This window comes from Callospermophilus lateralis, chromosome 9 (assembly GCF_048772815.1).
Source record: "Callospermophilus lateralis isolate mCalLat2 chromosome 9, mCalLat2.hap1, whole genome shotgun sequence".
In the NCBI taxonomy this organism is placed as follows: Eukaryota; Metazoa; Chordata; class Mammalia; order Rodentia; family Sciuridae; genus Callospermophilus; species Callospermophilus lateralis.
The window spans coordinates 81,073,305-81,217,483 of record NC_135313.1 but is presented as its reverse complement, the minus strand read 5'-3'; positions in this window follow the sequence as shown (position 1 = coordinate 81,217,483).

Genomic DNA, 144,179 nt, shown 5'->3' with positions numbered 1-144,179 from the left:
TGCCATAGGCTTTTCCCTTAATCTGTTCACCTATAATGGTTAAACACAAAAATTAGGCTACCATACACAGCCTCATTAAATGCAAACTCTCATCACCTCTGTGACAAGAAAATGTGAGAAAGTGATGGACATAAGATTTTAGAGAAGTTATTTATTTTATATAATCAAAATAATGTATTTGGGGGGTGGAAGATAAATCATTTATTTTTAAAAGTGAGTATAAACATTAATGTAAATTATAACTCAAATAGGGTTTGGACTGAAAGGATGAAGGAATAAAATTGAGGGAAGGTATATATTTAGGAATGTACTCCCTATATCAACATTAAAAAATGCCCTGAGACAGATTTTCTATTTTGGCAATTTTTTTCCTGAGGGTTGATAGTAGATCTTTGTTACTATTCCGATTCCTTAGTATCTGTTCATCTGTTTCCCTCTATTTGGTAACAGTGTTGGGAATGTGTTTTCTTAGTCACTAAACTTCTGCTTTCTCCACTACATTGATCAAATACACAATGTGGTTCAGAGATGGACATATGGCCCAATTATAAGGAAGGAGTTTTTGCTAGGATTTCTGAGAGAGATTGGGAAATGTCCTCTCTGGCTCTGTATTTTATATAATCAAAATTTTATATAATCTCTCCACTTAGGGTTGCATATTGCAGGAGAGTTTGATTTGGATCTCATATTTTTGAAAGTATAATAGTTCAGTGCTTGGCTGGATAAATAAACAAATACAAAGACTAGATATACTTGTCTGCAAGAATATATATGTACTTTTAAATATACGTGCAAGATTATTTATATAAAATACATACTATCAATTCTTTTGAGTTTAATTTTCACAGGCAAATATTTCTAAATTATCACTTCCTACATAAAAATTTCAGAATTAGAAGCTTTATCATCCCTTTCTGAGGTGGGATAATATCTGTGTGTACTTAACTTTGGTCATGAAGCCTCAGGAAAGGGACAAAGTCATCATCTCCATTGGGAATAATGTTAGAAATTCTATCAGCCCCCACAAATAACAATTAACAATAATAATAATGGTGATGTCAGAGCCAGTTTAAGCTATAATGATACCCTGGATGAAATCAAGATCTGCAGTCCTCTCTATCATTGTGCTCAGCCAGCTTGCTAATCAAACACTGGCAGGAGGAACTGGAGTTTAAGTGGCATCATTATTATGATTTAAATATAAGTTCTTGTAAGAGACTGACAACCTTGGAAAGTAAAATCATCCATTTATTCACAAAATAGGCAGGGTACTTGCAGTGATAACCCTCGCTTTCCCCTTCACTGACCTGCCAAGTAGTTGAAACTCCTTTACAAAAGACCACATCTGGTGAGAACAGATTCTTAACCATTAGGGAGCAAATGCCCACCTCCTCATAACTACCAGTGCAAGCAAGCTAAGGACATACAAAAGCCCTATGAGTTGTTTCTGGAAGAGTCACAGAATGTTCAGGGAACTGTGAATCTTGAGAAGTTGTAATATTATCTTTGCTTTTGCAGAAAATTTGTAGAGGATGGGGCTTAATTAAAATAAATATGTGAGAGAGTGTTTTAGATCTGATATTCTAGGGGGGCTTGGTGAGAAAGACCTGTGCAATCCATTAGCCTCTTGTTACTCTTGGTACATACTAGTCTATGCAGCTAGACCTTTCTTTTACACCTCAAAAGTCATGGAGAACCAATCAGATTGAAGTAATGATAACTATACTTCATCATACTTTTTCTGAGGCTCAACCAACATCATCCCACAGTGTCATGGTCATCATTGATTTTCTTCAGTTCCCCTGATCTTTTTTCCTTCATAATTCACTTTATGGCCTTTTCCTTTGTCCCAGAATCAGAGATCTCAGGTATTGGATTCTTTTTTATTGGGATGAATGCCCATTATGATATAATAATAATGCAATAATTACACAATACAACATAATGCAATAATACTAAAACAGATTCTATTCTTGAAATGTTTATGAGATTATTCTAAATAGCTTACTTCATTAATTCATTCTATCCTCAAAAAGAGCCTCTGATTATTCCTGGTATACTGATGACAAAACTGAAGTCAATTCACAGAACTCATAATGGATGGGATAGGGATAGTATTCTTTCTCTTCTTCCTCCCTTCCCAGTAGTGCAATCCATATAATGTCAAGTTCACAAGGTGCCCAGTATTACATGAGTTGCTATCAAATCTTATTCAATTCAAAAATCATGTTCATGTTCAAGGGAAACAGTTTTACCCATGAGGACATTCTTCCATTTGGATGACTTACTATAGTTTTCTGTATCATTTTTCCTACCTTATTTTCACACTTCCTTGTGAACAGCTTGGTCTCTCACCCAATTTATCACTTGACAAGTGACTAAAATCTAAAGAAAATCTTTAGGAATCATTATTTCAAAACGGTATTTTATATCTGGAGATAACAATTCATATAAAATAACAAAAATCTTGGTGGTATAAGTAAAGAAATAATCTGCCACAAAAACATGTCAAGTTCCATATATAATCTCTATGTCCAACTCCTCAATGAACTTCACCATGTTAAAAAAAATTCACAATTGCCTCTGCCAAAACACATACATACAAGCATACATAAGGTTATAAACCAACGTTGGGAATGATTAAATGGTCCTCTACGGAGTGGTATAAAATGAATGCCATCACTTATTTAGAAACGTGAATGGCAAACACTGATAAATGTGTTGGTCTTCCATATCAGCCTGTTATAAGGTACTAAAATAATTTTTAACAACTTTCCTTGCAAACACTTGTAGGATTGAATTGTAAGATGAAATATCTTTCCTATCATTACTTAATAAAATTATATCATATATAAGTTTCTTGAGAAAGAATACTGTATGAATGAAACTGTTAGTTACAAAGGCATTATTATATAAGTGATAGAGAAAAAATGATCCATGTATTTTCATTCCACTGTGACTTTTGTTTTCAAAATCCTCTTTTATAATTGTCTCTGTAGCATTTTGTGCAAGGCAGAGGGCTCAGTATAGGCCTGCTTCTCATTCACATAAGTGGTTTATTTTGAATTTACTATCATATTAAACAGTTAACCAACCTTCTTGTTTTTGTTTTTTAGGTCTTCTCATCTGTGGGTTTTTTTTTTCCCTTTATAGGAGAAAAATCTGTTAATTACCACTGAACAATTATGCCAACTTTCTTGAGATGTACAGTAAAAGAAGTAGAAAAAAAATCGGGAGATGAACTTTAAAAGTGTTTTGCCTATGACTGTAGTAAAGTGAGGTCTTTGCTTTTACTCCAAAGATTCCAGTGGAATAAAAAATCTTAAGTATTTTCAATCCCACTGTTTTATGAAACAGAGAAATCTGGAAACATGAAAAAACATAAGGATTCCATATAGGAATCAAAAGAAAAACATCTCATGGTTCTGTTAGTATTGTTGAAAATTCTACATACTTTGAATGTTGGGGAAAAAAAAAAAACCTTGAGAATGACCCTCATCTTAAATAAACCTGTGCCCTAATATCATGAGACTGCTATCATCTTTTGAAGAATCATATTTTCATATGGTGTTCAGTTGGTTTTATGTAATCTTATTTTGTAGAATGGAGCATTGTTCTGAGAAGTTGTTTAATTAAGGTTGATAACTCTTGCAGGAATGCAATGAGCATTCTCTATGTTAAAAGCATAGAAGTTTTTATTACCCACATGCCGTGGACAACATTTCCCCATCCTTGCTGAAAATAATGCTGATGAAAAGTGGAGAGTCAGGAGCAGAGTTTATAGGAATATCAGTGACACTAATGATAAGCTTCAGATGTTTATTCCATTTGCAATCTCCTTTTCTCCCACCTTCCATTAACCACCTTGTATTGAGAAGAAAACCATGGTGGACAATATTTTTTTTATATTCCTGAACAATCTAACAATTATAAGTAATTGGGCAGGAAGATCAAATATGTAATTTTTTCTTGCTTGAATATTTATAAAAATGGAAATAGATTTTCAGGGTATTTTGTCAAGCCTCCTATTTTAAAACTTAAGAGTCTAAGAAATGAGGAAGCTTGGGGCTTTTGACTAAGTCAAACGATTAGGTAGATGGTTAATTCCATATTTCTACTTCAATATAACTTTCACTATCTCCCACCATTTCTGAAATATTTAAATCTATTATTTCTACTAGGTTTATTGATTTATCCTCTACTCATTTTTAAACTTCTATGAGATCCCAGCTATGCATGTACTCATACACTCACCAGACGGATACCTTATAGAATATGAATTTCCATGTTCCAAGAATGGAGAGAGAGAAACATAGTCATGAGAACAGCATGTTCTTCTTCTACAGATATCATAAAACTTTAAACCAATACAACATTAACAGAGCTATTTGTTGTTAAAACCATGAACTTTCAATTTGGCTCTAATAATATTAATCAGTATTTATAATAGAGTATACCTGAAAAGATGGGATAGTGACAGTTTATGTAATCCAGGGAGTTTGAAATTTGAAAAACCTATCCGTGTCTGCTTATATCTGCTTAGTTCTTCTTAATGAATGGAAGTCCCATACTTATCAGAGGGCTTCTCCACTCCATCCTCCCTATGCAGTAATCTTGGATTTACACTAAACACCTGGGCTTCAGAGCACATCAAAGCCCAGTGAGAATACTTGGGCCACATTCTCTGAGCCTATTCACCAGTCCTCCAAAAATTTGAACTGAAGGCTCTGTGTTTCTTAACTGCTTCATTTCTTAGTAGCAACTTCATTTTTTCTCTCATTCCCCAGTTATATTTTTATCATGCTTTAATTCACATCTGATGCTCTCTATAATCTTTAAAACTTTCTCTACACATAAATATTTATAAATTAATGATTAGCTATTCCTAAAGTATGATGTTAACAATTATTTGTCCATTATAAATAAAAATATACATATGTGCCCATTATATATATATATACATATATATTTGCCCATTATAAATATATATATGTGTGTGTGTATGTGTATTATATATATATAATGTCTGATATATATATATATATATATATATATATATATATATATATATATATATATCAGACATTTTAAAAAGAGATGACAGAGAAAACAATATTTTAAATTATTTCTAAGTTTCTGTTAACAATACACAATATATGTGGGTCCTCCCCAAAAATATGATTAACCTTATTTTAGTGACAGTATAGAACTGAATTCACTATATTATTTTTGGAATGTTTTAGCACTTTAATAACAGAAATTTTGATTTGTTTTTTTCCCAATCATTGGTTTTAATGGCAGTCAGAGCTTTAAAACATATCTTGCAAGAATATACAGCTAGATATAAAACAATGCATCAATATTTTCACTTTCTAAATAATTATACCCATTTTCCAATCTTACACACCATTTATGCAAAGGCTATTAAATTTATCTAGTACATTTCCATTCTCCATTATGACAGTCATTTTTGTATGAATTAATTGGAATTTGTAGCATTTTATAAAAAAAGAACTTAATACTCTTTAAAATTTTTCACTTTGCAGGTTTGAAGATGTTATAAATGTCCAGGTTTTCAATAATAATTGCTAGACAAGTGCTAGAGATATTGTAACAGATAGTAATTGAAAATTTCCTGTATGCCAAGCAGTCTCTTCAATTTTTGTATTGTAACTTCATTTATTCCTTGTAGCAACTCAATAAAATAAGTGATATTTCTCACCTTGATTTATACACAAACAAACCACGTGTCCACATAAATTAAGCCACAAAGAGACTGACTCTCCAAACTAAAGATTTATAGGGAAACAGCAATGGATTGGGATACATTCCATAAGGTGGACCATAGGCACATCCACACGTATTGCAACAAGGACAAGTTTTTAAAAGCAAGAAGTCCACATAACCAACAAAATCATTGGTTATTGAGTAATTAATAGGAAGAAGTCCACATAACCAACAAAATCATTGGTTGTGGGGTCTCTTTGGGAGAGTTGACTCTAGCTCACTGGTAGAAACATCTTTTATTAGGTAAATATCCCTGTATAAGATGCTTATCTGGAATACTGCAGTTCTGAGGAATTCCTTGGATGGTTTCTGTCATTCACTTGTGTGCAGGAAGGTTTCCCAGCTTCATTTTGTTACAGCTTGACATTAGTGACTTCATTTTGGTAGTGACAACTTTTCACACATGTAAGGGATTTTAGAGGTGAAAGACCATTTTTCCAATACCTTCTAACAATTCTCCATGTAATCAGTTTCTTTGAAAATTTATTGCATTCTCAGTCATATATTTTAAATTGAAAGAACACTAGAGTTTAAGAGAGTGACTGTGGATGTACTTAAGTGTATAAAATATTTGTTATATACCGTAGAACTGAGAGCCATTTGTCACTCCAGAAAATTACAGCAAATTTGAAACTTTATTTTTTTTTTGTATGTAAAACTCAACATTAGCTTTGAGAACACATTTACATACTCGGTCACAAAACAAGGACGAGTGTTTGTGCAGGAGAAAAATTTCCAAGGTTACTCTCAATCTTTTTACATAGCAATGTAAAGATTTTACAAAAAAAACATAATCCCCAAACCACAATACCCAGCACATGAAGACTTTTACTGCTGGCAATAAGATATGCACAACCCAAGAAGGAAAGAGTCCATCAAGATTTTTCCTCCTTCCCCTTCTATGGCTCTAAAAACAGGCTGCATTGGACCATAACAAATGCTTCATTTCTGCTGGGCATGTTGGTGCAAAGTTGTAATCCCAGTGACTCAGGAAGCTGAGGCAAGAGGATTGTAAATTCAAAGTCAGCCTCAGCAACTTAGCAAGACCCTAAGCAACTTGGTGAGACACTGTTTCAAAATAAAAAATAATAATAATATAACAAAAGGCTGGGGGTGTCACTCAGTGGTTAAGCACCCCCGGGTTTAATCCCTGATGCCAAAATTTTTAAAAAAAGAAAAGAAAAGAAAAAGAAAAAAGAAAAAGAAATGTTTATTTTGTCTTACTTTTAGATTCATATAAACATAGATATTTGAATAATTAACATTTGTGTTTCATACTGTGTTCCCTGCAGTGCTAGAGCTCCCTGTGCCTTTCTTTGTCTTTTAACTGGAGGTGGAACTGCTGCTAATGTCTGTTGGTTAGACATCTAGCACCAGATGGTCTTTTGTGGAGACAGGAGAGATTTCTGAAATTCTAGAATCAGTTTCATCCTCTCAAATTACAAGTCAAGAAAATTAAGCAACTTACCCAGACTTACATGGCGAACCAGCTCTCCATTTTTAGAGAAAAAGAAAAAAATGAGTCAGGACATGGCTGTAGAGGGCTCAGCGGACACCCTCACCCCACCTTGTTTTAGGATTTGGGCTATTTGAAAGATTAATCCATAACATTATTTTTGCTATGGAGTCCTTTGTCTCTGATAGAAAAAGAATACATAAAGGAAAGATATTTTAATATAAAGAACTCTATATTTAAAAGTCTCAACACACACACTTCTGTTTGTTAAATAACTGAAGATTTTGCCACTAAATTTTACCTTCAGTGTGCTCAACCATGAAATAAAAGTGTTAGTTGTAGAGGAGTGGTTTCCCGACTTCCCCCAACCCCCAGGAAAATCCTTTATTCAATGAATTGATGAAAGTTAGGAGGGATGAGGGCCCGAAGGCCCCTTCCCTTTCAACAGAGGCTTGTCAGGCCGCTCCTGGGAACCGGAGGTACCAGAACACAATTTGAAACACTGAACTAGATATCAAGGGCCCCCTCTAGCACCAAGACATTATGATTGATGAGTCAGGAAACCTGGTTCAATTTTATACCTTCTTTGCCTCAAAAAGGGATGACTCAATATTACAAAATGAGAAATTTATGTAACTCTGTCGTTTCAAGAAAGAAAAAATTGTAGTCTGGACAATCCCACTGAAATCTTTTCATCTGAACAGAACTTATCTTCAACAAGTTCACTAAGGTTACTAACTAGACCCCTTGTAGTCAACCATTCCCAAATAACTTAAGGTGCTATTCATTAACCTTTTTCTTTCTTGTTAAATAGCAGCATTAAAAATTATCAGTAGATGAGTGATCAAACTATACCTCTCTTAATGTGTATTCTTATTTTTGCCTTGCTTTTTGAGGTCAGCAAACAAGCCAAAAGCCCAGAAAGACACAGAGGCAATGGGGACATGGCTATATAAAGAAGTCTTTCATTAACCTTGCTGACCCACAGTAATTTCAAATGTCAGCAGCTAATCAGAGACTCACTGACATCATCAATGGATGGAGAGAAGAGACGTCCTGTGGGATCCATCTTTTCTCTAAGTCTGAGATATATATTTATAACACCACAGGGTTACTTCTGCTCTGAAGTGATGGTGGGAAAACTTCCCTCTACATTTGAAATAGATGCTTCTAATGCTAAAGTTAATGATTAATTTTGACAGAACAGCAAAAACATTTATTTAAATGTCAGAAACTGACTACATTATTGGCTTCTCTTCTACTAAATTCTCCTATGGCATTTTGACAACATGGGCAGCTGTAATGTTTGGCTCAGAAATTCAGAAACAAGAAGGTAGGTTAAGCTATATTTCTTATAGAGGATTTTTCTCCATGAATCAGATTCATCTCAATGTGAAAAAACACCGAATAAAGTATTCATAATTGTTTCGATTATTGCTACTGTTTTTAATATAATAAAATGTTCAACGTTTTTGTCTTTTCTGAAGCAGTCATCTCAGACACATAACAGAATGTTAAAATGAATTCAACCAAATCCAAATGGGGACTGAAACCTTACTGAAGAAAGGCAAAAATCTGCAATGTCAATTTTATGTTTCATAACTTATAGAAAATTTTTTTAGATTTTTATTTATTTTTACTTTTTTATGTTTTCACTAATGCAATATAGTTATACATGATATTAGGGTTTATAATGATACATGGAAGGAATATAATTTCTTCCACTTCAGTCCCCAATACTTCCCCTTTCCCTCTCCTCTTCCCTCCCCTGTATCCCTTCCTTTAATTTATCAGACTTTCTTTTACATATTTATAGTTTTTTCCATCAGTGTTTATAGATAGACATAAAGGTTAAATTCACTGTGGTATATTCATATATGTACATAGATTATTTTGGTCAATTTTATCCCTTCCATTTTTCCCAGCCCTCCTCCCTTCCCCTCAAAACCCTTCCTCTATTCCTCTGATCTCCCTTCTAATTTCATGGGCTTTCCCCCACCCACTTTTAACCCCCTTAGTTTGATCTAGCTTTCTCTTATGAGAGAAAAAATGCAACCCTTGACTTTCTGGCTTGTTTCACTTAGCGTGATGTTCTCCAATTTCATCCATTTATCAGCAAATGCCATAATTTCATTCTTTTCTCATGACTGAGTAAAATTTTGTAGTGTATACATATCACATTTTCATTATCCATTTGTCTGTTCATGGGCACCTGGATTGGTTTCATAACTTGACCATTGTGAATTTCATTGCTATAAACACTGATGTTTCTTTTGGCAAAACATTGTATGGACCATTAGTGACCCCAATAATCCCAATGATATAAATAAATAAGTAAATAGGCAATGACACTCCATGTTTTTAAAAAGGTAATGGTTGGCTACCCAACCATTAGCTACTTAATAGATGTTCTGGTTATCAAACTGACTGTCATGGTAAAGTATTCGTGTCAATGTGAGCTTCATCTTACTTCATAATGGCCCCAAAATGCAAGTGTAGCAATGCTGGCTATTTGTATATGCTAAAGAGAAACTAAAAAGGATTTCTTTTGAGTGAAGAGGAGAAAGTTTGTGGCTAGTAAGGAAAGAAAAAAATTATATGTTGAGACTGCTAAAATCTATATTATGAATGTATCTTCTATCTATGAAAGTATGAAGTAAGGAAGAGAAATTCATGAGGATTTTGCTATTGCATTTCAAAAGGCCAGAGTTATGGCAATGGTGTGTAATAATGCTTATTTAGGATGAAAAAAAAAATCTTTAAATTTGTGGGTGGGAAGATATAAACAGAATGGGGGAGGCAGTGATAGAGATTGAATCAAGGACCTTGCCCATGCTAGGCATGCATGATATCAGTGAGCTGCACCCCAGCCCTCAGAAAACGTGTTCTGGTTTATGGTAACACATTATGTCAGAAAGCATTGACTCTGTAGGAAGAGAGACCACATTCAAGTACTCAATTATAGGATCTCATTACAATTGTTCTCTTTTATTATTCATTATTGCTAACACCTTATTATGAATTAAAATGATTTAATTTTATAAATTAAATTTTAACATAAATATGCATAGAAACTATGGATAGTACTAAATCATAAATATCTATATGTATATACACATACATACACTAAATCGGATTACATGCATGTACACATGCATACAAATTAATAAATTCATGTGTGTACACACACACACACACACACACACACACACACACACACATATTATCCAGGCTCTTGGAATGTATTCCTTACAAATAAGAAGAGAATAGCAGAATATACTAAAAGTTTAACCTTATACTTTAGGAGAATTAAATTATAGGAATTAGGAAGTAGGAATCTGAAATAAATCACATGCTTTATGGAATAAAATATTACAATGTGAGAGTAAGAAGAAAAAGTAAGATACACAAAACAATCAGTCTAGTCAATAAGGGAGAAGAGTTCTATAAACCAGTGTTCTCATGGGAAACACTAGCACCTCATATTTAAGATTAAGGGGAAAATCCCTTAAGATGCAACATGGAAACATGTACACCTAAGGCTATATCCTCAAGTGTGAAACTCTCATAGTCGTAATCCACTAATACACTAAAACTAACAGAATGTTCAATATCTTTAATTTTGTCAATTTCTTTTTCATAAATTTTATTTTTTGAATGATAACATAGTAGATTTATTTATTTTTTATTTATACATAACAGCAGAATGCATTACAACTCTTATTACATATATGGAGCTCAATTTTTCATATATCTGTTTGTATACATATTATACTCACACCAATTTGTGTCCTCATACATATACTTTGGATAATAATGATCATCACATTCAACCACCATTAATCACCCCATGCCCCCTCCTTTCCCCTCCCACCCCTCTGCCCTATCTAAACAAATAACCCAATCAATAAATGGGCCAAGAGACACTTCTCAGAAGATGATATACAATCAATCAACAAACACATGAGAAAATATTTATCATCACTAGCAATTAAAGAAATGCAAATCAAAACCACTCTAAGATTTCATCTCACTCCAGTCAGAATGGCAGCTATTATGCATACAAACAACAATAAGTGTTGGCGAGGATGTGGGGTAAAAGGTACACTCATACTGCTGGTGGGACTATAAATTGGTGCAGTCAATACAGAAAGCAGTATGGAGATTTCTTAGAAAACTGGGAATGGAACCACCAATTTGACCCAGCAATCCCTCTCATGGGTCTATACCCAAAGGACTTAAAAACAGCATAGTACAGGGACACAGCCACATCAATGTTTATAGCAGCACAATTCACAATAGCTAAATTGTTGAACCAACATAGATGCCCTTCAATAGATGAATGGATAAAAAAATGTGGCATATATACACAATGGAATATTACTCATCAATAAAAGAGAAAAAAATCATGGCATTTGCAGTTAAATGGATGGAATTAGAGAAAATAATGCTAAGTGAAGTTAGTCAATCCCAAAAAACCAAATGCCCAATGTTTTCTCTGATATAAGAAAGCTGATTCATAGTGAGATAGGGAGGAGGAGCATGGGAGGAATAATTGTGTCGATTTCTTTATGGTGATCTGGGAAAGGGTGAGCTGCTGAAGTATCACAGAAATATTGATGTGTTTTCTTTAAAATTAGATTTGACCTTTTGCAACACCTGTTGTTAGATAAGGATTCCTTCTGAATAGTTGCAGAATAGTGAAAAAACATTCAATTTTCATTTTTACTTCAACTCATTATTAACTTTATCATGGAAATATGACCTCATTAAGTAGATATGATATTCTTCAAGGGTCAGTCCAGACTTTGCCTATTTTTGTGGCATCCTAAGAATAACTTAACCTTTATATTTGTCTGAAAACAATTTCATATTCTCATGTGAATCATTTAATCTCACTGAGATTGCTTTGAAGAATAAATAAAACAAAAGAAGTTATAGCAATTTCCAGGGATCTATCTCTGATGAGGTCCTAGAACAGCTACATTTCTGTTCCCATAATTTTAACCTTGTGCTAACCATCCATTGTGTTCTTACACAATAGGCTTCCATCAGATGAGACTGTCCTACCAGAGGAAGTTTAATTAGGTATGAAATAAATAGAACTTGAATGTGAAAATATCTGATTAAGTATGGGACATCAAATACAAATGTGTAGGAAAATATCAAGGCAGGTTTTCATTCACAATAAAAGGTATTTAAATTTGTATCCCCCCAAATTGCAATGTTGAAAGCAGAGAATATTTACCCTAGCATTTGTTTATGTAAGTCCATTTCAAATCTAAATCAGCAAATTCATGCTTCCAGCAAAGATTTAAGGTTTTGGTTTGTTTATTTGCATAATGATTTTTGTTTGTTTGTTTGTGTTTGCAGTGCTGGGGATCAGTCCGAGGGCCTCACATTTGCTAGGCAAGCACTCTACTACTGATTTATTTTCCAATCTAAGACCTTAAAACATTGCTGAATACAAGTGCATAGTTTGAATCAATGTGAAATGTCTGAGGTATTGTCTATTTTTTATGCTTTTTGATATTACAGCAACCCAAAGACTTTCAAGTTCTGTTATCTTTGAATAAGAAGGATTTTATATAGGTATATAAATAAATGTTAGGTAATTAGATAGGCCCCCTCTACATATGCACACACATGAAAATATAAAGTGCTAAATCTAGCATTACTTTTTAAGCCTTCATGATAAAATATATTTATTTGCCAAGATAATTTAGAAGGACAGCAGAGCATGTGTTTCTTTCAGTCTATTATTTTTTCCAAATAGGCTCTAAATATTTATATATGCAAAATAAAACCACAGAATTCTAGAGACTCAGTGTACAAAGTTTTAGATTGTCTTAAGTCATGCCATTCATTTTGCAAAGGAGAAAGTGAGCAACACCCAGCACCAAGATGAACTGTGCTATGTAAAACAGAAATAAATACAAGAGCACATAATGATTTTATCTTATAATGGGTTGTTTAGTTGTGTAAGTTTCTGGTTCACTCTGTGTTAGAGTATATTCTTCCAGTTTCCCCCCCTTGTCTCAATTTCTAATATATATGAGACAGTACTATCTGGAGAGCTTTTAACTTATGAAAAGGATCGTTTAATAGAAAACAAAATCACTGAAATTCATAATATAATTAATAGTACATTATTGATATACTTGGAAATGATGGCTTTTATTTTGTCTAGACAACTGTTTTAGACTTACTAATTTGGAAAAACATTTTGAGAAAGAACTTGGATGCTTCAACACTAAAAGCATATCCTAGCAACCAACTCATGCACAATGTCACTTTCCAAGCTCCAATTTGGATTTATCTTCACTTGATTGGGTGATGTGCATTTTATTTACATTATTGACTAACCATCTGAACTTACATGAAAAAAAATCAGAAACTTGAAGCATAGTTCTAAATACCAGAAAACCTTTGTTTTGTCATGAATGGAAGTAATTGTCTCTAGCGTCTACCTTTTGAAGCTATGTCTATAAAGAAAAGATTGAAACCAATACAATAGTAAAAGCTAACTTGTTTAACTAGGTCATTCTTCAGTCTAGTACATACCATTATGACCTGCATTTAGTAAGTACTTATATTTTCTAATGAATATATTAATAAATGCATCCAAATAAGATACACAGAAGTCTGCCATTTGTTCATGTCCTATTGCCCAAAGATAACTTCCTACATCTTTTATGAATTCGCCAATTTTTATTAGTGTTTTTGTAACCTTAAAAGATTTTTTTTAAATGTTAGCTATTCCAAGCTAGCAGGGTTTTTTTTTTCTGTTTTTCTTGCTAATGTTGGTGCTAATTTCTCTGTATAATGCATTCCTTCTGTAAAAGTTCCATTGAGAAAGACTCTTACATCCCTTCATTACCCACACTTATTTTGACATTAAAATTCCTTAAATTATCCTTTGTGCTGTTTTCCTGGTGACCCTTACTAGTTTGTAAACAAATACATTTGTTTTCTATATATTTATGTTTTGCCTTGTAATCGAAGTGAAAATGAACCTAGAATCTTTATTGTATTCTCAACAGGCTTTGATGATACAATTAAAATACAAAGTAACCAGAAGTTAAATTATCAATAAGAGTCATTTATTTTGCATTTTTATTTTAAAGAATACTTAAGAGAATTGTGATGAATTAGCAATGACAAACTACTTCTTGCAAGCTGATTTTGTGTGGAGAGTTTAATTAAACATTGCAGCTGTTTATCTCTATGGTGATTAAATTTTCATATGTAAATTACATGTATTAAGATCAAGATACTTATGTAAATGTCACTTGCCTTAATGTTTTGTGTTACCATTATTAACATTAACCATCAGTTTATAATCTTCATGCATTGCAATCTATCGACATGTGATACATTGCCAAAACAAGTAGCTTTAGACCATATGAATAAACAACTTTATTTTGTATTTATGTCTGCAACCTAAAGTCTATCATGCAATTTGAATATATTAGAGAAAAGTAAAATCTAAAGCATCTAGGAAAAACAGCTGTCTCCTTCCAAATTCCATTCTGAAAAGAATGTTTTTTTTCTATACCACGTAAATAGATATAAACAGGTTATTAAGAAAAAATACCAACAAATAAAAACAACAATTGTGTACAGTATGTTGAAGAGCGCAGCACCTATGGTGTGACATTTACCTTTGGGGTTTTATATGGATTTTATTAACACAGTACTTGAGTAAACAAAAATCACTTTGCCTCACCTCCAAGGAATAAACTGCTGAGTTTTGCTTTTCAGATTTGATCCTCACTACCTAGACAAATAGAAGGGATTATTTAAAGCAAGAGTTAAGTCAAAGAAATTTTTCTCCTTAAGTAGAATAAAAGGGAAAAGCTAACTAACTAGAAGTCACTTAAAATGCCTTTGACAATCAAAAATCATTCTTTGCAGATATTGGAGATGGAAATGAATAGGAAAATTCATGACCTCTGTGACATTAGTGCTGTCTTAATGTATTATCCACACCTAGACTCTCCATACTATAGCATATTATTATGCTCTATTGTCACTAACTCCACACTGTAGAATACTGAGGCTTTTCTTAAAAATCAAACTAAAAGTGAAGATAAAGTGGTGATTTCCCTTTCCCTTGGTAAGCACAATTGTCTATAAAGTCCAGTTTACATGTTCACCTCCTTCACATATCAACCTTTTGTTCTTGTGCATGTACCCTAATATATTAAGGATTTCAGAAACTACATAGTATACTTTTTAAAAGAAAAATTTAGGCAGAGTACAATTTTAGTTTATCTGAAAAATAGCAAGTCATGAATCAGACAGCTCCATGGCTACTAGTGATCCAAGCTTCACTGAGTGGGCATGAGGGAAATGCTTTTGTGAGGTATACTTAAGCAATGCAAAGAAAATATTCATTTGGTGAAAGTGGACTAGTACCCACAAGGTTCCTGTTTGAGGATAGTGAGGATGGTGGGCAATTTCTGACATGGTAAGCTTAAGTTTCATTTTCTTAGGAAATGGCTCCTTATTCTGAATTGCTCTATGTCAGTGTTCTTCAACAGGAACTTAGGGCACTAAAGCCACCTCAGTCTAGTGGCCTCATAATTAACCATTTGCACAATCCCCCCACCCTCACCGTTTGTGTCAGTGATATGGTTTGTTCTCCAAAGATTCATATAATGTAACCCTGGTTCTCAGTGTGGCAGTGGAGGAAGGAAGTGGGATATTGAAGAGATGGGGTCTCATGCAAGGTAACAAAGAAATGTGGGCATGGCCTTCAGAAGGGATTGATGTGATTCTCATGAGATTCTGGTTAGTACTCTCAACAATGTGCTGTTACAAGGCAAATTCATGACATGTGCTTGGCCTGTCTACATAGTGTTATTTTCATTTCCACTTATCTGCCATATTGTGGCCCAAGCAAGTAGGGTCTTACCAGAGTTGAGCAGAAAGCTGGTACCAAGCTCTTAAATCTCTAAAACTGTGGGCCAAACCACCCTCTTCTCTCATAAGTTACCATCTCAGATATTTTGTTACAGAAACTTAAAATGGACTAATAAGGTACTAGTAAGCCCCTCTATTTTGAGCCATTGATTAAAACTCTAGCCTATCACTCTCTGTCACCAAATTGCTGGCTTGACTTTGACTCAGTGTTGAACTCATAAGTCATAAAATTAGGCTCTTATTTTGTCACCCTAATAGCAGTGAGACCATCTGGCATATTGTTGATGGATGCAAACAGCAATTAAAACTCTTATGGGAGCATAGTACACCAGGAAGATTATGATGATAACTATCAGAAGGATAATACCAAGAGAAGAGTATGCTCCTTAGACAAGGTCTCTACAAATCCAAAGTTTTAACACAAATAAATTAACGATTAACTAGAGGATTTCTATAGGGGGAAAAGGAAAAAACAAAAGTTAATGGCTAAAACAAACTATTAACTAGTCTCTTGAGTTCAAAGGACAGCATCAAGAGATTTCTAAATGTAAGCTTGAAACATATTTAATGGTAGAATGAGAATGGCCCTTGAGATCTGACAGTGTTTCTGTCTTGCAAATGTCCCTAGTGATCACCAGTCATCTCAGTGACTGTCTGAAGGACTCTCAAAGCAGCAGGCATGATGGTTGTCTTCTAAAGTTTACATTCAGCTTAAACTTGTGAGGCTTTGACCTCAGGAAATGGGGAACTTTTGTTATTAGTAATACTAATCAAAATGGTGTGAAAACATTGTAAACGCCAGTTACTAAAGTCATAGTTAGAATTACAGGAAACTAGAAGAATTCAGAATCCAGTTTAACCATGGGTCAAAAAAAAATTAATGAATATGGCTAGAATTCTATGAAAAATAGTTTTCTCTCTACAGTCAACACCATTTCTATCAAAAATAATGATAGTAAGAATCATTTGTTAACAAAATACTTCCAATCCCATTAAAATTGGTTTTATCACTTAAGTTTGTGCAAGAGGAACAGTGATTGGCCTTGTAGGAACTTACAGCAAAGAATTTCAGATTCGACTTTCAAAATCCTCTTGAGGCTAGGAAGCCAAGCCAAGGACTTACCATCAGATATCACCTATAATTCCTATAGATATTGGAAAAACTCTCTCTTCTCAAGGACACTCCAAAATTCTCAAGGTTTCTCAGACTTTAAGATTTATCCCTTAAAATGGCTTGATTGTATCTGACTCCATGCATATTCTCAAATATGGCATTTCAGTCAAATCTTTAATGATATAACCTAAGTTTCCAATTGTGTACTGTCTCAAAGAGAATGGATTCTTATTGAATTTATAAATACATATATATTCATATATATATAGTTATAGTTATAATATATATAACTATATTTCTGTGTAAATACCAATACTCATTAATAATTTCTGAATTTTGGACTTATCAGGTAGGGAGAAAAATAATTATTTCAATCTTGGTTTAATACATTATACTTTACCAAGTAGTTTTAAACTATAGTTATCTTAATAGAAAATATAAATTTTTCCCCTAAATATGGAAAGCAAAATATTAAAGATTCAGCAATGTTTCAAAGTCATAAAAATTATAATCATCAGTCCAACAGAATTTATTTATTTATTTATTGCAGTACTGAGGATTGAACCCAGTGATGCTCTACCACTGAGCTCCATCCCTGCCAGCCCCCCCTTTTTTTCTTTTATTTTGAGACAGGTTCTTACAAGTTGCCCATGCTGGATTCATACTCACAATTCTCCTGACTTAGTAGTAACCCAAGTTGCTGAGATTACAGGCATGAACCACTGGGTCTGGCCATGTAATCAATTCTTGTTCTACTTGATCTTAAGTTACTAATATCATAAATTCAGGAGTTTTTTTTCCATTGGAGTTGTGGAAATTCTTGAATAGTTCAATGGTATAATCATAAAATATCAGAACCTTGTATTTGTCAGTCTCCACCATGAATACTCTTGAAAACAAAGAACTTTAGGATTATAGCTTGCAAAACATCATCTGGATGACAAGACCAAAGCTGGTTTTATCAGATCCTTTGAAGCTTTGATGAACATTTACTACACTACACTTAAAAAGGAAATCTCATTATTTTGTGATACAACAGTTTAAGTTAACTTGAATTGTGACTGATAGCATTTTATCTAGAGATACTGGAGTTCTAGGAATTTGATACAATTTCTAGAACTTATTAAAGCTTATTATAGTAACATCCATACAAATATGACCCAAATAAAGTAAAACAACATTTCTTATTTGACACTGCTTCCCATATAAACTTATATCAAAAAGGCCTAATTAACATCTGTTTTTTTTTTTTAATAAGGAGAGAAAACAAATTCTCTTGAGGTACCCCAGGGGTTCAAAATGAGTCCCAAAGTGAGCTCAATGTCATGAAAGATTTAATTTAGGATTTGATTTTAATAAGTTCATAAAAATATCAAATGGTTTAAACATTTGATTGAAAATGATCACAGGTCACTGAGAAACAATATGAAAAGTAAGAATTAAAGGATTTAAATTTCAAGCACAAAGAAATTTACATAATTAAAAAGAATCTTAGTTCTTTCAATTGTAAGTAGACTCAGTTTTATTAAGTAATTAAATACTGATAAGGATGACATGAATTGCAGAAAAATATTTTGATAAGAAACAGAATCTCATCTTCATAAGCAGATTAGTTAAAATGTAAAGAAAGACTTTCTACAGTTTCACTTCAAGAACAAACTAATAGGCTAAGAAAACTTTATAATTTTAACAGAGAAGACTAAATTCTGGTTTTGCATCAATAGGGTGTTTATAATCATGTTCCTTTTTAAAAATTCACAATATAAATCCTTTCAAATCCTAGCAAGCCTGACCACCCATAAAATTCCTTTTCCAAGATTCCCTCCCATAACACCTTCCTTCTACAACTGTCTTGTATCCACTCAGGTTTGTCCTATACTTTCCTCATTTTGGGAAAACTAGCCATTCTTCTTTAGGGAAAAAAACCATTGGAGTTTTTTTTCCTTCAAAAAAATAAATACTTCATCATAACTTATAGTTTTCCTTATATAAAACCTATCCTTACCCTCCTTGTGTAAAGAGTTGTTTCCCCAATTACTTTCATGGCCTCAATTAAGCTTTATTAATTAGAAATTTTAAATTTCAGCAACTTCTTTTGAAAATGTGAAAATACACAATTGTGAACTGTCACGTTCTGTGAGTTGGCAAAATCTATAAGTGTAACATTTTATAATTTCTAGAAGCTCTTTTATTTTTTAGTTGTAGATGGACACAACACCTTTATTTTATTTATTTATTTTTATGTGATGGTGAGGATCTAACCCTGTGCCTCATAAGTATAAAGTAAATATTCTGCCACTGAGCCATATCCCAGCCCAACAATTTTTATAAGCTCTTTATCTTCACAGTAAGGCATTTTTCAGTAAGGCACAGGACATATTTGCTAAGACACCCAAATATCCTTAATTCTTTTGTAATAAGAAGCCAAAAGTAGAAAACTAAGTAATGAGCCAAAAGCTTATTACTAAGTAATTAATAACTCATCATTTTTATTTGAAAAAGTACCTAGATATTCAATGAAAATCCATCATTTAACTTAATTTAGCAAAACTCCAAGGGTATAAATTGCCGAAGAAATTTGGGAAGCATTATTATGTTTTAATTTCTATTTATAAACTTTCCCCCTTATATCTATTCAATTTTTCTTAACAATTATGTCTGGATTACTCATGAAAATTTCATGAGATATTTGACAAAGCTATTCAGCATCTCAAATTATTTCCCTTTGAACTATTTTTATAATATGCATGATGAGCAGTCATCAAAAAAAGCAAGAATCCTAAAAGAGTTAAATTCATAGGTCATTTCATTTTATTGCTGTGCTTAGTTCTGCATTTTGACATTTCTCCTTGGGTTGAATTTATAGTTTAATAATCTTAAACATCTAGTTTAAATAAATAAATTTATTTGCCTAGTAAATACCTAGATAGAATAAGAGTTGTATGTCTACATTATATTTATTGTTGGCAATTCTGAAGATATGCCTTTTTAAATTAAAAAAATACAAACTTAAACTAGATTTATTTACCAAAGATTATTCCAGATTATGTAAACTTGAAAAAAAAAGATTTTTTCCCTCATATTTCTGAAAGCTGGAGGAATATTTAACTTACATAAATGCTCATTTTTTAAGACAAATAAACCGAGCTCCTTAACAAATTACTTTTGACCATATCATCCAGAAGCAGAAAAATATCACAGGAACATGACAGAAAGACAAAACATAAACATGCAGAAACAGATTTGATAGCGTTTACTGAAAATGTTTAGCTATGTGCCAGATAAAAGAACAAAAACACACTAATGTTTAAAATAATTTAGGAATTGAATAACGGTTTTGGCTAATGGAACAAGTTAAGATTATTTCCCTTATGGCTTAAGATTGTTCCTATTTGTGGAAAAAACATAAGACAATTAATTTACCCTATTTCCAAATTGATAATTTTTCCTGATGGGACATGTCCTGAAATTTGTGGATGAAAGAGACAACTCTTAGACTTAGAGGAGACAGGTTAGAGAACATATCCAAAAGGCCCCCAAGTTTAGACTTCAGGTTTAAATACCAATATATGCTCAAAGAATAAAAGGGTATGGGAAAAAACATGAATAATTTTCACTTGCAATCTTTTGATTATGTTCTTTCTCTCATTCTCTCTATCCTTTCTTTATGGAATTCTATTAAAACTAGTCTGAATGTTTGCAGTGTTCTTCTCATGAATTTTAATTTCTTCATTTATTTGCCTATACATTTTATTTTTGCATTAGAATTATTTTCATATTTATATGCTTGTTTCTCTAATTTTCATTTCTATACTCTATAGATAATTTTTCAAATCTATTCTATTGTTGTTCTCTTTTTTTTTTGGCACCAGGAATTGAACCCAGGGGATCTCAACCATTGAGCCACCTCTCCAGCCCTTTTTATTTTTTTATTTTGAGACAGGGTCTTGCTAAGGTCTTGCTGAGGCTGTCTTTGTACTTGAAATCCTCCTGGCTCAGCCCCCTGAGCGGCTGGAATTACAGGAGTGTGCCACTGCACCTGACTCAAGTCTATTCTTTTTATATTTCTTTATCATGGTTTAAATAATTTTTTCTTGATTTTATCACATTAAAAATACCAAATTTATAATATTTTACATGTTCTATTACTATGAAAAATCTATGGCTTATTTTGCCAGAAGGAAAAATCACCTTGTCTGGATTGTTTCTCACGGGTTACACTATAAATTTTGCAGTTACGTCTCTATATTTGTTTTGTGTTAAGTTATGTCAAATGACCCAAGGATAACATGAACAAGAGAGCATTTTAGTTATCACTGCATTTTCTGGGGAATTTATGGACCAAATGGATACAGAAACTATCCAATATTATGTAGGACATTGATAACATATCTATACATTTTCAAAATAGAATTTAAGTTTTTTTTTAGTCTAGAAACTAGGATATTTATCATTTAATACTTCCTTTAAACACATAGTTTTATGAAACAGTTTGCACTTCATATTTTTATTTTTATAAACCCAATATTTCATTTTCTTCTTTTCTTTAGCATTAAAAAATCATATTTTAGTAGCTGCAGATCTTGACAAAGAAGAAAAATATACATAGCCAACTAACATTACAATTACTTATTAGGCAATCCCTGTCCAAGATTCTTTCCACAGTGTACCCATTTAATTTTTATAACAATCTTATAAGATAAAATTATTAAAATCAATCTTAAGTCTGAAAATTGAGCTTCAGGTATTTAAAAAAATTGACTAATAAATGGGAAACTTCAAATTTAAACCAATTTTTAACTATAAAATTGGTCGACTTAAACCATTTCTCCATATTGAGAAATAAAGTAAGGAAAGTAGCTCTTCAAAATATTTTATTGTACCTTGTTCAACAAATGATAATTTATCTAATATCTATAAATAATATAATATATAAAAACTTAGCAGGGTTTTTATTTGAATTAATAACCTTTCATGCTTTACCAACAAAATATTTGTTTTTTAATTGAGTCATACTGGTAATCTCTTGCTGATTTTTTTTTTTTTTTTGCAATGTATGACTTTTTTCTTTTTTTTCTGTTTTCTTTTTTCTTAGTTACACATAACAGTACAACGATCTTGACATTTCATATATTTGAATCAAATGGTGTATAATTTCTCATTTTTCTAATTGTACAGGTTGCAGAATCACATTGGTCATACAGTCACCTATGTACATACAGCAATAATAATGTCTATTTTATTCTGCTGCCCTTCTTATCCTCCCTTCCCCTCCTCTCCCCTCCCATCACTTCTCTCTACCCAATCTAATGTGACACATTTCTTTTATTTTTTCTCCTCACAACATCATACATGTATTCTGTATAATGATGAGGGTCTCCTTCCATCTTCCGGGATTAAATGTGCCAAAAAGTCCATAAATTCCATCTCTAAAAAATATCTATTTTCAAACATTGTGAATTCAATTATTAGTAGTTACTAATTGTAATCTTAGTTTTGTATATGATATAAACAATTGTTGACTGTGCAACACCATGATATTCTGTGAGACTAAAATTAAAATTAACTTAAGTAATTTATGTAGCTCCATTTAGTGTATATATCTTCATAACTCATGCCCTTTTTTAATGAGACTAATATAAATAATCAACAAATAAGGGAGAACTTATCAGGAAAAAAATCTTGTAGTTATATATCTCAGAATTAGCATTTAATATGGGAAATTTCTGAAAAATTTGCACCCATGCACATGCATAATTGTGGATATATATGTATTTTTGTAGACCTTTACTGATAGAATAAGAGTTCTATGTCTACATTATAACTTTGGGCTCTTTCAAATATTTATATATAGACACATTTGGTAGTAAATTTCATTTTATGCTTATTTTATTCATTTCTCTGTTAACTATTAGGACTATAGTAATGAAAATTAGAAATGGTCAGTTGCAGATTCTCAGTAATTACCAAAAGTTAATTAGAAGTATTCAGTTAAAACACACACACACACACACACACACACACACACACACATACACACTGCTCCCATTGATAAATTTTAAGTATATTTAATAAAGAAATCCAAGATTGAGCCAATCATAAATTGTTGTATGCTATGTTAATGCTTTCTGTGGTTGGCCAAATTAAATATTGATAGACCATACTCCCAGAAGATGTTAGACATAGATATTTTATTTATCTCAAAGGCTAAAAGCTAAAATGGAGCCAACCTAGAAACCATGTGTTTATCTCGTTAAGCAGCAAAAATGAGCATAATTGTTTCTTCTCAGTTCTCTTTTCACTTAATGAAGAGAAAAGTAATAATTTGGGCTGAAACCATGACTAGCTTGTCAGTCTATACCTAATGTTATATATTTTAAATGCAAAAAAATGTCAATAAGATATTTCATCTTCTATTCAAGTGAATAAATGAAATGAATTTTAAGGATAAATAAAATAACTAAAGATAGATTGCTGCTTTTCTTGAGTACACTTTACACTCTCAATGTTGTGTTAAATTTCACATAGATCTCCAGAGATATGTAATGATGAAAATAAAAGCAAAACCATGTATGAGGAGATCGTGTTTATGACAGAATTTGGTTAAAAATTTATCTTGAATGTGATGTGGGGAAAGAAATCCAAGACACTTCATCTCAAAATCAACAGGAAATTTAGAGATAGTTGGAGGGTTCTGGAAGATATATGATACTTGAGGACAAAGAATACACAATTTCCAGGATAATCAGAAAAATTTTCTTTGAGAAGCTTTTCTTTGGGAGTTTAGACAAATACAAGAGGCTGAGAATTCATCTTTGAGGTTTCTCCAAAGTTAATAGTTGAGACTTGGAAGAGAAGGTAGTGATGGAGAAAGTAAAGTTTTCATGAAAGAATAAATGAGCAAGAATTTGGGAAATATCCAGAGTAATAGAAACTATAGATAAAGAATTTCAAGGAAGGATTTGTTATTAGCAATACAAACAGAAAAGAAAGATGAAATTTTATCAAATCAAAATATAAATCTTTTACATTGTCTAGAAAATATGCTGATAAAATGGTATAAAGAGAGCAACTTGAATGTTCAAGATAATAAAGAAAATATTGTGGGGGAGTGTGAAAATGATAGGTAATTTCTAAAGAATTTGTCTATGAAAGAAAGAAAAAAAAAAACAGAAGCCAGAAATCAGGAAAACATAGCAGTTCAGATCTTCAGTGTTGGAGAGAAGGGAAGATCTGGTTTCAATTATCACTTTCTATACTTACCCACTATTTTATTATAGACAATAGATCAACATTTCAGAATTTCAGTTTTCTTATTTGTAAATGGGATTAATAATATAAACCCTATGACATTAACATGAGAAGTGAAATAAAGAATTATATCTTTCTTGGTAGCTATAACTATAAATCAGATTATAGTGACAAACATTATTTAAATATGGTTTTGAAAAAGAAAATGTCCATAAATCACAATATATTTATGTTTTGTGTATAAATACTGTGTGGTAACATAGGAAATATAATTTTAGTATAATCCAGTTCCCCCAAATTATCTAAAATCTCTTTATTCTTTCTTTTAGTTTTACCTAACAGGTTATTATTGTTTTGCTAGGTTTGCTATAAGAAAATACCAGAAATTGACTTAAACAATAAGAAATTATTTTCATACAATTCTGGAAGCTAGAAGTCCCAGGTCAAGGTGCCATCGGTTTGAATCCTTTGGGAGGAAGAATCTATTTCATATTCTTTTTGGCTAGCAGATGATCATTTTCTTCCTGTATTTCACAATGTCTTCCCTTTGTACATACCTGTGCTGAAATTTCTTCCTATGAGGATAACAGTTCTACTAGATTAGGGCCCACTCTAAGGAGCTCATTTTAACTGGCATGCCTTATTAAATACTCTATCCTTAAATTCAGTCACATTCAAGGATACTGAGAGAGAGAATTTGGAAGAGAATAATTCAGCCTAATAGGTTTCTTTGGTAAATGAATTCTATTACTTTTTGGATTTATACATTAAATGAAAGCTAAGGAGAGACTTTTCTTATAACTGAATTTTATTCAAATTGGAAATATGAAATTTTGTTATTATAAATTTCCCAAAATGGGAAGTTTAAAGGGAAGATTCCCAATAGAGGCAAATGTTGGCTATTTTGAAACATACTACATCATATCATCAGAGATAATAATTATTTTAATTCTTTCAAAAACAATTTATTCAATATTGCTTATTTACAAAAATCCCAGTGGGAGAACATGTCAAGTGGATATATACCTATTATAGATTTTTAAAAACAACTTGAAAAAGTTAAATTATTTTCAGAATATATTGCTCTTCTTAAATAACAAATGACAGCATTCATCTTTAAGACTTACTCCAAAATCATAATAATCAATATGGTGTGGTATTTGAACAAGTAAACAAGTAGATCACTGTAACAAGATACAGAGATCTGAAACAGACTCATACTATATTTGTGATTCAAAGGAAAAAAACTAGTTTTTAGTCTTTAAAAATAGTGCTAGAAAATCAAGGTAGCCACATTAAAATATAACTAACCTAAATACATATCTTTCAAAACAAGTAACTTGGTTATAGACCTAAGTGTAAATGCAAAATTATGAAACTTCTAAAATAAAACATTGGGGAAAATCTGGAAGAACTTTGATTTGCTAAGAACTTTTTAGAAATCATACAGAATGCAAAAATGACAGAAAAAAATTGATAAATTGGACTTCTTTAAGATTAATAGTTCTGCTTTATAAAAGGCACCACAAGGAGAAGAAAACATAGGCCAAATACTAGAAAAAGTTTTTTTTTGCAAAACATATATATTTTAAAGCATTTTTATCTAAAATAAACTATGAATATTTGAAATTTAACAATAAGAAAATAAGCTTTCCAATTAAACAATGGAAAATAGATCTTCAGCAAAGAAGACATAGAGGTGGAAAGCAGCACATGTAAAGTTGTCAACATCATATGTTTTTAGGGAATTTCCAGTTCAAACAATAATGAAATACCATTGCACATTCATGAAATCCTTAAAATTTGAAACACTGACAAAATCAAATGCTAGTGGAAATGTGAATTAATAAAAACTCTCCTTTGCTGCTAATGGAAATGCAGAATTATTTTGGAAGATATTTTGACAGTTTTTTTACAAAACTCAAGAAGGTTGTCATATAATCATGTTCTTAAGTGTTCATTGGAATTAATTGACAATTTATTTCTATGCAAAAACTTGTATATAATGTTTACAGCTTTATTCATAATTTCCCCAAACTGAAAGCAACCAAGATGTCTTCCAAAGGTTAATTTCACAAACAAACTGTGATATATCATACAATGGGACAATATTCAGTGATAAAAACAAACTATTAAGAAACAAAAAATAAATGGAGGAATATTAATTGCATAGTGCTAGGTAAAAGAAGCCAGCTGGAAAGAGCTAAAGTCAAGTATATTAGCTTTTGATAGTTTGTTAAAGGCAAATCTATAGAGAAAAAAAAAATTAGGTGTTCCCAAGGGTTAAGTGGAGGGAGTAAGAAAGTGATAAATAGGTGCAGCATAGGGCCTGAAGGCATTCTGTATGTAATGTACTGAAGGATATATATTATTATGAATTTATAAAAAGTCATAACTATATAACACAAAAGTAAAGTTAAATGTAAGTATGTAATTTTGTTTGTAATAGTATTGGTTCTGCAATTGAGACATGTATACCAGACTAATGCAAAGAGTAACAATAAGAGAATTTATGAAACTATGAAATAGAGACTAAACTCTATGTATTATCAGTTTAATTTTCTCTAAACCTAACATTGCTATGAAAATGAATTTATTAACTCTAAAAAATGAAGTTGATTTGGGATACCTAAACTGCATTTTAGAAGGACCTTTATCTTTTGAGAAGTATTACAGGTCTAAGAATCCAAATAGTAATAATTCTATGTGCTACTTACAACTAAATACAATTCTATATGTAACAAACCAGGAAAATGCAGCTAAGCATCAGATGCTAAAGCATTAATAGAAAGAAACCACAAAGTATTCATAGTATCTTTGGAAAAGCAGACTTTAAAATAGTTGTAATTAACATATCAGAGATAAAGGAAAGATAGGAAAGTAAAATAACTGATACACATACAGACACATACACTGTGTCATCAAAAGACTTAAACTATAAGAAATAATAATAGAAATTCTTCAGGCTGATGAAAATTATCTCTGATAGAAGCTTTTTACTCTAAGAAGAAATAAAGACTTTAAGAAATGCTGTTTGTAAATTAAATAAATACTGTTTTAAGCAAAAGTAAAAGCAAAGTGTTGTATACTTTATAACACGTAATACTAAATATATGTCAATAGAACAGTGTATCAGATGTGGATAAAGAACTATAACTGTTATGAAGTTTTACCTGGCTCAGGAAGTGGCAAATGTCCCAAATTAAAGTAGACTTAATTAAGGAAAGAATACCCTTTTAAAAATCTCTGATTAACCAACAACAACAACAAAAAAAATAGCAACAGATTAAAACATTAATATCTAAGAAAATGGAATTAAAAGTGGTTGATTTATCCAAAGAGAAGAGAGGAATAAAGAACATTTAGACAAAAAAAATCAAATATCAGGATGGCATTGCTAATCACAATTCAATCAAGAAGTATATTTATTATATATGGTTGATAAATATTTTCAATGAAAAATAAAGATGGTCAAACTGGATGAAGCACAACTGCCTGCTGTTTAAAGGACAGATATTTTGGGGGGGGGGAAAAGTGTAAAATTGTAACAGAAGGATGGAAAATGGCAGCCCAAATAGACACCAACCAATACAGAGCTCAGGTATCTACATTAACAATAGGCAAAGTAGTCAAGAATAGCACGATATTTTATATTAAAGGAATTAAATCTACAACAAGATAAAACAATTTTGAGTTTAAATTCAACTAATAACCTGATTCTAAAAATCATTAACATTTTTAAAAAGAAAGAAGAAATTTAATGAAATTTTTATAGAGAACTTTAACACACCTCAATAACTGATAGACTAGGAAGACAAAATTTAGAACACAAATAGAACATTTGAATAATCTTATAAACGTAGCATTGTTAACTTTTTAAAAACACCATATCTGCAACTAAAGAACACATAATTTTAGAGGGAAAAATATGTACAGCTTAGAATGAGGGTCATGGCCTAGAGATCAAGCATAATGTTATAGAACTCAGGACAAGTATTAGATAAATAAACTCTTAACACAGTCTTAAACGAACCTTGACAACGTCAGTGGTCAGGAAGTAATTTATCCAACGGTTAGGAAAAAAATGCAACACTTCCTAAAGAAAGCAAATACATTCCAGACTCACTGAAACATAATGTCACATTATAAAGAATATGACTTTAAAATTATCAGGCACGTAAAAAAAAGCATATTTTATGACTCATAATGAACAGTTTAATGAATTAAAAGAATTCAAGGCAACACAGATGTTGTAAATTAGCAGTTGAGGACATTCAAGCAGGACATATACAACAGGATTTCTCAGTCTTGGAATTATAAACATTTTGGAACATGAATTCTTTGGAGTGACAGCTTTCCTGTGCATTGTAGGATGCTATGCATAACCTTTGAACTGTGTTGTCCACCAGATGCTAATAACAACTCACCCACCCAAGTTGTGACACCCCCAAAATAACTCAGACATTGCTGAATGTGCTCTGGAGATGGGGTGAAAATTTCCCCCCATGAAGAACCACTGTGTAGCCTGGAAAAAGGAGTGATTATCAGGATATGTAGTTAAGTGGAAAAAAAATAGCAAACTGTACAATAACATGAATGATATGATCACTTCTTTCTAAAAAGGAGGAGTAGAATATAAAAACCTGTGTATGTTTTAATGTAGTGGAAGAATAAACCAAAACTGTATATGATGAGTAATTGTGGGAGGCAGAGAACACAAGGTACAAGGAGAGTAGCATGTATGAAGAATCAAATTGGGTGTCAACATACTTTATATATAAACAGAGATATGAAAAATTGTGGTATATTTGTGTAATAATAATTGTAATGCAAAAAAATCAAAGTACATGTATAAAGGAATGAATTGGCATCAACATACTCTATACACAAAGATGAAAAATTGTACTCTATATGTGTATTAAGAATTGTAATGCAGTCCGCTGTCGTGTATTTAAAAAATAAAATCAATAAAACTAAAAAAATAAAGAAGACTAACATAAGTGACAAAGTTTCAAATATAACTTGCTACAAATTTTTAACATTGGAAATGTGAATGTTTAATTTTCTTAAAAATAAAATTACACAAGAATGAAAAAATGCCACTAAATTTAAAAATTGGAAGTTAATGAGTTTCATCATACAGTGAAAAAAGTAAATACTTTAAGTGATTTTATAGCACAATATTTTGACCATATGCTCTTAGAGTAATACAGGTCCTAGGCAAAAATGGATATGAAAAAAATCCTGAAATTTATTCTCTAGTTTAATTGTATTATCAATTATCAAAATGTTATATAATTATTATTATTTTTAAAAAACTAATGTATAGTGTCTGTTAGGAAATGGAAGTAAAATCTTGAAGCATCTAAAGTACCAGCTCCTGATTCTGAAAATTGATAAACATAATGAAATCATTAAATATTTAATTCACATTCTTTTACAAACTGTTTTTCAAGGTAACTAGTAAATCCTTCTTGAAGAATCTTTTAAATCAAAGAATTCTAATTAGTATAAATGGGGGAAATAATAATATTATGAATCAGTATTTTGCAACTCCATAAAATATTTCACGCATTGATGAAACATTGGATGAATAGTTGGTAAGAAAACTTATAATAAAGAAAAGTTCATCACTGAAAATTATTTAAGTCTCTGAGACTAATTTCCATCTTGGGGTATACTAGGATGAATAAATTTTTAAAAATTAAAAAAAAAAACTTTAAATGACACTAAGCAAATAAACAGACAAATCCAGACTGTAAAATACTCTATAGTAAAGAACCCCTTCTCTGTAATGGTCAATAACAGGAAAAAAAGGGACGTAGTAATTATTATAGTTTCCAGGATATTTAAGACATCTAAAGACCAAATGTAACATGTAAATCTTATTTGTATTGTTACATAAAGAAATAAGCTGTGGCATAGTGGTCCATGCCTGTAATCCAGGAAGCTTGTGAGGCTGAAGCAGGAGGATCCCAAATTCAAAGCCAGCCTCAGCAATGGTGAGATCCTGTCTCTAAGTAAAATACAAAATAGGGGTGGGGATGTGGCTCAGTAGTTGAGTGCCCCTGAGTTCAATCCCCAGTACAAAAAAAGAAAAAAAGAAAAAAAAGAAGAAAAGAAATGAGCTGTTGCTCAACACATTTTATATAAGTAGAGCAATTCAAACATGCACTGAGCATAAAATGATCTTAAAGATTTGTTGAAAGATCTGTTGGTATTGTGGCTATATAAGATGCTCCAATTACTTTTAGAAACAGTAAAGTACACAGAGATTACATAACTCAGTTCCAGGATCATTTTAAAATATAATAGCAGAAGGGAGAAAAAGTGAAGTCAATGAGATAAACTCTTGATAAACACTGGACCCAAATGATTAGTATAGGTCATTTCATTGTACTATTTTATGTACTTTATTTATGTGTGAAAACATCCTCAATAAAATATTAAGGGATATTTTCGAAGAATAGTCATTTGCATAGGGAAATCCCATGGTACAAGTGACTGTTCTATATGAGCTCAATTTTAGGATTTCTTCTAGGCGATGAGATTATTTTTTCATTACTATGTCTTTCTTTTTTATGTGTTTTAACACCAACAGATATTTGTAATAATGAAATATACATAATTTTAAGAGAAATATTCATAAGCCCGTGTGTAAATCCTGTGCTGATCTGACACTGCTTTTACATCTTTGTCTGATGTGCCACACCTTTGATTATGTTAACTAAGTTTAACTTGTCACCTTCCCATTAACAGAGCTGTCAGAGATTTCACCTTTGGTATTATCTGTTCTAGTATTTTAACATGTCTGATTATCATCATTATTAATAATTACAATTTTGTAGAATTTGATAATTTTAAGTCATAACACTTCTCATTCAGCAAACATTTACTCCATGTCTACTATCAGTCAGGCACTGTTCTAGGCACTAGGACATAAAATGCTGAAAAAAGAGTCCCTGTTCAGATAGATTTCAGAATCTCAGTGTGCTGAAGAAAGAAAAGAGAGCATAATCTCCAAAATTTCTAATATCACCTATAACTCTCTAAACAAAAGCAAACATGACATCTTCAGTTCTTACAAAATACCCAACTACCAGGTCAAATCTTATGAAACATAGTCCACAACTTGGCCTACGAAGTAGCATTTTCATACACTTTCATTTAATAATATTCTCCAACTTGTGTTTTAGAGATCAAACAGGCTGTTGGTGATATTTGTTTAATTCCATTCTTCCACAGATGGTAAAAATGTGGGCAAATTTCAACACATCACAAGTGACATGAAACAGAATAGGGAGAAACAGACATTATAGGTAAACCCAGTTAAGCACTCTCTTTCTTCAGGTATTGGTAATATAAACAAAGAACTAGATCTAGACCCCTACCCCAAAAATCACTTATATGAAAATTGCCATAACACACAAAGACTTTTAGTTTCCTCAAAATTTTCATAAATATAGTAACCAGATTTACTCTTAGAACTTGTGCTCATCACTGATAAAAGGGTATCCATAAACTGAAGATATTAAATAAATGCTGACAAAGTGATAGTTTTCTGCTTCCTTGTGGTTCATGTGAGTCATAAATGGAGAACAAAAAGCCATAGAAACACCCTTGATTAAGTGGATCACAGTTTAAGTAGATCGTGATGGCTCATCCCTGTAATCCCAGTGGCTCAGGAGGCTGAGAGAGGAAGATGGTGAGTTCAAAGCCAGCCTCAGCAAGAGAGAAGCACTAAGTAACTAAGTGAGACTGTCTTTAAATAAAATACAAAATAGGACTGGGGACATGGCTCAGTGGTTGAGTGCCTGAGTTCAATCCCAGGTAACCTCCCACCCCCAAAACAAGATCAGAGTTTAAATGCTATTCTTTGAGAAGTTGCATATAAAAAAGAAAATACTAAAACTCTATAATTTAACCATAAATTTCATGCACAAAAATATGTCTAATATGAACCATTCTATTGTGTGGTACTATTTATCAGGGAGGGAAGGGAAATGGAGAACAACTAACTAGACTCTCTCACTTTTTGAGCAAAGGGTTGGGTAGCAAACTAAAGGCAGATGTAATAGCCCTATCTCGTTATTATTTTTTAGTTATTCAAACATGTTTATGTCTAAGTGAAGTGTTCCATAATATTAGCATAATGAATGTTCAAGAGTACGTTTAATATTTCTCCATAAATATTCTTTCCTTTAGAAAATTCTAAGTGGAGATTTTTCAACTATTAGAAAGTTGTTAAGCCTTTATTAATTGAATAACTAACTAGATAATCAATTAATTCAACACAGTTTATTAAATATCAAGTATGATTGGGGTGTTGTCAATGTGAAGGTGAACAAGACAGACATGGATCTGTCTTCCTGCATTTTCTCTGGTAGTCTTAGGCTGCAATAATCACATTATTTTTATATATATATACTAGCTTCTATTCTTAACAAAAGGTTTTAGTTCCAGCTTTTAAGCAGGCTGAAGCAGAGGATCACAAGTTTCAGAACAGCCTGGGCAAATTAGTAACACAATGTCTCAAGACAAAAATTTTAAAAGGACTGGTTATGTAGATCAGTGGAGAGCATTTGTTTAGCATGAGCAAAGCTCTAGGTTTGATGCCCAGGACAGCAAAATGAAGAAAGGAACGAATGAAGGAATCAAATAATGCTATTATGTCACTAGATTTTCTAACTTAAAATTCAGTTCATCAAATTAAAAAAAAAGTGTGGAAATAAAGAAAAAAGTAACTTCACTAGATGAAGAATTCTAAAAAATAAAATTGAGTTCAATTTCCTATAGTAAATTATCAAGTTATTCTCTTATTTCTCCTGGAACCTGTTGACATAGGTTCCATGCTACTCCTTAGTAATACTATTAGCACTCCCGCAGCTATCAGTACTAACGGCTATCAGTACTACCACTATTGTTCTGCTCCTATTGGTGATGGGATGGAGGAAATTTTGGAAGAGTATAGCTGTCCATATTTTACAATCTTAAAATTATTCAGAAATGTAACCCAAAATATGTTATAAATATGTGCTCCCTTCATAATTAAAAATAATAACCAGATATGGCTCTTACATGTGCCTCCAGTTTGCTACCCAACCCTTTGCTGAAAAAGTGATAGAGTCTAGTTAATTATTACCTTGTTTTAGAACAAGGATGTTCATTGTTGTTTTACAAATAATATCAAAACTCTGAAAACAATTTCATATATAAATAAATGTTAATAGTAAAAACATGCTTATATACTCATATTTTATACATATACAATTTATTACATGTAAAGCTACTCTTCATATGCATAAAAATACTAATGCAAACTCACCAAAATGGGGAAATAAATTATCTTTGGGATGTGTGGGAAGTGAAGACTGTGACGTGTGACATATTTTCTCTTTTATCTTTTCACTGTTTAATAAGTATTATTATAATAAATATAGTATTTATATATTATATGATACTTTTGTAGTATTTATAATAAGTATGTGTTTCTTACCTATATTTAAAATATTAAAGTTTATATTGTAAGACTATAAAAACAAGATAAATCTATGTGTTAAATTTGTCAAGAGAGAAAAGTATCCATTAGAAGATACAAATTTAAATCCTTTAAAAATATAAGATACTTTTATACAGAGATATAATTTTTTTGGTGGGGAAGAGGTTCCAGGCATTGAACTCAGGGGTGCTTAACCACTGAGCCACATCCCCAGACCTTTTAAATTTTTTTAATTATTATTTTTTATTTATATGTGACAGCGGAATGTATTACAATTGTTATTACATATATAGGGTACAATTTTTCATATCTCTGTTTGTATACAAAGTATATTCACACCAATTCGTGTCTTCATACGTGTACTTTGGATAATAATGTCCATCACATTCCACCATCATTTTTAATCCCATGCCTCCTCCTTTTCCCTCCCATCTGTCTGCCCTATCTAGAGTTTGTCTATTCCTCCCATGCTTCTTCTTCCTACCCCATTATGAATCAGCATCCCTACCCCACTATGAATCAACCTCCTTATATCATTTATTTAAAGACACTGTCTCACTAAATTCCTTAGAGCTTCACTAAATTTATGAGACTGGCCTTAACCTTGTCATCCTCCTGACTCAGCCTCTCTAGTTGCTTGGATTAGAGGTGTGCACCACCATGCCTGGCAATGAATGTAATATTTGAGAGGTCATTGTTATATGAAATTAACATAGGACAGCCTGTCTAGGAGGTGGACAACCCTCCTAATATAACCATGATGGCCAAAGAAGTAAAGGGAGTGAGTGCCACGCATTTATTTAAAATGATTATCATTTCATTGTAAGCATCCAAAATCATTTACCTGTGCTGTAGTACATTTTAGTCTAGATGGCATGCTCGACTCCTTTTGCTTAATAGGGTTTCTGTTATTCTTTTGGCTGGAGTTATTACTTTTGCTTATTCAGAGCTCTGGCATGCCCCAAATACAATAGTAAAGTGAGAGCCATATCTGTCACCTCAGAAACACATGGCTTCCAAAGCTAAAGTTTAGGACCAGTTTCCTTTGGTCAGGGGAAGGGAGAAGGAAGGGACATGGAACAACAGTCACCAAAACAGTGAGAGGGAGAAAGTAAATCCCAGTGCTCCATAGTACAGTGCAACCACCCAAGTTCACAATCCCTAATGCAAATTTTATGAAGATCTAGAAAAGAGGATTACAAATACTCCAAATATTAAGGAAGAATTAGGAGAAGAAAAGCATATTTACCCCAATTTGATCAGTGCACACTGGATGCACACATTGAAATATCACCTATACCCTACTAAAATGCACTATTATTATGTTAATAAAATTTAGAATAAATAAATGTTATTTTGTTGCTGTTGATTCAAACCACTTCGTGATTATTCAAAAATTCTCCCAAACTAAAGACTTCTTTTGACATTCTATTTATGACTGGAGCAATGTTAAATTATCCCATGGTCTAGTAAAACTAGCAAACAAATAACAAAAATATGTGTGTCCTGATGGGCTTTGTGTCCCAAACAGCTTAATTTTGTGTAGGCACCTATTGTGGCTTAACAACATATTAAGACAGGCTTCCTGAATCTATAAAAGAAGCTACTACAGTTGTTAGAATCTGAAAATCTGGTGTGAATATAAAATTTTTGTACACTAATATCTTTCCTTTTGGCCTCAAAAAATAAAGTGTGCTCTAAAAACTCTTTTGAAATGAAATGATCCAATAAATTTTTGGTACAAGCAACAAGCAACTGTTTTTATGTGGTTGCTCAAGACAAAAAATAAATTTCAGAATATTTTAGCATGACATTACCACATGAGGGTGCTCTCTCCCCAAATATGTATCTGCAAAGCCAGCAGGCCTCAGGCCGGAATGAGTTTTGTTTCCTCACACATTCTAGAAGACATGAAAGGACCTGTTAGAATAAAAGCTTGTGAGTAGGAAATAAATAAAAGTCTAAATTTGAACATAAATGGATTAATGCTCTCTATATAACTGAAAGAATGAATCAGTCATACAAGAAGATAACTTGAATTTAAAAATATGGTTCTACATACAGATTGATAGTGTTAGGCAAAGTGTAGTTCCTGTGCCAGTTATATTGTAGGAATAGAGAGAGGTACAGGTGTGTATTTATTAAACAAGCATACTCCTGTACCTTACCCTGGCCAACAAAATCAGAATAAATGAGGTAGAGCCAAGGAATCTGCATTTATATGTTGCGCCTTGGTTTTTGGCAGACGCAACACCATTGTTTGTATGTGGTGCTGAGGATCAAACCTGGGCCACATGCATGCCAGGCGAGCACGCTACCGCTTGAGCCACATCCCCAGCCCTTATATGTTGCTCCTTGGGTAATTCTTATGCAATTTAAAGTTAAAGAAGCACTAGTGTAGAGTCCTTTTAAAATTATTATTCCTATAAAAATCAAAATACATGTGAACATTCAAATCCAATAAATGAGGTCCTTCCTTTATAATCATGACATCAACTTTTGAAAGCTGTTTAATTCAGAAGAGATCGGTTTTTTAGAATATGTTAGGTTTTAGATCTGGTATGACCCTCAAAGATTCATATGTTAAAGGTTTAGTCTCTAATGCAGCATGCTCAGAGATGGGACATTTAGGTAATAATTGGATCATGAGGGCTCTGACCTCATTAGTGGATTAATCCATTGATGGATTCATAATTTGAATGAATTATTGGGAGATGGTAGAAATTGTAGGAGGTGGAAGGGTGTGGGTCACCAGGGGCCATTAGAGACTGCATCAAGTTCTGGGTCTTTCTTTCTCTGTTCTTTCTTCCTGACTGCTATGAGGTGAGCAGTTTTCCTTAACCATTCCCTTTCACTATGATGTTCTCCCTCACCTCAGGCCCAAGCAAAGAAACCAGAACATAAACTGAGTCCTCTGAAACTATGTGCTAAAATAAAACTTTCCTCCTTTAAGTTGTTTTTATCAGGTATTTTGTCATAGGAGTGAAAAATTAATGCAGAATATAACTGACATGCTCAGCAAACATTCTCATAGTCCTAACAGAGATAACAAATATAAAACCTGCTTTATGAGAGAACAGAGAATACAAATTTGATTCTTCTTGCCGGTTCATTGGTAATTTTTTCTCACCTTTCAGTTTTTAAATTGAATACATATTATATGTATTTATTTTTTCATATAAATATATATATATATATATATATATATATATATATATATATCCTCTTTGCTTTTGTTATGGTCATTTATAAAGATTTTAGTCACTATATAATTTGTCCAATATATATATATTGGACAAATTAAATATATATGCATATTTAATTTATACAAATTAAATATATATAAAAATATATATTGAACAAATATTATATATATATATATCCCTAAATGTACTATTACTCATATAACTTTAATTATACATATATGCTTATTAATAAAAAATTAGAATATTGAAATTCAAATAAGATCTAAAAGCCTTACCTCCCTCATTGCACATATCATTCTATAATTTTCTAGACAGTTAACCATCTGACCTATGCTTGAGCTCTCCCTGGTAAAGGAAGTTTCCTAATGACTACTATAGACCATGCAATTTTAAGTAATAATTATATGGAATATTGAGGTTGGTGTTTAAAATGTTAAACCTGGATCAGTAATTTTTTCCCATTACTACTACCACTTCTTTTTAAATCAACTCATAATAAGTTTAATTTACTTTTTTCATTTAACACCCAGAAATGTAAAAGACATTAATTGAGTTTAACTTTCTAAATTACTACTCCATTATAACTATGATTTTTAAATTATTTTTAAAACATTTAACATTCTCTTTAGAATCTTCTTAATACAATGTTGTTTTTAAGTGCCTCTTTCAAAGGCATAAACAAAAAATAAAGTTTGTGCTGGTGCAGAAAACAGAAGTTTTTTGTACTTCTTAATCTGTACCTCATTCCTATAAAATAGGATATTTTCCTTTCTCAGATTACCCAGTAATGATGAACATTTAACCAGGAGATATATGCTACATCTTTTTCACAGTAGCTTCATTTATTTATCCTTAATTTTGTTCTTCGGTGAATGTACTAATTCAGAAATAATCATTGTACACCTACTGCAAGCCAACACTATTCTAAGAGTGAGGAATAGAACAGTGAACAAAGCAAGCAGCTTTACTTAGTTTTGTGAAGTTTTCATTTTTGGAGGAAAAGATAGGTGATACAAAATATATGAATTTATGTTTGTATTTTAGAAAGTAGAGAAGAAGAGCATGAACAGAAAGATGACTGAAGAATGGTCTAGAGAGTAAGAGGAACATCAGGAGTGCTATTTCCTGACACAAAGTGAAGACAGCATTTTAAGGAAAAGGTAGACAAATACAACCTGTAACTAAGGCTAACTACAAAGGCATCACTGTTAATTGTCTTGTTGTTCAACCCAGAGCTCTAGATTATCAAGTCTGTTTAATCTTTCTTGAGTCTGAAATTCACAACTCCTCAAGGAATGAGAGTACATGTCCTTTAATAAAATTCTTCACTAATCATCATCATTTAAAATAACTAATTTAACTTATGATTCTAAATTATTAATGTTAGTTTTGAGTTATCAAGTCTGTACAAATTTTAATTCTTACATTGTGTATATTAACATTTCCTTCATACTTTGTGTCACCTGATAATTTGATAAGCTTTACTTCTCTGAATTCATTCAAGTCCTTGATACAAAGATAAAACATGATACAACTCAACATCTAATCTGATTTTATGGAATGCTGCAAGTCATCATCTATTTAGTTCTTATATTTTAAGTAAAGTTATTTGCATAGCTAGAAATTCACACAATTAATCTAAATAGTCAATGTTAATCTTCTTTCAGTAGTAAAATTTAATATGTTTGAACTTTAAGAGAACTCAAAGATCATCTAGGCAAATCATTATCAGGGGAGATAATAAAATACCTTGACAATTTTTATCATTTTTTTTTATATATAATGACCTAAGTAATAGACATTTTGCCATTATTTGATCTTTTCATAAACTGGCTCATTATCACTGTTTTCTGAAGTGCTCCTAAGCCATCTGATTTTGGTCCCCTTATAAAATTTTGCACACCAAACATAAGCAATCACTTTCATGTATAGTTTTCAGGTTTTTTCCCAGCTTTTTAAAATTCTTTATTTAAAATGTTGTCAGGGATGAGTTTCTCCATTCCATGTATAAACACTTCCATTCTTTATGATCCAATCTATTTGGGCCAGTGCTCTTAAATAGATTTAAGGAGATTTAGATGGTCTGTTTAAACATTTTACCTCAGTGCTTCAGTCAATGAGTTCTAGTTTGTCCCTTGTTTGTGCTTTAGAATTTTCAGTTTGAAGTCAATAACCTCTTTGCTTTGCTTTTGTTATGGTCATTTATAAAGATTTTAGTCATTATATCAGTTTGTCCAATACAATTTTCAGCAATGGCATAAAAAATTCTCCATCTGAACATGAAGTACACCTAGTAATGCAGCTAGTACAGTATGAATTTTTTTATTTTTTATTTAAATTTAATGAATTTAAACTTAAAAAGTCACATATATCTAGTGGCTACCACATAGAAAAGTACAGATCTTTACTATCTTGTTCTAGCTTTGAATGTAGTTCAGTGTATCCCTTAAGTTAGTTTTAGAACTTTGAAGGACACAGATCTTTACGGATTGAACAAGAAACCTACAAAACCGAAAGCCAATGGTGCTGAAAAGATGACAAAAATGAGTAAGGAATCCCAGTATGGAGCATGGCAGACTAAAATATGTATATAATTATCCTACAAATAACTATATTTACCTTCTCAAAATGGGCCAGTGGATCCAATTGTTTAGCCACACTAAGATGTAAAATCAGTTTCAAGAACTTCAAACATTTCAAGAGAGGCACAAATTAAAATTTTAAGTAAATTCTTCCAACTCTTAAGTGTTGACAATACATTAAAATGTTTATAGAATATTATGCATGTCGAACAAGACATCTAGATGTTGCTTGTAATAAAGAGTTTAAGATCTGCTCCATTGTCCTAATTAGGTACAGCTTATGTGTGTGTGCCCATCCTAATCAGGTACCTTTTTCTAGGTCTCTTGACACTCCGAATAATAGGATTAACTAATCTAAGATTCTCTGTAGCATCATGACTACATTTCAGAAGGCTCCCTCTGTATCATTTCACAATAGTTTTTGATTAGTGTCTTAAAAGAAGTATTCAAGATACTCAATGAAAATCCATAAAAGTCCTCAATTCTGATGCTTTTCCTTATCACTCACTGATGCTCAAGGTTGGTAGCCATGGCAATTTGAAACTTGCAATTTCTTCATCTTCAAGTTCCAGGTTTGCCTCAGCATTTAATTTTTATTCAGTAGTAGTTATTTTCTAAAAATGAACAGGTAGAGATACTTGAAGATTTATTCTAAGTATCTATCTAAAACTATGGAAAATGATGATGATGATGATAATAATAATAATAATAATAATAAAAAAGAGAGAAGAAAGAGTTAAAACTAAATGCATGTATGACTTCAGCTGCTTAATTACTATTTGCTTAATAACCTACCTCATGCAAGAACTCTTTCAAGCATAATCCCATAATTACTTAGCAAACAATCATTTATTAGGACAACTATGTTCACAGCTCTGCACCAGACACTAAGGAAGGATGTTAAGAAATATAAAATGGGGTCCCTAACCTCTAGGAGATTAAGATGTTGAAAAAGAATCCCATGTGAAAGCATCAAGAAGCATATCAAAATGATGTAGCACAAAGATTAGACATAAGCTAAGGGGTTTTATGTTTCATTTGTTTCTCATTTAATAAAATGTATGGGATTTTCCTGCAGTAACAGGCATAGTTCCCTATTCTAGATTTAATACTGCAATCCTGAAATTTTCAAAACGGAATTATATGTTTCCTTTTTGGAAAAACCTGGCTCTATACTGGCAATTATGAAGGAAGCAGTCAGGACCTCAATAGAAATGTCTATAGTGTTTAACTTCTCAATGATTTAAAGTCTAATGACAGGAGCCAAAACAAAATGTGAAAAATTCTGCAACTGCTACTAATGCCTACACTTAATTCGAATTGCTCACTTGTATCAAAGTGTGTGTCATGAAAGGGGATGTAAGAATGTTGCAGCCACATGTCACTCTGCTTAATACTCAACCTTAAACAAGAAATCATTTCACCTGCATAGCAGAACACACAGTAAAACTCAAAGGAGCTCACATTTCTCTCTCTGAAGCCACATTACCTTTTTTCCTGAGAAAGGGAGACTTTCAAGTTCTAGACACACAATAATGATATTGCATTGGTGACTGAATCTTTACTCTCAAGATCACTCCATTATATTTAATTTTAAAGTAACCAAAACCACCAAATTTCCTTTAAATAATTAATTCCTTCACCTCCTAAATTAAAAGGCTTATTTCTACAATAAGTTTCCTCACGGAAAAAAAAAACAAAAAAAAAAAAACCAGGAAATTCTCTGAATAACTCATTTCAGCTTTTCTACAAGGTGGCCCTTTCTAATGTCTGGTCTTTTACTTGATTTGCTATTTTAATGTATTTTAATATGATTTTACTAAGTTTAGACTGACTAGGACAAACTATTAAAATACCAACATTATTAATTCTGTTTTAAATTAAATTAATTCAGGTTCTATTTATTATTAGCCATACTTTCTAGGCAAAATAAATAAGGATGTATAGGATTGCAATGTATTCAATGATTTTAAATTAAAATAACTATTTTAGAGTTTCAGCATCTATTTCTTGCTGAGTCTTTAAGAATTTTATCTAGTTTCACTACAACTATAGGTTGAAAGCCCACAGAATGTATCTACCAGTTCACATACTCCTGTGAAATTTCAATCTATTTGTCCTACCTACAACACTTTTCTAAAGGTGTCTTCTTATGTGGGATCTCAGAACTTCACCAAGATGATGAGAATAGCAATGGGATTTTGATTCCAAGATAACATCGCTTTTTGCCTGCAATTTTACCCTGAAGATACATTTTCAAACACTTGATAACAATTATTATTAGCAATGATTCTCCAGAAATAGCTCTCATATTCCCCTACAAAGGAGTTCTACCAGAAGTGCATTATTATTGCATCTCCTCTTTCAACTTATTGGATGTTCTCTTCTTGAATTTAGAGTAGAGAACATGCAAAATAAGAATCAGATGATATGGTGAATATTTTAGATGTATACAAAAAAGAGAAGCCAATACGCAGATCTGAGGAGACAATTAGAAAATTGATGAACCATAAGTAAGCAGAATTATCACATAAAGATATTTTAGGATTCAGGAGAAGAAAGAAAAGAGGAAATTATCATTGGCGAGTTGACATTGAAAAAGAAAATTATATGGGTCTTCCTCATGTGAAGCAAAGCAGAATGCCCTCCACTGAGCCAACTCCCAAGCTGCTCTACACTTAAACCCTACATTTCTTAAAACGGATGAAGAAAATCTCTTTAAAATTGTATATTAATATTTCATGGGCCTGCTAGGAAAGTTGACTTTTGTTTCTAAGTTCTGTATCCATCTTATAAACATTTACAATTACTTAAGCTAACCTGAGTGTCTATTATTGTCCCACCAGTCTTTCTTCAATATGCTGTTTCTCAGTCCTTCATGGGAACCAAATGCTTCTTATTTTTATGAAATGATTTCTTTGTAATTTACATTCCCTATTATTGTCCTGATTGTGTTCTAATCTTTCATATTTACATTTATCATTACAAAGTTGAAGGTTATTTGTTGAGTTAACAACTTAGTAAATCTCTGAAATCATGCATATCCATCAAAGTGGATTTTCCTGTGATAATATTTTGAATGATTTTTCTCTCAACATTAAATATTCTATCTAATTACCAGTTAAATCACAGAACAGTCAGCCCTCCCTTTCTGTGGGTTCCATATCTATGGGTTCCGTATCTATGGATTCAATCAACCATGGGTCAAAAAAACTTTTTAAAATTGTATCTGTAGTGAACACAGATAAACCCTTTTCTTGTCATTTTTATCTTATAATAATGTACACTAGTTAATAGTATAGTGACTATTTTTTTAATATTTACATTTTTACACATTATAAGAAATCTAGATGAAATTAAAGTAAATATATGAGAGGATGTGTAGTTTCTATGCAAAAAGTATGTCACTTCACAAAAGTGATTTGGTCATTCATAGATTTGAGTATCTTCAGGGGATAGTTAAATCAATCCCCCTGGATACCAAGAAAAAAACTAAAATTATACATACAATGGAAATCTCTCACCAAACTCTTGGATTTGCTTTTGACAGATCACATTCATAAATAAACTGATACATAGTAACGAATAACATGAAATTCATTAAGTCTCTACTAGATTAATTTTTCACTCCTTGACTTTCTAAAGAATCAAATATTTAACTTTTTCAGGAAAAAAAAACAGATAAAGAGAAAACTTGAAATCAGTTTAGATTTCACCCCAATTATTTTTCTCTTAACATTTCTATTTTCGAAGTAAATATTGTGGGAAGCCGTTCTCCCACGTGACTGAGATACCTCCCTGACTGGGCGTGAGGCGCTCACACCAGCTGAGTCAGAGTTTCCCCGACCCTTTCCAGGTGCGAGGGCTTGTCCCTGTGGGGGTGTGGCTGACCATTGACCTGGAAACCAATCACTGACCCTGACTTTGGAATGCTGTCTCCCTTGACCTTCATTGGATGGAATTTTCCCCTGAATTTTTTGTTTCCCAATAAAAGCCCACTCTCTGGAGTGCTCCTTTCTCTTTCCTGCTGGTCTCTTGTGTAAACCTTGCTACCTCCAGGTGGCTCAAGGCAGGAGCCAGGAAGGGCTGTCTCTGAGCTGGGCAAGAAAAAGGTAAATTGAGTTTATGTGTCTTTATTTTGATCTCACTTGTTAACTTCTATGTTTTGAACCTCTAGTATGAAGCTAGCGTGCTGGTCGCACAGCAGAAAATATTCATTCAAAGCCTTCATTGCTTCATTCATTAATTTTGTCATTGATTAATACAATGAATTATTACATTTAATTATTACATTTAAATGAATTAATACATTTATTCTTCTAGCATTTTTACAAATGTATACTATATACAAGGTGCTGGAAAACATGAGGAAAAATGGTTTGCCACTATTTTTTTTTCCACCCAATGTTCCTTTGTTTTTTAACTGCTATTGCAACAGTACAAGTGTTTTTTTTTTTTTTTTTTTTTTTTTTTTTTTTTACACTTTTTACATTTTAAAATGTAAGTGTTTTAGTTGGGCATGTTGGCCTATGCCTGAAATTACAGCTACTTGGAAGGCTGAGGCAAGAGGATCACAAGTTCAAGGTCAACTCTGGCAATTTAGAGAGATCCTGTCTCAAAAGTAAAAAAAATAAAAAGGCTTTAGGGGGGTATATAGCTCACTGGTAAAGGTCTACTGGATTCATCTCTAGTACTGCAAAAATAACTAAATATTAAAAATGAAACTTATGTGGTCTGACTTTTTCAGCAAGGTAGATTAGAGTTATCACAGTATATATTGCTGTATTCATACTCTAAATTTGGAGACCTGAGAAGATGAGGAAAAGAAAATGTGAAACTCTTTCCATCTAATCCTCTCTCTTAGACCTCCTGCCATGGGCTCCTGCCTCCAACTCCACTGAAAAATCTGAAATTTGGGAGAGCAGGGAGATAATTAAATAAGAAAAGGGTTGAAGGAGAGAGAAGTAGTTGATGAGATGGGGGGCTTTATCTAAACAATTTTTAAATACTTTAATTACAGAAACTAGAATGGGAACATTAAAACAAATAACACTAAAAAATGCTTTATCTCTTCCCTCCCCCTCTCATTTCACTTTAAGCACCACAATTAGATATGCTGTTCAACATCACTAGCAATCAAAGCAAGCAAATAAAAACAACACAGAGATCCCATTTTCAGCCAAAGAAATTGGCAATGATCAATAACATGTGGCATTAGCACAGGGAGATTGGCATTCCAGTACACTGGTGATGGGGTGTAAATTGTCACTGTTTCTTTATCAGAAGTCTTAAAATATATCTGCTCTTTCATTCAATAATTCTGTTTCTAAGAATTTTTTTCTAATGATTTGCTTTTTCGCTAAAACAGCTAGATTCTAAAATGAAGCAAATAAATGGCTATAAATTTTGCCCATACGTTTGAAATGAAAATTTTATGGAGAGACGACTTTAATTAGTGAACATAATTTGGTATAATAAAATATTTATTCTTCAGTTGTAATTGTATACAGAACTTTCATGTTTTCTAGTTCTGGAGATTTGCTTAGCATTCTTCAGAGCATTAATTTCTATAATGATGGCTAAGAGAATTCCTCAACAAAAAAATGTACGGTGCCTAGAAAGAATTAAAGACCCAGAATACTCTATAATGTTTAGTAATAAGAGTGACAATCATTGGACCAAGGAACTTGTGAGCCTTTGTAGAAGCTTAAGTCACAGACGTCCCAATTGTGGTTCGCCCTGAAATTTTATCAACAGTAAAATGAACGAGTTAATTGTGGTATGTTTGTAGAATGAAATGCAATACAAAAACTAAAATAAATTGTAGTCACATACACCATCAATGAATACCCCAGGAAGTAATTTGATGGAAAGAAATCTTCTATTAAAAATAGAACAAAAAGCCCCAATCTTCATCATGTCCACTTAGGACTTGATTTCCCTAACAAGACCCCTAAAGCACAAAATTAAAATCAAGAATGAATAATTGGATGGATTCAAACTAAAAAGATTTTTTTCTCAGCAAAGAAACTCAGTAACATTAAGAGAGAGCCTACAGAAAGGGATAAAAGTTTTACACATACATCTCAGATAGAGTACTGATCTCAGGATAATATTTAAAAAAACCCCAAAACCTTAACACCAAAAAAATAAAAACAAATTACCCAATCAATAAATGGACTAAGGAACTGAATAAACACTTCACTGAAGAAGAAATATGATCAGTCAACAAATATATGAAAACATGTTCAACATCTCTAGCAATTAGAGAAATGTAAATCAAAACTACACTAAGATTATGTCTCATGTCAGTCAGAATGGCAATTATCAAAAACACAAGCAACAGGACTGAGGCTGTGGCTCAGAAGTAGCACACTTGCCTGGCATATGTGAGGCACTGGGTTTGATTCTTAACACCACATATAAATAAATAAAATAAAGGTCTATCAATAACTAAAAAACATATTTAAAAAAATTTAAAAATACAAGCAACAGCAAATGTTGGCAAGGATGTGGGGAAAAAGGTATACATATACATTGCTGGTAGGACTGCAAATGGGTGCAACCACTCTGGAAAGCAGTATGGAGATTCCTCAGAAAACTTGAAATGTAACCACCATTTGACCCAGTTATCCCACTCATAGGTTTATACCCAAAGGACTTAAAATCAACATACTATAGAGACTCAGCCACATCAATGTTTATAGCAGCTCAATTCACAATAGCCAAATTATGGAACGAACCTAGATCCCTTCAACAGATTAATAAATAAAATGTGATATATATATATATACACAATGAAATATTACTCAGTCTTAAAGAAGATCGAAATTATGGCATTTGCAGGTATATGGATGGGGCAAGAGAATAACAAGCTAAGTGAAATAAGCCAAACTCAGAAAACCAAAGGCTGAATGTTTTCTCTGATAAGCAGATGCTGATCCATAATGTGGGTGGAGGTGGGTAGGGAAAAATGAATGGACTTTGGATTATGCAGAGGGGAGTGGGGGGAGGGGGTGTTGGGGAGGGAAGAATGATGGAATGAGACAGACATTATTATCCTATGTACATGTATGATTACATGACCGGAGAGGAATTAGAAGCTGTATTCCACTTGTGTACAATGTGTCAAAAAGCATTCTACTATCATTTATAACTAATTAGAACAAATTTTTAAAAACATACTCCATGATATATGTATGTATATATATACATATATATACACTTATATGTATTACTTTTATATATATATGTATTATATATACATATTTTATAAACTTTATATTGTATATATATATATATATATATATATATATATATATAAAGTTTAAAAATAGATGAATGAATCTGATGTTAAATTCAAGATAATAATGAAGAATGTAGTGATCAACAAAAGCAAAAATTTCTATAGTCAAACATTCATCAGAGACACTCAGCTTTAACATCCAGATGGTCCAAGTCAAATTGATATAATAAACATGTTTTCTAATGTATATATATATAGTTAGGGGTTTATGTACACCCCTGGGCCTACAAAAAAAACTTTCTGACTCACAGTACTATACAACCAATATTTAGACCTTTGTTGGAAATACACAGTCTTTCCTAAAATTGTCCTGACTGAGAAAGCAATTACAAAAAGAACATCATATAGGCTTTCTTCTTTCATCTCTCCATTCAATACTTACCCTCTCATACATTATCAAAGAAAATCACATTTTCTAACTCTCTCAAATCTCAGTATTGATATGCCCAGAATGTAAAATCTTCAAGTCCCCAAAAAAGCAAGGAGGAGGAAAAATTCAAATATTGATATCAAAGACATCCTGTCTCATAAAGGCACCATAACATAAGGTTATACCACAATTTTTAAGGACTAAAAAAATGACATTAGAATAGAATACAAGCAATAGTGAACTACAACTAAGAAAAATAATGCAGATGAACACATCTAATGAATGAATATAATTTTATTTCTTTTATTTAGTAAGTATCTACCCAAAATTATATGTATGTATGCATATTTGTATTTATGTTCTGATAACATAAGCAAATATGTTCTGATAACATACATAAAAATGTAATTATAGTTGTTTCAAAATAAATTTCTTAAAACATGGGTTCCAATGGTACAGGAAATTTAAAAGGCTAACATCCAGATAAATATGTAGATAATAGTTGTTGCAAAGATGAGAAAACATGTATAAGAAGAAGTAGTTGTAAGAAAAAAATGTAGTTTTGCTACAAAATAGTTTTACTATATGAGGGAATGAAGCAGAAAGTGAAAATTTTAACTGGCTAAAAAATGTTTGTCCATATATCTTAAAATTTATTTGGTTGTTATTAAATTGATAATATAATTTGGTTCTTTTGGATACATTTTAAGAGCTCAGCCATTTTATTTTAAATACTAATAATTGCAATATAACAAATTGTATTCATTGCAATTATCTTAACATAAAATAAGGAAGTTGTCATTTAAAGTGTACAGGGAGATAAATTATTTTTAATATTTTTTTAAAAAGAATGAGAAAAAATTATGAAGTGATTTCTGTATGCTATTATGGTCTATCATTAATCTAAGGGAGAATAGAGATTTGCCAGGTAAGTTAATAAATATTGCTTTCCTTAGAATTTCCATCACAAATTTTTAGTGTTTTCATTATTATCTTCAGCTTTCTTCTGATTATGACATAATAGAAATAGAAATTCTATGTAATCTACAAAGAAATTATGGGACATATCTTTTATGAAAAGGTTTTCCTGGTATAAACCTCTCTTACTGAATGCCAGAGATAGTTTCTTCATCCAAATAAATTCTAAATTCTCTTTGAGATGAGAATGAGATGATAAAAGCTATCTAATTCATCTTATTTTTCTTTATGATTTGCCTGTTAGAATGTTCAGAACTAAATTCAGCCCTTAACTCTTCAGTATAAAGATTTCTCCTTTCACTCAGTTCATGACTTTGGATTTTTTACATTTTTCTTTTAATGGTCTTTTTGTGTGTCTCTTAATCTAATTTAAATCTCTTTAAAAGTAAATGGCTGAACTTTTCATGGGTATTATATGAAAAAAAAAAAAAAGTAAATGATGACCTTACATTGTGGTGAGAGCACATAGTTTGAAGTCATACTGTCTCTGCCCAAATCTGATATGTTTATTTGTGTGGTATGACCTTGGGCAAAATTAAGATTCCTGTGATTGGCTTTGCTCTGGTAAGATGGGAATGAAAAGAGTAACTACCTCATAGAACTGTTCCGAGAATTAAATAAATTTTGAAGATTCAAACAATGTCTGACATATAGTAAATGCCTTTTAAGTGTTTATTAAATATATATTCCATAAACATTAAATAAAATATTAAATAAAAGGGCGACTTAAATCTTTGTGAACTCTGAAAATCCGACATCGTATTTCATCCTAATTAATCACATGCCAAAGTAAGCATTCTTTTACTCTGAAAGTTCTATATTATGGAAAAAGTACCAACATGCATTTGTGAAGTTTATAATGATTATTAAGTATATCAATGCAATAGTGCATCAACTTGAGTTAACACTGGTCAGTACCAACCAACACAAGTATCCCTGTCTAGTCATAAAAACACAATTCACAAAATTTTTTAGACAATATTGAGAGTTGTTCTCATTCTCATCAGTGATCTTAGGAGACAGTGATGCCAAACTTAGATTTTGCTAAATAGGTTACAGCTCTCCATGTGTAAGCTCAGTCATTGACTTAGCATACATAGCATTCCAACTGAATCTGTAAAGAATGTTTGGGACTGAGTCTGAGGTCTCAAATTTTCAGCAAAACTAAAGCTGAGAACAATATATGGGCTCTATCCACAACGTAATAAAACCACCCAGGCAGCACTAATCAAAATGGAGCAGTGGATCATGTCCCCAAAGAGTGACTATTAGGGAAAACTGGAAATTTTAAAACTAAAATGTTTAAAGAAATTTCTAGAAATACAGAGGGCTTTAACTCTACTCCTCTTCCTGGAATGAGAAGATATATATGCCCCATTTAGATGAAAGTGATGGATACTCCAAGAGAACTACTTATTTCATATTGGGTGCATATAAGAGGAAAGTATATTATTGCCAAACAGGAGGCTTGTTAGAACCCATTTTGCTTCTGTCATTTGGGTAAAGTGAGAACTCCAGAAAAAATCTGACTCTAGGAGAGAACATGATAGAGATGATTGCCATTTATACTGAAAAGTCTAAAAGCAGGAAGCTGACTGGGACTGCTCTCAAGGCAGGAAGAGAGAGGGAGTGAGTTAGGAAAACTGCCTTCCATAGAGGGGTGAGAGAAGGATGTGTGAGTTTGTAGTAAACAAAGTACATGCATGAAGAAGACATGAGGCTCTTAAGGGGCTCTCTCAAAGAGGGGATCTGCCAGGGAAGAGAAAGCTGAGTACATCACCAGGAGTGTGACAAGATCTTGGGAGGAAACTCTCAAAATCCTAAAATCCACCAGGTTTCAAATATCCACCACTATCAGATCATTAAAGATAGAAAATGCCCCCCAACAGAAAGCCATGATGATATAAACCATTTGTACCTCTTTCATAATCTTTCCTTCCCACCTTTTTTCCCAACCCTTTAGCAGAGAGGATGGAAGGGCAATGGAATTGTAGGTGAAGGAAAGTGTTGAAAGAATGAATCCCTTCTTCCCACCATCTGGCTCATGGAGGGGTCTTAAAATTAAGTGTAGATTGTACGTGAACTAATGAGAAGGGGAAAGTTTTTAATTGGCTGAGAGACTGAAATTTTAATTCAAATGATACCAAACTTTTTAACAACTGGAAATGGAACTACTTTTTTTTTAACTGATTTTATTTTTTAAATACATGACAGCGGAATGCATTACAATTCTTATTACATATATAGAACACAATTTTTTATATCTCTGTATATAAAGTATGTTCACACCAATTCATGTCTTCATGCATGTACTTTGGATAATGATGTGTGTGGGAGACCATCCTTACATGTGACTGAGTCACACTCCCTGGCTGGGTGCTGAGGCGCTCAGTCGCAGAAATGTGGCAGAGCTTTCTCCACCCTTCTTGGGTTCCAGGGGCCATGTCTTGTGCATGGGTGAGTCTTGCTGCAGCCCCATGGGTGAAGCTCTGCTCACCTGTTCCTTTGTAATATAACCCCTTGCCCTTTTTAGGATAGAATCTTCCATGGAAGTGCCTTGTGTGTGTCCCCTTCTCTTACCTTGGGTGTGGCCTACCCAGGTGTCAGTCAACCTGCTGACAGTGGACATCATGAAGATAGACTCAGCCCCCTGAAACCTGATCCCTTGCCTCATTTGAGTAGCTTCTCCTCAATAAAAGGGGTCAGCAAGTACTCTTGCTCTCTCTCTCTTCCTGTGGACCCTTAAAGTCAGAGGAGCTGTCACAGTGACCCCAAACAAAAAGATATTGTGTCTCTTGTGTGGTTATTTCGTGCAGCCCAGTTAGCCCAGTTTAACTGGAGTGACCCCTGAGCCTTTTAGTCTTGAGAACAGAAACCCAGCAGATGTCTATCACATTCCACCATCATTGCTAACCTCCTGCCCCCTCCCTTCTCCTCCCTCCCCTCTGCCCTATCTTGAGTTCTTCTATTCATCCCATGCTCCCCCTCCCTACTCCATTATGAGTTAGTCACTTTATATTAGAGAAAATATCTGGCATTTGTTTTTGGGGGGATTGGCAAACTTCACTTAGCATTACCTTCTCCAACACCATCCCTTTACCTGCAAATGCCATGATTTTCTTCTCTTTTATTGCTGAGTAATATTCCATTGTGTATACATACCACATTTTTTTAAATCTATTCATGTACTAAAGGGCATCTAGGTTGGTTCCATAGTTTAACTATTGTGAATTGTGCTGCTATAAACATTGATGTGGCTGTGTCCCTGTAGTATGCTCTTTTAAGTCCTTTGTGTATAGACTGAGGAGAGAAATAACTGGGTCAAATGGTGGTTTGATTCGCAGTTTTCCAAGAATCTCCATATGGAAATGGAACTACTTTGATAGTAAAATTAGATGAGAAAGTTATAAAATCTGTTGGAGATGATGTCTAAAGACAGGCCAGGGGGGCTGGGATTGTGGCTCAGTGGTGGAGCGCTCGCCTAGCATGGGTGGGACCCGGGTTTGACCCTCAGCACCACATAAAAAAAATAAATAAATAAAGGCATTGTGTTGTGTCCATCTAAATAAATAAAGAAATAAATATTTTTAAAAAAGACAGGCCAGGGAGATTTGATAGATTTTGGTTAAAAGTGTAGCGAGGAAAATAATGAAGGTGCTTCCTGCTTATAATTGGAGTTCACTCTGAACAACTTACCTTATATAGACAGGTTATATAACTCACACCACCAAGAGCAATGTTAATCTGCCCCTCCCCAGACAGTTCTTCACAGGTTATAATCCGAATAGGGAAATAAAAGATAAATTGAAATTACACATTTTATAATATAAAACCTCACCAATCTTACGCATTTATTCATGAAGATTTGCCTAGCAATAAAACAAGCTATCCACACAATTTCCCATTAATAATTAAACATTCAGTAATAATTCCTCCACCCACCTTCCACTCTAGTTTTGCAAAGCAAAAAAAGGTTTTATATTAATATGCATGTACATTTTCACTTATTTAAAATCTGTCATGAAAAATGATCTCTTCCTGATAAAAATAATCCAATCCATTTATTCAGATTCTCACATTAACAATTCTATAAAAAGAATTTGCCATCTAAGTCTTCACCCATTTTTTCCATTATTGCATTTTTGTCTATTTTATAAAGCTGGACTCTCAACCTAATTCAAGGTGAATTTTGTTTTATTCTCTTTTTCCTAAAAAATCTTTCTACTTCAACAACCCACCAACCTAGCCACACATTTCTTCTTATCAGTTTTTCAAACTTCTTTATCTCCAGGGTCTTAGACTAAATCTTCCTCCTTACCTTAATCAGATATCACTGCTAAATTTGGGATTGTTTTTCATCAAACATTATAAATGTTTCTGGTTCCCAAGTTCATTTCATATTTTATTATCTTCCTGGATTCTTAACAAGCTCCAGAATTGATGTCAAGAAATATTATTGTGCTTCACTTCTACTGAAGAGTTTCTCCATTTAATATTTTGGACCACATGGGGCTGGGATTCTGGCTCAGTGATAGCAAGCTTGCCTAGCATGTGTGATGCACTGGGTTCATTTCTCAGCACCACATACAAATAAATTAAATAAAGGTCCATCAACAACTAAAAAATATTAAAAAAAATATTTTGGACCACAATTGACTATAGGTATCTGACCTATAGAAAGAAAAACCATGGATAAGTGGGGATTGCTGTACACTGAAAAGGGTCACTCAAATTTGTGTTTCCCAACCTCAGTTGTCTTTACTGCAATTCATACACACACGTGCACACATATAATTAATATACATCTTGAATATATGAATATATATCTTTTATCTATTATATATATATCTAATATATATCTTTTATCTATTATATATGAGATGAATTAAATATATAATATATAAACATATAAACACACACACACACACACACAATTTATCTGCTGTTGTTACCAAAGCAAATGTATAAGGCTGGCTTTTTTCTTTTCACACTTTTTCCCTATCATTACTTCTTACACATAAAAATCTTCATGGCATTGTAAGATAAGAATATGGCATTGTATCTTAATTTTCCAAGGAATTAAGAATAAAATATGGAACTGGTCTTTAATATTTATGCTTTTTGAAGAGAAATGTATCTCTGCTTTTGACAGTTTCCTCCCTCTATGTAGCATATTGATGGCTTCTTTCCATTCTTCTTACTTTAAATCTAAGACTTGCTCTATCTGTTGTTTTATTCTCTTGTATTTCTTCCATTTCTTCTCCTCTGTTAGGGTAATGATTCTCCTAAAATGAGCATTAGTTCTGTAATCTCTTCAAGCCACTCTGTTCTTTATCCATCTTTTCATCATTGTGAATTCCTTCACAAATATGTCTTCACAAACTTCAACTGATTTTAGCAATCTTGTTCTTGAGCTCACCAATCTAACAGTTCTTTAAAGTTCACCAGTGACACCCTAATCTTGTCCTCTTCTGTCCTCCCAGCTATTCTGCATGATACCTATTTCAGATTGAATTATATCCTCTAAGAAAGGCATATTGATGTCCCAACTTCCAGCCTTCAGAATATGGCTCTTTGGGGAAATAAATTCTTTACCAAGGTAGTTAAATTAACTTGAGGTCATTTAACATAGGCCCTAGTCTAATCTGATAAGTATCCTTATAAAGAGGAGAAATTTGATAGAGACAAACATATGCAGAGTGAAGATAATGTGAAGACACACAAGAAGGAGGTATCATAACTAGGGTGATGGATATTGAAGCCAGGGTCTACCAAGGATTGCCGGAAACCACCAGAAGATAGAAGAGGCCAAGGAAGAAATTTTCCCTGGAGTCATCAGAGATAGAATAGCCCTGCAGAAACATTAACTTTGGACTTCTGAATTTCAGATTTATAAAGAATAAATTTCTATTATTTTGAGCCAGTCAGTGTTTGGTACTTTGGTATAATAGCCCTAAGAAATTAAACCAATACACTCTTTAGCAGTCTTTAGTATCAACCATCTGCTTTATAACTCTCTTCTCTTTTGATATGCAACATCCTGATAACATCTCCATCTTTTTTCTCTCAACTGTACTCCTATTCTCAGTCTTTTCACTCCTGAGTTGTCTTCTGTTTGTTTTTCCTGATCTCAAAATTCCCATCTTCAAATTCACTACTTCCTAATATATTACCCTATTTCACTATTCATATCAAATTGTCTCTTACTTATGCAGTCTTTCTTCAATATTTCATCCCCAAATTATCATACCACCCTTTGTTCCTCTAAAATATTTATTTCAATTTTTGTTCCTTGCCAATATTTGCATTTTATACTTTTTTCTATTTTTAACTATTACTTATTCCAAACCAGAGGTCAGCATATTTTTTCCTTAAAGGAGAGTAAATATTTTTGCCTTTGCAAACTGTGAAGTAACTTAGCCAACTACTAAACTCTGCTTCTGCTGTGCAAAATCAACCATAGAAAATGCATAAGGAAAGGACATAGTTATGTGCTGGTAAAATTTTATTTACAAAATCAAGCAGTCAGCCTGCTGGCCATAGTTTACCAAACCCCATCTAAATTATAGACATCTTGAATGTATATGTTGATTTACAGTTCTTTTTTTATATCTTGCAGAACTTCTGGTATTTTGTCTTTCAAACTAAATATGATCAATAATTGTATCTGGAATAAAACCTACGCTTAAATATTTTCAGTTTCCATTCATTTTATCATCTTATAAAATTTAAGAACAAAATGTATAAGGAAATACAAAATCAACCAGATTTACCCAATCTGGGCAGATGACTAAATGTCTGCAAGAACACTAAATAAAGAATAGGGGTCCTTTCTTCTTTTAAAATATGGCATTTGAAAACAAAAGAGCTTACATAATGGTTGGAAGTTAGAAGAAGTTTCTTACAATGTGAAAATTACAAGACAGCATTCATGGATACACAAGTGCATAACTGTTTCAAAAAGGGAGTATAATACTGATGGGTACAGTGTTCAAGGATATTATTCTAGAGTGGATCATGTGTCAGTAATGTATTGTTTCATATTACTGTCATTTTTTATATATACAATAAACCTTCCCAGTACTTGGTGGCTTAGAAGAATGACTTATTCATTCTCATGATTCTGTAGTTTGAGGGGTGATTCCTCTACTGGTTTCACCTGAGCTTGCAGATGGGATTGCTTTCTGACGAAATACTGATTGACCAAAGAGGAAGGACAAACTAATGTTCATTGTATACTAGGACACTTTAGTTCTTCTCCAGATGACCCTCTTATTGTTTTTTAAGTGTGTCGGGTTTTTTTTAGTTATACATTAGAGTCCATTTTGATGTATCTTGTTCTAATTAGGACCCATCTTGTGGATGCACACAATGATGAGATTCATTGGTGTATTCATACATGTATATAGAAAGTTTTGTCAGATTTTCCCCACTCTTTTCTTTTCCTATCCTCCCTCCCTTCCCTTCATTCCCAGTTGTCTAATCCACTACACTTCTATCCTTCCCCTCACCTCCTTTATTGTGGGTTGGCTTCTGCATATCAGAGAAAATATTTGACCTTTGGATTTGGGGGGATTGGCTTATTTCACTTAGCCTCCAATTCTATTCATTTACTGGCAAATGCCAAAATTTCATTCATTTTACTGACTGAGTAAAATTCCATTGTATATATATGCCACATTTTCTCCATTCATTCATCTGTTGTTGAAGGTTGATTCCATAATGTGGCTATTGTGAATTGAGGTGCTTATAAATGTTGATGTGGCTCGCCACTGTAGTTTGCTGATGTCCATTGGGCATAATGTATAATGTCCTTTGGGTATAAGCTGAGGAGTGAGATAACTCTGTCAAATGGTAGTACCATTCCTAGTTTTTTGAAGAATCTCCCTACTACTTTCCAGAGTGATTGCATCAATTTGCAGTTCCACCAAAAATATATGAGTGTATCCTTTCCCCACATCTGTGCCCATATTTATTTTTACTTCTATTTTTAATAATTGCCCTTCAGACTGGAGTGAGATAAAATCTCAGTGTAGTTTTAATCTGCATTTCTCTAATTGCTTGAGATGTTGAACATTTTTTCATATATAGTTGACTATTCAAATTTCTTCTTCTGTGAGGTATCTGTCTAGATCCTTTGCCCATTTATTGATTGGGTTATTTGGGGTGTTTTGGTGTTAAGTTTTTTGAGTTCTTTGAATATTATGGAGATTAATGCCCTATCAGAGGTATAGGTGGTAAAATTTTTCTCCAATTCTGTAAGCTCCCACTTCACGCTTTTCATTATTTTCTTTCTGTGATGAAGCTTTTGAGTTTGATGCCATCCAATTTATTGATTTTTTAATTTTACTTCTTGCACTTTTGCAGTCTTGTTAAAGAAGTCAGTTTTTGAGCCAACATATTGGGGTATTGGGTCTACCCTTTCTCCTAGTAGGTGTAGGGTTTCTGGTCTAATTCCTAGGTCTTTGATCCACATTGAGTTGAATTTTGTACAGATTTAAGTTCATTCTACTTCACATGGCTTTCCAGTTTTTCCAGCACCATTTGCTGAAGAGGCTATCTTTTCTCCAGTGTATGTTTTTGGTGCCTCCGTCTAGTATGAGGCAACTGTGTTTATGTGGGTGTGGGTCTTCTATTCCATTTGTCTCCATGCCTGCTTTGGCACCAATACCATGCTGTTTTTGTTACTGTAGCTCTGTAGTATAATTTAATGTCTGATAGTATGATGTTTCCTGCTTTGCTTTTCTCACTAAGGATTGCTTTGGCTATTCTGGGCCTCTTATCTTCCCAAAATGAATCATAATCTAATTGGAAAAACTGCTGACTTTTCAAAGAATGCTGTTCTTAGAATTTCCATAGGGCTATAGTATGAACCAGTCTTTATAGGCATGGGCTTCATAAGTCACCCAAGAGCAATTCTGTCACAACTGATTGGACAAGGCAATTGGAAGGCAAACCTTGGTTCCAGAGGTGAAGAAATTTGACTCTATCTTTTGAAGAAAGGAAAGGGAAGGTCACATTGAAAAGTCATATGGATGAAGGAAGGAGTAGTTCACTGAGGCCACTGTTGTAACCCTCTCAACAAGGTACTTGCAGAGAAGAAAACTTGACTGGCATTTGGGAGGCAGCCCTAGAGAGAAATTATGGGAGTAAAAGACAGGACAACCACATAAAGATGGCATGATAGGATTTGGTAAATGCCAGGCTAAAGGTTTCAAATTTATTCTTTGACAGTGAGAACTCAGTGAATATTTTTGATTAAAGAAATCTCCCTCCCTCACAAATATTTTATATCCTAATAGGGGAAATACATAATTTCAGTGTGGTTGGGTATTTTTTGTTGGTGGTGGGTTTTTTCATTGTTTGCTTGTTTTTATTTTTCTGCTAGGGGAGTAGGAGAGATAAAATGATGATGTCTGGTTTCCCTAACAAGAAACTTGTTTCAAATCATAGCACTTAGTAATGCTTTTCTATTTGAGAAAACATCCCAATGATGAGTATATAGCCTCAAAGTTATGGAAAGACTTTGAAAGACTGTCTTTAAAACCAATCAAAAGAAATTTTTCCATCTACCTATGATGTCTTCATTCATCACAGACCAGAGGAGATTGCTGACATGTAACTTTTAAACTCACTGTTGTAAGATTTTTATTCTATTTATTTGACCTGCTATCTAAAAACTGATAGAAGCAAAAAAAAAAAAAAAAAAAAAATCCACATTTTCCTTTATCTTACTTCTCATCATGGGCCACAGTTCTCAGAATATGTTTAATTCAAACTACCTGATTTAGTTATTAGAAAACTCACAGGAAATATCTTTGTTCTGAGTGACTCATGAACAATAAACTGTTGGAGGATACAGCATAAAGGTAAAGAATTCCTGCTTAAGGTCACATCCAAAGTATATGGTTAGTCAGCCTTTTGGCTGGATTTTTGGTTTTTAAATTTCACCCACATTTGTTTGATTAAGTTGGCTACCATGGGGAAATTGTAAAGTTCTGGTGTAGTGGCTACTGTTAAAAAGCATACATAATATATCTTTACACGTGTAACTGTGGTGCTGCAAGATAAAGAACCTGAATATATTTTTCAATCTTATTTAAAGTACATGTCTACAATTTTGCTATCCTTTTTGAATGGCCGTGCCAGATTATCTGTACAAGCTCCTGTGGAAAGCCCCCAGCTTGCTAAGCACAGTATTTTGAGCAATAAACAGCACCAATAGTAAAAGGATTTGTTGACATTCCTTACTGTTGCTACAGGGATAAAACCAAGTAGCAAGTCTTAGTATAAAGAATATTAACACTCCAACTACTCAGCCTGAATTTAAGACAGATGTAATTCTATAACTTTCCATGTGTTCTCAATATGTCTGAATCCTAATGTACTTAACATCTCAAAAGTACATCTCTGCAGAGGAATTGGGAAGCTATCTCTGCAGCCATAAAATGAGGTTACAATTTGCTATTCTTCAGATTATGTATTTTTAGGTTTAGTCTGCATGTAGATTTAAAATGAAGCTTGTTTGAAAATATTGTGAATATTTTATGAGGCATGAATGTGTATGTGTACATTTCATGTACATGGTATGATGACATTTACCAGGAAAATATATCCCTCCATTTACTGTTTTTATTTTTTCCAACATATCAAAAAGATAAAAAGAAAACTGTTTACTCTAGTTCACTAAATAATAGGAGGATTTAGAGACCAAACAACCTGAAGCACATATTCAGCTTCTCTTTTTTATAAGCTAGCTAATAAAACTGAATATTATCTGGTTTCTCAGATATTTCATAGCCTTGAAAAGTGAAGTCACGATATTTAAATAGTGCTGAAATTAAGGAGGGAGCGGCGAGATAAAAATAAAGACCATGCAATTATATGATCTAATATCTACTATGTATTTAAATTTTTCAAATGTTAAGAAAGATTTTAAAAATTTGCTCTTCTTTTTAGGGAAAGTACAGTGTAGAGTGTAATTTATATAAGGCATTAATTAATTTTACTTCAGATACCATGCCTAAAAAACAGATGTCATTAATCACACATTTTTAATTCCATTAAACTTGTGTCTAAATCAATCTTTTCTTATAAACTTCAATATCTTGAATGTCATAGAAAAGTCAAGTGACAGATTGCTCTGTTTCATTCAAAAGAGACAATCTATGAAGCTACACGTGAAGATTTTAGGATACTGTTGGTTGATGATGTACAAATCCTTATTTATAAGCAGTCTGTGGAGTCACACAACTTTTATGCAGCACACAAAGCTGCAAAGACAAGCTAATTTAAGGACCTTTATCAGGACATATTCTAAGAGGGTTTAAAGCAACCATGGCAACAAGTTACCAACTCTTAACTGCCTTAATGATGAATATTTACTCAACCCACTGGATACCCACTATGCCTTCATTGTCTCTAGGGCAGAGAGTAGTTCCTATTTGCAAGTTACATCATCCTTAATGCTATTTGTTCAGTTTTGCACATCTCTGTGTTCTCTTACTATCATCCAAAGTACCTTTTTCTTCTTTGCCAAACACTTAGGCAACCCCATTTATTTTTCGCAGTTCTGGTTTCTGTTCTGTACTCTTCCATGGATTTATTACTCTTCTTTCCTTGAGGCATAAATTCTTCAGTTTATTACAGTGATAATAATAGTTGCCACTTACTGTGGGGTTACACTTTGTGACATGTCATACTTATCTTTTTTCTGTACATTATCTTGCCTAATTTTCACAATAAACTGATGAATGGTAGTAGACTGCCTCTCTGGGTCAAATCCTGGCTCTGCCACTTATTAGCTGTGTAACCTTGGACAAGATACTGAATTCTGCAATCTGTATTTGGGGTAAAAGTGGGAGTTCATAACCCACTTGAATCTAATGTATGAAATACGATATGTCAAGAGCTTTGTAATGTTTTGAACAACCAATAAAAAAAAGATACTGAATTCTGTGCTCAAATGGGCCATCTCAAATTGAGAATCATGTACATATTTCATGAGGCCAATGTGAGAATTAAACAAGTTAGTGCATGTAAGGCACATAGAAGAGTCTCGTGCATATTGCAATAGCTGGCATATTGTAACAGCATGATGCTATCTCCAAACTGAGGAAATGGTTGAGAGAAACTAGGTAATTTGCCAAAATCATAACCATAGAAAGGGAATGATATGAGATTCAAATGCTGATTTGTTGACTCCTAACCTTTGGTGGCTCCTAAACCCTATTTCCTTTCTTCTTTGAGCAATTATTTTATCACTAATGGGAATTTATGATACATAAAGCTCCTATATGTAGCTTATCTCATTTGGTCTTCACAACTCCCTAGAGGTAAGATAAGCCCCAAGTATTACACTGGGTTTTTTTTTTTTTATTAGTAGTAGTAATATGAAGAAACTGAAGTTTGGGGAGTTTATTTAACTTAAATCTGGTCTCACAGAGAAAAGGAAGTCACTCTAGGTTAGAGATTAAACATTGCTGAATCCTTAAAATTTACTCTTCATTTGTGAAGCAATAGAAGTAAGTGAGTGAATTAGTTAATTTCATTAACCTATCTTTTGAATCCATTTCCTCATCTGTAAATTAGGAATTGCATACTTATTTCATAGGGTTATTATGATAATTAAATAAATTAATCTGTGTAAATCTCTTAGAACAGTACCTGGCTCATAGTAAGAGCCAATTAATTAATTATAGGTATTAGACTAGAAATAAAAGGAAGAGAAAGTGATTTAAAAATATAAAAAGCAAGATCATTTACTGTTCTCAGCAGATTCAATATCTAATAAGGTTTATTGCTTTACCTTTTGTAATTAGTTTTGCAAATCATTTGGAACTTTTTTCTACATGTGATATAAAAAAATATTTTTTTCGTACAGCAATTGATCTTATATCATTTATTGAAAACATTATCTTTCCCCATTGTTCTGCAATCAAGTCATTATTATTATCTCTTTATTTTTTCTTACTTTTCCTAATCCATCACTATAGCCCTGTCTTGCCTTCTTTTCTATTGCATGAAAATATTGACATGTTTTCCAACACAATATATTAGTTCATATTTCCTAGAATTTTATATTAGTGGTGTAATACAGTATATATATCCTGTATTTTTTAGTGTTTCTTCTTTCCCTCTTCACAATTATTTTGAGAAGCGTGAATATGATAACATGTATCAGTAGTGATAACATCTGTGAGTAGTATTCCATTATGTTCTAGCTATCATCTGTCAAAAGACATGTGGATTTCTTCCACTTAGGCTATTAAAATAAGACTATGAATAGTAGCATGCCAGTCTTTATATGTAACAGGCTTCTTCTATCTTGAATAATATCTAGGGGTAATGTCTAGATCATGTGATAGGTATATGTCTAACATTTAAAACCATTTTTCCCCTTTGGTGTTGGAGGTTGAACAGAGGGATGCCTCACCACTGAGCTATATCCCCAGACTTTTCTGGTTTTCACTTTGAGTCAAAGTCTTGATAAATTGTTATACTGGCCTCAAACTTCCAATCCTCCTGCATCAGTCTCCCAAATATATGAGATTACACCACACCCCACAACATTTAAAACCTTTAAGAAACTACCAAACTATTTTACAAAGTGATTGCCACAGCTTAAATTCTGACCTAGCATATGAGAAGTCTAATTCCCCCACATATCTGCCAATATTTGGTGTTAGCAGTCTTCTAAAATTATGGCATAATAATTGGTAAATAGCAGTACTTGATCATAGTATTTCCCTAACAATAATCTTTTACCTTTTCATGTGTATATTTGCTAAATGAATAGCTGCGTTTTATAGTTGTAGTTGGACACAATATCTTTAATTTATTTGTGTGTGTGTGTGTGTGTGTTGCTGAGGATTGAACCCAGTGCCTCACACATGGTAGGTAAGCACTCTACCACTGAGCCACAGATCCAGCCCCTAAATGAAGAGCTTTTTAAATCAGATCTCTTTGATCTCCCCATTTATATTGATTTACCTTCTTGAGAGTTCTATGTACATTATAAATATAAGTAATTTTAAAATGTTCTAAAGTATTTTCTTCCAGACTGTGACGTTCTCATTATGTCAGCAAAGTCTTTTGATAATGTCCAATTTATTATTTTGTTTTCTATGGATTGCTTTTCATGCTGTAGATAATATATCTTGACTAATTCAATTATTCTGGCATCTTTGTTCAGATGCTATTTTTATCCTTTCAACATTCTATTGGAAACCAGTTGCCCATATATATATATATATATATATATATATATATATATATATATATATAATCATGTCTGGATTTCATTAATCAGCATATCTATCCTTATGCATATAATATATTAATTTGATCAATATAATAGGTTAATAGGAAGTCATAATTAGGCAAGAAAGTCTAAATTTGTTTTTATTTTGCAAAAAAATTAGGATATGTTTATTCCTTTGTATTTTCATACATATTTTAGAATCAAATTGTATGTTACCATATAATTTTTAGAATTTAAAAAAAAAACAGATTTTTATTGAGATTGCACAGAATCCACAGAATGATTAGTGGAGAATTATATCATAACAATAATTAAATAATCTAATCCATCAATGTGAATGAGAGCATTCAATATTTATTTAGATTTTTTATAATTTTGCTCAACAAATATTGTAGGGTTTGGTATAGAGGTGTTGTAGATATTTTAGAATTAATGACCAAGTATTTGATAATTTTATACAAATTTAAATGATATGGCTTCTAATTTCAATTTTGGTTAATGCCAGTTTATACAAGTACAGTTGATTTTTATATACTGAATTTCAATCATGTATTTCTTGAAGTTTCTCCTTTGAATATTAAATAGTCGTGTAATCTGAAGATAAAACATTGATTTAATTTTTTGTATAAAGATTTGGAGTTTTCTTGGTGAGACGACTTTAAATTTTGATTGAATTTCTTTAGCAGAATTATCTAGAAAATCCTGTTTCTGTAGAAATTATCTTCTCAAGAATCCGACATGCTACCCATTCTCCTTCAGTGAGACATGGAAACTGCCTCCTGTTATATCTTGGCAGTCTTATGTACCTTCTCTTAAGAGTAACAATTCCTTGGTGCTTAATGTTTAATAACTCAAAACTATTATTTTTCAGCTCTTTTATTCTCAACTTGAGACAAAGAAAAAGTGTCAAATACTCCCATCATGTTCTGTCCTCTATTTAAAATAATATATTCTTTATTTTACCTCTCTATCAAAGTCACAACTTTTCACTGGTTTAAAAAAAAAATAAGATCTAAGCAAATTATTTATTATCAATCTGAATTCATAGAAAGTGTAATGTTTCCATCTATCATTTTAAAATCATAGCATTGTTTGCTATAAGAATTACTTCACATTACAGATGGTAGTCCAATGCAAAAATATATTGTATAATATCTTTAGGTGTTTGTTATGTGTTTAAATCTAGTGTTAATATTCAGTTTCCAAGACATTGTTTTTTGTACTTTTCAGTCATCAGAGCAGGTAAAAGATAAATAAAAATACATACTTTTCTAATAGTGTAGGATGAATTGATTAAAATCAAGAAAAAATTATTTCCTCATGCATATCACTGATACATCACTGGATGAAAAATATCTCCTCTTCAGTTTTTCATCCTATTCCTATCTGATAGGAGAAAATGTAGATTAAAACTCCCCATTAAAATATTTTAAAAGTCAATGACGAGCAAGGAGGACGAACCTCATTTTCAGTGAGTTTCCCAAACCAAAATTCAGTACAAATGAGGAAAAATTGTAAGTTCATCTCACCTCTTAGACACATATTAATATTGCTAATTGTGATCCACATCTATATCTATATAGACGAAAATACATGAATCAAGGTTGTGATCAGATTTGGGGAATAAAAACTATCTTAAAAGGAAAGGTAGCAGAATACAACAGTCATTAATATGGTATTATGTAAAAATGTGGATGTGTAACCGATGTGATTCTGCAACTTGTATTTGGGGTAAAAATGGGAGCTGATAACCCATTTGAATCAAATGTATGGAAGATGATATGCCATGAGCTTTGTAATGTTTTGAACAACCAATAAAAAAAAATATTTAAAAAAAAAAAGTCATAAAATGTTTTAGTCACGCATCAGGATGAATGAAAGTTCATCTTTTGCTAGTAAATGGGTGGAACTGGAGAAAATCATGCTAAGTGAAATAAGCCAGACTCAGAAAGTCAAGGGTTGAATGTGTGCTCTCGTATGAGGAAGCTAGAGGAAAATAAGGGGAAGAAAAACAGGGTGGGGAAGAATCCCATAGAAATTGACGAGAGATCAGTGAAGTAAAGGAAGGAGATTGAGGGGGAGAGAGAGGGATGGGAAAAGGGAGGAAGGTTGAAAGGAAAAAGACCGTATTGTCTGTTTTAGTCAGCTATTTTGCTGCTGTGACTGAAAGACCCGACCAGAAAAACTGTAGAGGAGGAAAAGTTTATTTAAGGGCTCACAGTTTCAGAGGTCTTAGTCCATAGAAGGTTAGATCCATTCCTCAGGGTTCTAAGTGAGGCTGAACATCATGGTGGAAGAGTGTGGTGGAGGGAAGCAGCTCACATGATGATCAGAAAGTGGGATGGGGGGAGAGACAGAGAGAGAAAGAGACTCCACTCTCCAGATCCAGAGTCATGCCCCAATTCCCACCTCCTCCAGCCACACCCTACTACTTTAATCATCACTCAGCTACTCCCATCAGGGATTAATTCACTGATTAGGTTGAAGATATAACCCACTTATTTCCCCTCCAAACTTCTTGAATTGTCTCACACATGAGATTTGGGGGGACACCTTAATCCCAAATCAGAACACTGTTCTATATACATATGGGAATATAGCAAAGGAAATCTCACCTTTATGTATATCTATAAGTACACTGATTAAAAAAAAATCCTATACACAAATAGAAGAAAAACTTCTAGAATAGACAAAAGGGAACTAATGGAGGGAGAAGAAGGAGGAAATGGGAAGTACAGAGGACAGAACTGAAACAAATTAAATTTCATACTTGCATAATTATGTCAAAATGAACTTCAATATTATGTCTGACTCTAATGCAGTAATAAAATAGTCATAAAATTTCAATTCATATCCTACTATTTTGAACAGATTGTTTGACATTGAATATATTAAAGCCTCAATAAGGACTTAGTGACTTTTATATGTAAAAAAGAAAAAGTATTTTTACAATTTTGTAAACTTTAAGAAAACAAAGCTAAAATCAACGTAGACTCATAATATTGTTGTTTACAGTTTGCAATCCAAATTATGGTCCTGATTTTTATCCTCTTCCTATCATGGATTGAGAGAACCATAAAATTACATAATCTTTAGAAAAAAGAGAAGTTAAATACTTTGGATTTCAGAGGGGAAAATGAGCTTTAATGTTATCTATGTATTTTAAAAAATAGAATCTGAAGACAACACCTTATTAATGGCTTTGGGTGGGTGAAAATAAGAGAAAAATTTAGGTGTGTAATTTCACTTCTGCCCAACCATATTTGATTCTTCCTAAGTAAGCTAAATTTAGAAGTGCTTTGAAGTAAATGTACACATAAACCCAATTTTTTTCTCACGCAACTATAACTTTTATAACATCAAACCAGATGTTTATACATCAAATCAGAAAGCTCAGAATGCTATATACTGAAATCAATATATGTAAGTGACATTTTCAGATCAAACACACCTTTCATACTATACAACTTTTGAAACCACATTTTTTTTCTATTTTATAAATATGGTCTTGAATAAAAGAATTTTGTTCTTCAGGGAGCATGTTCTCAGTAGGAAACAGCAGTGAAGTGAGGTCACAAAGCAGAGTGTGGTTCCCATTCTAGGTCTGTATTTTCTCACTTAAAATTCATACAGTGGTGTTAGCAACTTATGGATACAATTTCCTGATCAAAAGATTTTTTAAAAGTCAAAAACAAAGAAGGATGAGTCTCACCCTGAGTCCATGTTAACAGTACCCCAAACCAAATCTTAGTATTAATTGAGAAAAATAAGAAGTTGATCTTCACTCTTAGATAAAATATAAATAATAATTTTGCTAATCATGATCCACATCTATATCTATACAGACTAAGATGCATGGATCAAGGATACAGTAAGTTTGGGGAGTAAAAGATATGTTGTCTTCACTAAGAACTTCTTAGTAGAAGAAGATAGTGAAGGTAGCACTGAGATACTACTTCTTTGTAGAAAGTCCTTAATGAAGATAGCAAGTCAAATCAGCACAGAATCTCCTCCTTCCAAACTCCATCCAGATGGCTCTTGCTGACAGCACAGTTGAAAGCAACATACACAGCCTCATTACGCATTTCTGGTCAGAGGAGGCCAGAAAGAAAAACTGGAGGTGCTAGAGAAGTTTTGCAAAGTTAACTGTGCCCACCTCTACTCACGCAATTGTGGTGGGAAAAGGGGATGAACTGACAAAATCCTGACTATTCTTTCTGGCCCCAATTTTGAAGAAAAATAGGAATAAGAAAGAAGCCCCCAGAAATAATTTCTGGAGCCAAGAACAATGATAATGTTGAAATCCTCTACTTAAAAACACATTTCATTAGATGGGCAGCCCCCAAAAGGCTTGTAATTTTTATCTTTATGAAATAGAAGAAAAAGAAAACAGTGAACAAAAGAGTTTTCATGAGCATCAAAAGCTCATTATTTTCAGGATATGGTAGTTTAGAAATGTTTCAGCAAGGTATAATGATGCATACCTGTAATCACAGCTATTTGGGAGGGTGAAGTAGGAGAATCCTGTGGACCCAAGGATTTAAGACCATCCTGGGCCATACAGAAAGAACCTATCTAAAAAATAATATCTGCAAATCTTTGGACATTCCTTCTTTTGGTGAACATAGTTCTTTTTTCTTGAATGGTTATTATATGCCTATCTCATTGCTAACCGTTTTATGGGTGTTGGGGTTAGATAATTGTTCTTGTTGATTCATAGATCTACAGATAAAAAAGAATCATGATTGAATAGGTTTATTTAAGCAATTATTCTAAATAGGGTCTCATCCATACATGGGCCTAGTTTAGATGCCTACTTCCTGGAGTTTAAGCTCAGATTGTAAAAGGATTAAGATTTGGGGGTCTTGCAAGAGGTAAGTAACGTTTTTCTTGCGAGAAGACTGAAAATAACTGAGGTTCAGAAGGTTGACTTTGGTGGTTCTAAACTCTATAGATAGACCCTTCCTCAGAGAGAGCCTAATTCCCTGCACCTTGGATGTGAGTTTTACTAAGTGACTTATTTTTACTGAATAGACTCTGACAGATATGAAGAAGTAAACTTTCCACTGTCCATCGAGGAACGTTTGTGATTTTTCTATTATTCTCTCTCAGATTTTCACTTGAAGAAAGCTATTTGCCATGAAGTGAGGATACTCTGCCAACCCTGTGGCCTGCTTATGTCATGCGAAACTGATGCTCCTGGTCACTCTGTGAAGGAACTAAAGATTTCTGCTAGTCCCAGCTGAACCTTTAGTTTCTAACCAGGTTGAGAAGAAAATCTCATAATTCATGGGGCGTTGGTCAAGTATTCAAAAGACATCTGCCTTAGTAGAAAAATAAAACCAGCCGTAAACACTATTTTTTCACCACCTAAAGATTCAAACTGATTCTAAGTAATTAAATTATGCCCAAAACAAAGTTCAAGAGTGTTTGCTAGGATTCCAAAAATAGAACACAATAATGTAAAATTGATGCTATTTTATATCTTCTAGAAGTTAGTCAAAGAATCAGTTATCTGTGATCAATAACAAGGACAAAAGCTCAATCAAAATAATGAAGGGACACAGATTACAGTACACAAAGACATTAAAGCAGTCATTATCACTATATTCAAATGTTCAAGAATTTAGAGGAAGAGGTTATTGTATCAGACATACACAGGGGAAATAAATATTAATCACATTAAAATTTTAGCACAGTGAACTATGATTTCCAAGATGAAAAAAGATACTAGAACTGAGAGTTAATCAGACATTGCAGAAAAAATGATTAGAAAACATATTAATAGAATATATATATATACATATATGTATATATATATATAAACAAAACACAGGAAGAAAAATAAACTATAAAGAATTAAAGGAACTCAGATCTGTGGGACAATATCAAGATCCACATAAGTTCATGTGATAGGAGAATCTTAAGGACAGGAGAGAGAGGAGAGATGCAAAAGATATTTGAAGAAAGTGGTCAAAAAGATCCTGAACTCGGGGAAAAACAATAAACCCACAGATCAAAAGAGCTCAATGACTCTCAAGTTAAAATATATGAAAAAAATTACACCAAGGTACATTATAATCAGATTTCTCTGAATCAGTTATTAAAAAAAACTAAAACAGGTAAAAGTAAAAAGGAAACAAAAGACACATATACAGTAGAAATATATAATAATCACAGTTAAATCTGGGTGCAGTGGCAAGGTACTCACCAGTCTGAAGCAGGAGAATCACAACTTCCTGGCTAGTGCAGGCAATTTAGTAAGTCCCTGTCTCAAAATAAAAAAAATAAAAAATGGCTGGGATATAGCTCAGTGGTAAAGTACCCCTGGGTTCAATCATCAGTACAATACCAATTTAAAAAGAAAAAGAAAAGAAAAAAAAATGACAGCGGAGTGTTCATCAAAAACAATCTAATTCAGATGACAGCTGAGAACCATCTTTAAAGCACAGAAGTAAATAACTAACAACCTATAATTATTTATTCAGGAAAAATATCTTCCAAAAACAAATGTGAAATAAAGGCATTTTTAGAAATAAAAAAGGTGAAAGAATTTATCACCATCAGACTTCTCTATAAGAAAAAGGAAATCAATCAGAATAATATCACACATAAAACTGAATCTAACAAAGAATACAGAAAAATGCCAATAGAAATCGAGTGATCTATTAGTATTTATTATTATTATTATTATTATTAGAATGACTTTAAATGGTCATGGTAATTGACACAAATATTGGGTTGCTGGCTGAATAGTAAAAAAAAAAAAAAAAAAAAAACTGAAAGCTGTGAGTATGTTAGGCCACACTGAATAGGAGAATTCAGATTGCAGATGGAATTGAGGTTGTTTATCAGTTGACTTTGAGATGGGATGCTTATCCTGAATCATCCAAGTGGACCCAAAGGGATTACTAGGGTCTTTATAAGTAAAAGAGAGAGGCAGAGAGAGGGCTTGTCAAAAAATAGCAATATAAGAAGGCATTTACAGGCACCAGTAATTTGTAGACAGAGACAGTATCAGGGACCAAAGCATTCGGGTCACCTCCAGAAGTTGCCAAATGCAAGGAGACAGATGCTCACTTGGAGCTCCTAGAAGATGCTCACTTTCAGCCGCATGATAACATGATTCTAGCTTAATGAGACCTAAATCTGATTCATTTTTAAAAATTTCAGAGTAAATTTATGAAAAAATCATACCCACAAAAAAAAATTGAAGTGTCTAATATTACACCTGGAATCTAAAATTATACTACCACTTGAAGTACATTGTTATCAGTTTTATATGATAACAACAAATCCTAAAATAACCATGAAGATAACAAAATAAAGAATTAGCTAAAAAAAAAAGTTACAATATAGTAAGTGAAATCATAAAGAATGTGCAAGAGATAGAGGCAAAGAAAATGAGAACAAAGAACAGATGGGATGAATAGAAAATATTTTGTTCCAGCAATAAAACCTAACCATACTAATTAATACATTGGTTATATGTCCTTTAAATGTGAAACAACAGATATCATCATAAATGCATGAAAAATTTGTAAGATATTTATTCATCAATGAATAATTTAAATAAAATTTCCCTAAAATGAAAATAAACAACACAGAGATGGCTCAAAATGAATTTAATTGGAGAAGGTATTGTAAAGAATTAGACTATAAATATAGGAATAATTATTTAAATTAACATTACAAATCTTAACAAATTAAAGCAACTAAAAATCAGTGAAGAGTGGAGTGAAACAGAAATATGTGTGACCAGAGATATCTTCCTTTATCAACAGTAGGAATTACACTATACCACCTCCAGGCAAACTGTGTTTACTTACCATAAAAAATTAATTTCTGTATTTATAGTCTTTTTGACTTAGAAAATTTAGGTAATTTGTATTGAGTTCAGTAACTCTTACATTTTCGTATTAGTGATTTTCACATGTTAAATTAAGCATAAGACTATTTTATAAAATAATTATTTTATTTTACTTAAAGTAACAGCACCAAATGTCAGAATCTCATTCTTTGAACTGTTTCTTATGATGCATGTTGGGATGGGTAAGTGAAAGCTTATGAGTCTGAGTAAAGTTTGAATGAGATACATTTTAAATTGGTAATATTTACTTCTAAGAGTTGATTTCAGGGTTTTTCTTTTTTTCTTTTTTTTAAAGTTTGTTCTTTTTAGATGTACATGACAGTAGAGAGTATTTTGACATATTGTACATACATGGAGTAAAACACATTCTAATTGGATCCCATTCTGTGGTTGTACATGATGTGGCATTTCTCTGGCACTGTATTCATATATGAACATAGGAAAGTTCATTCTACTGTCTTTCCCATTCCCATTCCCCTTCCCTTCGCAGGGTTATTTTCTAGTGATCTTATTTTTCTTACATTGCTGGGTTTTCTTAAAAAGAGCATGTTGAGGGGGCATGGGATTATAAATGATGGTGGAATGTGATGATAATTATTATCGAAAGTACAGATAATGAAGACACAAGTTGGCGTGAATGTACATTGTATACAACCAGAGATAGGAAAAACTGTGCTCTATATGTGTAGTAAGAATTGTAATGCACTCTGCTGTCATATACAAATTTTTTAAAAAGCATGTAAAAACTTTAAAAATGGTCATTTAAAAAGTCATATAATGTAAAACAACTCAAACTGGTCAGACTCATCATTAAAAAAAAAATCATTCTCTCTTCCTAAAAGAGGCTATATTAGTATTAAATCAGAGTAGATAAAAAAAAAAGTCAGTGTGAACGAGGATACTGTCAATGCCTTGTTAATTAGTTTTGTACCTTTGTCAATATATGTAGAGATTTTCAGTCAAAACATCATACCGAGGGGATAGTCATCTTTTTCCTGTTTTAAAATTGGAGATGAGGAACAAAATATGATTTAAATACCTGCAGAGAGACAAGCTAATTAAAAGGAACCTGAAAATGCTAGCAATAAACAGGGTACCAAAAACCCAATTGTGAGTTAGATCTGAAGCTGAGCTGTCCACAGGGGAACCTAGAGGGCTCTGTGGATGGCCCCAACCTGGATTGGGATCCGTGATAAAGCAGGAGCCTCCCTCCTGGGCCATGTGTACCACCAGGGTGAGCAGTGAAAACCTGAGCTCTGTCTAAGGGACTGATTAGACAGAAAAGAGCAGCAAAGCTGGTGGACTAGGTCAGGTAAAGAGATGTGTTGGACCGAAAGGTAGCAGCATAAAAGAGGTACCCGACTCTGGCCAGATAAACTCCACAGACTTCTCAGTAGGTGAAATAAGAGTCAAGAGAAACAGGATCCTCTTAAGGCCTGATATATGGTTAAGAGCTGAATAAATGCTAGGAATTATAATTATTAATCACATATTTTATTTGGAGAAATCAAGAACTAGCTTCCTTCCAGCATATTTCACATAGGAATATTCCAATCCGACAACTCTAGAGGTGCAGTTCGTTAGCCTGAGTGTCCAGGGCCAGAGGTCCAAGTTAGGAATCTACCTCAAGGGATAGTTCTTTATTCAAACAGCTCTCATGAAGACAGATGGCCTAGGAACTTGCTTCCCCAGAGATCAAAAGCTGGCATGTGGAAATAAAGGTTATAGCAGAGTTGATGTCTTCTGATCTTCTAAAATATGAAAGTCAATGCTCAGATTCGACCAACAAGCATAAAGCAGATCTTCAACCAAAAAACTTCTGTTAGAGACTATGTAAATCAATTTCAGGAAGCTGAAAAATATTGAGTATCCTAGCTACTACCATTTCCTCATATTTTTATTTACTAAGTTAATATTATTAATCCATCACCCTTTGAACTCCTCTCCCATATCCATAAACAAAAGAAAAACATAAATAGATTTCATCCTAGAATTCAAGTGATATCATTGCCTATGAGGTACCTCCATGTATTTCACTATTATTTCAATTTTTAAATTGAAATAGAAAAAATACAAAAGAGTACCAAAAATTACATAACCACATTTATTATACATGAGATGGGTATACAGTTCTACAAATTCTCTGAACTTAAACATACTCATAAAACTTCCTCTCAGAACAAGAACTAAAATACTACCAACCTTCCTGCAAGTACCCATTAGACTCTTTCCTATTTCTGAATCCTCTTCACAAAAAGAACTACTGTCTTGTTTATTATCACCCTCAATTAATTTTGTTGGGTTTGGAAATTTAACTAATAAATCACACTCAATATATTTATTTTGTGTCTTAGTTTCTTTTACTCATTTTATTATTGTGATTATGATTACAAGATTAATCTATAATGTTGTTTGTCGAAACACTGGTTTATGTTCATTATCGTATAGTATTCAATTGTACGAATATACTGCAAACTATCCATTCTATCTAAACATTTGGATGGTTTACACGTTGGGACTATTATAGATGGTGCTCCTATGCACATTTTCTATCTATCTATCTATCTAAACTAACAGATATATATAACTGTTAATTCACATAAAGCATGCATTTTTGTTGAGAATATCACTAATTATCCTAAAAGAGATAAATAATGCTCAGGTTGAGGACAAAACGTATGAAAGTTTTATATATAATCAATTCACATTCCCAAGCAACAAATTAAATTTTTAGTTTCCCCACATTCTTGACAATACTTGGAATCATAAATTTTTATTCCAGTCCTTGTCAAAGATGTGTACTGATACTTTATGTTTATATCATTTTATTTTCCCTCATTATTAATAAGTTTGAAACCAATTTCATATATTTACCAGACATTCAAAGAATCTGTTTTGTGAAGTACTTGTTCAAGTCCTAATAGCTTTTACTTTAAAAATCAAGGTTCTCCATATAGATTAAGAAGTATGGAAATGAGGATAATAAACATGTTGGTAGTGGTAAAGAATACGTGTGTATATATATGAAAAACATAAATGCGTATGTATATATATATTTAAAATCTTGAAAGAAAGAATAACATTTACTGAGAACTAGCATGCTTTATACTAAAAGGTTTATATCTATAGTTTCCTTAAGTATTAAAAAAAATAAGAAGTACATGTTGTCTGTTTTCAACAATGAAGACGAGTGTGTTTAAAGAAATCACATAATTTGCCCAAGGTGATATAGTTGGGAACATGGCAACACTTTTATTGTAATGGGCTGCTTCCTAGTCATAAATGAATACAGGTAGCCTAATGATCAAGAAGAGAAAACTATGGGGTTTTAAAAGAAACCAAGTGTTTACACTTGTGTTCCATAAGAAAATGAAATTTAACATCACCCCCTCACCTTCAGATACTGTCATAGGGAAGCGTTTTTTATTAAGCTTATATTACAAAGCACTGAGTTATTTCCTAATACACACTATGTGGCACACAATAGACACTCATATTTCTTGAACTAAAAAACAGAATTTTAATTTTACTTTTTCTATAGCTACAGAGAATTTCTAAATTGTCAATGCAAATTACCTTTCCTCAAATCATAATAATAGGGGAAGGAGACATTAAAATATTGTCTAAGTATACCATAGCAAGTCGACAGTTATTGTACAATGCAGTGCATGACCTTGTAGCACCTTTTCTGTAAAAGACTTGCTTGCTTTGGATTTCAACTGGCTTAGAAGATGACAAAGGAAAACTGGCTTCTTTCTTTTTAAAAAGGAATTTACACCTTGAAGATCAGTAAGTAAATTAAATAAATAAATCAGGTAACCACTCCATTCCTACATCAAAGAAAAAAAATCACATTACTAACTAAAATTAATATGATGCGAATTTATCCAGTTTTACATGCATAAAAGTGTACATTCTCACACACAACTTTCTCATTCTCTCTCACACACAAACACACATATTCTGAAAGAAATATAGTCACTGTGTAGAATAATATAGAAATATGTACAGTGAGAACCCTAACTTCCTTCCTATATCCATATATACCCCTCACCCCCATGAATAACCATGGTTTGACCTATAATTTTTAACATGTATTTCTAAGAGTTATTTTTTCTATTTCCTCAACTTCCGGTTATATCAATGTGTCACAACTTCTGTGCAGAATTGGGAGCTCATGTCTGCTCTTGGGAACTTTGCCTGTGTTTTAGTCAGCTTTTTTTTGCTGCTGTGACTACAGGATCCAACCAGGACAACTGTAAAGGAGGAAAATTTTATTTAGGGGCTCACGGTTTCAGAGGTCTCAATCCACAGACAGAAGTCTCCATTCCTTGGGACTCAAAATGAGGCAGAATTTCATGGCAAAAGAGTTTGGCAAAGGGAAGCAGTTCATGTGAAGAGCAGGAAGCAGAGAGACACCACTCTCCAGATACAAAATATACACCCCATAGACACGCCCCCAATGAACCACTTCCTCCAGCCACACCCCACCTGCCTCCAGTTACCACTCAGTTAATCCCATCAGGAACTAATTCACTGATTGGGATAAGGCTATATAACCCAATCATTTTTCCTCCAAACCTTGCATTGTCTCACATGTGAGCTTTTTTGGGGGGGGGGGGGTGCCAAAACAAAACCATAACATCCAGTCCTGATTTGGCTTTTCTCATACATTCAGGTTGTTCTCTGGAGGAGCAGGTAAACACCTGTAGTTGTAGGTAATAGAACAGAGGTCCGTCTTCCCTATAACCTCACTACTGTTAGAATGTTATAAAGAAAGCGAGTTCAATTTTTCCCTGCATGGAAACATTTTATTTTATGAGCACAAAAAACATATAATCTGTACACAAGCTCAACCTAGTCCCCACCTTCTCTCTGTGGTTTCCGAAAAACAACTCCTATAAAAATAATTGTTTAAAGGCAAATATAAAAATATACTAGAGACAGAATGAGCTAACATTTGAATTGTGACAAAAGACAAAATTGTCTATTAAGTAGAAGAACAGAACAGAACAGTTTTAACCTTGGGTCCTTCTCTGAAGTTTCCTATGTGACAAGTTTCATATAACTTATTTGTCATCCCTCTTCTCAACTACCTTTTAACTACCCATATCTCGAGTAGAGACTCAATGATATCTTTGCAGCTTTTGCTTTATCTACTTCTAGAATACGGATTAATAATAAGAATATTTCAAATGCTAATTAACCACATCACAGTATATTCTCAATTATTTTAAAGAACATTGAGTTGGAAAATGGCAACTAGGGAGATTGCAACTCCTGCATAATCCATGAGCAATAATGGGTCCTATTGCAGAATTGATTCCGGTATAAAAAGTAAAAAATCTCAGACTCCTGCAATGACTAGAAGTTTTCTGGATGGCATATTTGCAGCACAATTGGTTTCTTTTTGTGTGTTAGTCAGCTTTCTGTTATTGTAACAAAGTACCTGAGATAATCAAGTTAATAAAAAGGAAAGGTTTATTGTAGATCTCAATTTCAGAGGTTTCAATATGTGGCCACTTGGCTCTGTTGCTTTGGGTCTATAATAGCACAGTACATCATTAGCAAAAGCATGTAGCAGAGGAGATCTGTTATTCTCATGACAAAAGCATAAAGAGGAAGAGGAGAGGCCAGGGTCCCCAAATCCTATTCAAGCAAATGTCCCCAATGAACTGGCTTGCTTTCACTAGACCCTACCTTCTAAAGGTTCCACCACCTACAATAATGCTACAGACAGGGAACCAATCCTTCAACACATGTGCCTTTGGTGGAAATTCAAAAATCCAAACAGTAACAGTGTGCTATCCTGTGATACAATCAGAGGACATGCTTCACAAGTTCTGTCTGCTATCTGCATGTTCCTCCAGAATGTTCCAATTCTTACACATATTGTAGACAGGGAAGTTCAAATGTCAGATTTCCTAAAAGTTAGAGGTATGTGTTTTTTTTTTTCCCCCTTTATTTTCTTCTACCAACTTCTGCCCTTATTACTTTATTAGCTTAAGTATAAATGATTTTCTTCTTACACTGTTTTGGGACAGTGAAGCTTAATTGCAAATAATGGGCTCATGCCTTTAAGAACAAAACGTTCTTATTACCTTTTTTCTTCTTTAGTAGCTTGCACTCTTTGGGTAATGTCTAAATTGTAGCCCTTAAATGCTTCTGGCTATTTATTTTCCCCTTTCCTAGATAGCAGAAATCGCTGCCAAGAGAGCCCAGAATTTCAATACAATAGTTACTTATTTATTTTCTCCTGAAAGGAAAATGCCGAGCATATTTTGATAGAGAGGCATGAGAAACAGGGTTTTCTTTGAGACCCCTGTATTTTTAATAGAGAAAAATCACAAGTTTATTTTCTAAAAGCGTTTTTGAACATTTGCATCCATGGTGTCAATTTTTAGCTTTTATTTTGAGGCATCTTGCTTGAGAATCTGGTTTAGAAAATGAAGGCAATGAACTCCCTCTTTTCCAAATATATTAAAGGGTAAGGAACTCTAGGAGGATGCTTTTTAATTTTGTTCTTGCTAAACGTGCATTTAATATATAATTATTGAGAGAATATTTTGTCAGTCACTGTTCTAGAAAATAAATAACAAATATTCAGTGATGAGTGGAGAGAGACAGAGAGAGAGAGAGACAGAGAGAGAGAGACAGAGAGAGAGAGAGAGGTGGAGGGGGGAGGAAAGAGGAGTGAGAAAGGCGAGGGAGAGGGAGAGAGACTCTGCACTCACAGATTCTTGAACTTTGGGATGGTTCACACCAAGCATTCCTCTGCAGGTTTGTTTTGTTGTTTGTTTGTTTTAAATTTAAAATATGTAATGTTACAAAAGAATTCCAAGTAATTTATGTGGACATTTCCTTCTCTGAGACAACTTAAGTCATGCTGTAACCCCTCCTGAACATGGGCTGCACTTACTGATTTGCCTTCAAAGAGTAGAACAGTCCAGTGCGAAATCTTACAGTGAAGAATTCTAGGGAGCACTAATTCAGCTGGTGATCAAATGTCATGCTGTCAGTCATAAGTTGTAAGTCATATACCTGGTAACTTTAATCTGATAGAATGAGAGACTTCACTCCTGCATTGTTCCTTCCAAAAGGCCAAGATAACCCCAGTCTAAATCATGAGAAAAACATAAAACAAATTCCAACAGAGGTGAATTCTACAAAACACCTGACCAGTACTCCTCAAAACTTCCATGATCTTCAAAAAAGGAAAGAGAAATGATCACGGTTGAAGGGAGCCTAACGAGTAGTGACAACTGAATATCCAATACTTCAGTGAGATTTTGGATGAGAAAAAGGAATTTAGGAGAAAGCTACTTAAATATACATAAATTGTTGAGTTTATATACTAATACTGATTACTAAAGAATAACAGTTAAACCATAGTAATGCAGGATGATAACAATGTGGGAAAGGTGAGGAGCATATAAAAACTCTATTATCTTCTTAACATTTCTATAAAATTGAAACTATTCCAAAGTAAAAAGGTCGTGTGAAATACACACACACACACACACACACACACACACCCTTCATATTTACCTATGTAGTAGATTTTTTCAGTACAAATGCTCCTCAACTTACAATGAGGTTATATCCTGATGAACTCATACTAAATTATAAATGTAAGTCTAAAATACATTTAATAAATCCAACCTACTGACATCATAGTTTACCTCAGCCTAACCTACCATAAATGCGCTCAAAACATTTCTGAGTTGTGGAAAATCATGTAACACAAAGCCTACTCTTTAATCCAGTGTTGAATGTCTCATGGGCTGATGAGGAGGAGATACAGCTCCTGGGTACGTGGCATCATGAGAATATCAATCATAGGGCACATCACTGATGCAAGAATAGACCAAAATATAAAGTACATTTTCTATTAAATTCATGTCACTTTGTACCCATTGTAAAGTCAAAAAAGTCTAAATTGAATAATCATAAATAAGGGTCACTTCTCTATTTCTTATTCTTTTGTATAGACTTTCTTTGAGTGTCATTTCCCTTCTCTTGAAGGATTGCCTTTACTATTTCTTGTGCTTCTGGCTTGCTAAGGATTAATTATTTGGCTGATTCGTTGATTGACTGATTGTCTAAAAATATTTTTTACTTCATATTCAATTTTGAAAAAAACCTTTTTACTGGATAAATAATTACTTCCCCTCCTCCATATTTTTAAGATATCACTATTACTTTGTTTATATTGTTTAGACAAGAATTTTGCTGTCATCTTTGTTTCTGTGTACACGTGGTTTTTGTTGTTGTTTTCTACTGGGGATTGGACCTAGAGGTAATTTACCTCTGAGTCCCATCCCAGCCCTTTAATTTTTTATTTTGAGACAGGGTCTCACTAAGTCGCTTAGGATGTCATTAAGTTGCTGGGCCTGGCCTCAAATTTGTAATGCTTTTGCCTCAGACTCCGGAGTCACTGGGATTACGAGCCTGTGCCACCATGCAGGTCATACATGTGCTTTGTTTTAAAAATCTGTACGTCTAGAATATTTTCGTATTACTGATTTTAAAGTGATCTGATTAAAAATTGCCTTGGTGTAGTTTTCTTCATGTTTTGTGCTAGGGATTTCTTGAGAATTTTGGACCCCAGGGCATAGTGAGTTGAATAGTGGTCCCCAGAAGTTATAGCCACCACCCAGCACTTGTGAATATGGCCTCATTTGGATAAAATATATTTAAAGATACAGCTAAGGCCGGGATCTCAAGATGAGATCATCCTGGATACTCTAAATCTGATGACCATTGTTATTCCGAGAGAAGAGGGAGATTAGAGACACACACAGAGGACAGGGACATGTAAAGATAGTGGCAGGGATTGGAATTATGCAACTGCAAGCCAAGAAGTGCCTGGACCCTTAAGAACTGGATGAGGTAAAGAACGATCCTCCCTTAGGGTACTCAAGGATCACAAACTTGCATACACCTAGATTTAGAAATTCTAGCTACCACAAATGTGCAGGAAAATATTTCTGTTCTTTTAGGTTATTCAGTTTGTGGTAATTTGTTATGATAGCCCTAGAACACTAACAGTTTAAACCAATGTCATTAATCAAATTTGGGGGGAAAATAGCCATTATTTCCTCAAATTAAATTTATTCTCTCCTTCCTTGGGGACTTTGATGACATGTACTTAGCCAGCAAAAGTTTCCTCAAAACTTTCTAATGTTGTGTTCATTTATTTTAGTCTTTTTTTTCCTCTGTGTATTTAATTTTGTATAGTTTCCATTGCTGTTTCCAAGTTTACTAATCTCTTCTTCTGCAATGTAAAATCTGCTATTATTCCCATCCATTATATTTATCATCTCAGACATTGCAATTTTCAACTGTACAAGTTTATATTGGGCCTCTTCTAAAATATCCTGCAAACCTCTATATATTCCATCTTCCCCCCTAGCCTCTTGAACATGTAGAACACAATCATAGAAACTTTTTTAATGTCTTTGTCTCCCAATTCGATTTCTGCATCATCTGGGTGTATTTCAAGACTTTTTTTTTTATCATTATGGATTATATTTTTTTCTATTGCTTTACATGCTGATAACTTTGATTGAATGCCAGAAATTGCGTATTTTACATTTTAGGTGCTGTTTTTATTTCTATAACTATTCTTGGAGTTTGTTTTATTTGTTCTATGAGGAAACAAAGTTACTTGGAAACAGTTTGACGTATTTGTATCTTTCTTCCCCACCCCCCCACCCAAGCATACTTAGGCAGGACCAGGGTAGCATTTCCTTTTTGGTTAATTTTCCCCAGGACTGGGTCATCTTAGTACCGTAAGCAATTCTCTGTTCATCGTGAAGCAATCCACTCTATGTTGCCACAGTGACTCTATTCCTAGATCTGGGGATCTTTAGCTTCAGTTCCTTCTCCTGGCCTCCAATGGTATCTTAGAAGTATATACACCTACCAGAACTCTGCTGCAATTGCTGGAGACTATCTGAAAACCTCTAGAGTTCTCTCTGTGCAGCTCTCTCCAATGTGATGTTAATCACTGGAACTCTTCCTACCTTGACTTCCCTGGAGTTATATGGAAACATACTGAACTTAATAAGTCCACCCTTTGGCAGATGCCTGTCTTTCCTGTTCCTTGGCTTGAAAACTTTCTCCATGCAAACAGCTTCTGTTTCATCTCTCAGGTCATGCTCTCCTCCTCTGATGGTTGTGCAACATCTCCAATGCTGTTAATTCCTGTATCTCATCCGGATATCTTTGTTGCCTTGAGGGACCAAGCAAATCCCATTTCATTTTATACCAACTTGTCTAGAATAAAAATTCCTCCTTACTTTTGATCGCATGCTGGTTACTGCAGATGAAAACATATAGAGTCTCTAAATAAAGCTATCTTCCTCCAAATATAAACTTTCTGTTAGAAAGCAGAAAAAAATAGCTGCATATCATTTTGACATTGTATGGAGTTTAAGTTTCATTTGTGTCTGGTTCACTTTTTCTTCCCCTATTGTCAAGGCATGGTACTTCTGAGAAATTTTACCAAGTCCCTCTACTTTTTCAGGACATGAGCTAGTGTATCTCCCCACTGTGGCAGCTAGTGGCAGCTGCTAGTCTTTGCACCAGTTCTTCATCCTCCAACCTATTGCTTACTGCTGAGTTATCTGGAGTATCACCCTGTGTATGAGCAGTTTGGGAGAAGCTAACCCTTCTAAAGAAGTTCTTTGCAGACTTGAGGACTACAGGCACTGTGGCCTCCTCTAACTTTTTTTCTTTTCTTTCCCTCCTCAATTATCAACTTCCTTTGCAAACTCCTATACTGGCCTCTGTTTTATCAGTCTAGAAAAACTGCTGCATGTTACAGGATCCACCTGCATCCTGAGGAACTCAGATCTATTCCCAGGGGAAAGGCTTAGTATCTATGGAATTCACCTAGTATGTTTCCTTCTTTCAAGAATCACATCCTTTGTAGTTTATGCATTACCTTTTAGTTTTCCTTAACAACTTATCTTCTAGATTTTGTCTAGCTTTAATAATTTCCATTGGCAGGAGGTTTAGTCTGTTACTCTGCCATGACAACAACCGGTCTTCTCTCTGTAATTTGGAAAGCTTTTAAAAAATACCAATGCTTGGGCCTCACTCCAAATCAATTAAATCCCAATATCTGCAAGTGAGGTCCAGGCATTTGTATTTTTAAGTTCTTTCCAAGTCATTCAAATATGCACAGAGAGCTGAGAACCACTGGTCTAAGTTGGCTAATTTTGACAGCTGGCCTATATTTCCTTAATCTAAATCAAAATCCTTGTAGTCCAGACTTTAGAAACAAATTTGGTTGTAAGAGATTTAGTGATTGGATGGAAAGCTCCTCATTCTGATGGGCAGCAGAAATCTCTTGCAACAGCATCCCTTGCATTAATGGAAATTTGCACAGAAACTCCTTTCTTTTGTTGAGTAAGCTGGACTCATGCTGATCACCAGAGCTACTGAGAAGGAAAACTGGCATAGCTTTTCTACCGCCTTTCAACTCACCTGCAGTCTTTCCTGTTGCTCATTTCCATTTTTGCACATTCAGATATCCAGGCTATTCTGGAGTTCTGACTGGAATACATATTTTTGGAACATTTCTCTTATAACCATGTGGAGTTTCAAATTTCTTGAAAATGGAGGGTTAGAATACTAAGCAATCATTCTGGTTTATTAATTTCAAAAATGTCTTTCATATCCAAGGCTTGTTATAGGATCCTTCTTAGCTTTATATCAACTTAGGAATGTATTATTAATTTTATATTTCTTTTGTAATTGAAAAAGAATATAAAAGGAGCAAGTAATAATGAACTGATAGTTTTAGGGTATAATGCAAAGTATTTTGATTCAGACTAAATGCACAATTTTTATTCCCAATGAGCTTATATTATTTCCTCTCCCTCAACTCTTGGGGAAAAAATATAGATAGATAGATCAAAGGGATCAATGTCCTTCTTAAGACGAGTCATATCAAATGATTCAATAAATCTTGATGCTTAAGTTATAAATAATCAGGTTATATCAAAATTTGCCAATTTCCTTCTCTTAGATTAGTTTACTGGGGATACCTGTCTTTTTCTTTGCTAGGCAACTTTCATTAAATTGTCTATTTAGGAGGAAATGAAAAGGCATAGTTGAAACCTAGGATTTTCTTTTGGAAGAAAGACAAAAAACAAACTGTTTCTCTATTAAGACATTAGTTATAACTGACTATTAGCTTCTGAATTACAGCTCTTTGTAAGCATTAGGAACCATGATTTTTAAGAAACATATGAGTTATTTTATCTTCCAAGACAGAACAGTAGGCAAAAATGCTAAAATTCACACTAACACCTCTTGATAAACTTGATAACCCAATGTCAAGATGCTGATTCTTAGGAATCATTTTTCCTTTTCAGTTCTGCTTGTGATTGGATACAATATTTTGTCTTTGTCTCCTTTAAATGTGACTTCTTTTTTAACAGATTCACTAATTCACCTTTTATTGTAAAAGTTCTGAAATTCAGCAAACCCTAGGAAAAGCCTAAAAAAGACCAAGAAGAAAACAAAATAAATGAAATGGAGATAAAACTATGATGAATATATAAAAAATATTCAAGAATGTTTAGAATAAAGTGAAGTTCTATGAAAGTTTAGTAACTCTTACAAGTATCTTAAGTATGATTAAAAGGTCCTTGCTCAGCTGTGCTCCATCTTCCTTGAAAACTGAATGGGGAAAAAAAATGTGCTTAAATTAATCCATGAAGACTTCTGTTAAAGGAAGGGCATCATCTCTCTTCTATCACCTATTAGCAACTAAATGACACTCAGAGTTATCCAGTATCTGTGGAGGATACTAAAATAGGTACACAGGAAATCCTTGCCAGAACTGCTTAAACAAAGGGCATCCCAGGTGCATATAATGGTTGCTTTAGAAAAATTCACTGAACTGGCTCATAAAACTTTTTCTACCATATAATATAAGCTCATCATGAGTAACAGAGGAGACCATGTTTAAAAGAAACTTCACTAACACCTGCTTGAGGCTCAAACACATAGCTGAAAGAGGACAGGGAAGAATTAAGAATAAAAGGACAGGAAGTAAAGAAAAAAATTTTTGAAGAAAGGAAAAAAAAAGTGATGAGAAAGAGATTCATATCCAAGGCATCAGAGTCCTTAATTCTGTTAAAGCACTGGTAGAGCTCTGATAGGATAGTTTTAGCCCAGTATAATGGATGTATTATAAACTTAAAAGAAACAAAATATTTTTGATCAGAATATTCTATAAACTGTGTATGGTGGTGCACACCTGTATTCCCAGTGACTTGGGAGGCTGAGGCAGGAGGATTGTAAGTTCAAAGCCATCCTGGGCAACTAACTTAGTGAGATGATCAGCAACTGCATGAGACCCTTTCTCAAAATAAAAATGAAAAGACTGAGGATGTAGCTTGTGGTAAAGCACCCATACTTTCAATCCCCACTACTCAAAACAAAAAAAACATAAAACCATTTGATAACTTTGCCAGTTAAAAAAAAAAAATTTCCTCAAGGTAGACTCTAAGGGAAAGTATGGTAAGTCTCAAGAACCTCTTTAGCAAAAAAAAAGGATGAGCAATTAAATTTCTACCAACTCACCAGTAATAAACTGAATGAAATCAAATTATTGCAATCAAAATGGTGCCAACAGACAGAATCCCTTTGCAGTAATTCCCCTATGCTGTTCATTGAACACATTGTCATTCCAGTAAAAAAAATAAATAAATAAATAAACAGCATTTAGGAATATGTGCTTTCACCGTAATGAAGATAAGGAAGAACAGGATAAAGATGAAGCATTCCTAGCCCAGTGTAACATGTCTCAAGTAAAACTCATGGGCATGAGATCAAACCACGGAAGTTCTATGACTTCCTAAAAAAAAAAAAAAAGAGTTTATACCAATCTGCAAAGTACTATAGAGAAAAGCAGTTGAATTGTGTTCTCTGATCAAAACAATAAAATGCCATCAATAAACTGAGTGAGCACCAGAACTAACAACGCCCAATTTATAAGCTGTATCCAGTCTCCTCAGACTCCACAAAGATTGCCTCCCACAAGAAGCTAAGTGTGCATGTGCATTTATTGTAGACATAAGCTTATCCTCACACAAAACATTTGACAAAATTGTTCCCTCTCTAGGTCAAATGTAATTTAATCACTTATTTTAAATAGCAGGAAACTTTGATAATTAGCCCAAAATCCCATTGTTGAATCCCATGAGATGCTCTTGGCAGAGATAGAAGGGTAGTCTACAAGATAAATTGTGGGATAATATAAAAAAAATCTGAAATAGTGCCTGACAAAGTTATCTATGTGTACACACAATAATAAAGAGTTGTTTTTTTGTTTGTTTTTTGTTTTTTTGGATTAAGAGTCAAGACTTATTTGAGGAAATGTAATTTGAAAGGGAAATTTATGGACATGATTCCTGAGTTCAGTAATTGTATGTAAATCTGAAGTGGACTAAAAAGCTCCTATCCTAGGGGAAAGGTGACTGGATTGAGGATTGGGAGGCTAGAAGTTTGGTCCTGTTTTGCAACTTTTTGTAAGTAAGCACTAAGTTAAGTCATTCCACAAATATGAGCTTTAAACTCATATAGAAATTGTGAGGGTTATGTTGGATCTCTTCTGGCTAAAATTTAAAATCACATTTAAATCCGTGACTTTAATCAAGTAGCAGAATATACATATTTAATTCACCTTTTTGTACATTGTACTTTTATAATCTTAGGAGAGAGTTAAAGAGGCAGCCTAGCAGTAATGAAAGATCTGGAAATTATAAATGCAGGGACATCTGATCACTCCATATATTTTCATCATCACTCCTCCATATATTATTTCTATTTTTTTTATTCTCTGTAACCACCTCCTGATGGTTACGTTTATGTGTCAGCTTGACAGGGCTAAGAGATATCCCCACAGTTCTGAAACATTATTTCTAGGTATGGCTTATAAGGGTTTTTTTTTTTTTTTAAAGAGATTAGCATTGAGTCAGTAGACTAAATAAAAGGAGAATGACCTTTACCAATGTGGGTGAACATCACTGGATCTACCTAAGGCCCAAATAGAACCAGGCAGCAGAAAGCCAATTCTTTCTCTTTTTGAGTGTGGTCATCTATTTTCTTCTGCTCTTGGCCACAGGAGCTCTTGGTTTTTGATCTCTCAGACTCTAGGTCTTATACTTGCAGCCCCATTGGTCTCAGGCCTCCAGCCTGGAACTAGAATTTAGGCCACTAGCTCACCTGTTTTTCAGGCCTTTGATTCAGACTAAAGTACATCACCCATTTTTCCAGTTTCCAGACAGTCTATCATGGAACTTTTCACCTTCCACAATCATGTGAGCCGATCCTCAAAATAAATATACTCATATTTTCATCTCTATCTACATGTTTATCTATCCTGTTGGTTCTACTTCTCCAGAGAACTCTAATATACACTGTCATCTCACTTAAAGGCTTAATTTGCATTCTTTGTTTAGTTTTGCTTGCACCAGTGTAGTAATAAGGGATTAGAACACATCCTCTAAGGTTGTATCTATTCTGATTTACCTACTTTACCTACTTATTAGGTAAAACCCAGGGCTTAAAACTCTTTGAACCCAAATTATATTATTTGTAAAATCAAAACAATATATGGACTCCGTGGAACCACTCCATTTAAATTAGGTAATTTTTGTAATATGTTATATTAGTTAATATATTGTATTCATTAATCTCATTAACCTATGATAAATGCCTATATTCGATCTTAAGAATAAAGCTAAGTGGCCTAAATTCATAACACTGAAGTCATAGAAAATTCTTAGGATGACCACATAGCTTCACTGTCTTCAGAGGATGACTGAGGGTGGGCAAATGGGCTTTTAGGTAAGGCAGCCTTGGAGAACCAGCAGAGTTCATCTTTCCTACTGGAAATCAACTCAGTGCTAAGTTGGGAGAGGTGTCTGCTAAATAAGGGATAGTCCTTTGTATTACACAATTATTGCATTTCAGAGAAACTTTACACAGCTCAACTGAGTCAAAGTGTCACCACAAAAAAATGGTAAACTTTTGATGTAATCAGTTCAACCTACCTAAGCACTCCTATTGTTCCACTTGATTTAAAATTGATTCAATGACTAGAATAATGTTCAACTCCCAGTTTATAATTGAACTTTGATCAAAATTTTGTTTCCACCGAAAAAGTAAAAGAAGTTGGCATCCTCCATACCAAAGATTAAGGAAATCAAATCAAAAGGCCGCGTGCCAACAGCTTTCTGTATTAATCAAAATGTTTATGTCAAGAATCAGTCTTTTAGTTTTTAAGTCAGAGGAAGCACTTTTAGTTCATGTTAAAACAAGTTGAAATTAATGCAAGCATCCAAACCTATCTAAATTTCAGCATCCAAATATTCATTCTTATGACTTGCAAAAAAAAAAAAAATTAATCTCCCACATTGACTACTCTTACAGAAACACATTTCATTGAATGTACATGCATGCAATAGAAGAGCATTAAGCCACACAGGAGACCAGGAAGGTGTTCTAGTCAGCTTTGTCACTGCTATGACTAAAAGACCTAACAAGAAAAATTTTAGGAGGAAAAGTTTATTTGGTGCTTACAGTTTTAGAGGTCTCAGTCCATAAAGAGCTGGCTCCATTGCCCTGGGCACAAGGTGAGGCAGAACATCATTGTGGACGGGTGTGGCAAGAAAAACAGTTCAGGACATGGAAACAAGAAGCAGAATGAGACAAAGAATGTATCCCTTCAGCAGAAACAAAACATAAACTCCAAAGATCAGCCCTCATTGCCTTATCTCCTCCCTCACACCCTACCTACCTGCAGCTACCACCCAGTTAGTCCCTATCAGTGAATTAGTGCACTGATTAGGCTCAGGTTCTCATTACTCAAATCTTTCACCTCTAAACTTTCTTGCATGATCTTACACATGAGCTTTTTTGGGACTGCATATATCTAAACCATAACAGTGAAAAAAATGTTTAGTGGCTTTATATATAGTTTCATATATATATGGTTGTATCTCAGACATCGTGATAAGGTCACATTCTGTGCTTGTTTTGCTTAACTGCATCATTAATCTGTGTTATTATCTTTCTCACCTACTGAGGATAGGCATACCTTTTCTCTTGCTACCAAATGTCACTCTGTCACCTCTTTAACCAGGAAGTTCTAATGCTAATCATTATTTGCTAAGAGTTACTTGTTTTCATTATGTAGCTTTACATAATGTCATTTTTTATGTCACAGTTTGTTCATTCCTATGTAGAGGAAAACAAATTCTATTTAGTAGTGTACAACACTGTTGCATATTACACAAAATAGGCCAATTGTGAGTTCATTAATTGTCATAGACCTAGATAACTAGTGCTTTTTAGGCTTTGTATTATGCAGAAAGTCTTGGCAGATGTTCTATATGTGTTTAAGTATATCAGTAGTATTTGTAGAAGTGCTTGAAATTTGGGGATAGCCTAAGAATAAATTATTTTCTCATTTAGAAATACTAGATTCAACACATTTTCAGGAGGAGAATATATTTAGATGATCTGATAATTGTCTTCATGGGAAGTATTAGTTCAAAGAACCTTATCTAAATATAATCAGTAACTTGTTATCTTAATACTGGTCTTTTTGAGGAATTAAACTTACTAGTTATAAAAAACTGATAAGATCTCAGATACATAAATTCAGTTGTTTGGTGTGAGATCTGAAGAAGCTTACAAAATTCGGACATCCAAAGGAATAGGGAGAGGTGGAAAACATGCCAGCAGAGAGCTAATAGTTTGGTTACTAAGGTAACAGAATTAAATTGAATTTGGTAGAAAATGAGCAGAGAACAGTGGCCTAAAGGATGCAATGCACTTTTCCATGTGTTTGGTTTGAGTTGAAATTTTTTTGAGGTTGAACAGTATGAAGACAAGAGCTTTGTAATGTTTTCAACAATCAATAAAAAAAAAATAAATAAAATCAACTTTATCAACTCAGTATAGGGGAATAGCGTATTTTAACTGGAAGAACAAGTTGTCAAAAGGAAAAATTATGACTTTGTAAGTAACTGAAAAGCAAACCTTGACTCTATCCTTAGAGAATGCAGAAAGAGCCACACTTGCCTGCACTTCTCACAAATAAATTAAGGGGAGAATAAACTGTTAGCATCTAAAGCCAAGCATGCATTTAGCAAAAGTGACTAGCATTTATAAGTTTATAAATGTAGGTTTGCCTTGATTCTTGTTTCAAATATGACTACTATCTTTCATGTGTTTTAAGAATGGTTTTATAAATCATGTAAAAATATAAATGTTGTTTTCATCAAAATAATCTCAAAACAACCGTATTGAATGTAGATCTTTTAAAATACCTGCAAAGAGTACCTGAAGATCCTTGGTAGGTAATACTTAGGTAATAATAAAATTTACATACCATCTAGTGCTAAAATCATTTACTAGCCCACAAAACAAAACAAAAGTCTGGAGACACACAACCCTGACCATGTGTTCAATGAACCTTGTAGCCTACTGGTAGAAATTTTGTTGTAATAAAGTAATTCCATGTGTTTTAGCTGTTTCTACTAAAAATTTTAATAGGCACTTTTGTGATAGACTTTGTTGGGGGCAGTACCAGGGATTAAACTCGGGGACACTTAACCACTGAGCCACAGCTCAATCCCTGTTTTGTATTTTATTTAGAGATAGGGGTCTCATTGAATTGCTTAGTGCCTCACTTTTGCTGAGGCTGGCTTTACACTTGAGATCACCCTGCCTCAGCCTCCCAAATTTCTGGGATTATAGGTGTATGCCATCATGCCCTGCTCATAATAGACTTTTAACGTACAGACTACCTCTAACAAAGTACATAAGAATTAAATATTTTGTGAACATGAACTGATTGAATAAGATTTGTTGATCTGTAATGGTATGTAGATTAATAATCTAATCATACCATAAACTGCTAAAATGTTTAATGTATAAGTAAAACCTGGAATGATGACCACTAATTGTCTCATATCAAATAGGATAATTTTGGTTGCAAGTAACAAAACATGGTGCAAACAATTTCAAATGCAAGGAAACATTGTCTTTCAAGAGTAAGGAAATATTCCTCATCTCATTGGCCACACTTGTCACACCTTCAAAGTGTAAGCACTATCAGCATCATCAGTTTCACTAGAAACTTGTTAGGAATGCAAGATCTCCAACATCACATAATGTACTGGTCCAGAAAGTCAGGGTATGACAATCTATGCACTAAGAAGCCTTGCAGGTAATTCTGATTCAAACTCAAGTTTACAAATAGCTGTCCTGATTTAATCACAGAAGAGGGAAAAAAATGACTATGATTGTTTTAAATTATCAAAATAAATATCCTAGAGTTGAGAATAAGGGCCTTCCTGAGGAATAGATAATTGAATAAAACTAGTATTCCATTGGCAAAGAAGGTATCAGGGAATGGGAATACATAGGAGTGAGTGGATTAATACTGAGGATGCAACAAACATATTTTCATATTCCTTTCCTGCTGAGTAGTATAATTCAATAGAAAGGCCATAGCCTTTGAATCAAAACAGATTGAGTATGGAAACCTAATTCTTCCCCTCAGTGGAATAAATGGTAAGTACTTCATTTCAATGCAGTTCTGCTTCTCATGTCTGAAATTAGAATAATAGTGCTTTCTCAAAAATATTTCATGACTGGGCTATAGTAAACACTGAATAAATTATAATTTTCCATCACATTTGCATTAGACCTACCAATAAGCAAGATTAACACTTCTGTGCTTTCTGAGTCCAGTTTGGATTTATTAGCAAAAATATATCCAATCGTGTTTTTTATTGTCTTCTCATACAGCAAGAGGGCTACCTCAAAATTATTAGGCTTTATTTCAACAAATGGATTAATAAAAAAAAAAAAAAACCTAAGTCACTGAAAGGATTAGAAACTAGATTTTAATAGACCTGCCTGAATATTTGAGACAGGAATGACTATTTTTGTTTGATAAAATTTAGATTATTTCCCAAGATTCCATCAAGAAGACCAGTTTGTAGAGTCACCAGACATAGCAAATTAAAATAAATGTAGGTCACAGTTAATTTTTAAATTCAGAAAAGCAGAAAAAAAATTTTAGTGTATCTCAAATACTAGATGGAAAGTATGCATATTAAAAAGTTTTACTGTTTATGTAGAATTCAAAGTTAACTGATTCCTATACTTTATCATGGAACCCCATTAATATATTCTATTATATGATCCCACTACTGAGATAAACTTTGGAAATCAGCTGGGAAGATTTATAAGGAAGCTTAATTTTCCCACAATAATAATAACAAATAACGTTAATGTTTTCAGGCTCAATTTCCTCAGGTGTGAAGTTACACTATTGGACTAAAGGTCATATGAAGTTGTTTCTTATTCTATAATTGTGACCCTGTCAGTGTGGGAAGACTTATAGCATTTGGGGAATGATTAGGAATATTTCAATTTTTGTTCATGTAACAAATTTGTTATTTTCTTGTACATTGTTTACATTTGCCAATCCCTGGCAAAGTAATGTAAGGAATATCATGTTTATGTACAAAACCTGATTAAACAAAGTCTGTGGTTAAATACAAGTCATTAAATAAAACTGAGAAGCAAACAGATACAGTTGATTTCAATTTATAATATTCCACTTAAGAAAGCAGATTAACTAAACAGAGATAGCAATGGGAGAAAATTAAGGTACAAAATTCTAAAGTACATTTATTTAAAGATATATAAAATTGCATTTTTTAAGGTCAAATACCCAACATCAGAAATTTCATATGGTTCAACCTCAAATGCTCAGGAAGTGGAAACTGGTTCCTTAAATTTCATTTTACTTCAGCTTTATGATTTATGACTTCATATTTAAAGGCTTTATTCCAGTAAACTGTAATTTCAAAAATTAGGAACAATCAGAATGTGTCCCAAAGGACAATAGCTAAGTATAGTTTCTATATGCTATGGAATATTACTTAGCATTTAAATTGATATATATGTAATTATTTGTAACACTTTTAATAAAAGGTTAATAAAAATAAGAAGCAAAACTATAAGTATAGTATATTCTTAACGACTATATAAATTCTCAGAAAGTGTCTCAGTAAATATATCAGCACAGTATGAATGGATTTTATGTGTAATTTTCCACATGAATTTAATTTTCTACCATAAATATCTATTTTTATATGATTATTATTATTTTTAAACTTATGGTTCTTCTTTCCAATGGAAGATGGACAGAACTGAGTGTCAGTTCCACATTAAGAAGTTTGTACATTTTTATATCTCATATGCATTTGGCTCTTGCCATGAAGAAAGAATACTCAAGTCAGGAGCTATGCCTTCGGCCGCTTCATGCGTGGAAAGAATATGCCAAGAAAATCTGAACTTGACTAACAGCATCAAACAGATTCATCTCAGCTCACTTGAAGAGTCATCAGTGAAAAACAAATATTTCTTGCTGCAAGTCACCACTAAGGGCTGAAAAGTGGATCTTATAATCAGATAGCAAGGGACATGCATATGAAGCTTGTTTTGAATTCAAAACTGTTGTGCATTTTGTATTTCCAAGAACTTATTTTGTGATTTAAATAGTATCATTTGGGCGTCTCTCTTTCTCCAGCTCTTCAAAGCTGCATTTTCTTTGTGAGTGTTATGGTAACCTTCAGCAGCACATGTACCCCCATCCAAAATGTTGTTCCAGCATTGAGACCCATGATGCCACACATGCTAAGACAATAGGAAAAGTTAAATTAATTCTATAATGGAAGTGTCAGAGATGATCCGGGAAAAATTTCTTAAACATGTTCAAAATGGCTTGAGAGAACAAGGAAAGAATGGACTGGGTTTTAATTGTGGTTGGGAGTGGGGTTGGCTTGAAAGTCCCCACGGGTGAATAGGTTCTCACACTGTTTGATGCCAAAGGAAGGAGCGCCCAGACTTTCTCATCAGCTTGCCAAGATGCAGTCCATTGGCTGTCCTGGCAAAAGGAAGATGAGTGAGAATTAAAAACCGTCAGTGATCAAACATCAAAAAGAGGCCTGGAGCTGGCATGTAGCAAGGTCTGGAGAGACATTAGAGACAGATGGAAGAGAAATCTTTCATACTGTCTTCATACTACAAATTGTTATTTTACTTAGTTAATATTAGCATTAGCTAAGACTAGGCCTCCCCCTCTACCTCTTTAAAACTAATCAATAAACCAGTTTTAGGAAAAAAGAAAGAAAAAATAGAAGGGAGTGGAGAGAAGGAAACTAACAGTTCCGGAGCTTGTAATGCATTCCAATTGCTGCAACATATGTGCTGGGAAATTTGTTGAGATAGTTGTGTTTTGTTCTAAATTAATTTGTATATTTTTCTGTTCTCTCTACACTAACTTGGTAACCAAGGAAGGCTTTGTCATTCCTTTGCCCAAGAGAAGGATTTATGTGGAAAGTTTCAAAGGCAGAGTAGACTAGAAACAAAGTTCCCTTTTCTTTTAAAGGCCTACATTATGAACATCCTGCTAAATCCTACTGTTTTAGTCAGCTTTTTGTTGTCGTTGTTGTTGCTCTGATCAAAAGACCCAACAGGAAAAATTTTAGAGGAGGACAAATTTATTTGGGAACTCATGGTTTCAGAAGTCTCAGTCCATAGATGGCTGACTTCATTTCTCAGGGCCTGAGGTGAGGCAGAAAATCAGGGCAGAAGAGTATGGTGTAGGAAAGCATCAGGGAACATGGTGCCAGGTAGAGGAAGGAAGAGGAGGGGTAGAGAGAGGAGAAGGGGGGAGGGGGAGAGGGAGAGAGTCCACTTGTCTGATATAAATTATAAACCCTAGAGGCATGCCCCCACCTGGAGACCCACCTTCTCCAACCGTACCCTACCTGCCTATAGTTACCACTCAGTTATATCAGAGGATGAAAGCACTGATTGGGTTAAGGCTCTCACAACCCAATCATTTCACCTCTAAGCCTTCTTGCATTGTCTTACACATGAGCTTCTGTGGGACACCTCACATCTAAACCCTAACACACATCTAAAAGACAGGGACAAGGTGAGGTGAAAGCTTGAGGAAGTGCTGCATGTCAGAGAGAGACAAGAAGGTCCTTCTGGGAACTGGAAGTAGAAAAGAATTATAACTCCAAACCTCACCCCCTTTTAATTCCCAAAGAGGGTGGCAGGTCTTAAGGGGAACCTGGTTAAGTCTTGCAAGTTACAAGACTGGTCTGTGCGCTTAGGCCTCAGCAAATATACCCTTGAGCCAGGCATGGTGGCACACACCTATAATCCCAGTGACTTCAGAGGCTAAGGGCAGGAGGTTCGCAATTTCAAGGCTAGCCTCAGCAACTTAGTGAGACTCTAAGTAATATAGTGAGACCCTGTCTCAAAGTAAAATTAATATGGTTTATAGCTCAGTGGTTAAGCACCCCTGGGTTAAATCCCAGGTTAAAAAAGAAAAAAACAAAAACATACCCTTGAGTACATTTAAGTCATTTAACAGGAGGAAAACTGCAATGTCAAAGAATGGAAATATTAGCAATGACCAATGTATATGAATATCAGAAAGCCTTACTTTAGATGTTACATCCTATTTATGATCCTGAGAACTAAGGCTAGCCTCAGCAACTTAGTGAGACCCTAAGTAATATAGTGAGACCCTGTCTCAAAGTAAAAATTAATAGGATTTATAGCTCAGTGGTTAAGCACCCCTGGGTTAAATCCCAGGTTAAAAAAGAAAAAAACAAAAACATACCCTTGAGTACATTTAAGTCATTTAACAGGAGGAAAACTGCAATGTCAAAGAATGGAAATATTAGCAATGACCAATGTATATGGATAGCAGAAAGCCTTACTTTAGATGTTACATCCTATTTATGATCCTGAGAACTAACTGTTCCAGAGTGGAAATATGGGGAGAACTAATAATTTCAATGACGGAGCTGTTGGTATACCCAATATGATGGGAACATAGTCATATTTCATTTGAATTTAAAAAAGAAGGCATGTAATATTTTTTTCTACATTAAATTTGAATAGAAAAATTCACTTGTTCTAGGTTATTTGACTAGTAGGCTTGACAAAGGAAGAATGTTGACTTTGTTGTTGTTTTCTTTTCCTTTGTTTTTGTTTTTGTTTGCTTGCTTGTTTTTTGTTTTGGTATCAGGGATTGAACCCAGAGGTGCTTAACCACTAAGCCACATCTGAAGCCCTTTTCGTTTTATATTTTAAGACAGGCTCTCACTAAATTGCTTAGGACCCTGTTAGGTTGCTAAGGCTGACCCTAAACTTGTGATTCTTTTGCCACAGACTCCCCAGTTACTGGGAAAACAGGCATATGTGACTGTACCCACCTGGTGCTGACTTCTTAAAGTGCTCCACCATCAGTCCAGCAAACAATTAGCACAAAGAAAATACACAAGATAATGTGAGTAGATGGACATTCTCCTCAATATGTCCTTGTTCTCTCAGGGGGGTGTGGTCAAAGTCACTGGAGGTGCAAACAGTGCAGAGAGAGAAGTTTACCAGCTTAGAAATCCTGCAACACTGTCTTTTATATCATAAGCTGATGGAGAAACTGAGTCAACATAGGCTGCTATAGCAAAATATGCTGGGTAGCTTAAACAACAGAAATGTGTTTTCTCATTTTTGAGGAAGACTGGGGAGTACATGATCAAAGTGTCGTTCAGTTCCTGGTGAAAACATTGTTTCTGGTTTGCAGATGACAGTCTCTCACTGTGCTCATATTGCAGGAACGAGCTCTGGTGCCGCTCCTCTTCTCATATGGACCTGGGTCCTATCAGATTAATATTCTACCCTTGTAACACTTCGCCTTCATGACCACTTCACAGATTTTTTTCCTACATACAGTTACATAGGGAGTTAGAGATTCACTTCAACATTTAAGTTTTTTTTTTTTGGGGGGGGGGGCTGGGCAGAGCATTCAATCCATAAAAGAGGCCAAAGATGCTAAAGGATTTGCATATCACTATCAACAAAATATGCAAGATTTACTACAGTTGAATACTTCCATGGGCTGTCATAAATTTTAATCCAGGTTCATACATGTGATCTTGAATAATAGATGTTCTTCTTTTATAAGACTGAAGAGTATTCTATAAGTATATATGTGTCACATTTTCTTCATCTGTTCATTCATTGTTTGACACTTAGGTTGGTTTCCATGGTTTGGTTAATGTGAATAGTGCTGCAATGAACTGGGAAGTGTAGGTGTCTCTCAACACACGACTTAATACCTTTTCAATATATACCCTGTAATAGGATTGTCGGATATGGTAGTTGTATTTAGACCTTAAGAGAAATATCCATATTGGTTACTACAATGGATATAATAATTTGCACACCCATCAACACTGCACAAGAGTTTCCATTGCTCTATGTCCTTGTCAACCCTTGTTTTCTTTCATTTACTTTTTATTACAGCCATTCTAACAAGTGTGAGGTAGTATCTCATAGTAGTTTTTGATTTGCATTTCCCTGATGATTAGTGATGTTGAACATTATTTCAGATACCTGTTGGCCACTTTTAAGTCTTCCCTTGAGAAAAGTTTATTGTTTGATGTAATCCTGTGTGTCTGTTTTTGCTATTGTTTCCTGTACTTTGGAGATCACTTGCACAACATCATTATATAGATCGCCATTGCTTTCTGCCTCTGTTTTTTTTCTAGTACTTTTATACTTTCAGGTCTTGCATTCAAGTCTTTAATCAACATTAGGTCTATTTCTCAATATGTTGGGAGATAAAGGTCTGATTTTATTCTCTACATGTGGATGGTCAATTTTCCCAACACTGTTTACTGAAGAGATTGACCATTCTCTATGGTGTGGTTTTGACACCTTTGTCAAAAATCAATGGACCATGAATGTGTAAGTTTATTTTTGTGCTTTCCTTTTTGTTCTGTTTGTCTATGTGTCTGTTTTTATGCCAGAACCATGTATTTTTAAATTAAATTTATTTTTTGACCTATATATAAAACAAAACAATTGTATATATTTATGGGGTACTATGTGATATTATAATGTATGTTTTGATTGCTACAGCTTTGTAGTATCCAGTCATGAGTTGTTTTTGAAGGGAGCTTATTGTAAGAACTACGTCCTCAGGTGATTTTATCATTATGCCAACCATGGAGTATACTTACACAAACTAAGACTATTAAAAGGTCATTAGTAGGCTGCGGCTGTGGTTCTGCAGTAGAGCGCTTGCCTAGCACACGCAAGTCTCTGGGTTCGATCCTCAATGTCACATTAAAATAAATGAAAATAAAAGGTATTGTGTCCAACTACAACTAAAAATATATTTTTTTTTAAAGAAAGGTCATTACATTATACAATCTTATGAGACCACCCTCATATAGGTAGTCTGTGATTGTGAATTAGGAATCTTTTCTTTTTTTTCATATAATTTATTTTTAGTTTATAGAAATGCCACAGATTTTTTTTTTTTTTAATCTAGGATTGAACTCTAGGTGCTTTACCACTGAGATACTTCCCTAGTTCTCTTTATTTTTTAATTTTGAACTTCATGGCCCACTCAGGAAATTGTACTGTGGGAGGATTTATAGCTAGTCTTATTTCTGACATTGGGTACTGCTCATTTTCATGACACTATAAACAGTGTGGGAATTGCTAGGATCTGAATCAGACACAATGGGTCATGAGTGGATAAATTTTGCATTTCTTACTGAAAATACAAAAAATTGTACACAAACATGATTAACTCAGGCAAAGAGGCTTATAAATTTCTATATGTCATGTTTTCCTTGTTCAACCAAGTATGACAAACTGACACACCAGTCAAAGGGATGACTGTGAGTAAGCTGTTAAGTACTCCTGTTCTCCTTCCTCTCTTCCTCTCTCCCGCTCCCGCTACCACCCACTACCTTCTTCTGCCTGTCTACAACATACAGCATCATCTAGGCATCTATTGTTTCAGGAAATCAGGAAGGCCATGCAGCAATTAAGAATTGAAAAGCTGATTCACTTGTAAACTTCTTTGGGCCAATGTTTTCATTAAAATTACTGATAAAATAGATGTTTTAAATATTTAGCTCATATTGACTTGATTCTTTTTTTTTTTTCTGCCTTATTACTGCCTGGCCTTGTGTGAATCTGGAATCTAGACCCACCTTTATAAAAAGTATGATTTTCTTTAAGGGAAAAACAGAAGCCTAAGTACTTTTACCTTATTGTAGTAATTAGTAAATAGATAAACCTGTTTTTCCTCATGATACCCTGATCCTTTTCTGTATTTTATTTGCTCATCAATAGCACCTGACAAAATACAACTTTATTTGTGGATTTATTCTTAATTAATTTGATAAATCACATGTCATCTTTCACTGTTGTGAAATGATATATTACTAACTTGTTTTTTTTCTTTAAAATGCATTACGAGGTCATGGCAGGTCACAAGGACTCTTTGACATAGTTTCTCAAAAATTTTTTAAAATAACATGTCTAGTGTAAAGTGGCAATTTAATTCTCTGTCTTTTTCTTTTTTTACAAGTTTTTTTTTTCAAACTGTAACAGCAGTGAGAATTATCTACAAGATTGTTAAAATGCTCTACCTCTTGAGGTTCTCATTAGGAGATTTGGTATGGGGACTGAGATTAAGCATTTCTCACATCTTCCCAGGTGATGCTGATGGAGTTCCTACCCTGGTACAGTTCTGCTTTCAGTCTTCTGAAAGCATCACTCAGATGTCTTTTTTTTTTTTTTAAATGTGTTTTCATTAATTACATACAAAGGGAGAATGCATTTTGACACATCATACATAAATAGAGCATAACTTCTCATTCTTCTGGTTGTTCATGATGTAAAAGCACACCAATCATGTCAACACATAGGTACATAGTGTCATAAAGCCGGATTCATTTTAGTATCCTTCCTGCCCCCATTCTACTATTCCTTCCCTCCCCTCTGCCTGTCCAAACTACATCTATTTTTCCCTACCCCCTCTCTCCTTATGAATTAGCATCTTCATATCTGAGAAAACATTGACCCTTTGGTTTGGGGGAATTGGCTTACTCCACTTAGCATGATATTCTCCTGCTCCATCCATTTACTGGCAAATGCCATAATTTCATTCTTCTTTAAGGCTGAGTAACATTCCATTGTGTATATATACCACATTTTCTTTACCCATTCACCTGTTGAAGGGCATCTAGATTCATTCCATAGTTTGGCTATTGTGAATTGAGCGGCTATAAATACCGATGTGGTTGCATCCCTGTAGTAAGCTGATTTTAAGTCCTTTGGGTATAATCTGATAGCTGGGATAGCTGGCTCAAATGGTGGCTCCATTCCAAGTTTTCTGAGGAAACTTCATACTGCTTTCCATAATGGTTGCATCAATTTGCAGTCCTACCAGCAATGTATGTGTGACCCCACATTCTCATCAACACTTATTATTCCTTGTATTCTTGATAATTGCCATTCTGACAGGAGTGAAATGAAATCTTAGAGTAGTTTTGATTTGCATTTCTCTAATCACTAGAGATGTTGAACTTTTTTTTATATATTTGTTAGTCAACTATATTTCTTATTCTGTGAAGTGTCTGTTTATTTCCTTAGCCCATTTACTGATTGGGTAATTTTTATTTATTTATTTATTTATTTTTGGTGTTGAGTTTTTTGAGTTCTTTATGTATCCGGAAGATTAATGCTCTATCTGAGGTGCATGTGGTAAAGATTTTCTTCCATTATGTAGGCTCTTTCTTCATGTTACTGGGTGTTTTCTTTGCTGAGAAGAAGCTTTTTAGTTTGAATCTCTTCAACTTATTGATTCTTGATTTACTTCTTGCACTTTAGGAGTCTTGTTAAAGAAGTCAGTTCCTAAGCCAGCACGGTGGCGATTAGGGCCTACTTTTTCTTCTATTAGACCCAGGTCTCTGTTCCAGTACCTGAGTCCTTGATCCACTTTGAGTTGAGTTTTGTGCAGGGTGAGAGATAGGGGTTTAATTTCATTTTGTTACATATGGATTTTCAGTTTTCCTAGCACCATTTGTTGAAGAGAATGTCTTTTCTCCAATGTCCTTTTAAATACATACAATAAATGCACAATGAAACCTATCCTGGAACATAATAAAATGCATGTTTTGTCATTTTGCTCACATCATTAAATCTGCTGAGTTAAATCAACATTTAGGAAATGGTAGTATTGTGATTTTTGCCAAATCTATCACACAATGATAAATTCTCATTGTAATCATGCACCCTAACTCAAAATTAGGCATTTGTATCAGAGACAGGCAATGACTCTTGCAGGAAACAAACCACTGTAGAGTTCTCTGTGAATTACAATATACATGTATTTGTGAATTCTCTTAATTAGCTGACAGAAAATATAAAAGATAGTTGCCCCCACAGTTCCAGTGACCCAGTTCCTCCTGACATGTTAAGATTGAATTGTAAGTTTGTGAACAGGCATTTATGAGATACATGACAGCAAGAATAAAAAATAAATGAAATGTGGAACATAAATTATCTATGTGCCATTTGAGGGCATGAACATTTCAGGGAGATGGACCAGAGGAGCCGTGGCTTTAGAGAATAGCTCAGTATTCAAGAAAAGGGTGATGGAAAATTATAAATTCTGCCCTTTTTTGAGCTAGGAAGAGAATGAATTTGAGGTTTCTGAATGATCTGAGAGAGGGCTATCTAATGTTAGCAAAAGAGACATAACTTTTGCTTTATATTTATAGCAAAAGAGCATAATGTAGACAGAGAAAAGTTTATTATTAGCAATATTTAAGAAAACCCTATGCTAAGTACACTTATTGATAATTCTAACATTTTGGAGGAAATTGTATCAATATAAATGTATAAATTATTTTGCAGTTTCCTAATGTGGTTTGATGCCTGTGCTAGTGGGGAAACAGGAGGAGTGCCAGTTTCTTGTTTGCCTGTTTTTGCAGTATTATAATACGTTCAGATTGCATTCCCTTTGTTGCAGTCATTTTAAGCTCTCCATTCAAACTGTAGTTGGAAGTTATCTCTTTGTTCCCCATTTTTCTTGACACTCTTGGTGAGCACCTCATTTTGGGGGTAATGGTGAGTTCTAATCCCACATACTCTTGAGCATCTTTTAATATTGTGTCCTCATTACCTAGCATCCAGGCTTATGTATAGCAAGTGCTTAATAATAAATATTTTTAACTAGTGTGTGACAGAGAAAGGAGAAACACGTTTCATACAAAAACATGTTAAGAGACAGAGAAAGCTTCATTTCAGATAGGGATTGAATTTACTGCATTTCTTCATTTAAACATAAAGACTTTAATTACAATACCTTTCTGTAATAGTCACAAAAGAGTATTTTTCTCTGAAACTCCATCCCATGCCAATAGGATGATGACTCATACTCTGCTAGAAACCTGACACATCGCATTACTTTCACTTATTTTCATAGCACTCAAATTGTCTCACATCTGATAAGTTGGCAATAGAGCTCCCTGGAGATGAACTAAAATAATTCAGGAGGAACAAGTGTCTTTAAACCTAAAAACTTTTCAGGCAATATCTATTTTGAATGCCATAGACAGAGGGTAATAAGTTGCATTAATTGGTCTCTTTTACTAGTGTTTTACTAGTATATCAAGATATAAGCACATCTATAATTCTTATGTTTCATAAAAGCATTAATTTTAGTTAAGAAAATTATTGAAGATATTAGTTTTAGCAATAGAAAATGTCTAATATTTCACATTCCACCCCCAACTTCACAACCTAGGGAACTTTCCTAAAATATAGAAGTATTAAAGAATAGCTAAAATTCCATTTAAAAGATAGCAATGGAGTGAATGAATTCAAAGAGCAATGTAGTCAAATCAAGCAAAAGTACTTGTTTCAAAAGGCAAAAAAAAAAAAAAATGACTCATAAACATGTTCTTTTTTCTGACACTATGAATGACCGGGTTTACAAATTTATTGTATGATCTCCAGTCAAAATAGTTAATGAAAATTATTTTTCATTCAAGTTAATTTGGATATAACAGATTTAAAATCCTCCAAAATCATTTTGTGATAATTTTGTAGGTAACATCCTGCCACTTTTCTTACTTTTTAACTTCATGCACAAAATGTCAGATAGCTACAGGTATCCCTTAGAAATCTTAACAAAGCCCATTTCCTTCTATTTCTTCTCTGTGCTTAGATATTTTCCATTTTTAGCATGTCCATGGACACACACAAAGCATCTAATGGGACATGAGGTTCTAAATTCAATTTATTTTTCATTTGGAATAAAATAAAAAAGGTTTTGAAAGGTTTTGTACTTTCCATTTTCATGCTATGCATAAAACATAAACCAAACTTATGAATACCAAATTGCTGGTGTAAAAAGGAACTTTGAATTGTGCTGAATGGAGTGAGGGGAGGGGAGGGTTATGGGAGTGGGATGGATGATGGAATGAGATGGACATTATTACTATATATATATATATATATATATATATATATATATATATATATATTTACACTACCAGTGCAGCTCTGCACCATGTACAGCCAGAGGAAAGAGAAATTGTGCTCCATTTGTGAACAATGTGTCAAAATGCATTATACTGTCATGTGTAAATAATTATAACAAATTTTTTAAAAAGGTGAATAATTTTTAAAAAATGTGGCTATAAACAGATTTTCCTTATGGATAGCAACTCTATCAGGTTGAATGTAGGGGGTGCACATGAGAATACCAAGTTCCTTGGCATCTGGTGCTGAACTGGTATAGGAATAAGGCTTAAAAGAAAATATGAACAAAATTTGTACCCAAGGACTTCTAAGTATTCTGAAATGTAAAGACTGGTAAAAGATTACCAAGGGGTTCATTCAAGAAAATCTTGTTTTTTAACTCCACCACTTGCATGTAATAACTGATCCTAAAAGAGTACTCAACTGTGGCACATATTAGATTTCTAGAGTCTTCTTTTATTACCTTGAACATTGCTAACGCTTCCAGATCCAATCTTGCAAATACCCTGAAATGTTGAACAACACTGTGAGTCAGCCGAGAAAGACATAGTTCATAAAAGAGGTTAAACCACAATAACCTCTGAGCTATGCTAAGAGGGGAAAAAAAGGAGATGTTAAATTTAAAGGCATTCTTTGTTCTTGAAGATGGAGATATGCTGTAATATCGACAACACACATACCATATGTTCCAAGTTTTACCATCACATAAGGTGATAGATAGATCGGTGCAGAGTCATTTTTTTTAGACTTTCAATCTTCATCAGCTTAACTGAGTAAATATGTTTTCTGAGTAAATATTGTGTTTCTCTTACAGAGATCATTAATAAAAAAGACCATACTTTTTAGTCAAGGCATTTTTTAAATAGCAGAATCAGACACACATACACATGTACACATTGGAAGAAAAAAGAATGAGTCCTTTAGTAAGGGAGATATGAAAATGTGAGAAAAGTCCTACCCTATTAATTCCTAGTGACAGTGGTGTGATCTTAGAAGCTCTCTAATTTTATCCTGGAAGACATTTCAGAGAGTTGAAAAAACTATTTTTCCCAACCAAAAAAAAAAAAAAAAAAAAGGCAGGGGGTGTTTTAGTAAAGTATGTGTAATATTAAAAACCATTTAAGAAAACAACCTGATAGATCATCATTTCAACTGTCATGTGTGTGGCAAAAATCTCTCTTCATTAAAGTGAAACTCCTGTAAACCCCTGTGGGGTGTACCTGAGCACTGAGGCAAGGTGTCTAATCCACACAGAGAGCGCAAGGGCCGTGGTGTCTGTAGAAAAGGAGGCTAAGGGTGGGTGTCCAGGCAGACAGAATCCAAGGCAAAAGGAACTTGGTGCCTACAATGCCATATGATCAGAGATGCCCATAGTAAGTCCCTGGGTCAGCAGCATTAACACTGCCTGTGTATTTGGCAGAATAATGTCTACATCCCTCTCCCTGAAACTTGTGAACATGTAACCTTACATGGCAAAAGGGATTTTGCAGATGTGATTAAAAGACAAAAAACCCAATCAATAAATGGGCAAATGAACTGAACAGGCATTTCACAGAAGAAGAAATACAAATGGTTGAAAAATATATGAAAAATGTTCAACATCTCTAGCAATTGGAGAAATGCAAATTAAAACTACACTGAAATTCCATCTTACTCCAGTCAGAATGACAATTACTAAGAATACCACTAACAGTAAATGTTTGCAAGGATATGGGGAGAAAGGTACACTCATACATTGCTGGTAGGACTGCAAATTGTGCAACCACTCTGGAAAGCAGTAAGGAGATTCCTCAGAAAACTTGGAATAAACAACCATCTGACCCAATTATTCCACTCCTTGGCTTATACCCAAAGATTTAAAATCAGCATACCACAGTGACACAGTCACGTCCATGTTTATAGCAGTTAATCCACAATAGCCAAATCATGGAACCAACCTATGTGCTCTTCAACAGAGGAATGGATGAAGAAACTGTGGTATATATGCACAATGGAATATTACTCAGCCATAAAGAAAAATGAAATTATGGCATTTGACAGTAAATGTATGGAACTAAAGAATATCATGCTAAGTGAAAAAAAGCCAGTCCCCAAACACCAAAGGCCAAATGTTATCTCTAATATGTGGATGTTAACCCATAACAAGGGAGGGTAGAGAGGGAAAGTATAGAAGTTCATTGGATTAGACAAAGGAGAATGAAGGGAAGGGAGGGAGATGGTAATAGGAAAGACAGTATAATGAATCAGATATAACTTCCTTATTCTCATATATGAATACAAAACCAGTGTAACTCTGCATCATGTTCAACCACAAGAATGGGATCAAAACTGTAATGGGTTGCACCCCAAGTATGTATAATATGTCAAAACACACCTATCACATGTTTATAAAAATAACAAATTAAAAAGAAGGGGAAAAAAAGAGTGTTGGATTTTTGTAATGGGCTCAATACACAAGATTACAAGATCTTTGTTCTTTTTGATTTTGCACTGGGAAAAGAACCCAAGGTTATTTTACCATTGAGCTATACCCCCAACCCTTTTTTATTTTGACACAAGGTCTTGCTAAGATGTTTAGGGTCTCAATAAATCACTGAGACTGTTCTCAAACCTGTGATTCTGCTGCCTCAGCCTCCCAGTTGCTGGGATTACAGGCATGAGTCAACATACCTGGTAAAAGGGTCTTTATATGTGAAACAGAGAGGCAGGGGTCAAATCACAAAGAGACTTGAAGATTCTTCACTTCTGGTTCTGAAAATGGAAAAAGAAGTCACAAGCCAATGAAAGAAGATATCTTTTAGGAGGAGGAAAAGGTAGGAAATGAAGCCTCCAAATGCCTCCAGAGGAATTCACCCTGATTTTAGGACAAACTGACCTATTTCTATTTTCTGATTTTCAGAATTGCATGGTTGTGTTGTCTAATGCCGTGACATTTGTGGCAATTTGTTATAGCAGCCAGAGGAAGCTAACATACCCTGGGAATTTTTTCAAAACATGAATTCACAGAAACCAAACAAGACTTACTGAATCAAAAAGGTAGAATAAGATTCAACAAGCTATTTTAGTAAGCCCTTTGGGTGATTTTGTTGCACATTGAATTTTGAAACCTACTACTCTATCTCAATTCTTATATATTGAGCTTTGCTTAAATATACAATAGATAATATGTTCATATCACCCTAAGAAATTAATCACAAAATGACTTGTGAAATTAAGATTAAGGGATCTGTAAAAATTATCTATTGCTGTGTAACAAATATTTGCTCTAACATATTTCTTTCCCAGTTTCTCTGGCTCAGGAGTTTGAGCACAGCTGAACTGTCTCTTTTACTGCAGAGTCTCTCACAAGACTTCCATGGGGGTGCCACAACCAGTACTGCAGCTTAGCTGAAGGCTCAGGTGGGGAAGTATCTACCTCTAAGTTTCATTTACATGAGGTTAGCAGAATTCTATATTTTGGAGGCTCTGGGAGAAAAGGCTTCTGTTCTTAATAGGCTCTCTGTCAGAAACCTTATTTTCTCGCCATATAAACCTCCCCAAAATGGAGTTTCTCCTAGAAAGCCGACAGTAAGAAATTTTTGGAGACTATCAGGCTATTGACCATAGATTTAGCTATATAGATGGAAATGATGGAAATTGTTGTCCAGTAACCTAATCAAAGAAGTAAAGCTCCACCAACTTTGCTCTGTTGTATTGGTTAGAATCCAGTCAGTGGTTTAGCCCACATTTAAGGGGAAAGAAATACACAAGGAGAAAATACCAGGAGCTGGATATCATTGGAGGCTGTCAGAGAGTCTGCTTGTCACGAGCCTCAAAACAGTAGGAAGACATCTCAATAGAATATTGAAAGATTTTCATTAGTATTCTCAACATTATCAACTTTTTTTCTGATTCATAATTCCTTTAGAAAAATTCATGTCAATAAGATTCCTACTACTCTATTCCTATCCCCCTTTCCTTAGACGATTTCTCCTTAATTTATACTGGGACAACATGCAGCAAGACACTGTGTTATGACATTCAACACACTGTCTGTTATGTGTCTTGGACATATAATCTCTTACGTTAAATATATCACTAATAAATTCAATAATTACAGTGACTAGTAATTAAACAATTCTTGTGAAAAAGCATCTTATGAGTTGAAACTTTATTAAAATAAACTCAGCAAAAAAAGTTATTCAGAAATACTTTCTGGTGATTTACTTCATGTGATTTATAATCACAAGAAAGCAGCAATAAATGATTGAAATCAAATCCTTCATCTCTGAAAAGATATAATCATTTCAGTCATTGAGGCTAAAAATGTGTCAAATGAATGTATATCTTCACCTTAGAAATTCTTTTCTGTTCTCAGACCTATATACTAAAAGGACTTTTCAAGGGTGGAGAGTAGAATAATTTATCTTATACGTTAACTAGTGGAGAACTTATTCATCCTCTATATAAAGTTTTTGAGATTAAGTAAAATACAGATATTCAAGATGGAAATTGAAGGTTGTGGGCATTAATCAGTAAAAAGAAAAAAAAGGGAGGGATAACTCCTACTTTTGTGAGTTATTGAGCTCCCTAACACCCATGGTGAGTCCATCAAGCTTTCTTAACTTGTTTAAGTCTCCAGTAGTTATTATTATGCCTATAACACTATTTGATGATTTCTTTGTGGCATTGGAGGGTAAAAGGGGGACATCGAATTATCCTTGAAGACTCCTAGATCTCCCAATGTGCATTGATTTGTAGTCACTAGACAATTGTCTAGACCTTGTCAATCAGAGCATAAGTTCCGTGGTGTTCTCCATCAGCCCTCCTACTTAGGCCACATTTAGAAATCAGGACAAAAGGATAGCCTACACAGATGCCATCGAAGGACTTAGATCCTGAACTATAAAAAGTGGAAGAGAGAAGGGCAGCCCCTTCCCCCCAGCTGTACAGAGCAAGATGGACAACACAGTTGGGGAGTGATCTCAGTGAAAAGACATTTTCTGTAGATATATTTCATACTATTAAATAGTGGAGCAAAGTTGCCTCTTCCGCTTGGTCAATATTCCTTCTCAGATGCTGTTTTGTATACAGAATGATTAAGAACCAGGACAATCCCCCAAACACATTTTATCCCCTTGGGATATTTTCAAAATATTGCTTCAATGGGCAGTATAACTCTACATAGATAAACAAGAAATATTAGGGAATTCTGTTTTAATAAAAAAAATGAGGTGTGAACCCTTGGAATAGAGATATAAAATGGATTAGTGGGTTAGTATATATATTTTAGTAAGGTATTAAACAACCAATTTAACCTCATCAAGAGAAAATATAAGGTTTCTATAAATGAATAAATGCCTTTAAAACTCTTGAGCTGGGCATAGTAGTGCACACCTGTAATCCCAGTGGCTTGGGAGACTAAGATAGGAGGATTGCAAGTTCAAGGCTAGTGAGGCCCTAAACAAATGAGTCAGATCCTGTCTCAAAATAAAAATGGCTATAGATGTAGCTTAGTGATAAATTCCCCTTGGGTTAAATTCCTAGTACACACCCCCCAAAAAAATAAACTCTTGAAAAAATATTACATTACTTTAATATTAGGTTAGTAGGGAAATTAATTTATGACATGACTCTTCTAGTTGTAGCTTACAACTCAATCATCATAGGACAATCTTTACGATGAAGACCAAACTATAGAGTGGTAGTTTTTATTTAAATATTTCAAGTCAAATGAAATACAAATGACATCTATAAGAAAAACTCTACCTTGTGCTTTAATTTAGATAACAAAAAAAGAGAAAGTTAAAATGATTCCAACATTTTGCAATTAAACAAGAAACTTTAAAGCTTTGAGTTGTTGGAAAGGAAATACAAGTATATTTATATTCTGTAATATTGCCACTCTTTTTCAGTAACAAGGCATGTAGAACAAGTCAGTTTTCCACAAATAGAAATAAAAGTTAAATTGTGTAACACGGCTTTCACGACTAGACTGCTAGTATGAAAGCAAAGGCAATACACACTTTGCTTTTTCCAGAAAAGGTTATTAGAGACCTTCAGGTGAAGATACAAGAGCAAAATGCTACAACACAAAAGACTAAAATGCACACAGAGCAGCTGTTGTAGAGTCTCCATCCAGAAGGTATATTTTCTCCAATTCTGTTTTCCTGTTATTTCTCTGAAATCCTGTATCAGTTTTCATTGGCTTATTCCATGGTAGCAAGTGACTCAGTCTCAGTAGCTTGCTCCAAGTCAATTTCATTTCTAATTTTTCTCTCCCTGCTGTGTGTTGCCCCAGTTGTACTTCATCTTCTCTTCCCTCCAGATCCAGGTGAAAGAAATACTCCTTGTCTGGATATTGCCCTTCTGTTCCAAATAGGAAAGAGCCAATACAGCTCCTCATAATGGTTCTTGAGACTCTGTTTGAAGGCAGCACACATCACTTTCAAAGCCAGTCAGCTAACCAAGCCTGATGACAATAAGGTAGAGATGTGGAATCCACCAAGGGGGAAAAAATAGTGCACCATATTAGAACCTGTACAGATTCTAATACATCCCCAAACAGACAACCTGGCACCAGGAGGGATCAGCTCAGACTTTACTTTGTGTAGACAAACTGAAGATTTGGAATTGAGTGTTTAGATTGTAAGTATTCTTTCGCCACAGAGATAATTCACCTCTGCCATAGTACAGAGCTACAAATCCACTCTAGCAGGAGTGGATCAGCTCCCTTGGCTCACTGTCATTCTCTTTCTATACCAGAGTATATGAAAGCAGTAAGTGATCATGACAAAAATTCTAACAGCAATAGAAAGCAACATGGTGAATAATAAAACAGTCCATTATATCCCTCAGTCTTTCTTCCCAGTGATAGGCATTACAGACATATCCTCAAATAGTCTAGAGACTGTTCATTTCTAGCATACTCTGTATGGGTCTCCTCATTTGAAAATTGGGAATACCACCTCAAATGATTGTTATTATCTAAATGACTTAAGATGTCTAGAAGCATTCCTTGCACACAGTAAATACACGTTTCAGTTACTGTTGTTTTTTCCTCTGCTAAGCATGGTTCTTAATGTTTTGCATGTATTATCTCCCCTCCACCAAGTTCAATAGCACCAACATCACATCACACATGTATACTTTATTACTCAACTATATCATCTTGGAATACTTTTCCATATTAATTCAAATATACCTCACTCAGTTTTGAAAGGCTTTATGGTATTCCACTGAGTAGATTTATAATAATTTAATTAGAAGTCTTTCTTGAGGAATTTCTTCCCTTTTTTTCCCCATTACAAAGAACATAGAAGCAATCTTGTGCTCTAAGATAAATTATTAGAAATGGAATCACTAGGCCAAAAGTTTCAATTCTAAATAATTCTGCCAACTTGTGCCTGAGATAGTCATTTGGGGCTTTTACCAAGCCTATGGTTCTAGTTGCACTGCGCTTTCCTCCCTCTCCGAAATAAGGTATTGCCACATGTTTTAACTTGGCCAATAAAATGTTAGAAATAATATGTTACATATTTCATTCTAACCTACCCTCTTTCTACCACAGTGAAAGACAATGTTCCAATAGTGGCTGCTCCATTATCTTGGTCCACATGTGAGCACAAGAAGAAGGAGTCTGCCTCCCCTGTTTATTGAAGGACATAGAGTGTAATCGAGAAATATGCCTTTCTAGCTTTATGTCCCTTGGAGTTTAGGGTTGTCGGTTTTCACAGCTACTTTAGCATATGCTGATTATGACACTATTCTGTCATCATCTGGCAATATAAAAGTGTATATTATTTAGATGACATACACACAGTTTCCAAAATGATCAGTGTTAACACAACTGCTTCTTCCTGGCTACAAAAAAAATGAATATATACAAGTAAACATAAGAATAATTTGATCAAGCATACAGGTAAATTCATTAATTGCTGAGGACGCTTGACATTACAATTTTTGACTCTTTATGCTGGGATGCTCATACCTATCCAGATTCCTTTCACATGGTATCCCAGGTAGAATTCTTGAGTGACTCCCATGATTTCCTGTCCCCATCCCCAGGACTGCGAATGTCATCAGATATCACACTGATTGTATTATATTGTATGGAAGAGGGGATTATATAGATGTAATTAAGATCACTACTAAGTTGAGTTTTAATTAATTAAAAGAGAGATTTTCCAGGTGGATTTAATCTAATCACATGAGCCATGTAAAAGCAGAGTGTATTTCCCAGCAGACGACAGAAGGAAGTCAGAGATCTGAGGCAAAAGAAAAACTCAGTGTGAAGGGAGCTCTCTACGATTGTGTGGAAGAACACACAGGGACCTGAGAGGAGAGTGGCCTGTAAGAACTGGGATCAGTGACAGTGAGAAAATGGGAACTTCAGTCCTACAAACACAAGGAACCAAATTCTTCCAGTAACCTGGATGAACATGGTAGCAGATATTCCTGAGAGTCCATAGAGCACAGCATATGGCCAGTACCTGGATTTCAACCCCTTGGGACCCAGAGGAGAGAAACCAAGAAACTATTGTGGCTTCTAAGATACAGAACTTGAACATAAAAAATAGTTTCTTTCTCAAGCTTCTCTGTGTGTGGCAATTTGTTATTAGCATAGAAAACTAATAATATGTTTGGGTTTACCTGGAATCCACAAAAATATACTTTGGGATGCTATGTGAGAAGGGTGGTTTGCTCCCTATTTGACTTCTTCACACATTCCTCCCCTAATCAGAGAAATTCAGTCAGCTTTGACATTGATAGATGAGAGTTAAACTCCCATCCATTGTAGAGCCTCTCATGTTAAGAATGCATGCCAAACTCAAATTAGGCCCCTTAAGGATCCTTTCACTTTACTTGAGTGAAAACTCCCAACAAATATTCCTAACAGGTAAGAGGAGGAACTGCACAGTTCATGAATATTTTCCTCAAGGGACTCATCATCTTTGTGTCTAATTGCCACGGATGACTCGGTAGGTTTTATGTCTATCACTTAAGGGTGGGTGGAGGATAAACTTGTATTAAGGCATTCACTACTTTGGGTTATCCTCCAAAAGTACTCTGTTGCCTCACTTTGGAATGGTGGGTATGTCATATGTTAGGTTGTAGTAATATTGTTCCAAAGTTTATTTTGAGAGGCAAACCCATATAAAGTGTCTGATACATTATAATACACACTAAATATTAGTAATGAAATATAATAACCCACATTAAAAAAATTTCAACATGAGATCAAGCCCACAGCTAAGAGGGACATTAGTTTCTTCCTCCTCCTGATTGACAGGTCTATCTCCACAGACATATATCCTTCCTAGTAAGAAATTAGTGATTTTTTTTCCACATTTTGGTAATATTTTGCTGAATTTTATATGTTCTCAAAGAAAACCATTTAAGTAAAAGACATGTATGAAGTTTATTCACCCTATATTTTCTTTAATGTTGGGGTAGGCAAATCGGATCTTTCTTTTTCCATTTCAACAGGACTTTCATATGACTATAGACACAAGGTTGTCTTATTGTATTAAGAAATGAAATCATACAAATCCAAAGAGCACATATTATTTTTTGCAAGTTTTAATTCTAAACATATTCTAGGCTTCATAAACCATCTTGTAAAGATCTGCTCTTAATTCATAAAACAGTGACTACACAACGCCAATTATCAGTACATTGCTTACTAAATATAAATTCTTTTTGTGAGAAATATTTATTTCATTAAATGAAAATATTAGAAAGATATTACCAATATAAATTGGTGCTACTATATAGAGTCTAGTGAATGAACTCAAGAGACTTTTTTTCCTCATAGGTAAGAACCATGTTTAATTACATATAAACTAAACTTTTGCCTCTGAACTTGTTACCCACTAATAGATTAGTAAAGACACATTTTAAAATGCTGAACAAGCTGGGCATGATGGCATATGACTGTAATCAGTGACTTGGGAGGCTGAAGCAAAAGGATCTCAGTTTTGAGATCTGCCTCAGGAATTTAGTGAAACCCTAAGCAATTTAGTGAAGCCCTGTATCAAAATAAAAGATTAAAAGGGCTGGGGATGTGGTTAAGTACTTCTGGGTTCAATCTCAAATATTCACATATCATTCCCTCCAAAAAAAAAAGAAAAAGAAAAAAAAAACACTGAACAATTCATTTTCAGACGTTTTAACATATTCATGAAATATTCCTGGTTTGGAATTTAAGAAACTCGTAAAGAACTATGAATAAGTAAATTCATATTTATTACTTATATAAGAAGTTTGTCAAAATATCAGTAACTATTATAATGGATGTGCACTATATAAAGAAGTTACTAATATTTCTTTTTGAATACTTGAATTCTTAGGAATAATCAAATTGTAACCTGCTACCTGTTCTAGGGAGTAGGGATAGATGCCTGAGTATTGTAAACTATATATGACAATAAAAAAGCATGCTCCAATAAAGACAGATTACTGTTCCAATCAGTCATACTGTCATAGTTTCCTTCTTTTTAATTATGCACATTTCAAAGAAAATATCTCTCACAAGCTTCAAAGAACAGTTTTAAGGTTGATGTTTCTTTCTCACATGATGGCCATTATATATCATAATGATGATATACTTGTGGCTTTTGTCTAATTTTAATAGAAAGATGGAATTGTCAATGGGAGTCTGAATTCCATTTTCTGAAAAAATGGGATAATGTAATATACCAATTATGCCAGTCATTTTATGGCATGCTACATTTTATATATCTTATAAATATATAAATATTATATCTTTATACCGTTAAACAGAACGGTATAAACCACAAAATGATACACTATGTACAGTAAGTGAAACAGTGAAATTCTCAAAACTGCTCTGCCGTCTTCTTCTCTGAATTGGATTGTTTCTGTCCAAACATCTTTCCTGATCTAAGTAGAAAAGACCTGAGTATAAATATTTTAGATTTAGACCAAATCCCCAGAGCAGTTGATTCTTTGTAGTCAGTAACATGTTGATTCAGGGCTTAGAAAATTTCTGAATTTTTTCCCCCTGAATTTGTTTATGATCTCCATGAATGTCAGGTAGCCTCTTTAATACTCCTAGAAAAAGGGGCATGATCTGTTTGATGACACCATGAGTTTCATGTCTCCACCAAAGGCAAGAGCCATGTCTACCTTCATGCATTGTTGTCAATACCTCTAAACTAACTTTGTAGTGAACTTCCAGGCATTTCAGTTTAAATATAAAATTATAATTGTTCTTACTGGACAGCTCCTTTATGGGTCACAAAAGAGAGGAAATGTTTATTTCTTGCATTGTCTTCTGAGACAAACAGGGATATTTTAACCAGATATCACCCTGAGGTCCAATGAAAGATATCAATCCAAAACTTGAACTGAGGTGTGAAGGCAGTCCTATTGCATAATTCTCTACTTATGTCATTATATTATTCAGATCCTAAGATTCCATGAATACTTAAATTTTGTTTAACATTATTTTGGGACTAAAGGAGAAAAGTCTTATGCATTAACCTACATTGAATGAAATGGGTATTTTATGGAGTGAAAGAAGTTCATGTAAAGGTATCTTTCATTTTAAGATTGAATGGGGGCTCGGGGAATCCATGACAATAGAAAGGATATCAATGGAATAGAGGAAGGAAATAGGATGGGAGGAGGTATGGGAAAAGGCAGGAACTGGGGAATGAAATTGACCAAATAATGCTATGTATGTATATGAATATGCCATAGAGAATTTCACCTTTTATGTATACCTGCAAAGTATCAATTTAAAAAAATACAAATAAAATATGGAAAGAAAGTAGAATAAAGTAGAATAAAACTGAAATGGAGCAAGTTATATTCCATGCATGTATGATTATGTCAAAATGAACCTCACTATCATGCATAACTATAATGCATAATAAATACATTGAAAGGATTAAAATGTTCTTCAATTTTTAAATTCTTATTTGTTTTTAATTGTAAATAAAGACCAGAGAACACAGATGAGTGAAAATATATTTTAATGATATGCATCTTTATTTTAGTATTATAACAATTATTTTTTTTGGCTAGGAACAATTAAAAAGCTGCCCATACAGTTTTGTTTACAGAAACATAATCATGTAATATTTTAAACATGTAAAAAGTATTGTAGCTCTTTTCATTTCCTAAGAATCAATACTTTTCTTGTAGAGTCAATACTTTTCTTGTAGAGTCCATATCGAAGTGGATGTTATTGATAAAACAAGAAAGTCCTGAAACTTACATATCTAAACATATCTATTTTTCCCAGTGAAACCAATTGTAATACCACTCTTCCAAAAATAAATATTGGTTTGCTAAATATTGCATTGGAGCAATAAACCTATATTTTATTTTTAACTCTTAAAAATACTGTTCAATTATTTCTTAGTTTTGTGACAGCATCCTTTAATTCAATCAATTCAAACTTAGAAGTTTTTATACTTAAGGAAAGCAAGACCAAAGTGTGTGTGTGTGTGTGTGTGTATGTGTGTGTTTCCTTTGTGGTAAAATGCTAGTTAAGCAATTTAATATGATTATGATACTGGACAACAATAAATGCAATAAATGCAAATTTCAGAGAGGTGTAAGTGCATGTGTGTGTGTTGCATGTGAACTCTAAGGAATACTGTGCTTTTAATTTGCAAAATGTTCTTAACTTGAATAATTCAGAGTCATCTCAAAATTGTACTTTAAGAAAAAAATCAGAAAAAAAGAAATTCCTTATAAATAAGTATAGAATGAAGTTTTAAATGGTTCTGAAGAAGCATATAGTGATTTCATTCTCCATTCTAATGAGTGTGGCCTTTTGGTATCATTCTATATCTTCAGCATTGAGTTTTTTGAATATGATCATATATATTAAATATTTCCTACATGGAAAAACTTGCCATAAAATGAAAAAGAATAAAGAGCAAATTTTAATAAAGAATTGAAAGCCAATGTAGTAAGGCAGGCAACTAAAGCCTCACATAAAGAGTTTCTGGGCTTGAACACAAGTTTTCAAGCTTTAACTTTTGGGATCTTTATTACAGTAAATAGTTTGCTTCCAGAGATATTCGGGACTTTTTTTAAAAAAAAAATGACATTGGTTTGACATCACTAGAGATTTGTTCACATAGTAATTCTTAAAACTCAAAGAACACACAAAAAATTATGACATCAAAAAATTGCAACGGGCTCTTTTAAAATCAGTATTTGTTTTGTTAACTTTCTAATGGGGTTTAAATATACTTGGGTTAATTAGTTACCTGCTACCTTCTCTTCTACTGTCAGGTAATTGAAGAACAACGACACAGCTTCCCAAATTCATGTCTATAATTTTAATTGAACTTTCACATCTGTCTGATAATCCTTCCAGTTTTATGTTTCCTATTTTTCATGAGCACTATTGAAGTCTTTCTATCTCCTTAAAACTTCCATCTTACCACCTTTCTCACCATTATCAGGAAAGCTCACCAAAACCCACAGAAGGTATTAGAAAGATTTTGACACTTCTACTATACATGCCATGAGGGATCAACCCATTTTCTTTAGAATGTTACAACCAAAATTGGCGTCAGTGGGTGAGAAGGCTCTGGAGACAGTCTGACTACTACTCACAACTGGGGAAAAAATGACATGTCAGATAAGTACATTCCTCTTCATCATCCCTGTAGAAAATATAAAAATGCAGTTCCTACAATCATGAAAATAATGTCAATTATCTTATCTTAAAACTTTTCCACAGAGCAGGGTGGAGAGAGAATATTCGGTGCCTGATACTGTAAATTTCATGCAGAAATCTCTCAGTCAAGAACCATTTTGTTTTCAATGAAAAAGGAAAAATAGTTTGCTCATGTTTTATACATTTCAAAGATTTCTATTTAATGTCCTCTATTCCTGGATAACTGAAACTCCTGGAGTTGACACATTGAACTGGACAGTGGGACATTCCCCTTTTCTGCATGGTTAGATTTTAAAGAACATATCTCTGATCAATTTTCTCTACTTTGAGTTGTTATCTTATACTACACAGCAGAATATACACATGGTATGAAAGATCAGCAGGAAACTATTATAAAAGTCAAATGCAAATTTATGTGAACATAGAACCCTTCCAAGATAGTTCTCATTAACTCTGCCCCCTAGAGCCTCTTAGGGTAGGAGTGCCAAACCAATATGATCAGAGCTTAAATACAGGGTGCAGCCAGCATTTAGCTCAGAGTGTCCCCTAAACAACTGTAACCAACTCTTCCAATATGTGTGGAAGGACCTATGTGATCATGGTGTTACTGGTCGAACAGAAATCTATTTTTGCAGAAATTTCTTCCACTGTAAAAATCAACACGATACTGTTCTATTGGATGTTGAGAAAATTGACCAGCATGTAGGTTGAACAATTATTAATAAATCAGTTTATTATTAATTGACCATATGCTACATTAATTAGTTATTGATTACTGGTACATCATGTCAATATATAATCAAGGGAATTTCTGACTTTTAAAAGTCATGTTGCCTTATATTGAATTAATTCCATTTGTAGAGCTTCTAAGCAAAAATGTAAAATGAAATAAATTTTGATGACAAAATGCAAGAATTTTAATCAAGTTTCACTTGTTTTCCCCTTTTAGATTCTAAAAATTAAATTCAGAAAATAAAATTATATATTTTACACATTATATTTGTCTAGATAACTTATGGCTCATAAGAAAAACCCAATGACTGAGCTAATCAGAAGTTGGTGAATAATAAGAAGATGGAACTTTAGATGATGTTCACCCCTAAAATGAGACTTGCTGGGATAGGTAGGAGGGTTTGCTTTCTAACATCCCGTTGATTGGTGTTAAGAGTTTGATCTCAGTGAATTATCAGAAGCCAGTCAGTGACAACTAATTTCCCCATGATTGTGCAAAGGAGCAGGATGGGAAGTAGGAATATCAGTGGGCATTACCTACCGAGACAAGTAGACCCATGAGGATGATCAACAGTAGATATTAATATGTGCAGAGGAGAGTTGTGTGGTCAAAATCAGTGTCTCTCCTAAGAGAAAGAGAAAAGTTCTGGTGAGGTCACAGCCATGTTTTTTGTAAGGTATAATAATTACTTTGGGGTATTTCTTCAGAAAACAGTAACAAGATTTGCTGATAGTGGGTGGAATTATCATATTGCAAAACAGCTCCAATTCTATTCTCTGTATATCTGCATCCTTTACAGTGTGACTTTGCAGCTCCTCACATCAGGAGCTAGGGACCATTTTCCCTTCTCCTAAATCTTGACTGGCCCTGTAACTTGTGGTCCACGGAATGCAGCAGAAGCAATGGTATGCCAATCCCCAGTCTAGGCTAAAAAGGTTTAGCTTGCCTCCATTCATTCTCTTGGAACCCTGACCAGTCACCATGAGAACAAGCCCTGCAGGATGATGAGCAAGCACACAGAACCAAGACGAGCAGCCCCTGCTGAGACCGTGCTAGACCAGTCAGTTCGCAGCTGACCAGGCAACTGACTGCAAACACAGCTCAGCTGAGTGTAGCCCATATTAATGGCCAGCAGGATTAAGAGCTAGAAAATAAAATAAATTGTTGTTTTAAAATGTTAAATTCTGTGATTTTCTTTTTACATGGTAAAAGCTAACTGATGCAGAAATAATTGGTTCCTAGAATTGAGGTGCTGCCATAACAAAAATCTAAAATAAGTGCCATTGGCAGTAAGCACTGAGCAGAGGATGGAAAAATGGCAAACAAACTCTTAGCAAATGCTGGAGAAAAAAATAAAGCAAATTGTTATTGGAGGTTAGAAAAAAAATGGTGATGTGTGTTTTTTAGAATAAAATAATTGGCAAAAGCAATGCCTATAGGAACTTGAAAGACAGCCAATGCATATAATGAACTTTTGATTTTGGCTAAAGAGACCTCCACAGAATGTAGAAATGTCAGATGGTTGGTCCTAGCTGCATATAGGTACAAGAAGAAAGAAATGGTCTAAATAAAGAACTGGCCAGCTTGCAAGGAGGATTTTGAGGGAATACAGAGGGGACAGAATTTTCTGGGTGGGAAAATAAAATTGTTTTTTTATCTTTAGTCTTTCCAGCCACAAAAAAATTCTCTAAGTAAAATGAGGACTGAAGAGAATGTTCAAGGGGGTAGCTACACAAACCTTTAAGAAATATAAAAGAATTTGTATGTCGTCTACTAAACTCTCAAGTAGAAAAAAAAAAAATAGTTTTCCATATTCCTAAGAGCATGGTCTTGCAGAAGTCCAATCTCAAAGTAACAGCAAATAACACCATGTGCAAAGGCATATCTTGAAAATAATCATGGGTATGGTGGAAAAAAATGCACTAGGCACAAAGAACATGCGAATTCATAGTAATTTGGAAGAAACTGTGTAAAAGCGTCATCAACCTAGGTTTAAAAAGAATGATTTTACTCAAATTGCCCAAAGGCCTCCAGACTGTCAAACTTCTGCGATCAAGAAACAGGCTGAGAAAGGTTTTCAAAGGCTAAGATAGGAAATTGAAAAGAAAGGAGGTTCCAGAGGGCAGAGTCAAGAGCCCAGAAGGTGAAAATGATATCTATGGAGAACAACCAACTGGGGAACCAATCCTTAGAAGCATAACCTTGCCTTAATCAAAAGGTATTTTCTTGGGCTGGGATGTGGCTCAAGCGGTAGCCACTCACCTGGCATGCGTGTGGCCCGGGTTTGATGCTCAGCACCACATACAAACAAAGATGTTGTGTCTGCAGAAAACTAAAAAATAAATATATATATTTTAAAAAAGATATTTTCTACTCCCAGTATGATAGCCTAATATTTTCTCACACAGGATAGTAAGTAACTGGTTATGTACATCCCATTTTTTCCCTTTCTCTTTTTTAGAATGGTAGTATGTATTGTATTCAAGTTACTCTGTTCTTTTTTTTTATTTGTTGTTTTTAGATATGCATGACAGTAGGGTATATTTGACAATATTATACCTACATAGAGTATAACCCATTACAATTTTGATCACATTATTGAGGTTGAACACAATTTGGAGTTTCACTGGTTGTGTATTCATATGAGCATAGGAAAGTTATTTCTGATCCATTTTACTGCCTTTCCTGTTCTGACTCCCCTCCTTTCCCTTCCCCTCTGTCTAATCCAATGAACTTCTTTCTTCCCTCTCTGCCTTTATTGTGTGTGGGCATCCGAATATCAGAGAGGTCATGAGTAGAGGCTTAAAGTATGATTAAGCACCTGTGCTGGACCTCTTGTGCTGGTATAGCCATGGAAATAAACAAATCCCAGGTGGCTGTTGCCTCTCCACTTACACTCTAGTGAAGCAGAGCTATCTAAGCTCACAGGAATGGAACATTTAGAAGTACATCACACGTGACTGCATGAGAAGTAAATGCTTAGTGTTTGCAACAGAGATTTTCACATTGCATGTTGCATGGCATGGTCTGACTGACTCAGCTTTCTAGAGTCTCGAAATGTTGAATGACATAACTAACAAAATATTCCATATCGTAAAATTTGCCATAATCTCACAGGGTAGAAAGTAGATAAATGAATGTCAACTAGAAGGGAAGAAAATAACTCTTTTATAAGGGGATAAAATCGTAATCTCAAATTTGAGTTATTCTGCTTGGGAAATCTATAGAGACAGATCTTGAATGAAGCTTAGATCTCATAATTTTGAGTAATAAAATATGCTTGCACAGGGAGAGATTGACTCAGGCAGGTCTGAGATGTCCAAACTTTACTCACTTTAAATAAAGGTTTGGTCATCAACTGACACTTGGTGGCTTTTGTGCCCTTTGAACATCCTTTGAAGATGTGAGAGTATCTTTTTTTACTTGGAGCCTAGGGCCATGCCACATATTTTATGCTGATATAAAATATTTGTGGTGGGGGCCTTGAGCCATATAATGTTAGCTTTATCTATGAAAGGGTTAAAGACTGAGTAACCAAGGTCATGAATACTTACTTTTTTGACCAGTAAAATTCAGGAAAGCAAGGCTCAAATAAATTTCCCTGGTTGACAATATCTTTTTTGTGTTGTCACATATTCAATTCTTATAATTCATAATTTTTGCTGGAATAATTAAGCGCTGTCTATGAGACTCCAGTAGGAGAGGCCAACTGGAAATGTGCATATGGTTTTTGGAGACTCTGACATGCTGCCTTTCACTTTTACTGATTTTAATCTATCTCCTTTCTTTATAAACCATAATCATGAGTATAATGGACTCTTTGCGTTCTATGAATTCTAGAAAATCATTGAACATATGGATGGTCTTGGGGACCCCTGAAAATAATAGTAATGATCTCACAAGTTCTGAGAACCCAGAATAATTGCCAGAGAAAAAATGAGTGCACCAAATGTATTTTCTAGGAATGATTACTAGAGTCAAAGTGAAGCAGTACTGGCCATCTTTGGTATGTCCTCTGAGTATAAAAAACAGTTTCTATAGCTAGGTATTCCTTTTATCAGATAATATGCTATTTTAAAATATTAATTCTGAAGTAAGAATAATTTTGAATTAGATAAAGTCTCTCCTGAGACTAAACAGACTTCTGGGATGATGTTGGAAATGTCTGAATCTTCTATTTACTGTTGTGCAATCTGAGCAGTCTCAAATGAGCAAAACTATTCCTTTATCCTCCTAAACTGAAAGTAATATTTGAATAGAATTTGAATTACACAAATTTGCTTGTTCATTGCTTTATAGGACAGGACCGTTCAATGAAGGCCAAACAGAGTCACACTATATATTGGATTTAGAAGTGCGACAGACAAATTTTCTTTTTTTGGGGGAAATATATATATATATATATATATATATATATATATAAATTAGTTATATATATATATTCATTATATATACACATATATATATATTCATTATATATATATATATATATATATATATATATATATATATATATATATAAGATCTCTGTGTCAAAAGATGCCTCGTTTTAGGGCTTACAGCTCAGAAATGTATGAATAGTGTACCCCCAATTTTTTCTTGTTCTAGAAGATGAAAAATTGAATGTCAAGGCTTTTATAAATATTATTGGATAATTGATTTCTAATATTGAATTACACACATAGAAAGACTATAAAAATAACTAGAAAGATCAATAAGTATCAGAAAATACATGTGGCCCTTAAAGCCTAAACATTTACTATGGGGTCCTTTCCACAGTTTGCTTTAAGAAGCAGCAGTACCTGGCAGAAGAGTGCTTGCCAAAGGTGCTGTGGGTCATGGCTGGACTGCAGGGTGAGGCAGCTTCTAACTTCCTAACATTGCTTTCTTACATGAGGGTTAGGCTAATGTGTCTGGGGAAAAATTCATACAGCTGTACACCTCTGATATGTGCCTCTCAATACAGATGCCCCTAGATTTATGATGAAGTCACAACCTGATAAACCTTCCTTAACTGAAAATATTTGCACTTAACACACCTGACCAAATAAATGTCCTAGCTAAGCAACACACTGAACTGAAGAGAGTTGGTTGCTCCCTCTTATGATCATGGGGCAGACTGGAAGCTGTGGCTCCTGTTGCTGTCTAGCATCTTGAGACAGCATCCTACCACATATCACTAGCCCAGATCAAATTCAAATACTAAAGGTATGTCTGTTTAACACCATCATAAAATGAAAAATTATAAGTTGGACCATCATAAATTAGTTTTATATATATATTCATTATATATACACATATATACATATATATATATTCATTATATATATATATATATATATATATATATTATATATTATAGATATATACATATCTATATCCTGTTTATTATATTTCAAGACAAAGTTTATATGCATGTGTGTCTCTCAGCATGTGTGTTAACCACCTGCACCACTACTTTATTCTAAGCCACCTGCATCTCTCACTTGGATTATTGCAATAGCTTCTTGGAGATTCTTGCTTCCCTGGAGTTGATTCTCTACACAGCAGCCAAATACTTAATGAATCCATTCAAAATCCACCTGTGTCTCCTTGTCTCACTCCAGGTAAATTCTGAGGAGCTTGTTAAGACCCACCAGGCTTTATGTGATCTAGCTCCCTTCTCCTTTCCTGGATCATTGTAACCCAGCCTGAAGATCCTCCTTATCCTCACAAGTCCCAGGCATAATGTGCCTCCATATCAGTTTTTGTATTTAATACTGCTTCTTCTACCTGTAATGCTCTTTCCCTAGATATTTTAATAGATCATATTTTCACTTTATTTTTAATCTCTATTCAAATGTTACCTTATCAAAGAGGACAAGTAGGGACAATGTAATTTACCTGTACAGTTCTATTCTTTCTCTTTACCCTGTTTAATATTTATGAATTGGAACTTACATCTGCCCTGCTCAATAAAATGAAAGTACCTTGCTATTGTGACTTATCAGTGCCAGAGACAAATATTTATTTAATCAAGCATGAATCTGGATGTGATCATTAAGTGAGGCTCCTTAGAAGCAATTTTTTAAAAAGATTCTATTTAATCTACAAAACAAAAACAAACAAACAAACAACAAAAAAACCCAGGAACCTCATTAGAATACTTGCCTCTCTGTAAAGCACAGATTCCTCCTACACAGGTGTGTGACTCTGGAGGCAGACAGCCCTGGTTCCAACATTGCGTCTGCGAATTCCTAGCTGAATGATCATGATAAATTGACATCAGCGTAGCAGTTATTTCATGATGTGGCTGGAAGAATCACATGAGCAAATCCATTTAGATCCCTTAGTTCAGACTTGGCATAATTAAAATACTCAATATATCTGAACTGTTTTACTGTTTTGGATTTTTCTAGTGCCCATGAGGTTAATTGTGAATTCCTATACTCAGCTTCTGAAAAGCTGGAGTTCTTTGGAGATTCTTTGCACTCAGAACTGGACAACTGGAAAATGTTACTGACTGTTAAAGTAGATTCTGGTTGGAAGACAGTGAGGCAGAAAACACTGGTTTACTCATTTCTATTTCAGGCAGAAGAGTTAACCAGGTTAAATCAATGATAATTCTGGAAGAAGAGTGGGTTTTAAGGGAAATGAAGAGTGCTGGTTGCTACCTCTTATGATCATGTGCCTGACTGACTGGTGTGTTAGAGAAAATCAGAGGAAAAAATACTTTTCATTTGAATAATGATAAACATAAAGTGAAAGTATGAGCTATAGGGAAAGAACATTACAGGGAGATGACACAGTATTAAATATAAAGACTAATATGGAGGCACATTATGCCTGGGGCTTATGAGGATAAATTAGGAGGACCTTCAGACTGGGTTAAAATGATCCAGGGAAAGAGAAAAGGAACTAGATCACATAGAACCTCTGGGTCATAGCAGAGATATAAGGGAATTTAAAGAAAGTAAAGTATAGAATAAGTAGGCTGACCATGCAGAACAGAGTTCAGCTAACAGGAAGGAAGAAATCAGCAGCTGCATAGTCAGAAAGTCACCAACTATCAACAGACTGAGCATGGGGTGAAAGGAAGAACTGTTCTGTCTAGCAGAGAAGGTAAATACCTCCCTTGGAGAAATAATCAATATTTATTGATTACCTATACAGATGGTTGCTCAGTAATACTGAATCAACTCTGAGCAATGAGAAGGGTTTTCTTTTGTTTTGTTTTGTTTTTTTAAGAATGGGAAGAAAAGAGTTTCCTCATGTTTCTGACTAAATTATCCAGACATTATATTCTACTATTTTCTGAATGCAATCCATTCTTCAAGCAATTTATTGACACCTTACTCTCCAAAGACTATAATAATAGTTTCATATGTAATAGATACATGTATAACATGTGCAAAAGTTATATATTAATAATCTATCTTAAAATAATTGTTTGAGAGGCATGTAATTAATACATTTACCAAGAAACATCTAATTTTCTGAAATAATTTTATATTTATTATGTTTGCCTAAACATTTCAAAACTAATATCTTCTTTGAACTTAGTAACATTTCAGAATAAAATTAGGGTTGGATAAAATCAAAGGGAAGAACATATTTTTAATGTCTATGAAGAAAAATAATGAATAAAAGGTAAAATATTATTAAATCAGAGTATATGCTATGCCTAATAACATTTATTTTTAACAGTAAACTTAAAAATTTTTTTAAAAAAATTCTGTAATATGTTTTTTCTTTCTTCCACAGAAGAAAAATGTTCCCCTTTGAATATAAAGATTTTTTATTTAAAGAGATATTATTTCAGCATCATAAATGCTGAATTTCTCAACTGCCATTCAGTTATTAAATAATTTTAAATAAAAGGGCCAATTATCTAACATGGAACTTACTTTCTTCACAAAGTAATTTTCCATCCTATTAGTTTTATGTCACAAGTGATGCAGAACATGCTTCAAACACTATGTATCATTTCCCAATATAGTTTATAAAAATTCAAACTAATAGAGGTTCTTCAAACCTTGATTGATTTGTTACTTATTTGCAAACAGGCATGTACATTCCAATTCAGCCACAGTCTATGTTCTATACAAACTCTTTTCAAGTCTAGTTGGTTTGAAGAAAAAAATCTTGCAATGCTCTTTTCTGAAATATGAATCTGAACCTAAATGAATTTGTCTGAGGATGTGTCCATACTAGTAACATCAAGCACAAAAACTATCTTTTCTGTCTTCCAACTGTGCCAGTGACTAAGCCATGGCACCTATGATGCTGTGTAAGCAGTAGTCTGATTTCATCCATTTTTTTTTCTCATATTTTGGACATGAAATGAATTTGACATTTATACCACAAATAATTCTTGAGAGTATAACACTTTTTATGTCTGCCTTTATGTCACACACACTCACACACACAGCTGTACATATACTTAGATAATTCTATTAGGGAACATCTCTGGGGAAAAAAGGTCCCTTTTCTACAAAGTTAAAGATCAAAACCACTTTGTCAATAGCAAAAAAAGCTTAGCAGCTTTCAACTTATCTGGCCACTATCACAAAAACCTTTGCACAGATAACCGTTTTCAAAATACAAACAGTGGATTCATCAACCAAAAAATTGTTAGTCCCAAAACACTCTTGAATAGATCTTTCAAGAAAATCTCCAGCAGAGTCAAGGCTTGTGGCTTCTGAATAGCAGGACAGCTGATAGTCAGGGTTAGTGAGCAAAAGGCTTAAGATTCCAGCATTTTTATCAGAAGTACACAGACCTATCCCACTAATACTTTGTGAAGAAAACCAGAACACCATTCATTCCACATGCATTTGCCTTGATACTTTTAAGTATTACATAAAAGTATATTTTAGCAGAGTTAAACACTGACTCATTCATTTATTTAAATTTATATATTCTCAACTGAAGCTACATCTAGTATTAATTCACTGGATTTTGTATGAGGGATAAAAATTTATTTCAATTGTACATATTACAGTCATTATTTATTGAGATCCTCAAGATCCATTTCAATACACACTGTGGTATTTATATAGGCATTATTGACATTCTATTCCTAGTTTTCTAATGGTTTCCATGACTATTGAGCCCTAAGTGTTCACATGGAGTTTAAGGAAGTCGATTCACTTATTAAATTAGGCTATCAGAAATTAAAGAAGCATTGATTAGTTTTCAACAACTAACAGAGATGTTATTATTAGGCTTATTTATATTTTACTCATTGCTATGGAAGTTCAGATAGTATTCTAGCTCTCTAACCTGGTTCCATTTCAACTATTAGGCAAATGAGTTTCATTATACTTGATTTAATTAAAAAAAATGAAGATGCCCATTCATTTTATTGTTATTTTAGAGTAAGCTGACAAAATATCTGAAAAAGCTTAGCCAATTATAATGAGGATAAAAAAATTTAAAGTATCATGTCTAGTCATTAAACACTTACAGGATAGCACGAGATATTTTGTTTATCCCGAGTGGAAGTAATGAGAGAGCTTCCTGACTGTGGCCCATCACCAAACACAGGTCTTTGTGCTACTCATCCCATTTATGGTTGCACTATGACCTGTTTTAGAACATAAAGAACATCTATAAGCAAATCTGGTGCTCCATGATAATGCTTCTCATTTCTTACCTAGTTATTCACAATTTTAAATAAATTTTGTTAAATTTTAAATAAATTTTCACTCTTGCCATTCATTTTTAATGATTTATTCAGCTTTATGAATTGTGAATTGAACCTAAAAATTTTGCCTAACAAAGTATCACGAATTACCCAGAAATCTTGATCTTGCTCTGGACTTGAAGAGATACGGGTACCTCTTTAGACACAATCCATAAAGAAAAGATATGCCTGATTTTGAGGAATGAGTCTGAATTCCAAAATAAAACCAAATGGGAGGGGCTGGGGATGTGGCTCAAGGGGTAGCACGCTCACCTGGCATGAGTGCGACCCGGATTCGATTTTTAGCACAACATACAAAGATGTTGTGTCCACCGATAACTAAAAAATAAATATTAAAAAATTCTCTCTCTCTCTCTCTCTCTCTCTCTCTCTCTCTCTCTCTCTCTCTCTCTCTCTCTCTCTCTTTAAAAAAAAAAAAAAAACCAAATGGGAGAAGGAGAGAGATAACTAAAAGAATAGGAATTTGCTAGTTCTTGCTAAGCCTAAAGTGATCAATCAAGGGAGAAATTTAGTTAACATTTTTATAAAACATTTAAAAAAAACCCTTAAGTAGAGAATATTCTCAAGTAATAGCATACCTACTCTTTGTATTTTTCTATTTTGACAGTGCTATGTCAAATCAATTACTTAATTTAGCCACAATATATTCTGTGCTACAGTTATCTCTCAGGAAAATGGCATTGATATATTCACCTTACTTGAGAATTAAGCTTCTATAACTCTCATTTTAAGGTGTCTCAAGCATTTGATTTTTAGTATTTTATAATATAATTTTAGCTTTTGTAATTTCATTTATTTTGTAATTTTTGAAATTTCAAAACTATAGATGTTCGTATTTATATTTAAAGAGAAGGTATAATGAAGATAAAGATCTATTGAAAACAATCTGCCATTAGCTTTTGATATAAATTTTATAATGTTTAGACCACAAAACAACCTTCCCAAAGAATGCAGCTAACTATAAAAAATTCATATTCCTAGAAAATTATAAACAACTTAGTAGCATGCTAAATTGGACTCCAAAGAAATTAATTTAAGATCATCATAATAATTTTATATCATGCCCATAATCTGAGAAGATAATAGTTGATAAACATTTTCAGGATTAAAAGTAAATTCTGTGCACATAGAACTGAAATACTAATAATCACAAATAAGCAAACTTGGGATTGACTATCCATACAACATCGTAAACCTAAATATTGGGTGGTAATTATCTGAATTTTTTATTTTACAGTTAAGATATTTTACTGACAAAGCATAAATTGAGTAATAATCTCTTTTAAAGGGACAAACAAAAATTCATAATTGGAGGAAGTCAATAAGCAATAGAGAAAAAAGTAAATATTTCAATAGCAAATTTTGTTAATTTAAATTCTGAAAACTTTCTGAAGCTAATAAATATTTCTTTATAAAAATGCTAGTACAAGTGAACTAATATGAATGAGCATTTATCTCTTAAATCCCATGTGATAAATTTGTACTTTGAAGAACTACCGAGATACTTAAGATAGGGATATCATCAAAGATAACGTATGTGATTTCCAGGAAGCAAGCCGTTTGTTACACTATGCTAGGTCAATGTTCCAACAGTCAGATGAGATATACATAAAATTTATACAAACACTTCCATAGTCCCCAGTCAGAGGGGAATTACTAAAGCATCTCAGATTTTCATCACATTGTAACCTCAGTTTTTGTTCCCATTTTCTCTCTTGGTCAGGGAGCTGGCTCATAAGCCATGCTTTTCACAACCCCAAGTTCTTTATCCCTAAATAACCAAATCCTCAAGAGAGCAGCAGACAGCAGGAGAAGACGATTTATTTAGAGAACTATTATGTCAGGAAGAAAACAAGTTGCCATTTCCAATTTGGAACATAATTAGAAAGACAATAGCCTCCTGACTGATGTTCTTTGTTCCATTTGGATATTTATGTAGGCCAGTAATTGGAGTGTGCTTTTCTGTTCAATTTCACATTGTCTAGGAAAGGGCTGCTCATGCATGCTCCATGACTTTCTAGTTAGATTTAGAAGAAAACCTCTTGCAGCTACTGCCCTGTGCCACAGCCACACGTCACTGCCTTCTGCACAATGTCAGTTGCTGAAACCTTAGTTTTAATTTTGACAAACAGCTGAGTTAACAGGATTGTAAGAAGGAAAAGATTGCAACATAGAATTGGGGTCGTTGAAGTTTTTCTATGATGTTATGGGAAAACATTGCAAAAGTCAGCTACCCTTTTCTCTGAAAAATTGACATATATATTCTAAAATTCAATTGAAATATATTCAAAGAATTCAGTTAATCACAACCAAATACAAATAAGGATTGAGGCCCATTATATTTCAAGGAGACCTTTTGGGAGCAGAAGGTATATCTCTCTCCTTTCGCTATATAAGCAGAGGAAAATAATTTTCCTCACCCCTTGCCTGTACTCACTTTCCACCTACTCATGTGGGAAGTACCTACTGGCTCTCATTACACTGCCCTATGTATAAACAAAGGAGCAGAGAAGATTGAGACACTTCTCATTTGCTATTAAGTTATCACTAAGAAATCTATCATTGATTCTAAAATACCTCATACATATATTCAGGATAAAATTACTGAAGATTAATATTAAAAATAAACATATATGCTGAACAACTACTATGTCTGACACATTGATTAAATCTCATACATAATTGGTGAGGTATTTATTACATCCTACTCTTGATAAAATGAATTTGAAATTCAACACTTAAGTATTTATACCAAGCACATAGCTACTAAGAACTTGGATTGGGCTCTTGGTCTTTCTTCTTGTTTTTTTTTTTTTTTTTTTTTTTTCATAGCAATATACTTCTCCCAGGAAAGTTAATGCCTTAAACTTAGTTACAATACCCTGATTTTACTGAATCAAGCATACCAAATTTTCTACAATGGTATCAGTTTTTTGAAGTATGAATATTTTTGAGAAGTAAATGATAGTGAACTTTTTTAATTAGATAAACTTCAAAAATAAAAATATAACAACAACAAAAAAAAACCCAGACTTTTATTTGTCCACAGGCATCTGGACCAGTATGAGGCATGTGCCCATCAAGCAACAGGTAAGAACACACTGTGAGCCTCAGGACAAAAACCTGTTGGTCAGCAGCTCTTCCAAATATTATAGAGAGGGACTATCACTGTGATGATTCACTAGCCCTTCATGACCCAAATCTAGAATATGATGCAACTTTATGAAAGCTATCTAGGTCATATAATAGATCCTGATACAATTAGAAATATATAACACTAGTTCTACATTTTCTAAGCTTCATTGAATGTCAAGATCATTGTCTAAGTATTGCTTTTCAAGTACTTATATGATTTGGACTTTAAAAATTAGTAAGCATTTTTGTATTTGTTAGTGGATACACATATATGATTCAAAGTGGGATATAGTAACCTGTAATCAGCTATAAAGAGCTCCTGAATTTCAGTTGTTTAACATAATAAAATGTTATGATTTTTTGCCATATATTAAATGCCAAAGAGTTTAGGTTGGGGCTCTTTATCTTCATTCTGAGGCCCGAGACCATGAAGCAGCTGGTGTCTATAGCATTGCTAGTGACTGTGGAAGAGAGAGTGTGCTTAGGAAATATTGTACTGGGTTTTGGAGCTCACCAGTAGATGTGGAATACATCATTCTGGTCACATTTCATTGTTCAAAGCAAGTTATCACATGTTCATATAATCCCCCACTTGTTCAGTGAACCAGAAATATTTGATAAAAACTGTAATGACAAAAAGTCTGCTTTCAGGGTTAACAGATATTTGATTCACACTACTTCCTGCAGGCAAATACTTTCACCATCCTTAAAGGAAACAACCCATGTAGTCACCATTTCAAGCACAAAGTCCTATATCTCTAGATACAGGATGCCCAATGTCTCCTCATCAGGTCCAGATATATCTTCTCTTGACCAGAATTAACAAAAAAATGTCAATTCTTATACACAACTTTCTAAAATATATTGTATTCATAAGTTTAACCTTGTAATTTTGACTTTAAGTCATAGGATAAAAAAGTGGGATTTGACCAAGCTAGGGAATGAACACACATGACCTAGAAATAGACACAGTGACCTATAGGACATAGAGAACTGGGTACCCTCCCTTGTTCTAGAGAGGTGAGCAGATCTCTGTTTTATATATATATCAGATATATATATATATATTTCACATTGAAAGTACGATTGTTGTTGCTGGGGTTGAGAGGTCAGAAGTTTAAATTTCAGTATAGAAGTGTAAAAGGATGCTGAGATGAAATATGGGGGACTGTGCTGAACTAACAGCTGTCAGCATCACTGCTGTCCCCCTTGATGCTATCCAGGGATGGCAGTGAGGCAATGAAGAGAAGACCAGGACCCCGTGCCCTGGAATGCTTTGCCCTGTATACTTTCCTGTACAGTTAGATTCCCTTACTCATAAATACTCAGGTGAATTTTGGAAAGTGAATGGGAAGAAAATGATATGACTCACTGGAGGCAGATTCACCCAGACACACAAATAGATATAAGATTAGAAGTTCAGAGTGAACTTCAGGGTGAACTTCTGCACAATACCACTTAGATGCTATCCCCAGTTGAGATAGATGACAAGGCTTCTTGTGAAGGACTCAGTTAGTACAGATGGCTAAGATAATTATCTGGAATTTCCTGTGGGTAGTTGAGTTTCGTAGTATCTCCAAAGGTAGCCCTGAATATCTACCTTTTCCATTCTGCAGGTTGAGGGGAGTGAGTGACAGCTCCCTGCCTTCCATTTTCCTGGTTTCTCACAAATGGAAGTACCCCTAACTCTGGGGATTAACAGAGCAGCTCCTGTTTTTCTAAAGAAACACTGATACGCAGAATGTTTCGTTATTGAGTATCATGAGAAAGTTATTTGAAAGATGCTACAGACTGCATTCTGTTGGTTTTCAAAATAAAGATTTGTAAATTCTTAGTTAAGTATACATAAGAAGATTTTCAGTAGCAATTAATAAAAAATGTTTATTTTTTGTTCATATTGTCATTGAATTTCCAAATTTCAGTTATCAATTGCATCATATGATCAAGAAAAAATATTTTTTTAGAAAGTCATCTTAAAAATTTTCATTGAATCTCTAAGAAAAGTATAATCCCCACAAAAAAGTAATGTGTAATATAGCTTTTGCATTGTTGTTAATTCTAGTTCATTTGAAACTCAGGGAGAAATAACATATGGTTTGAATAATAACTATTTAAATGATAATATTTTTGGGCTTCAAACCAAAATAAATAAAATCTACAAGGAATGACACAAAATTTCACTCTGAAACATAAGGAATTGTAGATGAGGGACATGCAGAATTTAAAATTATCTAGCATCCTTTACACTTTTATAAATGACATGTCTGAAAATCTAACAAGTCGCTCCCACCCCTAACAGACTATCACATCCCTATTTAGCTTCTTATTTGTCTCTGTCAGGCTGATCCATGGTTTGAGTCCCCAAGTCATCAAAATGAGACTTGGCATTGATCACTGAAATTTATGATACTTTGAAAGATCATACCTGATTAATGGCATAGACACACTTTATGTATTTCCACAGACACATCCATTCATAGTCAGTGCTGATAGCATGTTGAAATTGTGGGAGGAATTTTAGATAAATTGTAGACTGGCATAAATCCTGGGGTCTTTATCCCTTTATGATTAGAAAGCATCCACATTTCGTCAGGGAGTACCAAAGGTGCTTAAAAGCACATTTGGCCAAAGAGATGTTCTCTATGGTAACACCCTAGCTTAATGCTGCTCGTATGACTTTAGAAATGTTTTAAAGCTATCAGGCAATTAAAACATTTAAATTCTGGTCCTGTATCATAGTACAAGTTGTATTCACTAATCATTTCCTTTGGTACTTCCCATCCTCTTTGAGCTTCTTCTTCCTCTACTAATGGGGTTTGCATGCTTGAGCCTCAAGTTTTCTCATGTGCAATATGTAAACAGTTACAGTGCATCTTTCAAGAGTGTTATTTGGAGATTAAATGAGATAGTCAAATGATCTACTTAATTCAGTGCTGTTTTTAAATAGTTATCAATGTTACCTATTAATTTCCTCATTCAAATAGTATCCTATGATACAAACACCAAAAAGAAGATTAAAGAGATTCAACTGTAGTCAGCAAACATTGTAAACCTGTTTTCTAACTTTCCCTATTTTAGTGCCAGGATTTTTTTGTTTTGTTTTGTTTTGGGTTCCAACTTTAGAATCTATAGCCTTTTTATGGTTTTCTTATTGCATTAGTAAACTTTGGAGTTGAATGATTCCATGCACAATTCTCCTAGGGTGGTCTTTTTATCCCCTTACAACCTAACTTTGGACTAAGCTTTGTTCAGTTTATAAAATCTAAGATCACAATCCAGGGTGGTATGGCCCTGGGCAAGTAAATGAAAAATATGAACGCCTAGGAACAAAGTAAAAGTCAATTATGTGAACAGGAACAATATTTTCTTGGAAGTGATGTCCACATTCCTTGAGATTCCTTTTTACTTTTCCAATATTGGTTTCTTCATTTGTGTGTGTCTATAAAAGTTTCCCTTCCTTAAATCACGGCTTCCCACAGCAGTCTGTAGACCTCCTAGGTATCTCACATGTGGGAAACTTGAGGTCTGTGCTCACCTGTCTTCTCTGCTGCATTCCACAAAATATGAGCTCACCCTTCACAGCTGTCAAGAGCTTTTGAAGTTCTCTTCATGTATACTGTCATGCTATTAAATCGTTTTTCCATGTTATTTTCCTTACATAAACTACATTGTTTGGCCTGTAAAATTGCCAAAAACACAAAGGAATGCCTTTAACATTTTTCAAAGACTTTTACTTTTATCACACAGAAACTTCAAGTCTTTGTAAGGCATACAAAACTAAAACTGGAAGTGAGAATTTGCACCTGCTAGAGATCTTAACTTCAACACCTGGCAAATTTATTTTAAGTTATCCTTTTTTTTTCTTCAAATCAGAGATTTGTAGTTTCCACCAATAACTTCTGAACTTTGTTGCCTGATTTATTTTCTGATGATTAAAAAACAGGTTATCAAACCCTGTGAATAAAACATCTTACAGCAAAAAGGTAAACAGATGGTAATATAAGGGGGCATTTACATAGACAATACAGGCAATTAAAGGCAGAACATTTCTGATTCATGGCCTATCTTGATTGTTTTGGCAAAGGGCTAAAACATACAAATAAAATGGAGACCAGATATGATCTGAGAGGTTTTCTAGACCTGAATGCCAGGACGGGGTTAAAAACTGTGAGCCTAAATGAAGTTACTCACCTCTAAAAGTGTGTGTGTATCTATGTGTTTTAAATGAACGAGATTTTTCTTTAACTCATGTAAACACAGCACAAGATCTGCTTAAGAAATTTTGTTCTGCATTCTGTCAATGACTACAAATTCCATCTCTGAAAACAGGATCTGCCAACACTGTTTAGTAGTAGTTTAAAACTGAAACTTTTTCAAAAGCAGTCATCATGGTAGGCAGGAAAACAAAGCAAAACAAACAAAAAATAAATAAACAGAGTCTGAATAGACTTGCATTCTAAATTCCATAGAATTGACTGTATTCTGCTTAGTATCTACAAGTCTCATCTTCCTCAATTTAAAAATGAAAACAATGATCATCACCTAGCAGCACTGGGGTGTTCAAGACAAAGAAAACCCTGAGTACATGTTAGTTTTCTTCTACTAGCCTTTCCCAGCTCCCGTGATGGCCCCCTTCCCCCACTGTCTTTTATTGTCTTTTATTATATCTGGGACCTGGTCATTCACTTATTTTCTTATTTTAATCCTCACAGTAGTTGTTTTAGCCAGGTTTTTTGCTGCTGTGACTAAACAATCTGACCAGAGCAATTTTAGAGAAGGAGAAGTTTATTTGAGGGCTCACAGTTTCAAAGTCTTAGTCCATAGAAGGCTGACTCCATTCCTTGGGGATCAAAGTGAGACAGAACATCATGGCGGGAGAGTGTGGTGGAGGGAAGCAGCTCACATGATGATCAGAAAGCAGAGAGAGAGAGAGAGAGACTTCACTTTCCAGATATAAAATATATACCCCATAGTCACACGTCTAGTGAACAACTTCCTTCAGCCAAACCCCACTGGCTTCCAGTTACCACTCAGTTAATGCCATCAGGGATTAATTCACTGAATTTAGTACAGGTTAAAGCTATAACCCAATCATTTCTTCTCCAAACCTTCTTGCATGGTCTCACATGTGAGCTGTTTAATTTCCATTTTCAGGAGAAGAAATGGGGATCAGAGGTTATATCAGTCAGGAAAAAAATGCACTCTAGGAATTTCAGGCAGAATTTGAACTCAGGAATTGTTCACAAAGATGATAGGGAAACACAAGCTATGTCTGGTAGCCGAGGGAATCAAAGAATTAGCAAAAGCAGGAAACTACATCTCCTCTCCCCAGACTTTGAGGTCAACTGAAAGGAAACCCAAAATCAGGACCATCCTGTGGAAGCCACTTCTGGTAGCCATCCAGACAGCAGTACATGTAGCCCCTGTTGAAGGCACTGCTCATGTTGGAACAGGAGAAATCCTGGAACATTCCCAGTAAGCACAGGGTTCAGATCTGGAATCGATATCTTTCCAAAACTTTTCCCTTTTGGTCCTAGGGACTGAACCCACAGATGAACTTTCCCACATTCCCAGCCCTTTTTTACTTTATTTTGAGACAGGTTCTCACACAGTTGTTTAGGGCCTAGCTAACTTGCTGAGGCTGACCTGGAACTTGCAATACTCCTATCTAAACCTTGTTATTTGCTCAGATTAAGGCTGTGTCACCACATTCAGCTCTCTTTTCTTATGAAATGGATACTATTTTTACATTTGGAAGGGTTTAGTAATCACATATCATGACAGAAATTTAGGGTAATATATTATGCCTTTAGCACCAAATCCATTCTTGAAAAGCCTTTCAAATAAAACGTTTTAGCATCTTTTATCCCAGAACTTCTTGACATTGCTACCTTCAATGATTTCATCCATTCTAATGGCTTTGGATCAAAAAAAAAAAAAAGTATTTTTTAATTGAAGAAAGAACAATGGGATTTTCCTATAGTTTTAATTATGACATTTTTTGCCCAATGGAATTTTTATTTTCAAACAAAAGAGTAGAAGAAACATAAAGTAGAATAATAGCTTGGCAAGACCCATTTTGCTTTTGTAATCATTTCTATGGTTGAATTACACTTTTGAAAAAAAAATATGAAGCAAATGTATTTGAAATAATGGATGATAACATTGGACTTTTGAAATGTGGTTCACACCTACTTCATTTCCGAAGCTATAATCCTGGTATAATGTGTAAAGGGATTTGCAATGAAAGAAAGCAAATCCAGTCTGTATCAATTATTCATACATTTTAATTGGCAGTGAAACTAGCAAATGTATTCAATGAGAGGTCTTTATTCCCACTAATGTAGTACATGCACAGTGGATGGAAAAAATAAAGAACTTGCTTTTCAATACTTACAACATCTCAGTGTAAGAATGCTTATATATAGATAAAGTTTTCAAAGGATTTGTGGAAAACCGCTGACCAAACTACCCAAAGTACAGTTGCACTTCTGCCAGCTACAAAGAGCTGTGCTTGAACTTCATTTCACAGTTTCTGGTTTTCACAGCCTTTGGGCCAGCACAATTCATACTTGTTACTATGCTTGAAAAGATCTGTTTCAGGAACCGTTACAGAAACAGAGAAGCTAGTACACATTATCCTAAAATGCCACTGTGTTTAGCAGAAATAAAGAAGTCTGATTTCTTAAAGTTCTATGTAGAACACCATTAGTGTTTGCATAAGGACCATTACAGTGTGTTAGCATCTAGAGGATTTGAAATCCATCTAAGTGTCAATATTTTCAGGGATCTGTTGTATAACTAAACTCTCTCACGTCTTCAGATAATCTGTGAATAGAAAAGGACATTTTATAGTATATGCTTTGGAAATGATGAGAGAAACTGAATTTTGTATTGAAGGGAAGTAGCTGTTTGGTGAAAAGCATAGATAAAACTGGAAAAATATGGTATTGTCTTGAACAAGGGAGTAGTTAATTTTATTTAATTCAACATTTTCTAGGCAGCTACTGTAGTAAGCCTCACTTATTCATCTGTTTTTTTTTTCTATGTTCTCTTCTGAATCTGAACAGTATGTTACGATCCTGTTTGTATGTCTCTCTACTTTTATAGTAAATTTATAGGAAGCAATAACCATGTTGAAACCCCAGGACCCAACAGAAAATGGCATACTTGGTGGGGCTTAAATAAATGTTTGCTAACAGGGTAAAAACTGCTTGTACAAGTCAAAATTGATAAAGAATAGACATGGCCATTGTAGAACTTTGGTCTATTATTTTATTCGATTTTGGCAAAAATTTTCAAATGCTCATTTTTAATATTAGGAAAAACTCAGCCTCTCAAGTTTCTTAAATGAGGAGACCAAAGCGTAAAGCCATTCAGTTTGTCAGCTGCAAAATTTTAAGTAACTGAGCAGAAAACATCTGATTCCAAAGAAAAATTATATTTTGAGTGTTATTAAAAATAAATTCATCATAAATATAACTCCTAAAAATGATAAGGAAAAGAAATCCTTTGGATTTTATACTGATTAGTCACTTTTAAAATTTGAAAATCTAACCTTGAATGACAGGATTCTCAGTCTCTGAGAGTACCTGACAAATGGTTTTCTTGAGGAATGTTATTTTATCCACATAGGATAATGATGCTTCATTGGTGTGACTACTTGTGACTCTGGATCAGCAGTGCATCATCACAATGTCACCTTGGCAGTGCCTGGCTACTTAGTGCTGCTGTCTCCCCTGCTAGAATGCAGCTATTACTAATAGTACATACTCGCATGATGGGATATGGAGATGTCTTAGCTTCTACCTGTACGCCGTATGTAAGCAAAGAATATTTATCTTCAAGTTGACAGCTTGCACAGGCATAACATTCCCTAAAAATTTTAATATAAAACCCAAATACCCTCCCTTATGGGATTATGATAATATAATTTCTGTATCTTGCTGGTTTCAAAAGACCAATCCTTTATCATACTACTTGAGTCATTTAAATATAAAAATAAAGGTAGTTGACCCATGTAGAAACCCAACTGAATAATGACATTGCTTCTGAATTTTAATAGCAGGTTTCAATGCTTTGCAAAGCCACAAACCTTCCATCCAGGGCATAATAAAACGGGAATGTACCTAGTGAAATATCTCTCTGAACTACTTATTTATGAAGTTATAGATGACTTGAGTAATAAATTGTAGTTTTCCCACAGATTATGTTGGTTTGTTTAAGGCTTTATCTGAAGCTCAGAATTCATACTTGCAGTTCTTCAAACTGTCAAAAGTGTTCATATTTGCTCACTGGGCTAAAAAGAATATATAGTTCAGAGAAGAGGAAAAAGAAAAGTCATCCTCACATCTAAAATGCTAAGAGTGTTCTTAGTAATCTTAGTAATGATAGACATAGCCATTTCTTCACATGTATACGATAACACATGTCCTCATGAATATTTAAATATCACGAATCAATATATAACCATAATTGTTAAATGGCAGATCTATCCAGAAAACCTGTAGATGAAATGATTTGCCTATCAAGAAGGGCAACCATGGAAAGGAAAAATAGGTAGGGAAATAATATTGTAACAATCCCGGGACTCATAGTTTGAATATCATGGCTCCACTCCCAGGTTGACTGGTAAGCAACTGGATTTATGTCTTAGATAAAACCCAACCTTCTAGATCTGTTTCCCTGCATATAAAATGAGGATGATCTAATATACTATAATTTGGCATTACAAAGAAGTGTGAGGGAGGTCTTTCTCTTTATTCCAACAACCAGTGAAAGTTAAAATGGGTAGAAACACTGTAGAGTAAATACATCTGCCTAAGTATAAACCATGACCCTCACTTTCTTACTAGGTGGTTGGCCAACTCAGAACACTGCATCAGCAAAACGGGCAATGTAACAACCTCTAATTCATAGTTTGGTTGTATTAATTTAAATAAGAGAATATATATAAAAGAATGTAACAGAAATAGGAAGAGTTCAATAAGCCTTAGCAGCTAATATAGCAATAATCAGAGTAGTATCAATGGTGTACCTTAAAGTCCTGCACATAATTGGGGAGCATGAATGCCTTCAAGGCTGACAAAACTGACCTAGAACCTCATCAAAAATAGGCACATAATTCAAAAATGGAAATGGAAACTCCAAGAAAGATTACTTAGCAACAGAAACACAGATAGAAAAAACCATTTGGAAAACATAAGCAATGACCATTTAAGCACTATTAATAGTCAGAGGAACATGAGTGCAGTTCCCTTGGACTGACCAGTTCCTCTATTTGGAACTGATATATGAATTTTGAGCACCAATGATACAAAGTACTCAAAAACTTGTTAAATGCCCACTTATTTTCTGATTCCAAAATAACCTATAACAACCTCTGGTAATTTCTCTCTCATATATTTATCTATATAGAGAAAATATGATGAAGTTAACAAGAAAATGCACTCATTTTGCCTGACACATCTCTCATTGTGAGTCAACCCTCTAATGTTCTGCATTTCTACTCAAATCTCTATGAGCCATCGAAGCAAAAGTCAGCACTTAAGTTTGACCAATATTAAAAAGGAAACATGAGCCACAAAATCAGATTCTGTATTACAATTAATTCACTTCAATACTGTTTTTTTTAAGTCTTCTTAGCATTTAACCTCTCTTTTTTTGATACAAAATCTGGTTTTAAATGCTATTATTTTGGTTTTCTAATACAATTTAAACACTGTGCTAGTCATTAGTGTAGTAAACCTGTCCACATTACCTCTTAACTTAGCAAAAACTTTCTAAAAACCAGTATATTACTCAACGTTAAATGTTACTCATAAACAGAAAATTTAAAGGATATAAAAGCTTGGATATTCTGTAAGCAATTTTTTATGGTGTGGTAAGAACCTTATTAATAGGCAAAAGTAATATAAGTTCACTCTGTAAATTTATAATTGTGCAAAATTAAAATAAAGCATGTATTTAAAAATGACTTGAAGTCTTACAAGATGATGGATTGAAATAACACAAATTTATACCTTAATCCAAAGACTTAAAAATTCTGAATAAGCTATGATAAATAAAACTAAAGAAAAAGCTGACCAGGAAAGACAGAAAAAAGATGCCAAAAACTCAAACTGAGAGGAGCAAAACATGCAAAGTAACACTTCATTATCAGATCCAAAATATGTAGGCAAGTATAAAATCCAAAATGAACCAGGTATAGTGGTACACTCCTGTAATCCCAGTGACTCTGGAGGTAAAGTTAGGGATATCAAAAGTTCAAGGCCAGCCTCAGCAACTTAGTGAGACCCCCAACAATTTAGTGGAGCCCCATCTTGAAATTACTTTCATTTTTAAAAATTTCCTTCCTTCCTTCCTTCCTTCCTTCCTTCCTTCCTTCCTTCCTTCCTTCCTTCCTTCCTTCATCTCCTTATTTTTTGAGACAGAGTCTCACTAAGTTGCTGAGGCTGGCCTTGAACTTTTGATCTCCTTATCTTGCAATGCTCCTACCTCAGCCTCCCAAATTGATGCGATTATAGACATGTGTTACCACTTTTGGTTCCTGTCTCAAAATTTAAAAAGTAAAAAGGACTGGGGATGTGATTCGATTGGAAAGTGCCCCTGGGTTTAATCCTTAGCACCCAAAACCAAAAAGCAAAAAAGAAAATAAGCCCAGCATAACAAGAACAGGGTAGAATTATATAAACAGGACAAGAGGACAGAGTCTGGATTCCAGCAAAGTCGCAGGTTTGGAATTGTAATCCCTGAATAAGACTTCAAGCATGGGAAATCTTTCTCACTTTATGAAAATATAATTAGAGAAATTTGACCCTTGGGCCCAGAAAAATCCCAATAAACAAGTTTCTGTAACTGACAAGGATTGTTTCTCCCGCTCCCAGCCCCCTCAAAACTATCTTCTTAGAAACTGAAATTGCAAGACTACACTCTATGTACATAAATTTCACATTTACATTATACCAGTGGTGCATAAATCCTCCAATAATTTACATAAACATTGGTACTGGACTAATTAAGCTTCAAAAGGCACTGGCAGATGTCCACTGAAAATCATCCTGAAAATCTGCTTCTATAACCTAGAGGTCATAGGACAAACACAGGGCAAGGAAGGAAGGAGACAAGAACAGAGGGGAGGAGAAGGAGGAAGGGAAAAAGAAATTCTTAAAACCAATTTCTACCACGAGGGGGAGGGAGGGTGGGACAAACAAGAGAATTTGGGCTTTAAAAAAAAAAAATGCATGAAATAAAGCAATAAAAAGCACCCACAAGGGACTATGGTTGTGGCCCAGTGGTAGAGCTCTTGCCTTGTACATGTGAGGCACTGGGTTCAATCCTCAACACCACATAAAATAAATAAATAAACAAAACAAAGATATTTAAAATATACTTGTTTTTTAGAAAGCATTAACAGAATAAATAGATATTTTAAAAAATTTTAAGGTAAAATGGAAGGAATAAAATCCTATAAGAGGCACTGAGAATAGGGTGCTTTAAAGAAAAAAACAAATGAACGTAAAGAAATTAGAAACATGGTCACTGATAAAACCAAGAGCTTGTTGAAATATATAACAAATAAAGCTGGACTCACAGAGATTATATAAATGGGAAGTTAGATATGATTTTATTATCTAAGAAGCAAAACAGAAAGGTAAAAATAGATGATTCAAATGAAACATGGAGGATAAAATGAGAGGACCCAAATTATATGGAATAAAAGATTTAAGAGAACAGAAAAGAATTAGTTGGGGAACAGAAAAATTTCAAAGAAATAATAATTGGTATTTTTCCAGAATTGATGAAAGAAGAATACTTGGATCAACTAAGCAAATTGAATCCTGAACCCAATAAATATAAAAATAGATATATTAGAGTGAAAACACAGGATCTAAAAAAGTCTTTAAGAATATAAAATTGTACATAGAAAAACATATCAGTACATACAAAGGAATTAAAATTTTATAAGAGCTAACTTAGCAAAAATGTAAGCAGATAATGTAATAATATCTTCAAAAAACTGAGAAAAAAATAGCATTAACCTAAAAGTATAAAGTTCTAAGAAAACAGATTCAAATAAAAATGCAGAATAAAGACATTAAATATGAAGATAATTTACCTCCCATAGACTCTGATTAAAAGGTCAATGAATACTTTTGATAAAATGAATAAAAATTTAGAACAAAGAAACAAGATACAAGGAGCAGTCATATGATACTTCTCATTAATTTCTAGATAAATGTGTAGAATTTTAGTTAAATTTAATAATTAAGGCATTTAAATACACTTTTAGGTAAATTTTCACCTAATAAATTATCTAAGTAATCAAAATTCACAATTACAAATTTAGAAGATAGTTAATAAAATTACAAAAACAAAGTTTTAGACAACAATTTCAGAGTTATTGTTTGGAATCAAATTTTCTATGGTCTAAAAATCATTTGAGATTTAAATCTTTTTAGAAGTAAAGATAAACTGTAGGTTCAACTTAGACATTATTAAGAAAACTAGACATGTTAAAATTTTAAGGCCAATCACCAAAATAATTAAAATTAAATGAATAACCACCAAACAAGAAAAATGTAGAAAGGGAGAAATAAATGAATCACTAACAATCCCATGGAAGGCAGAAATTTGGAACAAACAAAAAAGGAAAACATATGGTAAAAAGAAAGCACAATATTGAAAAGTAAGCCAAATATCACAGCAATCACAGTAAATTTTATCAAAATCAACCTATTAGCTACAGGACAAATTGTCATACTGAAAACAAAAACAATAGAAATTCTGTTATAATCTGGCTATAAAATTATTCAGAATAGACTAGGCCACATGATGATTACAAATTAACCCACAAGCTCAGTGGCTAAACTAATAGTTGTTTCTCATTCTAATGAACTTGGAAGACACTGGCTAGACTCTATCCATAAAACACAATCACTACCCCCAAGGAATCCTGTTGCTCATTGGCCAGGTCTAGTCACAACCAAAATGAAACCAGGAAAAAAGTGTGGCTGGCCATAATTTGGTGAACTTATAACGTGGTGAACACACACATTTAAATATAACACACAAGCTTGAAAATAAAGGGATAGAACAGGATACAGCTAAAATCTTAACCAAGAAAGAATGCCAATGTAGTAATTTAATAACAAAGAAACTGGCATGTAAGTGGGAGAAATCATTTGAGGAAAATAGAATAAGTTAATAACAAGATATAAAAATCTTTAACTAGAATTAAAAACCAGGTATGCACATAACTATAGAGTCTCAAAATACACAAAGAAAACCTTATAGAAATACAAGGAAAAACCCCTTTATCTGCTGTCATGGAGATAAAATACATATCTCAAAAGTCCATTAATAATTACATACATCAGAGCTGGTGTTGTGGCTTAGTGGTAGAGAGCTTGACTAGCATGTGTGAGGCCCTGGGTTCAATTCTCATCACCACATATAAATAAATAAAATAAAAGTCCATCAGCAACTTAATATTTTTCAGAATTACATACATCAAAAAGTTGATGTGTATCATATATAATAAAATTTTAAAAATTATCTGTGGCTGGGGCTGTCACTCAATGGCAGGGTGCTTGTCTAGCATGTGTGAGGCACTGGGTTCAATCTTCAGCACCACATAAAAATAAAAAAGGCATTCTGTTCACTTACAACTACAAAATAAAATTTAAAAAATATAAATCTGAATGAGAGAAAGCACACAGAGCATAATTATTAGATAAGGTTTTTGTTTGTTTATTTGTTTGTTTGGATTGTTTTGCAGTGTCGGTGATCAAACCCAGGGCCTCAAGCATGCCAGCTAAGTGCTCTACCACTGAGCCAAAGCTCCAACACTTATTGCAGTTTTTCTTATGTTGTTCATGTGCATTTATATACATGAAATCATAATTTATAGAATGTATGCTTTGTCTAAGCACATAAAATTTATAAAAACTGAATATTAAAAACTCAAAACAAATTCAAATCAATAAGATTAAATCCTCTTAAAAATGTAATGAAGTTGGAAACAAGCAGAAAAGTCTATGAAGCACCAGCAAATTTGGAAATTTAAATCACATTTTTTCTTTATTTTTATTAGTTACTTTTAGTTAGACATAACATTAGGATTTTTGTTTTAGTGGATTTTTTGTTTGTTTGTTTGTTTGTTGTTGTTTTATTTTTTGTAGCAGGGATTGAACCCCAGAGTACTTAACCACTGAGCCACCCCCTTGATCCATATTTGTGTTTTAGGGCCTCACTAAATTGCTGAGGCTGGCTTTGAACTTGCAATTCTCCTGCCTCAATCTCTCAAGCCACTGAAAATCCAGGCAGGTGCCACTATGCCTGGCTAGGGTTCATTTTCCACACATTATACATACATGGAATATAATTTGTTCTACTTTAGCCCCCAGTTCTTTCCCTTTCCCTACCAACCTCCCTCTCCCTGTTCCCTTCTCTCTACTATACTGGTCTTTCTGCTGTTTACTTATAGGATTTTTAAAAAAATCAGTGCCTTGTGGATATACATGAAGGTGAGGCTCACCATGCTATATTCATATGTGTACATAGGAAAGTTAGTCAGATTTTTAAAAATTTCTTTGGCCAAAGAACAGATCTCAATGGAAACAAGTAATATAATTACAGTAGAACCATTGAACTATACTATCTCAAAATTCATGCAATATAACAAACAAAATTTAAAGCATTATTTGTAGGCTTACATACAGTTGTAACCCCAAAATTAGATTTCAAAAATCAACACACACAAAAAGTGAAGACAAGGCTCAAAGATATCAACAAGGAGACTGTGATGAAGGCAGCAGAAAACCGCAGGAGAGTGAAGATGTAGTAGAAAATATCGGAGAAACCAAAGGA